The sequence below is a fragment of the Sarcophilus harrisii genome, chromosome 5 (assembly GCF_902635505.1).
Source record: "Sarcophilus harrisii chromosome 5, mSarHar1.11, whole genome shotgun sequence".
Classification (NCBI taxonomy): Eukaryota; Metazoa; Chordata; class Mammalia; order Dasyuromorphia; family Dasyuridae; genus Sarcophilus; species Sarcophilus harrisii.
Window position 1 is genome coordinate 172,953,790 of NC_045430.1, and position 144,179 is coordinate 173,097,968.

Genomic DNA, 144,179 nt, shown 5'->3' on the forward strand with positions numbered 1-144,179 from the left:
CACTGTTTGCTGCAGGTCACAGAAATGCTTTGTTTCTACCCAATTTTCTTGCTGATAGTATTTGCTATAAAGGCATTTTGCTTTTAATAGAAAAAATTTCTTTCAGTAGATCAAAGCTACTTAATGTGTGTGATAGTGGATATGTGTAAGTGAGTGTATGTGTATATGTGGACCCCTCTGGTCAGCTGGTGAACCTTATAAATCCATTCCTCAACTAATGTTTTTAAATGCATAAAATAAAATACAGAAAATACAGAGGATTACAAACAAAACCAATTGTATTAAAATACAGTTATCACATTTAAACAAAAAAAAAGTACTTAAGGTTAATAATCAGCTCGCGGACGACTAAATAATGAAGAAATTACCAATTTTGCTTGCTTAGCTATTATATAATTTATTCCTAATGAACTTGTTGGTAAACAAAGTATTTCAATATTTGAAATGCTAAAGTATTGTTTAGTTCTGGAACTTTAAGACAGTTCCCATCCCTTACTGTGGGGTGTGGTTGCAATTCAGCACTGGATTTAACTGATTCCTAGTAGATATAAAGGGTTTTTAAAGCTCATCAAACTTGTCCTAATCTTGGGATGAAAGGTACTATATAAATGTCAGCTATAACTTTTGTTATTGCTGGAGTTAGAGATCTTTCCATTCTTGTGCTTCCTGTCTCTAAGCTTTTCTTTTTAGTTTTGTTATTTTCAAAGAGCACTGAAGCCTCATAATGATAGGGTTATATTCCCTAAAGCTGTTTGTTAAGTACCAGAGCTGCCCAGGAAGAAATTAGGGTCACTGAAACTGAAACCAAATCCTAGATCATCTATCTATTAAGAGCTAGAAATGACCTTCAAAAGCTCTAGTCTAGAACTTTTTCTATCTTATGGGTTCCTTTAGTGTCTGGATAGGTTAAAATGCACCAACTGAAATGTATAAGATTGAAAAGGTAACAAATAATTTTGAAATGTTGTTATCCAAACAGTTTTTAAAAAAAATATTTAATGACCTCAAATTAAGATTGCCTCTCATCTGTTCCAATTTTTTCATTTTCCAGATATGTTAGGTGACTTGTCCGAAATCATATTAATAGTGACTCAGTCCTGTGAATCAAAGGCAAAGAATTTCTGGAGACAAAATAATTTATCACCTTGAGGTCACTTTTCTAGTCTAAATCCTCTTTTCCATTAGGTAGGCCAGTTCTCAGATGATGGAAACATAAGTCTTTTAACAGCTTCATACTCAAAGCTTATTATGGTTGGATAGATCTTTCACAGAATGTGCTCACTGACAAAATCTTTGAAAATTCAGGAAGGCCGCCATCATTTGTGCAGGACTTTAGTAGAGAATAATTTTCTATGATTCTGTGACTTACAATTATGTCTTTTATGTTTAAAAGTAAGTCAAGCTTCCATCATATTTAATTACAAAAAAACTATACTGGACAAAATATGTTACCAGTGATCACTTCTATACAAAAAAAAAAAAAAAAAATTGGTTTAAGAGACTTACCAGAACATCCTTCTCCAGAAAAGAAGTTGAATAAATGTGACTAAAACATGAGGCAACAGATGAACCACCCATAATAGGAAGCATGAAAGGAAGTCCTTCACTTTGAGTACAATTATCCCATTACAATTTTAATATATCGACTATCTGCATAAGATCTGAAGTGGAAACTTTTTGATAGTTGTGTTGAAACTGCAGATGACACATAAAGCCAACAGATGACACAGAAAAAGATTAGGAACTCAGAAATGCTTATCTATAGAAATCTATATAGATCTCTCTATATATGTATAGAGAGATCTATATAGATATAGATACACACACATATATCAATATATTTTCTTCTAATACCACAAATATACACAAGTACTTTTTTAAAATTAAAAAAACAAAAAGTTAGTTTGTGAATTGAATACCAAAGCCACTAAAACACACAAAGACTAATGTTTTTCTTAATATTGGTTTACATTGAGTAGCCTATGACTAAATATTCAGCCAAATTTTACAGTAAATTGTTTTATAAAAGAAATATTTCTTCTCAGGTATGAAAAAATTTTACACAGATTTTCAAGATAGGGGGGCACCATCTCCTTAGCCCCCATGATGTGGAAGGAATAACTATAGATTCTTTAAATAAAATTTATGTGAAAGCACAGATAAAAATTATGTAGGATAAAAGAGTATGAAGGTGTATAGCTCTAAACTAGTAAAAGTATCCATTAATAAAATTAGGCAAAGGTGCAGGTATTAGACTTGTGATTTCACCACTCTAGAGAACTCCTTGATGAGAAAAGTGCATTACCAGTGGATACCAACATCTCTGAGAGGTACCTAGAGGCAATGGTATGATGGAGTCAATTCATACTGGTTCAGGAGAATTCCTTGTTAAATTTTTGATATGAGCATTTATACCTCAGAAATCACAAAAGCTACAATATCAGATTCTGAGTTATTATTTTGCTGATTACCTAAACTTGAAAAAATTATGAGAAAATGTTAAAATGCAAATTAAACTTTAAAATGTGTCTTGTGATTATTTTTTATTTTGAGAATGGGTTGTTAAATATTTACCAACATATATCCCTGCCTAAAGCACTGAGGTCAAATGACTGGGCTAGCTTACATAGCTAGTAGGTGTCAGAGGTAGGATTTGTACTCATATCTTTTTACCTACTAGAGTGTTTCTCCATTATGACCCACTAGCCCTCTGAATGAAGTCAGAAACATACAACAATTCCTGAGAGTTAGAAAATAAAAGAATTCATAAAACACACAAGTAAAAATAAAATTAATACCTATAGACCATATTAGTGGCTGTAGATATATATATTGTGCCATCAAAAATTGTTTAACTCTTTAAAAAATATTTTTTTCCTGTTCATCTGCATCTTTATGGTTGCCGTCTTCTATGTACATTTCCAATTATAAGCTTCCTGATTAGATGCCACAGTCCTGGTTGAATCAAAGTCTTATATACAATACTCTATGTAGACAGGCAAAGGGTAGCCTGAGGATAAATTCAGTAGAAACTTTCTTTCAAAAAAGACAAGGCTCAAGATTTGTAAAACAAATACTTAATCATTCAAAATTCTTTAATATATGTAAAAATGTTGTGAATTTTAGCTATATAAATGCTAACTATTATTATTTGCAGTAGTAGTAATATCAAAATTAAAGTAGAATTCCCCTTTCCTTTCTTAATTTTACCCATTTCTTACTAGTATGAAATTTATTTTTATAATTAATAAGGTAATATATTTCATTGTAATATTTCAGATTCTTTTCCTGTTAGATGACATGCTAATAACATTTCTGAAGATCAATCATTAATATTATAATTACTTATTAGGGAAAGGTGATGATTTTTACAAATTTTCATAAGAAAATAATATAAATTTTACTTTTAGAAATCATATAAGGTGATTTTTTTCTATAATTTTAAATCAGGATTTTTAATCTGGAAATATCTTTATTATTTCCAATATAATCTTTATTTCTTTATTTGTCCTCTCAATGTATATTGCCTTGTATATTTCAAACAATAAACTTACCTAGTTATTTAATTATTTCAGTATCTAAAAAAACCCAAACAAAATTAAATATTTTGCCAAACATTTCCATTTCAATTTTCATGAACAACCACTTTCTCTTTTAATTTCTGCTACTTTTTTTTCTAAAATTTTCCTGAAAATATTGATTATGATTTACCTAAGGTATATATTTTTTCATGTATGGAAATCAATTTTTATGTTATCATTTTTATTGCTGAAAGATAATTAAGAACTTCAAAGGATCCATGATCTCATTGATATCAAGACTCTTTTTTAGCTGGAATTGTAACTAGTGTGGGTTTAGTGCAATGCTTGGCACAAAGTAAGTATTAAATAAATGCTTGTGGCTTTCTTGTCTCTCTGCCTAGGAATAATCTCAGGAAACTAGATTTAAATGATTGTCATCACTTACAGTCTTTAGCAACTAAAAAAAAAAAAGGAGAATTTAGTGACTCTGAGGTCTTGAAGTCTGCATTAAAAATTTATCTTTTTTCCCCTCTCTTTCTCCTTTCCTCCTTTCCTTCATCTCTCCCTCCCTCCCTCCCTTTTCTCTTCCTTTCTTTCTTCCTTGCATAATGTTAGATTTTTAATTGTTTTGCATTTTGGTCATATTTTATCTTGATGATGTCAGATGTCACTAAATACAACTCACTGTCAGTATGTGCTTGTACTATGTGTTTTTCTGTTACCTTTCAATTTCTCTATGATTATGATTATTCTAACAACTTTGATATTTTCTAATTTAAGACATTGACAATCATTAGGTTCTAGGACTCATATCTGCATTATCATCTGAAGTTAAAAACTCTTGTCATAAACATGGGCTTTTATTTTTGTTGAAAGGTAATGTATGGATTTCCCATACACTCTGCTGGTTTATTGATTGCATTTTCTTTCAAAGGCAAAAAGCAACCAACCTAGGCTGTTTGTGTTTAGAAAGAAACTCATTTCCACCCTTTCTATCAAACACAGTGAAAGTCCAGAGACAACAAAAAATAGTTTCATGTACTCTGTGTGATTTGTACCTTGCTGTTCTTGGTCACTTGTTTCCAGTCATGTCTGACCATATTTGGGGTTTGGGGCAAAGATATTTGGAGTGGTTTGCCATTTCCCTCTTCAGCTCATTGGCCAATTGAGGAAACCAAGGCAAATAAAGTGATCTTCCCAGGATCATATAACTAGTAGGTGTTTAGGTCAGTCTTAAAATTATGAAGATAAGTTTTCCTGACTTCAGATCTAATGCTCTATCTAGTACCTATTTCCTTTTAAGATAAGCTGCAAGCATATCTTTATTTAAAGTCTTTCAGAATTTGTCTCCTATCCAAGTACATTTTCTTATTTTTTTTCATATTTTGTCTTTTTAGATTCTATGTTTTGTATCTAGCAGGTACTTAATAATGTTTCCTGAATTGAATCGAATTGTTTCAAGTATTTTTGCTAGGTCAGTCTTTACTTTTTCCTATGGCTCTAGGAGGTGGTATCCACTAAGGCACTGGATAGAGAGCTGGTCATGGAATAAGGAAAACCAGAGTTCAGATCCAATCTCAGTCACTTATTAGCTATGAAATTCTGGGCAAGTCATGTAAACTGTTTGCCTCAGTTTCTTCAACTGTAAAAATGTGGATAATAATCACATACAGCTTCCAGGGTTATTATGAGGATCAAATGAGATGATTTTTATAAAACTCCTAGCACAATCACACATGACCATGAACAGATACTCATTCTCTTCTCTCCTACCCTTAGATAGGAGAAAAGCAATTGATTTTTCCAGTGACAATCATAGCCTACAGTTGCCAGGCATTTGAGATTAGGGGGACTGGAATCCTCTGTGTATCATTGTTTTTACTGGCCTGATGCATAGAGAATATATTTTTATCCTCACCTCTTTTAATCATTAGCTTCCTTCAAAGCTTGCCTTCAAAGCTTACCTCAGGTGCCATTTCTTACAATTACCTTTTGCCTCTCTCTCCTTTGTCAAATTAATCTCCCTCTACCCCACTTCTCTCTGTCTCTCTGTCTTTATCTCTTCTCTATCCATGCTTACACACCAAAATATAAGCTCCTTGAAGATAAGAGCTAGAGAATTTTTGTCATTGCTTCCCCAGTGCCTGGCACACAGTAGGTGTTTAATATATGTTTGTTGAGTTATAAAACAGAATGCCATTTACCTGAAGGGGTTTTCCCCAATTCGCATAGCTAGGAAGCCTCAGTCTTCTGATTTCTATTCTAGTTCCCTTTTTCCCCTCTATAACATTATGTTGGTCCTTAAAATTCAGAATGTGAAATAGTAGCTATATCTACAATAGCAATATGGGAATGTTTCCAAGGTATCTAAAGTAATAATGCATCCTGCTGCTGGTTTATGTCTCTGTTAGAAAGGAAACTTCATGGAGGTGCAACCTCTCAGTATCTCAATTTTCTCATTCATAAAATGGGAATGATAAACTTCAAATGTGTTAAAGAGCAAATGAATTAATATATATATATATATATATATATATATATATATATATAAAGTACTTTGCAAATATTAAAGTACAATATAGATATTGTTATTATTATTATTATTTTAATTTTCTCCATTAGGGACAATGAATTACAACAAAGGGTCATAATACTCAATGTACTATTCAATCTTTATTCCTAGAAGTAAAGACTGACCTAGAAAAATTCTTGAAACAATTCGATTCAATTCAGGAAACATTATTAAGTACCTGCTAAATACAAAACATTATGATTTTTGCTTAGATGAGACAAAAAAAGCAAAAGCCAGTCCCTGATCTTAGACAACTTTCATTCTGTTTAGAGGAACCAATAGTTATATATGCAAATCAAATATAAATCAGGAGGAACAAAACTTCAGAATCAGGAGAATCAGGAAAAGTACCTCTTAGGTTAGTTATTTTATTTTTATTTTTTCATATTATGAACCTCTTTGGAAATCTGGTGAAGCCTATGGATGTTTCTCAGAATACTGTTTTAAAATTAATAAAAAATAAAGAGTTGATTACAGAATGCCTGTTAAAGAACTCTTGGCCTGCATGGTGATACATGAGATGAGCATTGAAAGAAGCCAGACATTCTAGGATGAGGAAATGAAAACATACATTCTAGGGAAGTATCCTGTTTAAAAATCAATGAAATGTTGATTTCAGAAAATAGATCAAGTTGAATTAGAATCCAGAGTTCATGGAAGAGTGTCATACATTTAGAAAAGAAGGTTGGAACCAGAGTATAATGGGCAGACACCCAATTAGAAAGGGAATAAATGAATTCTTTATCCCAAAAAAGCTAGAGGCCTTTATTCCTGCCAGGGTATAGAAATGGGGAAGATAAATACTAATATGTCATTGTACGACAGTATCTATGGAGAATAAATTATCCTTCTTCTGGTTCTGAGTTGATAATCTCTAAAGGTATCACCCATCACCATCTTCATGACTCTTGGTGGAGGTCTGACCAATCCTCTTGACTTTTGTCTTGCCATAGGACATCAATGACTCTGGAGGAGAGAGTGAGCCTGACAATGTTCTGCAGCTCTGGCTCACTTACATCCAATTAATACCCAAGTCAAGATATCATCCTTGTGATATCATTGGTCCTCTTCAAAAATGAAAAATAAACAACAATATCAACTCTCCCTATAGTCATATTGATTCAACTGAATTCAACTGGGCTTCATTGCCTATACAATCTTTGATCTGGGGACATGTGTTAAATAGGATCATCGAGATTAACTGTAATAATGATGAGGGCTGTCCTCAAAATTCCCCTAAACCCAAATGAATTTATCTTTAATTATAATTCTGGGGAAGACCATTAAATACATTTTATCCCAGAAGCAATAGGAAGTTACTGAAGTTTCTTGAGAAAGGAACAATATGCTTAGGAAGATAAGTTTGGCCAATAATCAATAGATACAAAACTGGAAGGACAGTGCCTGATACCTTCTGTTTTTTGTTTTTTTAATTTTTTTACTTATCATTATTAGTTGGCTTTGAAAATTTTCAGGATCCTAGATTTTCTAAAATAGTGTTTTCCAAAATGGTCCTACATGATTCATATATCTCCTTCCTTTAAGACTTTCTAAGTTATTCTTCTCTTTGCTCTATTCTACAGGTATCTGAGTCAATTTAAAGAGGATCCGTTCAATGAAAATCATTTAAAAACAAACATAAGGGGGGAAGTGATATGGTATTGCCTATACCCAAACTCAATTGATGTAGTTGGATATGATTAACTTTTATGGCATGAGTGTTTAATTAGCTGTAAAACTGAATAAATATCAAGCTCCATATGATTTCCTCCAGCTTCCATTTCTCCACCTTCTTGTTTCTTCCTATTTCTGTGGTCAAGAGTTGGATTGCTCTTAGAGTCATCTCTCAGACTCAGTGAACTGATTTTTATTGTTGTTGTTAAAGTCACATAGGGGCATGGCTTATCACTTTTCATCGTATAATATTGTTTTCTTTCTGATTCATTCAAGAAACTAATTTGTATTTCATAAAGAGATCACCTGGAGTGGCCACATTTTAAATAGTTAACACCTCCTTGTGGTACCCTTTCTGTTATTAGGTCCCCAACTATTAGAGCATGCTCCTAGATAGAAATAAAGTATAAATTTTAAGGGCAGTGAATTGTAAAAATTTACCCTGTGAGATTTTTAGCCTTTGGCAACTTTAACAAAGTTTTCCTTTTTTTTAAAGGGCATAGGGCAAATATTTGTTTTCCACATCCAGTTTTCTCTGGGTCTTCTGATTAGTTTAATGATAGTTTATAATTTTTCTTTCCACAGAGCTGTAGTTTATGACTTTATAGTATATGATTTCATAAACACTTGAATACATCCCAACAGTAGACTTATGTTTATAATTTATGTGAGCATATGCTAAACTCATGCAGATACACATATCGTTTTTCTACTAAATTATAAACTCCCAGAATTAAGAGAATAAATCTATTATTGATTTTGAAGGAATGGATGAAAAATTAAGGAATAATTGAATGGATGTGTGGTTTAAATGGATGCTCATTATAGTCAAGACATTTGATAAGTAAAAGGTATACAAAGAGGGGCAGCTAGGTGGCACAGTGACTAGAGCACCAGCCCTGAAATCAGGAAAACCTGGGTACAAATCTGCTCTCAGATTCTTAACACTTCCTAGCTGTGTGACAACCCCAATTGCCTCAGAAAAATATATATACACAAAGAGAAAAGGAGAGATAATCCCTGCTTTGAGTGGATTCACTAAATAACAGAAAAAATAACACATATAAGAAATTTTAGGTACAGGTCAGATGAGAAAATCCCCTGGTATCTAGGGAAGAGTAGCAAAGCAGATGGTAATGGGTCTTTAATGTTATTTTCCCTATTTGTTTCTGATTTTGAACCATTTAATAGTCTTTCACTTATTATTATTAATTGTATAAATTATTTTATTATGTTATATACATATATAATTATATTATATATTAATTATTGATAATATTAGTTATTAATAAAGAGTTTTATTTCTGGGTTTTCAGTTGATGTTGTTGCTAAGGGAGTGGTGGCCTTAATATCTGAAGAAACAGTTGCCATGTAACATTCTCCTTGAGTTAGCTTCCCAGGATAATAGCTGCAGGTACTAGACTGGAAGCAAAAAAGGAGAGTGCTATAAGAGCAAGACATGCTCAGAATAATTGAGCTTATGCTCATATTGGTGACATTTGATCAGCAATTGGTATTGGTAATGGTTGGAACTTGGGCCCTTTTCCCCAAATATTTCTACCCTCAATGGTAGCTACGCTCAAGGGACCACATTGGAAGCATTGTGAGTGGTATAGGGGGGAATGCTATTATCCTTTTTAAGGTTCACGTTACTGGGCTATTTCCACCAGAGACTGAAGGCAAATAGTGGTTGAGCTGATGGTGTTTGGTTGATTCATCTGGTACAGGCTGCCTCATGTAACTCTTTCAGGGTTCCTTGACACTCCAGCCATGCTGTTTTATTTGGTCTGAATATGGCTTTTGAATTGGTAATTTGGGATAGTTTGATTTTTTCCCCACAAAAGTTGCTTCCTTAACTGATGATTACAGGGGTTGACAGAAGGTTGCACCAGTAGTCTGGGAGTACTGACATTCCTGGAGTTCTTAGGTTTATCTGCCCACTAGTTGAAGTAGTTGATGTTGACAATTTTGAAGGAGATTTTAAAGAAAAATTTAATAAATATACCCCCAAACAGTCCAGCTGTACCATTATCAATTTTCAGTTTAGTTCATTGCACATATTTCTCAACTTTGAAGTATTCTTAATTTTAAAAAGTTGCATATTCATATAGAAATATGTAAAAAATGAATGTGCTAGCATAACCTAAAATTTAAATAAATAAAATAAAAAATTAAAAGTTAGTTTTTAGCCTTTTGCCTAATGAGTTATTGCCATTGAAAACCCACAATAGTCTACCTATCCAATCTTTTTATATTTTATTACTTCCCATGTATCTTATGAGATAGCTATACTCACCTATTTGATATTTCTCACAAATAGTTAAATCTTAACTTCCAATCCTCTTAGTTGCAATGAATTTGTTTATATAAAATCTTTCTAATTTCATATAATCAAAGTTGTTCATCCTCTGTGATTCTTTTCATTACTTGTCTGGTCATGAATTCTCCCCTGCCCTGTGGTTTCTTATTATATAGACTTCTTTTTAACTTCTTGCAATATTTATTCTTTGACCTGTTTCTATGATTTTCCTATGAATTTTCATTTTGGGATTTCTTTAAAGAGATGACTGGTGGATTCTCATTTCACTTTTCCCTCTACATAAAAAAAAATTAGAATAGGTTTTTTTCATGATTTTTATGATTTTTTATGGTTTATAAATATAAAATCAAGACTATTTTCTGAGTGAAGTCCTTCTAATGATTCCAAATTGTCTCCTTTTGATATATATTCCAAATAAACTATTTTTGCTACATGACATCTTACATTTTCTTTTATTCTTTCAATCATTTTACTTTGTTTTAATAATTCTTTCTTTAATATTTCTTTGTTTTAACATTCTACAATGATATTTGTGAAACCATTAACTTATATTTAGTTCAAATTTTCAAGGAGTTTTTGTATTTCTTGTGTTAATTCATTGTTACATTGTTTATCTTTACCTCAAAACTAGTCTTTTGTTAAATTATTAAAGAAATAATCTTAAAATATACTTTGGAAAGAAGGCACTAGGATATAATGAGAAGTATTGAGAATCCTGTGGTCTCTCCCTTTAAATAAAATAGATCATATGTAATTCTATGTCTTTGTTCTGCCAAGTTGGTTGAGGGAATAGTATAAAAACTGGAACATTAACAAGGACAAAATAAAGAGTTTGTTTGAATAAAGAAAGGTCAAATGTTACACCCTAGGATATTTGGCTGTATTTTTTTTATATTTTAATATTTATAAGGATGTAAAAATATTACTTGAGGGTGATTAATTATTCATTTGAATAACCCAAGCATCCCAGTCAGATTCAAACATGATGATACATAAAGGCAAGGGTCAGAAACCAGAGAACATGCATATACATTTACAACAATTCAAGTAGTTTACAAGAGGCAAAAAAAAGAAGTTTAACTTCATTCAGTAAACAGACAGAGATGCAGATGCAGCTTCGAAGGGATTCACTGCCAGCCAACAACTAGTGAATTTGGTCATGGGAAGGAGTGCTGATGATAAGGTATTGAGATAAACATTTGCATACAAGTTTGCTCCCCAAGAGGCTTTGATCAATAGCAAGTTTGATAATAGAGAATTAGAAAGATGACGCCTAGTTTCCAATCTAATCTCATTAAATAACCATTTATTAAATACCTACTATGTGACAATCACTGTGTTAAGCACTGGGGATACAATTAATAAAAGAAAGACAATCCCTGCTCTCAACAAGGAACTTACAATCTAACGGGGAAACAACTCAGAAAAAGAGTCAGGAAAGTGGGGAATTGCGGGAGGTGGAGGGTAGGTGGGATAAGTATTGGACACCATAGGGTACCCACCACTAGGTCTTTTCATTCTGTGAAATTAGAACCAAACAGACTAATAGAGTCTGATTTCAACCTGGATAAAGGAAGATGTTAAGGGGAGTTTGGTATCCTCTAGACCTCCAATCAAAGGAGAGAGGAGATAATGGCAAAGATTCTCAGAAGATTAGAGATGAGATTTTGGGAAGTTGAAGAGGGAAGAGAAGATGTGGGAGGCCACATGACATCTTAGAAATAAGGACAGCACCTGGATAGATGGGCAAGAAGACAGTTCTTCCTAGGGGTTCTCATTCCTTTGAAGTATTTTGGTAGGCTCAAACTAAGTCTTGATATCCTTATAAAATCACATAGGGATGGAGTCCCACATGTCCCTCACTCATAAAAACATTTCTGGAACATTAGATTTAATCTGAACCTCCACAAAAATCTGTTAGGGATTAGATGAGGGATAAAGTAGGCTATAATAAAATACACAATGACTCCATATTTAGAAGATATGGGTTTGACTCTCATGTAGCTTATTACTTATTTGACCTTAATCAAGTGAATTAACTTCCCTGAATCTCAATTTTCTTATCTGTAAAATTAAGGGGTTGGAACTCAAGGCTTATGAGGTCCTTTTGAGCACTTGATCTATGTTTCTCTGACAATATAAACTTTAATATGTCTGCCAGACTGGGACCCTGTATTTCTACTTTGGTAAGAAGGCCCTATAATACAGAAGTGTATGCTTACAAGCTTAAGGTCTGCGGGAAAAAAAAAAGGTGTTTGAGGGAGAAATAAAGTATTTAGAGCATTTTCAAGTGTGCATAGCCATTTATTTTGTGTCCTCAAATACTCAGTAGAATACATATCTCCTTGTATTTAGGATAAACTAAGGGCTAACATTTTGTTGTTAAGTGTCTGAAATGCTGTAGAAAGGTTACTTACTTTAAATGAGGTTGGAGTGGATAATCATAACTGACACAGATTCATCATTTTAAAGTTTAAGAAGTGCTTTGTATTTATTTTTTGATCTTTATAAGAACTCAGTGAAGCAAATACTTATAAATATTATTAACTCTATTTCAACAGCTACTAAACATCTGAAACAAGATTCAAACTCCAGTCTTTTTGTTTTCCAGACTAGAACTCTATCTACTATACCATTCTCAGATAAACCTTAAGGTTCCTTTGTATCTCCAGGATTCTGTGTTTGGCTATTTACAAATTTAGTATTGCCATGGGATTAAGAGGATTCTTGGAAGGTTCGAGGGGGTGTGGGCCTTTGGCATCTAGACTGAATTTGCAAGCTTTCTAAGACAACTTTCCTATATTAATTGCTTAAGGCAGACTCCAATTATACCTGGAGATTTGCTATGCATATACATAAACCTTCAATAAGTGGGATGAGTAGGTATAAAAGTATATCTTAAATCACCCAACTTGCTTGGCTCTCTTGAATACTGCTTCCAGTAATGATTACTGCCAAGTATTTTTTTCTTCTTCCTAAATCACTAGGAGCATTTTAAAAGCAGCTACTAAAAATTGCTCTGCCAAACATAAATAAAAAAGATGTATTGTTTTTTCAGAGCTCAATTCTTTTCATGGTAGATCCTTTTTGACAGGCCACATCATTCTCTTTGCATAAGAAACAACTGGGTCTTAATCTTTGCCTACTAAAGACAAGCAAAAGGCATCCCACTGCTATTATAGTTGTCAGGCTTAATCCAAACTTCCACCACCTTCTCTCCCTCCCCTCTACTTTCTTTCTCTTTGTTCTCTTATAACAAGAGGTTAAAAACACATATAAAATTAAAAACACAAAATCAGCACTGAATAAAATAGCTCTGTTGTTATAGCATTAGGGCCAAGATTTTTTCTTACCATATAAATAGAAAGAACATGAATTAGTGTATGGGATACTGATCTTGGGGTTGAGAAGTCCTAGGTTCAGATCCCACCCTCAGATGTTCACTAATTCTGTCAAGCTGAAGTAGTCTCAAAATCTTTATTTCTCCACTTCATCTATAAATGCTGGCTCATCATTTAGAGCAACTTCCCTTTCCCACAACACTATCCTTCTATTCTTCCAGGGTCTTAATCATGGCATCATTCACAACTTCTCATTTGTTTTTATTCTACATATATTATGCAGTTACCAAATATTATAATTTTTACTTTCTCCATATCCCTTATACCCAACTTCTTCTCTTTGTTCACATAGACATCATCTTGATTAAGTTTTTCATCACCTTCCACCTAGATTTGAAAAAGCCTCCCAATTGGACTTTTTACATTATGGCTCTCTTCTTTCCACTCTACCCTGCACACTGCTGCTGGAATAATATTCTTTTAGTTCAATTCTTACCATATAACTCTTTTACTTTGTCCATGCCATTGGTTTTTTTTTTTTTTTTTTGCCTCTAGGATCAAGCAAAAACACTGTTTAGCTTTTAAAACTATACAATCTGACCCCAATCTATCCCTCTTTCTTCTTTGTACATCACTCCTCCCTCCCAAACTTTCCCATCAAGTGAAATTTGCTTTCTCTTTGCTTCTCATAAACATCACCATGTCTATCCATGTCTTTGCAAAGATTGCCCCCCTTGTTTGAAATATTCTCACTCAAAGAATCCTTCTTTTTCTTTATGTTGAAGCTCAGGTATAATCTTCTGCATGAGAGATTTTCTTTGGTTTCCTCAGCTGCTAGTGCCTCCCTCTCAAACTACCTTTTGCATAACTTTTTTATGTAGTTGTTTATTAAAATTACATTTATATTTATTCTTTGTTCATTTGCATATGTTCTTTTCTCTCCTAATGTAATGTAAGTTTCCTTTGAGTAAGGATTGTTTCATTCTTTGTTCTTATATCCCCAACCCCTAGTATATAAAAAGTGCTTAACAAATATTTTTTATTGAGGATAAGTTTGGAAACAATGGCCTTTAAGATTCTTTTGAGCTTTCCTATCTCAGATTATAAACTTTTCCTTTTCATTGTGTTGTCATCATTTATCATTCTAGAACCAGAAATTGATAGCAATGATTGTTTTTAGTGGTGATGGTTTCAACGGACAGAACTGTCTGGTATTGTCAATCATGAAACAATCAGTTAATGAGTTAAGTGATTAATTTTGTAAATCAATGAATGAAATCACTGGATTCTAGATTGACAGAGTGATAGCAATAGTGGTGGTTTTGGACAGAACTGTCTGATATTGTCAATCAATAAACAATTGATCAATAAATTAACTTATTATGTAAATCCATGCTAGGCACTGTGTTAAATGGTGGAAAGAATGAAGAATACTGGTCTTATAGGAAGCCTAGATTCTAGTACTGCTTGGTTATAATAGACAGTGTGACTTTTGGCAAGCTGCGTAGCCTCTGTACACCTCATTTTTCTCATGTATAAAATTTTCAGTATAATTATTTACTTTTTAGAAATCAGTAAATGCTATAAATCAGGGATTGATTTATTGTGTTGTTGATTGTCTAGCCTAGATAAGTGATGGCTACTAATAATTCATATTAAACTTAAAAGTTATCTTAGTACATAACCCCCAGATATCTGGTTGTTAAATATTTACCATATCCCTATATAGATTTCAATGTCCCTTATCCCCTCTATTCCTTTTGTCTAGTAGGAAATCTAATCTCCTTAACGATTTACTACTTTAGAATTTTTAGAAAATGGAGGGACCCCATCATAAGAAGTTAGAAGATTAAAGTAGGCACAAAAGGTCTATACTTCCTCCAAAAAATAGAATATAATTTAACTCTCCTAAGAAATAGAAGTATGATAATCCAATCACCTTTTCTACCTTTAACACTGACCCTTGAACTTGGTGTAGACTTTAGCCCCCTGGACACTTAAATGTGTACCAGGAAAATTTATACATTTCCATTTACCTCCCAAGACGATGTACTCTCTGCTGAGATACCCATCACTCTCACAATAATATACTTTCAGTCAATATCCTTTTAAAATCATCCTGGCATTCTATTATTCATCGTCTACCTAGCTTCTTTCATTTTTCAATGAATTTGATGGGATATTTCACAGGTTATCTAGTAGATTATATAATTTCTTAGTCTCTCTCTCTCTCTACATATAAAAATATATATATGTTTTATTCGTTTCTAGAATTGAATGTTTTCTAAATACTTGAGAAAGCTGTCCCTGGCTACATAACATATATATGTAAATGAAAAGTAGTTGCTGAAAAACACAGAACATAATGTAAATCAATTAATCAATTAAACATGTTTCAGTATCCATGGTAAATTCTTGAACATGAAGACAACATTGAAATAATCCCTACTTTGAGAGGAAGGGATTATTTAGCATTTTATCCATGACTCTGTAAAAGTATAATTACTTATCATCTATATACTTACATACTTTGATATTCTATTTTGTACTCTCCATATCTCCCAATGGAAATTAAGTCCCTTGATAGTTGTGAATGCTTTTCCTTTTGTTTTTGTCTCCTCAGTGACTAAGTGTCTTATATAGAAGAGCTTGCTACATGTCAAATTGGTGGACTGTTTTACAGTTTGACACAAAGCAAGAAGGTGTAACTAACACTTGAATTACAGAATCAGAATCTTAGGTACTGGCTAGAACATTGAACTAAATATAATAAGATGAAATTCAATAGGACTCAATGCAAAATCTCACAATGAATCAGCTTCAAAAATGTGAAGTAGGGGAAAGAATGGAAAGCAATCCATTTGAAAAAAGATCTGGAGATTTTACTGAACTACAAGCTCAATGAGTGTGATATGACAGCCTAGTAAGCCAAGGAATTTTTAAGCCACATTAAGAGGAACCTTGATTAAAGAAGTTGAAATGTGATAGTATTACATTTCAGGAATGTCATCTAATTAAACATTATCTGACTCATATTCTGTTTTAGTTATCACCTTTCAGGATGGATATCAATGAGCTGGAACATATTTAGAGGAAGGTAAGTGAGAATATAGAAATCACATTATGGAAGGAGAAGTTTTAAGCACTGGGAATATTTATTTTAGGGGGAGATGACACTGAGAGTCTGTGTGGTTTATATGATTAATTAAAATTCTATTAGTACTATCTATTTAGATATTTATTTATAATATTAAAACATTAATGTTAATTAATATTAGATCAATAACTTTAATTATTTTGATATTAGCAACATAATCATTGCTAGCTAATAAACAACATATTAGTGCTATTTGATAATATTAATAGCTAGCATTTGCATAGCACTTACTAGGTTCCAGGGTCTGTACTAAATATTTGACAAATATTATCTCCTTTGATCCTCAATGGGATGTATTAGCATCCCAATTTTATAGATGGGTAAACTGAGACATATGGAAGTTAATTGACTTGCCTAATGTTACTCAGATGGCTAGTAGCTATTAAAACTGGGTTTGAACTTAGGTTTTATTGACTCTAGGCCCAGCACTTTATCCACTTGCTCAACTAGTTGCCTATCTATTCTTAAGTGATGAGAGCCCTGGACAAGTCAGAAGTTCTGAATTACAATCTTTGTCCTATCCTTTACTACTTTTAAGGGTTTGGACAACTCATTTAACTTTTATGGGACTCAAAATGGATTAGGTACCATTTAAGGAATCTTTCAGCTTTAAATCTATGATTTTGTTAAATATAAGAAGGTTTAGATTTATTCTGATCAACCCCAAAATGCAGAGCTGGAAAGTAGAAGATACAAAGCAATAGATTTAGACAATGTAAAGAATGAAAACAAATGAAAAACATCAATAAAAGTATAGCAAACAAAACTCCTGAAAATTAGAATTATACAGAATTGGCATGAGATATCTGAAGAGGCTCTGGTCTCCTCTGGAGGAGAGAATATAATTAAAAGTTATATGATGCCTTTACAAATAATGGCTTGGAAGAGAGACAGGTATGACTGGTGAATTTAGAAGTTCCTTTCAATAGTGTGATTCTGTGAATTGAAGGGAGGAAAATACTTTAACATAAACTGAAGTATCAAAGCTTTCTATTTACTTAGTACGAGGTACAAATGAGGCAAATTGTTGATATTTCAGTATTGCTCTAATGTTCAAAATGGAGGAAAAATTTGGACCTCATGTTTTGATATTTAATTTGTTTTAAAAGAAGTCCTTAAAGAAGTAGAGATATGACTTTAAAATTTCTTCCTTTGCTTTTAAAATTCTTTTTAAAAATCCAGTAGTCCTTAAATATAAAAAAGAAGAACATTTTTGTTGGCTAATAAGGTAATTAAGGATTTTGTAATGCTCAGTAGCTTCACAGAAATATAAAAGATTGACTAAGAAAAACTCTCAAAAAAACTAAAACAAAAAACCATGGATTGTATTTGAAAAAAATTATCACGAGAAATAAAACAAAGTAAGATAAATTGTTTTGAGTTGATTACCAAGAGTTGATTATCAACCATAGAAAAATATTAATATTTTCTTAATTCCCTGAGTTACAATTTTCCTTAAAATTTAAGAATATTTCTTACTAGCTTTTAAGTATATTCATCAACCGTAACAAGTCATAGTTAATTAATCTCTATACTTTTCCCTTTTACCTAGTTCTTTAAATAAACTTATTGGTATTTTTGTTAGAATTGCATTTAATATTTTAGTTAATGTAGAAAAAGAGATAACAAAAATTGTTGATATTAACTATACCAGGGATTGAGAAATTCACCCCAGTTTTAGAATTTTTATGGTCTTCCTATTTTAATAAAAATTCCTAGATGCTTTTTTAAACAAATCAGTATTACTTTCCAATAACTCTATAACCTATTCAGAATACTTTTGGATTTAATGTTGGAGACATGTTAAGACACTAAGATATCCACTAGGTAGTTCAATTATGTGGAATTGAAGTTACAAAGTGACATTAGGGATGGATATGAACATTTTGAAGTCTTCTGCATTGACATGATAATTGTACTTATGGCTGCAGATGAAAACCAGGGAAAGAATATATGAAGGGAAGCGAGTATAAGGCAAATTGTTGCTGGATATCCATGTTTATATGAAGTAAAACAAATGAAGCAGCGAAGACCAAGGAGAAAAAAGTCATACAGGTCAGAAGGATAATGTTACAGAAGGTGATAGAAAGAAAAATCTTCAAGGGAGCGTGTCCTCAGAAATGTCCACTTTTGTAGAAAAAGTAGATAAAGGGTTTAAACATTTAAGAATAAATTTATAGAGGAAAGAAAATTTCATGGGAAAAGCTATTAAACTGAGCAATTAAAAATCATTGGTAAGGATGGACATAGCAGTCCTGTCCAATAACAAGGTCAGAAGTCAGATTGCTGGGAAATGAGAAGTCAGTGGGTGACAAACATGGAGGTAGCAAAAGTAGAGGAACCTTCCGAGAGAATTTAATAGGAGCCTTCCTCCTAAAGAGAGGAGAGATTTCTTTTGGTAGATTGAGGGATGTTTTTTGTTAGTTTTCAGAATAGGAGAAAATTGTATATGCTTATAGGCCTAAGATCTACTAAACAGGAAAACATTGAAGAAGAGAGGAAAAGAATAATAATACACTGGACAAGCTCCTAGAAGGGACAGACAGAATGGGGTGGGGATCAAATTCTGACAAATTAGCCTTAGCAAGGAGTAAAGGTCACCTCTTAGTTATGACCAGTAACATAGAGCAATAGGTTTAGAGCTCAAAGGGTTATAAATATCTGTTAATCCAATCCCCTCATCTTAAAGTTACGAAAACTGATGTCCAGTGACAATAAGTGACTTACCTCATTTTCACATAGGTAGTAAATGCAGAGCTAGAATTTGAATCCAGTTTCTATGACCCCAAACTATATATCTCTCCTAGAAGTACTGGGGAGAATCCCCAGAACCTTCAGCTTTACCTGTCATTTCCTTTTTCTCCAATTTCTTTTCTGAGTTCCAGCATTTTGATGAATCATTATCTCCCCTTCCCAAGGAAGATTTAAACTCTTCTGGCAGGAAGAACAATATGTTTGATTCTTTTTATTGGCTTCATTTAAGAAAATAGAATGTGGGTTAATAATTTGAGAGATGAATTAGCTTCTGGGTGAGAAAAGTGGAAAGAATATTGACATCAATAGCTTTGGTTTCCTTAGTAAAATAGAAGATAATAGGGTCATATGCTGAGAGTAAAGGAAAGTGAGAGATTGAGGCTGAAGGTTTGAGGTGTAGCTATGGGAAGTTTGATAAAGGATTTAATAAAGTAAGAACAAAAAGACTATAGTGTAAGAATAAGGAGCTACTTTAAATTAGGTCAAATGAATGTGTAGTGGACCTAGCTGACATAGTTGTATGACTTCCTCCATCATCAATTAGCAGCTTGGGAGTTGAAGCAGATAATTTAAGTGCTGTGAGTAACCCATGCTTGAATACCAGAAGGATATTAGTAATGAAAGGACAAGGTGGCAAGGGAATCACTATGGCGAGAAAGTGTAGAGGTAATTCAAAATTGTAAAGGGGAAAAAATGAGGTGAGAGTGGGTTTGATAAACTGAGAACAGTGAGAAACAGTAAAACTGGAGGATGTGCTGAGGATGAAGAATAGATTCAGACGGAAAGAAGCAAAGCAAGACATGAAAATGTAGAAGATTGCATTAAGTAAGGGATAATTCATAGTTCAATATAATGAAAATCCAAAAATTTAGGGATGATGTTGAAGTCTTCCCACCTGCAGTTGGGAAGACTCCCACTGTATCTCTGGAGATGTTAAGTCCTGGGAATCGATGAGGATCTTGTTTCTAATGCAGATAAACCTAAATGGAATTAACAGGAGTCTAGAAGGTGTTGCTCAGACTGTAGCCATTATGGCTATTTCTAGCTATCACTGTCCCCTCTCTCTCTGACTTTGTGAACCAGAATTACCTCCTCCCAATCTTTGGGTGAATTTTAAGAGCTGCAATGCCTTCCAATCCAACTGAAAACCAACAGAACTTTCCCTAGAGCCTAAGGAGTGCTTAGTGAGAGTTACTGGTGTAAAAATTCAAAGTCTCATATACAATTTGTAGGTAGAAGGGAGTTCTTCATTGATACACATGATTAACAGTGGCAAAGGTTCCCTGTGTGTGGTAATGTGACTTTGCCAACTTGGCAACATCACTGATGATAGCTTGTGACAAAGCTTTGGATGAGTTCCCTTCTGCCCATTCCCTACCACAGAGGGTCCTGCATTTGCCATTGCTGAGTAATTTACAAAACAGATATCAGCAATGAACAAATAAAAGAGCACTTGTTTACAGTTAAAACTGCACAATTTTATATATAATTAAAAAAAGAATCATGGCAGAGAGACTCAGGATATTGATTACGGAATTCAGCATTATGTATGATTAGATTTTAGTGTGATGAACTTATCTCCATGTAATGTCAAGTCTAGTGGATTTTAAGTTCAAAGATGTCTGTCCAATCCCATCATTTTCATTTTCTTCTTCTGTGATCTTTGGCAATTCACTTAGATTCCCTAGGTCTCCATTTAAAATACACATCAATTAAATTAAATTAAATTTTAATTTAATTTAAATTACAATTTACATCACCCATGTAAAATGAATGGTTTGGATCAGAACCATCCTAGTTTTTTGATCTTACAAATTCACAAACCCTCTTCATTAGTGACTTTCTGCCATTCTTTCATGCTGGTCTTTTCTTGGTCATGTGATTAGAAAGTGGAAGTCAGATAGAAACAGGACTATTCTAGCAATTATTCAGATATGAATTATAATAATAATGATCATTTACAAAGTGGTTTAAAATTTGCAAAGTATACAAATATTGTCTCATTATATTCTCAAAACTCCCCAGAAGGAGTTGTTATTATGTCCATTTTTCCAATGGGTAAACTAGTTTCCATAAACTACAATTTAGCTCGAATTCTCATAAATAGTGTATTTGGCCAGATAGAAAGATCACCGGATCTGGAGGTAAATTACTTGTATCAAAATCCTGGGTCTATCATTTATTACTTATGTCATCTCAATTTCCTCATTTCTAAAGGGATAGACTAGATAAGATGACTTCTCAATTGAAAATTTGTTTTTGATCATCCTATGACAGTTCCTTGACAGAAAATAGGATGAAAGATAGAAAGAAGACTCTTTTGTGGTTGGTATGTTCAAGATAGAGTGTTGTGATGTTAGTGAAAAATATGGAAGTTTAGGATATTAGATCTGTCTCCTTATGCTAATTGAGGAGGGGGAGCATCAGAAATAATTTAGTTCAATTGCCACAGGACTGACAAGCAACTTAATGATTACTCTTAACTCTCATGCCATCTATGTAGAATTATTCTTGAGCCTCTGGATTTTGATTTACTCTCAGTGACATCATAACTTGACCTTAACCAATAATACAAAAGGTCCTGGAAACATAATAAGAAAATAAACATAATGCTTATAAAGCAATTATAGATGTTCATGAGTAATGGGAATTCCACTCTAGCCAAACAAAAGTGGTAACAACTACAGATAATCTTTTTATGATTTAGAACACAGAGATCATCACTTTGCTGCCTAGGGCGCCTTCCCCTAACAGCTGAAAGAGAAGCTGCTGACAAGCTGATGGTATGCAATAACTGAAATTTTCTAGATTAATTCTAATTGTTTATATGCCTCAATTCTGGGGTTGCCTCCTCACTTTAACCTATGTTTATCACATGCTATGTTTAAACAATGCCTCTGGCACAAACATAAAAAGGGGCAGAGCTCTGGAGAGAAAGCGAATTGCAGTTTAGATGAAAATTGACAACAATTTCCTCACCATCTCTAAAGTACTCACTGGAGAGATGCTCCACGGTAGTTAACAGGCAGTATAGAGGACTCATCAGTTACTTTTAACTAACCTCTGCCATGATCCTGGGGAAAAAAATTTAGTTTATACTATTTAGAATTGCAATTAGTAGATCATTTAAATTAGTAGATTAGCTAAAGACCAGAATGATAATCAAGACAAGTTTCCTACAAGAATAAAATCATTCAGTTTCTTGGGAATAGGGAGAAAAATGGACAAAGGCAAGGAAGCAGAGTAGTTGTTTTTTTTTTTTTTGTCCCTTTGCTAAGGCTTAATAAATATAATTACTTGCAACATGACTCAAATCATACTATGTAAAGTAACATGATTTTGAAATCACACTCCCATTAAATATGCACATTAACATTATAATGTTAATCATAAATATTAAGCTAAATCCCCTAAATTAAGATATTTAAGGTTTGTTAGCATATGAGAATTAGAAGTCAGGCAAAAGAAAATTGTTATTCATGAAATATTATCACAAGGCTCATTGACTTTAGGAAATACTCTTTCTGTTTTCCACTTCACTGCTAAATAGAGACAAGCAGGAATGGTCTGGCTCTCTTTTCTAAGTCCAATACAATCTTGTCCATGTTTCTTAATGTGAAAATTTGAGGCATATTTTTATTATATGTAATAAAAATATAGTATTATATATATATATGCACAGTATAAAAATAGTGCACTGAATGCCATTTTATCTTAATAATTTCAATGATATTTCTATTAAACCATTTAAAATTTTATCACTAGGAAATGAGTTTTGAATTGAATTGAATTCCTTACCTCTCTCAGATATATCTCAGTAACTTTCAATGTCTTCTCAGAGAAAATATGTCTACTAATTTTACCCTCAGGAAAATTGATAGGCAGATGACAAATCTTGGGGGATTTGAGAATAGCAACCAAATGAAGTAATGAAGCCCTCATGAAGAAACTATACTTTCTGGGAAGATCTGGATACATTTTTGGGGTCATCTTGCTTCCTTGGCTCATTTTCCCTCCCTATATATAATCTCTGAACTTCAGTGTCTGTCATTTGTTATGGTTAATTACCAGATTCCTTTTGGGGCACATAAAGTTTGAAACTTAATCAATGTTATTTGAAAGTTAATGGAAGAAAACAAAAAGAAAAGACCTCCTTCCTTTAGAAAGATTAATAAAAACAGATTCAACATGGATCTGCAGTTCTACAAGTACCTGTCTCTCAAAGAATGAACCAATCTCAACTGTTTCTGTGACTTGCAGCATTGTACTGACCATGGCTCTTTCTCTTCAGAAGCAGTTAACGGTTTGCTTTCCTTCATTGCTACTTCACTCCTATACCTTTTCACCCATTTATGCTGTTTCCTTCCTCCAAATCTTCAATCCCAGCAGTTGTTGTCAACCATTGCATCCCACTGTTGCCCCATTAACTCTTTATCTTCCCTGTTCTACCACACTCAGAGCAGGTGGTAGTCCTCTTGCCACTGTCTTTGTCCTTCTTTGTCAAAGAAGCCTTTCCTTCTTGCTGCTCATCTCTCATCTCTGCTTCAGTTATCTCCTAAGATCACCTTTTCTCACTGGATAATGATACCCTTCCTCCATCTGCTTTCTATCAATCATCTATTCTATAGTTATTCTCTGCAGTTCAGCTCCCCTCCAACAAATTGTGTTCATATCCTTTTCCAGGGGATCAGCTCACAAAATTGGATTGTATGAGATTCTTCTTGGAGGGTGTTTTTTTTTTTTTTTTATCCAACTGAAAACCAAACTAGAACAAACCCCTCAATTAACCTTAAGCATTCTCTTCTATGTAGTCTTTACAATCCCACATTTTATATAGTTTGTGCAGAATTGAGGATGATTTTAGTTTTATTTGATTTATGAGTTGCTATAGTGACATAATTTGCCACCTAGTAGATAACCAAATGGTGATGAATCTCTTCATTTTTAGCAAGTTTGGCTTTCAGATAGTATGCTCTGTTGTACTTGAAACATTAAAGAAATAGTTGAATGTAGCAGAATTTGGGATTTGATAAGTAGACCTTAAAAATCCAGAGTCACTTCCTCATACTGAGACACCAGAATTGAGCTGAATTTATGGACATCCCCATGGATGAAATTATAAATCCACTGAAGTATTAATCATTTTACTTGATCCTTCTTCCTTTTTATAGGAAGTATCCTTCAGTGTTCAAGTCTGCATACTCCTTTGGCGTTATACTTTCTATCTCAAAGATAAATCATTTCCTCTTATGACTCTGGCTAATAATAATGAATATTTATTTACCAACACAGACATATTTTAAAAAATTGAAACATTGATGCTTGCCTTTTAAGATCCTTCAGCCTATCACTATCTATAATCAAATTGCAATCTTTTTGAACCTTAATTTCCTCATTGTAAGAGTGATACAGTGATACATGTAACAGTGACCTCCCCCAAAGTTGTAACACTCAACTGTTGTATTAAGAATTTTGCAAACTTTTTAAAGCATTATTAAAATTCCATTTCTCTTTGTCATTATTAGTGTAATGCTAGGCATATTGTAGGCACTTAGTAAATACATATTGAATTCCATCATTATAATCTCTCTGAAGATAACTATACTTAAACCTATTCTTTTTTTCTTTTTAAAAAAAATTAATAGTATATTATTTTTTCAATTACAGATAAAGATGTTTTTTCAACATTCACTTTTGTAAAATTCTGAATTTAATTTTTTCTCCTCCCTCTCTTAACTCTCCCTTCCCAATGGTAGCAAACAATCTGATACAGGTTATATTTGTACATTCATTTTAAACATATTTCCATGAGTTATGTTGAGAAATAAAAACGAGAATAAAAGAGAAAAACCACAAGAAAGAAAAAAATACAAAAGAAAAAAAGGCAAAAATAGCATGGTTTGATCTGTATGCAATTTCTATAATTCCCTCTGTGGATGCAGATGGCATTTTCCATCCAAAGTTTATTGAAATTGCCTTGGATCACTGAATTGCTGAGAAGAGCTAAGCCTATCTTAGTTGATCATCATAATCTTGCTGTTGCTATGTACAAGGCCTATTCGTTCAAATTTATTTCTTCCCAAAATTTCCAATTATTTTATGTCTCTATGATGGAATAGTATGCTAGGTTTGAAATACAAAGAAATCAGTTCAAGTTATTTCACTACTCTAAACTTCAGTTTAATCATTTAAAAAGTAGATGCTAGCACTTGCCTTATCTATATCACAGGACTTTTGTGAGGAAAGCTCTTTGTAAATTATTATATAGACATAGTTTATTCATTATTAGTATGATTACTTGACCTATTTGAATGTTCCATTATCTATTCCTACTCAAAAAGTTCAAAATAAAGTTACCATTTTCCTCTATAACTGGTTCCCTTTAAAACATCCTTGGTTCAATTATTTATACCATTTTTAATTTTTTTTTGCAATTCTACAGGTAGGAAATATTACAGGATCACATACAGATGGAGATTGATAATAGTTTTTCTTGTGTATGTGTATATATGTGTGTGTGTGTGTGTGTGTGTGTGTGTGTGTATCAGAAGTTCTGATCTTACTTTTGTCAGTATTAGGGAATTCCCAGTGTAGAATTTAGTGATGAAAATCAGCAAGTTACCTTAATTTATAACTTTAGAGAATTTTCTGGGACACTGAAAAGTTAACCTACGATTATGTAGCAAAATGTGTTAGAGGCAACATCTGAATTCATTATCTCAATTATTGCCTCATATAAGTGTGCATAAACATGTGTGTTTGTGTAACACATACACACATATAAGTGCACATACATGTACAAGAGCTTCTGAGTGTGTATGTGTGTGCATGTCTGTGCATCTTTGGGTGTGGTGGCTTTTATAGGTGTGGGTATGGGTATATTGGTTGACTGTAGCCTCATTCTCCCAGAGAAAGCAAGAATGACTAGTTTTCTCCTTCAGAATGCTAGAGGTACTTATGAGGGGTTGCACTTGTAATTCCCCACCATTAATTGCTAATAATTCATGCTTTTGTTACATTTAAATAATTAAGATCAATTTGTTTTTACAAAGATTTACTTTAACTTCAAAGATATCATGAGAACAAAAATACAAGTAATTCCCAATCACTCTGCAAAACTGAAGGGGGAAGTATGCATTCTCACCTATTTCTTTTTGATCCTTGGGAGAATAGGTTCCAATATAACAGTTTCTATGCAACATTGATTCTTTCAAGTTCTTCTCTAAATACAACACATTTACTGTTGACTTCCCATTTTGGCTACCACTGGGCTGGGTCCTGAAGATTCCTCCTCACATTTCACTTTTCACTTTTCACTCCTGGAGACCTGACAGATGGTTATATAAGTAAAAATAATAACCATGAGAAAAGCAAAAAAAAAATGCTGCTATGAAAGTGCTGAACTGAACCTAATCCTACAAAACAATATGATTTTATGTAAATGAAGTATGAAACTCCATATGTTCTTTGATAAATTTCACAAGTAGTATTTTATATACTTTATATTTATAGTATCACACATAAACACATGCAAATATGTACATATATAAACAATATATAAAGTGAGATTTTTAAAAAATCAAATAATTCTTTCAAGCCTATATGCTACTTGTATATTTCTTCAGACTCTTAGAATATTAAGCCAAAGTGACCTAAAAGGTAATTTAATCCAATCTCCTTCCCAATGTAGGCATCTCTTCTAGTCTACCCTAAGAAATGCCATTTGGTCTCTTCTTGAGCACTTTTAATATGGTACACTCCTCAATAGGGATCCAAAACCATTTGTCTAACTCCATCTCCATTTTTGGAAATATAATTTGCAAAGTGCTTTTCTTAGAGAAGCTCTATAGGTTAGGTAGTGTTAAGTGTTATTACACCCATTCAACATATAGGTATAATGAGGCATACAAAGATTATAAAATTAGTAAGTTTTGGTACCAGGATTCAAACTTAGGCCTTCTGAGAGTATTCGTTCTCTGTCTCTGTCTCATTCTCTTCATATACATTTATTTTGTTTTAGATATTTTATTTTTTCCAATTATATGTAATTTTAACATCCATTTAAAAAAAAACATTTTGAGTTCCCAATTCCTTCCCTGCCTTCTGTTCCTCCTCCTCATTGAGAAGCCAAGTAAATTGATATAGGTTATGTATGTTCCATCATGCAAAACACATTTCCATATCAGTGTTGCATGTTATGAAAGAAAACAGTCTAAAGAGAAGAAAAAAAAGTATGCTGAAATCTGCATTCAGCCTCCTTTAGTTCTTTCTCTGAATGAGGATAACGCTTTTCATCATAAGTCTTCAGAATTCTCATTGTACTCATATTCTTGAGAATGTCTAAGGCAATAATAATATAATACAATATTATTAACATACTATACTCTCCTGATTGTGCTCACTTCTGATCAGTTCATGTAAGTCTTTCCAAGTTTTTTTTTTAAAGCATTCTGCTGGTCATTTCTTCTAACCCAATAGTATTTCATTATAATCATATGCTGTATTTTTCCCCTTTCTACAACATGATAAATAATAAAATATATTTAAAAGGATTGTACATATTTAGCCTATGTCATTTTGCTTATTGTGTTGGGGTGGGAGAAGGTGAGGGAGGAATGGAGAAAAATTTGGAACACAATCTTACAAAAATGAATGTTGAAAACCATCTTTACGTGTATGTGGAAAAGTAAAATACTGTTGTAAAAAGACTAGATTAAAATCATCTATATCCATATCTATGGGATCCTGAGCAAGGCACTCAATTTCTTTCAAAACTAAATCTTCTGCCAATTTTTTAATACACAAAATTCTATTCAATTAAATTTAATTGAAGATACATTTATTCAGATGACAAAATCTTGAACCTTTCCCTCCCTCTTTATTTCATTCTCATTAATATTCAAACTTTATCCTACTCTCATTAATTTAAATACTTTTTTGTACCCTATCTTGTCCTATGCCACTCTACTTCTTTCTTTATCTCTTTCCCATTAATCTACACATATTGACTCACTCCCATTAATTTACACACCCTTCCAAATCCCACCTTGTTCTATTTCCTGCCCCATTATTTCTTTATAGATTTTTGAGGATGCTTTGTGTGTATATGTGTGTGTGTGTATGTGTGTGTGTATGAATGTATGTATGATTTCCTCTTTAATCCATTCCCAATGTGAGTACATTTTCAGAATTGCCATTGCTGTAAACTGGGAAAACATTTTCACAGTTAAAGGTTCTGATAAAGGCCTCATTTCCAAAATATATATTGAGAATTGACTCTAATTTATAAGAAATCAAGCCATTTTCCCATTGATAAATGGTCAAAGGATATGAACAGACAATTCACAGCTGAAGAAATTGAAACTATTTCTAGCCATATGAAAAGATGCTCCAAGTCATTATTAATCAAAGAAATGCAAATTAAGACAACTTTGAGATACCACTACACACCTGTCAGACTGGCTAGAATGATAGGGAAAGGTAATGCGGAATGTTGGAGGGGATATGGGAAAACAGGGACACTTATACTTTGTTGGTGGAACTGTGAATACATCCAGCCATTCTGGAGAGCAATTTGGAACTATGCTCAAAAAGTTATGAAACTGTGCATACCCTTTGACCCAGCAGTGTTACTACTGGGCTTATATCCCAAAGAGATCATAAAGAAGGGAAAGGGACCTGTATGTGCACGAATGTTTGTGGCAGCCCTGTTTGTAGTGGCCAGAAACTGGAAAATGAATTGATGCCCATCAATTGGAGAATGGTTGAATAAATTGTGGTGAATGAACGTTATGGAATATTATTGTTCGGTAAGAAATGACCAACAGAATGATTCCAGAGAGGATTGGGGAGACTTACATTAACTGATTCTGAGTGAAATGAACAGGACCAGGAGATCATTATATACTTCAACAACAATACTATATCATTATCAATTCTAATGGACCTGGCCATTCTCAGCAATGAGATGAACCAAATCAGTTCCAATAGAGCAGTAATGAATTGAACCAGCCACACCCAGCGAAAGAACTCTGGGAGATGACTAAGAACCATTACATAGAATTCCCAATCCCTATATTTTTGTCCTCCTGCATTTTGGATTTCCTTCACAGGCTAATTGTACACTATTTCAGAGTCCGATTCTTTTTGTATAGCAAAATAACGGTTTGGACATGTAAAAAAAAAAAAAAAAAAAAAAAAAAAAGAATTGCCATTGCTGGAGTTACCTCCTCCCCCATTTAATTCTTCTGTGTTCAAAATCACATCATACTCCACTATGCCCCAGTATTTCCTTTATACTACCCAATTATCCAATTACATTTCCACATATGAAGCATAGATTGTCCTCATTGAGTCCCTTGAAATTGGTTTTTTATAATGGGCTGAGGCTTGAGTTGATGCACTGAGGTCCCAAGCACTTGAGGCTAAATAGTAATTGGACTATACTCTATTAATATACATGCTTGGAGAAAGAATGGCCTCCGCCCACTCTGTGCAAGTCCTGATGTGTTGTATAGGAAATGATGATTTTGGTGGGTGGAGGCAGAGAGACAGGAAGAGAGGTGGGGAGAGATTGAGCCTGGGTTCTACTCTGGTAGCTGCTGGTCATGTGGCTTCTGGTCTAGCTAGTTTCTTGACTCAGCTGCACACATTGCTATTGCCCATTCCCTTCCACCTCCGATCTTTCTTCACTGAGAATAAAGACTGACGATTTTCCCCTAACCTGAATTCCTGACTCCGGCTGATTTTAAAATACGCGGTCATCATAGTTTTTGATATTGGCATTTATATATATTGAATTCAGGTTTGGTTGACAGAAAATCCTGAAACTCTGAAAGTTTGTTCAATGTTCCCCCCTTTTTTTTTCATTCAATATTTTAATTTTACTGGATAAAATATTTTTGGTCACAATCCCACTTCTTTTGATTATTGATATAGACTATTTCAGGATCTGTGGTTTTTTTATTCTAGTTGCTGATAAATCCTGCACAATTCTAAATGTCACTCCACCATATTTGAAACTTTTTGTTTTTGCCAAAGTTTCTTTTTGATCTGGGTTTTTTGAAATTAAGCAATAATGTTCCTATGTCTTTTCCCTGTGGGAGCTCTTTGAGGTGATGATAGGTAGATTTTTTTTCCTATTTCTACTTTCTCCTTTAGTTCTATCACCTATTCTATCAATTTTAAAAATTATTTCTTATATTATTGTAGCAACTTTTTTTTTCTTTTTTTTGGTAATAGCTTTTCAGTAATTCAATTATTTTTATATTTTTTGCTTCTTGATCTGTTCTTATAAGATGGTTCATATATATTCTATTTTATTTTTCCATTCTTTATATTTTGTTTTATTTGGGGGGGGAGTTTCATAACTTTACTGGCTTCCCTTTGAACAATTCTAATTTTCAGAGTCACTTTCTGCTTTAAGACTCTGGATCTCCTTTTCTAGTTGGTTGCTTTTTTTCATACCTTTCTTGTTTTGTTGTTGTTTGTCCTTCTTTTCTCCCTCCCTCCCTTCCTTCCCACTTTTCTTCCTTCCTTCCTTCCTATTTCCCTTCCTTCCTTCCTTCGTTCTTTTTGAGTTTTCTCCATCTCTTTCATTTGGTTTTTAAAGTCTTTTTTAGTTTTTCTATAAATTTTTTCGGGGGAGATAATTATGTAACATTACTCTTTGAGGTAGGAGAGAGCTTTTTTTTTTTTTTTTAACTTCATAATCTTCCTCTGAAGATGAACCCTGGTATTCCTGATTTCCATAGTAACTTCTGTCATTGAGTTCTTTCTTCTTTGCCTGTTTTTTTTTTTTTTTAAATGAGAATGTATTAGTGCAATCACCTCTAATTCTAGGGTGCATTTGTGGGAATGGTAACGCTGGTTTCACTTCAGTTCTCTCTTCTTGCCTGGAACCCCAAACCAAGAACTTCATGCTTCTATAAGTCCTCAAAGTCAACCTAATTATAATTTTTAGGGAATCATTTTCTTCAGGGAACATTGGTACTATTTTTCATTTGGCCAATTCTACTTTTTTAAAGGAGTTCTTCTCTTTAAGGAATATTTGCTCATCTTTTTTTTTTTTTTTTTTTTTTTTTTTAAACTGATTTAGCCAATCCTGCTTTTTGAGACATTTTCCCTCACTTAGATTTTTGTGCCTATTTTGCCATTTGATCTTTTTGTTTTGTTTTGTTTTATAAGTTATTTTCTTTAGCGTCTTTTTGTGCCTCCTTTATCAAAGCTGTTGATTTTTAAAAATAATTTCCTTACATCATTGTCATTTCCTTTTCTGATGTTTGCTTTACTTCTTTTGTTTGATTTTTAAAATTCATTTGGAATTTTTCTGGGAATTCTTTTTGGGTCTGAGACAAATGCAAAGTTTTTTGAGACTTGGGTTTGCATTTTGATTTGTTGTCTTCTTCTGAGTTTATGTTTTGATATTGCCTGTCACCATAGTAGCTTTTTATGGTAGGAATTTTTTGGTGTGTGCTCATTTTCTGATCTATTTTTTGACTTTTAACTTTATGTTAAAGTTGGAGTTTGCTCTTGGTGGGGAGAGGGCATACATCCAAATTTCAGGATTTTTGTTTTGTTTTGTTTTGGTTTGGTTTGGTTTGTGCAGCTATTTTTATAGCTAGTTTTGTGGATCTGTTAATTCAGTTCATTCATGGAAATATGATCTAAGGAGAGGTCTGTTTACAACTCTCTTGGCTTGTGCTCATTCTGTGAATGACCACAAGTACTCTTTTTTTTTCTGGAATTGTGAACAGGATCCTGGCTCCTACAGCTGCAATCTGTGGTGTGCCTAGTGCTCCTTCTCATCTTTGTACTGAGATCAAGATCTGAATAAAGGCAATGCAACAATCCTGCCTCCCCATCCATGACACCAAGTGATTGCTTGTAATCTACTTTTGACCATTATTCTTTACCCCCTTACCGTCTATATCCTCAGAGCTCTAAGCCAAGGCAGTCACCTCTGATTCAGTTGCCCCCAAAGCCTGCTTCTGGTTTTCTGGGGTGCAGCCTTGCCAGCATTGCACTGCATTCTACACTCAACCCAGTGTGAGAGACCTTCATTCTGATCTTTTATGTTGTCCTATACTGGAAAAATTAATTTCCCCTCACTTTTTGGGATCTATCCACTGCAGAATTTGTTTTGAAGCATTATTTAAGCTTCAAAAGGAATTTGGGGAAGCTTAAATGAGTTCTTGCTTTTTCTTTGTTATCTTGGCTCTGTCTCATTATAGGTAGTTTCTTTAACCTTTTTTACATCATAGGCCCTTATGGCACACTGGTAAAGCCTATGTACAACTTCTTAGAATATTTTTAAGTAATTGAAGGAAAAAGCAAATTTCAATTGGATGTCCATTTTTAAAAAATAAAGAAAAAATGCTGTTTTTTCCCTATACATGTACATAGACCTCCTAAAATTTAACTATTGAAAGGACCCCAAGTTAAAAACTTCTCATTTATAATTTTAATAACAAAGAGTTATAAAGAAACAGAGAGACAGAGACAGAGAAAGCAAAAGAAAAGAAACAGACAGGAAAAAAAAGAGAGAAAAAGAAAGGATGAATGAGAGAGACAGTAAGTGATATGTAAGTGTACAGGCTCTCTGTAGGAACTGCCATTCTAATGGTATTTTATCCTAGGGACTTTGCAAGAACATACCTCTAGGTTATCTCACAGTCGAGAGAGGAAAGAACATTTTAAAGTTAATCAATAGCTAAAGCAGTTAAGGACAAAAAGATCAGACAACACTGTGGATTTTCCATGTTCCAGAAAGGTGCCACTTGTCTTTGGGGTCGGTGCCCTCCTAAAAGATGGATTACTTCATTCAGTATTGCATGGAGATGTGTGCTTTTCAAGGACAGTGGAATAGAGGGCATTATTTCAATCTGGTATAGAAAGGCAAAAGAAAGAATAATGATGCTACAAAGCATATGACAGCAAAGCAGTTGTGATTTAGGTTCTAAATGTACATGTGCAAAGATGGTTTGTGAGATTATTTCCCTCTACATATTGGTACCACCAATTTGTCTAGGCCAATTTGTATATTATGAACTTCTGACAAAGATGAAAAAAAAATACCATTTGAATGGAGAAGATGCAAAACAATACTTAGTGAATCCTTCACATATTTCTTCTTTAAACAAACAAATTTTTGTCTGTAATAATCTGGGGCAGATGCAAAAGTTTGGAGAAGCTCAAGAGTAGAAATTATACCAATAGGGTAGCTAGGCGACACATTAGATAGAATGTTGGACCTGCAGTCACAAAGACCTCAGTTCAAAGCTAGCTTCAAACAGACACCAGCTGTCTCACCCTGGGGAAGTCATTTAATCCCTCTTTGGCTCAGCTTTCTCACATGTAAAATGATGGTAATAGTAGCACCTATCTTCTAGGGTTGTTGTGAGGATCAAAAAAAGATAATAATTATAAAGTGGTTAGTATAGTGTCTTGCATATAGAAAGTGTTTTTATAAATGGTAGCTTTTCTTATCATTTAATCAACAAGTATTTATAAATATATATTATATAATAAAATATTATATATTATATAATAGAATATATAATAGAAAATAAAATAAAATAGAAAGAAAGGAGTAATAATGCATCAAGCAAAGCATACAAATAAAAAAGGAAGACAATTACTGCTCTTGAGGAGCACAGTTTCTAATCAGGGGAGAAATACATAAAAAGAGTTCAATGCCAGAATTGGAAGCTCATTTTAGTCACATGTGAGCCTTCACTAGAACACATTAATTGTTTAAAAAAATACAAATGAACTTCCTATATTTTCCTAGAGTTCTTTTTTTCCAAGGTAGTTGCTTAGTCTATATTACTCTTACCCCAAATTCCCCACTAAGTCAAGTCTTTTTATACTTATAAGCATGATGATAGTAATTGCAATATTGGAAGGATAGAATCAGTACAGAGTTCAGAGGTATATGTTCTAAACCAGCTCTGCCACTCATTGCCACTCATTGAGTAATTCATTCATCTCTTTCATACCTTGATTTCTCTAACGGCAGGCCGAGGGAGCTGAATTAAGTGTATTCTGAAGTCCTTCCTAGTTTTAAATCTCTGATCTTATCATTGATGCTTGGGTTTCACATATCTTTTTAAAAGCATCACAGGGGAAACCATTGTCTTAGTTATCCATTCCCAACTTGTGAGAAAATGTTCTTTTCTGTTGCTCTCGATCCTTTCAGTTACTTCAGCCATCATTTTTACCATAACTGGAAATCAAAACAACAGTGTTTCAAGTTAGGATTTCAATTGCTCCATTGCTTCTGACAGTACATTCTTTAAACTAAAGTTTTGCCAAGGTATACTACATTGAACCAAATGCTGGCAAAGCAGAAACTTTGGAGATGCTTTTGAAACATTTTCCCATTCAAACTGCTCAGGAAATCAATACCTTTCACAAAAGCTTTCCTTCCTAACTGGAAAGAAGATAGTAGCTTCTTTCATCCCACCCAATGTGCTCATGGAACCCCCATAATTCTCTTTTCTCCCTTCCTCCATCTTACAAAATACACTTGTCCCACAGGGAGCTGTGCACATTAATAAAACATTAGGGTTGAAGATTAGATTAGTCTACATGGAGGAAATGGACTGGGGAAGAAGAGGAGGTGAAGGAAATGAAATAATCCTTAGCAGTCTGAGACAGTGTTCTGAAGCCAAGAATGAAAGCATTTTGCATATAGTAAGAAATCAGAGAATACTCATTGATTGGTCTTGATCTATAGTGTAAGCAAAATTTATCGCTGTGCTCCAAAGGATGACCAGAGAAACAGTTAAATAAAAAGACAATGAAGAATCCCAGAAAGAAGCAACTGTCTCTTTATAATTTTATCGTTTAATAGGAGACTTCTTGGAACATTCTGCCCCCTTGTATCTCTGTGGGTGGTCTGACCCTATATATTATAGAAAGAATCTGAGCCAAAGGACTCTGATTGCATTTGAGTTCTCATCCTTATTCTGCTTTGAGAGTTATCACTTATGAGTTTAGAGCAGTGTGAGGCAGCCAGGTGGTGCTGCAGTAGAGTGCTGGTAATGGACTCAGAAAGATGGGTTCAAATATAGACTAAGCAGAGAGCCACTTAATTCTGATTGCCTCAGTTTCCTCATCTGCAAAATGAGCCGGAGAAGGAAATGGCAAACCATGACAGGATTTAAAACCCCAAATGGGGTCATAAAGAATTGGGTAGAACTGAAATAACTCAACCACAACAATTAGGGCAGTGTATCAGAAAGACAGCTAAGGAGTCAAGAGATATGGACTTGCATTTGTTGCTTGATTTTGGACAGATAACAGTCTGTTTACCTAACAACAAGATAATTGTTAAAGTCAAAGCAAATAAAATAATGTTTTTAAAGTACCTTTTCTGTTAAAAAGTGCTAGATTTTGAGTCAGATCTTGAATTCAAATTAAGTTACAAATACTTAGTAATTGTGTGATACAATAGTTGCTTTTCTTTACTAGAGAAGGAATTCTCTATACTAATGAAATCACAGATTTGAAACCACTTCCCATTCCATCTGCACAAAGAAAAGAGATCAAAGTATCAATCCTAACAACAATCACTGAATCATTTTTATTATCGTTTCTATTTTGCCTTGTAGATTCTTTATGTTTTCTGAATTTTTTTAGATGCACTTTTTTATTTTTCTTTTTTCCAGCTATTAAAATATCCTATCAATGCCTTGTTTATGAAATATATGTATGCTTGAGAAATTTAAGGTTAATGGAGTAGAGTATATACTTAGCTAGATCCTATTAAGTTGTACTGAACCCTTGAAATATATGCGTCTAAGGATAAAACTACATTGTTTTGGACAGGAACATTACTAGAAAATGGTCAGTGAATGGTGTTTGGTTGTTGGGTCTGGCCATAGTAACTCACAAAATTATGCATTTCCATTTGCAGAGGTGGACATAGTGTCTACCTAAACCCCTGAAACTCTATTTTCAATCAATGAGTATTTATTAAATACCTATTGTGTAACAGACATGTTAGTCACTTGAGAAATACAAAGATAAACAATAAAACAGTCCCTGTTCTTACAAAGCTTTCACTCTATGGAGGAGACAACAAATAAGTGCATACAGAAAAAGTACAAAATAAATTAAAGGTAGCTATTGAAGAAGTATTGGCTTAAAATACATTTATGTAATGACAGGTTCAAAGCATTCTGCTAGGTGTTGGGGAAACAAATCTAATAGACCTTGTTCTCAAAGATCTTTCAATCTCATGAGAAGTAAAAATGATGATGATAATGATAATGATGATGATGCATGAGAATCTGAGATAAAATCAAATGAGAAATTTAGATGCAGATTTACATGAAAGTTGAAGAGACAGAAATCATTTTCTTCCAATGGATGGAAGTGCTCAGGGAAGACTTTGTGGAGAAAGAAGTATTTTATTTGGACCTTGAAGAAAATACAAACTTCAACAGGTAGAGATATGGGGTAAGGAAATCAGATATAGGTATGAACAAAGATATTAACAACAAGGCAGAGGAGAGGACAAGATGAAGCAGAACTGGAAGAAGAATGGAGAGTAGTATGATTTGGCTGGCATGTCAGTGGGAAGACTGATATCTCTTCCACTCAATAAACTCTCTAATGGTTTCCTTTTGGCTTTAGGAACAAATATAAAATCCTCTGTTTGACATTGAAAGCCCTTCATATTCAACCCCCCTTCTACTTTTCACCAATATATTATTTAATAAAGTGACACTGTCCTCCTGACTGTTTCATGAACAAAACATTCCATCTCCCAGCTGCATGCATTTTTCTGGCTGTCCTCCATAATTGGAATGCTTTTCTTATTCTGCTCTGGTTACTGACCACCCTGGCTTCCTTTAATTTACACTTAAAATCCCATCTTCTACAGAAAGCCCTCACCAATCCCTTGTAACTCTAGTACCTTCTTTCTTTTAATTATTCCCTATTTAATCCTGAATATAACTGGATATATTTATATGTGCATATATATACCTACTCAGACACCCACACACATGCACACAAGTATATATTTTGTCTTCCTATTGCATGGTGAGCTCCTTTAAGAGAGAAACTGTCTTTTTTTGCCTCTTTTTGTATTCCTAGCACTTAGCACAGTGCTTGGCACATAGTAGCTATTTAATAGTGATTAATTATTGATCAAATTAAGACTGTACATATAGGAAGAAGAAAGATTATAAGGGATCAGATGTTATAATATTAAAATCAGGAGTTAATTGGTTAGGCAATTGAGAATGACAAGTATTTTGAATAGCAGAATAACATGATATAATAATGTTGAGAAGATAATCATATTAACTAATTTATCATAGTGTTTTAAGGTTGTGAAGAATTTGTGATGTGCTTATATAATCCTTTCAATCGCCCTATGAGAGAAATAGTATTATTATCTCTATTTTACAAATGAGATAATGTTTTCAAAGTGTTTAGCCCAAGACTGGCACATAGTAGGCAATATAAAATGCTAGGTTTTGTTTTTTTTTTTTTTTTTAATTAGGATTGTTATTAGATGAGAAAAAGGAAACTCAGAGAAACAAAGGTCATACAGCTAAAGGGCTAAGGTGGGATTTGAAGCCAGATCTTCCTGATTTTTAATATTGTATACTGCCTTATAAGTCATGCTGTCTCAAAATTATATGGGAAGCATTGTTTATGGCAAATGGAAGGAGAATAAAGTACACTCAGGAAGACTTGTAATAAGGCTGTTAGAATAACCCAGAGAAAAAGTAAGGAACTGAGGATGGGAGTAGAGAGGAGATAGATGCAAAAGACAGCATATAATCCTTTCCTACAAAACTGTTCTCATTTCTTGACTCATCTCCATTCTGTACTAGAAACTCAGATTCTTCTCTTTATTGCACTTGTGAATGTTAGTCCAAGAAGCAGATTGTTTTAGATATGGAAGTTTGAACAGTATTAACCCTGGAATGGTCTTGCTGTAGTCAGAGCAGTGCACTATATATGTAAAAGATAGCCTTTATGATTTAATATTATCATTATATCAAAAATCCTTGCATTTATTTGACAGGGCTATTCTTAAATGGCTCTGTCTGAAAAGCACATTTCAACAATAGATTGATCCCTTTGGCATTTTAAATTTCTAGTTTAGCTGCTTCAGGTTAGAAATTAAAGCATTCCATTATGTATCTACGAAATGGAGTTCAGTGTTTCAGGCAGCTGAGCTTGTCTGAAAATGGTACAAACAGTATCTGTTTTGTAAATGTCTTTTATAATAAAGTACAGAGGAATGAGTATAAATGTTAAGACAAAAGACAGGAAAGCATATGGAGAATAATAAAACAAACCAAAAAAACCCCATAAGGTCATAACCAACTCCACACCATTTTCTACAGAGACCTTGTCTAGAATCCCCAAAACAGATCCAAATCTCAGACTTACTCTGAGTAAGGAATTTTATTTTGTGCATTTCTTATTTAGAACCCAAATGGGCATGGTTCTACTTTGGCATGGTTAGTCTTTTCATACCATCCGAGTAAAATGTTAGGATTTTTGTTTTGCGATGTTTCATTTCTTTTCTTGGCTGGACAAATTATCCTCATGTCCCCTGCAGCCAACTCTAATGATTTCCACTGACTGAAGTAATGAGGGCATAGCTGATTAACTGTAGGCCTCCCTCTGCTAAAATCAGCCAACAAGCTGCCTGTCAAGTCCAGATTTCCCCCCGACCTCCATTCCTCTTTTTTAAGCAAACAAGGAAGTTCTTACTTTACCTTCCAGCAAAAGAAATAATAATAATAATAAAAAAAAAAAGTTTGCCAAAAAATGAAATTGGCCAATTGGACCTGGTTACTTCTATGCTATCTCATCACGTAAGGCAGCATTTACATACTTGGAACTGCATTTATTTATAAGGACAGCTGCTTTGGTGATTTGATTCTCAAAGGAATTTGGAAGCCTTGCCAGGAGCAGTTTTAATTGTAGCAGAGTTGCAAAACACAGAGATAAGAATTTTTTAAATAGTCTGACATAATAAAAATCTGGAGCTAGAAGAAACCTTAGAGGTCATCTAGGGTTATGTATAATAATGTCATATGAGTACTATGTTTGTATTCTATATTTCTATTTAACTAAAAGAACACACCTGCTTATCTAAAGCATAAAGATTACTGATGTAGTTTAATAATGGAGGAAATGAGTTTCAGAGTCTCAAACTCATACATGAAAGAGAAACAGGAATATTGCCCCAGGACTGTCCATGTTTTAGTTGGGAAAGGGCAGATCATTCTCCTGTGAACATCTATTTATTTTACTAAGGAAGACCTTTCTGAAATTGTCTGGAACCTCAGAATTTGCATTTAAGCTATTATTGTAAATTAGTGCTTATTAACCTAGTGATTCCTGCCTATGAACTATGAGATCAATTTGTATAGGCCCATAAATAATTGATTAAAAGATCCATATTTCTTTTAAAAATAATTTTGTTGATTTTTTTACATTATCCAAATTTTCTACAACACACCTCCTCTCCTTTTTCTGAGGACCATCTGATATAACAATGCATTTTTATTTAAAAGAAGTGAAGAAAATCAATTGATGAATACATCGAAAACAATATGATACCATATGCCATGCTCCAAACCATGAATACATTCTCTCAACAAACCTCTGTAAAGTAATAGGAGATGATATCTTCCATTATGGGCTTATATTTGTTGTTTATTATTTTACAACTTTTTTTGTTGTTGTGTGGTTCTTTCATTTTCTTTGTCATAGTGATTGTATTCCTTACTCTGCTTACTGCATTTTGCATTAGTTTAGGTAACTATGTAATTTTGTATTAGTTTGTATTTCCATGCCTCTCTGTATTAACCAGATCCATAATTGCTTAATATCGTGTAATATTCCATTACATTCATATTCCCATAATTTATTTAGCCATTCATCAACTAATGGGAGTCTACTTACTTTCAAGTTTTTTTGTAATTACGAAAAAACACTGGTTTATGTATGTTAGTTAATAAGGGACTTTCTTTATATCAATGAAGTTCCATACTTACTAAAAACCTATTTTATAACCTAAAAATAGCATAGACATTAAAAAAATTAAAATAACTTTTTCCTTCTCTCCTTTTTCCTGGTATTTGGGATTGTCTTGTTCACGAACAAGATCATCTTGTTCATGCTGTTTATATCACATAAACTCTAATATTTCATCCAATAATAAGAATTAGATAAATAATTTTTATTTATCTATTGCTTATCATACGGTATGTCCCAAAAATCTACATGCAATTTTGAATTTTCAAAACTTAAACCACTTTTGTAACTACAATATTTTTGGCATTTTGGGGATATCTTGTATGTCTGGCATTGCAATAGGCACCATAGGTTACAAAAGAGGTACAAGACAAGGAATCTGGCCGTAAGAAATTTATATTCTAATTGGGGAAACAAAACATACCTATATGTAAGAAAAGTAGGAATTCAAAATCAATACTGAATAGAGAGTAGAATAATTTAAAATTTAGATTGGAGCTACAAATCAGCAGAGTTTGCCAGTTTAGGTAATGACAGTAACAGAAATGTGAGGCTAGAAGGATTATTATAATAGTTGCAGTGTGAAAAGAGAGTAAGACAGAAATTCTAGGGACACTGAGGAAAGAAATGATAAAATTCCCCAGGTGATTGGAGGTTGGATTTCATGAAGAGGGAGAAGTCACAGAAAGTTAGAAATTTGGGGAAATAATGAAAAAGATCTGGTTTATAGGTGAGTATGATAAATTCAGTTTGGGTACTTCTGACCTCCAAGTGGAAATGGGATCTAGGCAAGTGGAATCTAAAAGTGCTTGGGAAAAAAATTATTTCTATCTTTAGTATAGAAGTGTCCTCTATAGTCGCAAGAAAAAAAAATTATTTCTGTGAATACTGTTGTGTAGATGTAAATAATATACATGTTTATATTGTAGGATATTGCTATAGAAAGGTTTCTAAGGTCAAAAAAAAGGAAAAATAAGAGGTTTGCCTCTAAAAACACCATAAAAATATAACTGGTCACTGAGTAATATATGGAAGTCTATAGACAAACTTTTAAAATATTTACTAAATAAAAATGTTATCAGCAATTCAAATGAAGGCATAAATATCCATGTTTAGGAAATTTAGTTTGAAAGAAAATAAAGGAGATACTTGATATGACAAAAATGGGATCCAAAAAAGATCTCCCTAGGGTCGTACTAGGTGGTACATTGACTATAGCATCAGCCCTGGAATCAGGAGGAACTTGAGTTCAAATATGGCCTCATGTATTTACTAGCTGTGTGATCCTGGGCAAGCCAATTAATCCCAATTTTCTCTCCCCCCTCCAAAAGAAATCTCCCTGTCTTAGGGAAATAGGTCACATATATGCTTGGGGTAGGAGTCTTAAGAGAATTGTGATTTCATCACTGCAAGGGAATTCTGTTGTAGAAATCCCCCTCACGGAAGGAGTTTAGCAACTAGATTATGTATAATTTTATATGATTGCCTGGGAGGACTAAAACATTAAGTGACTTGCTAATCACACAATCAGTATCCATCAGAGGCAGAGCTTGAGTGCTGGTTTTCTTAAATACAAGGCTAGCCTTCTGTACAATACACCATACTGCTTCTCAATATAAAATATTTTATAGATAAATATAAAGTTCTGCCCTTGAATTCCAAAAATTAAATGTGCAAATAAAAAGATATGCCGATCTAATAGCTGATATATAAAAAATCTAGGGAATATAATGAACTGCAAATTCATGGATCAAAAGTGTCTTCTATCAGGGTTACATCTAAATAAAAGCAACTCTTGGTGTTAAGGAGACTGAAAATCATGCACTATGAAAAATGAATATCACAAGACTTTACAATCCAAAATTTAGAAGTAGGCCGCCTTCAAATATCTAAAGAGTTGTTATAACTCAGAGAGAGCAGATTTATAGGGCAGAACTAACGGTAGTTGAGGGAAGTTTAAAACATTTAATTCTGAGTTCAATACAAATACATAGAAAGCTTTCCTAATTCTTAGAGTTCTCCAAAATAATCTGTAAAGGTAGCATATTTCCCTTCCCTGGAGGCATTTAAATGGAGACTTGACAACCAATTCTTTTTTTTTTTCCTTTTTAATAGGATTTTTTTTTTGACAATTACATGTCAAGACAATTTTTCATATTTATCTTTACCAGATTTTGAGTTTCAATTTTTTCTCCCTACCCTTCTTTCCTCCAAATGATAGGCAATTTGATATAGGTTATATGTGTGCTATCATGTAAAACACATTTCTATATTAGAGTTACAGAAGCAGAAAGAGATCAAAAGGAATAAAACCATGAAAAAGAATAAAATAAGTGAAATAATATGTTTGAAATGCATTTAGCATCCATTGATTCTTTATCTGGATGTGTACAGCATTTTCCTTTGTAAGTCTTTTGTTCTTTTCTTGGATCACTGTATTGTTGTAGCAGAGTCATTCATAGTTGATTAATGAATAACATTTCTGACAGTGTTTACAGTGTTTTCCTGCTTCTGTTCATTTTATTTTGCATCATTTTGTACGTTCTTCCAAGTTTTTCTGAAATCTGCCTATTCATCATTTCTTATTGTTCAATAGTATTCAATTACATTCAATATACCCGACATTGTTCAATCATTCTCCAGTTGATCCCCTTAATTTCCACTATTTTGAACCATGAAAAGTCCTGCATAAACATTTTTGCACATGTAGGTCCTTCTCCCTTTTTAATGTTCTCTTTGGGATATAATCCTATTAGTAGTAATAACGACTCAAATTGTATGCACAGTTTGATTGCCCTTTGAACATAATTCCAAATTACTCTCCAAAATTATTGGATCAGTTCACAACTCTACCAAAAGTGTTTTGGTGTTTCAGTTTTCTCACATTTTCTCCAACATCAGTTATTTTCCTTTTCTGTCTTATTATTAATTCTGATATGCATGAGGCAGTATCTTAGAATTATTTTTATTTGCATTTCTCTAATCAAAGGTGTTTTGGGGTACTCCTTCATATGCCTATAGATATCTTGGATTTCTTCCTCTGAAAACTGCCTGTTTATATCCTTTCATCATATATCAATGAGGAAATTACTTGTACTCTTCTAAATTTGACTCAGTTCTCTATATATTTGAGAGATGGGGTATTTATATTTTATTTTTACATATTTATTTATTTGAAACTAAATACAAAATGAGAAAAAAAAGAAAGACTGAAAAAACTGTTATGTGCCATGCAAAGCTTCAGGGAAGATGCAAAATAGGTAAAAATAAATTTTCAGAAAATTTGACAAAGCATATATAATAATAGAAGACATTATATTCATGACTCCCATTTTCTTTATTTCTTTTTAATGCTATTCTTTTGTTCTCTGCTGCACAGTTTTTACTTTATCCTTCTTTCAGTTTATCCTCCTACTTCCCCTACGAAGGCTATGGTTAAGCAGGGCACAAATACACACACACTCACAGAGATACAGGTATCTACATATACACAAATATACGCCTACATTTGTAAATGCACAGATATTTACATATATATAGATAAGCATGTAAAACATATTATTATGATGGATGTAATGTAGAATTCTCTCGATTGAATCTTTATGTTTGACTCTAAAATCAATAATTACTAGTCATATTTTTTTCTAATAAAAACTTGTGTTTCTGTACCTCTTTTATTTGCTATTCTTGGTAACTCTACTACTTTATTTCTTCTCCTTAACTTGCCTTTCTATTATTTAGTCTCCTCCACCCCTTGATTCTTACCTTATCTTCTCTCCCAACTTTCCACTTTTTATCACATTCCTTCCTTCCTTATGCCTTTCACAATAATCTACACAATCTGTCCCTTATATAATTTACCTAATCTTTACCTTATCTATTCCCTCCTCCTTTATTTTTATATAGATTTTTGAAGGGATATATATTATATATATATATATGTGTATATATATATATATATATATATATATATATAGAGAGAGAGAGAGAGAGAGAGAGAGAGAGAACTGAAGAGGGAAAGAGGCAGGAGAGGGAGAATATGTATTGTTCCCTATCTAACCTTTTCCCAACGTATGAACTTTGTCCCAGTCTTTGTTTTGCACTACCTAATTACTAATTATAGTATTATACATATGCTTCACATCTCCCAAGTATAAGACATAAAGAGTTTATCCTATGTGTCACTTAAAATTACTCTTTAATGTTGTCTTATTTGGTATTTATTTCTTATAAGTTAAGTTTTTTATGTAGTTCAGGTTTGATTGAGACAAAATCCTGAAAATCTGAGAGTTCATTGAATATTCATTTTTTCCTCATTCAATATATGCTTAGTTTTGCTGGATATTGGCCACAGGTCTAGTTGAGTTCTATTTTTGCTTTAACTTTGTCTGAGATCACAATTGCCAACCCTGCTTTTTTAAAAAATTTCAACTGAAGCTTAATAAATTCTGATCCAGTACCTTCCTTTTATTCTCTGCGTGTGTCTCTCTGTCTCAAATGTGTTTTTTGCAAATAACATGTTGTATGATTCTGGTTTTTGATCCTCTCTAATATCTGCTTCAATTTAATGGCGAGTGCATTACATTCATATTCACAGTTATGAATAGTGTATTTCCTATTTTACCTCCTGTTTGTTCTCTCTCTCCTTTCACACTTTTTCTCCTCACCAATATTTTGCTCTTATATACCACCTTCTCCATCTTCCATCCTTTATGTCAATCCTCTTCTCACTTTATTAATCTCTTCTCTTCCTACTTTCCTATCAGGTAAAATAGATTTCTATATAATATTATATGTAATGTCATATAATATAAATATATATATATATATATGTATATATATATATATATATTCAAGTGATTCTCTATATTATTCCCTCTTTGAGCCAATACTGATGAGAATGAGATTCAAGCTATGCTAAGTATCCACTTTCCCTTTCACTATAATAGATCATTTGTACATCTTCATATAAAATAATTTACCCCATTCTCTTTTTTCCTTCTTCTGCACCCAATATACACCTCTTTCTCATATATTAATTATTTTATGTAATTTCCTCAAATTCAATATATATTCATATCCTCTATGTATATTCTTTCTAGCTTGACTATTAGTGACACAGTTTTTAAAAACTATCACTATCTTCCCATGTAGAGATGTAAACAGTTTACTCTATTGACTCCTTTAATTTTCCTTTTCCTTTTTACTTGTTTATGCTTTTCTTGGGTATTAAAATTTGAGACAAAATTATTGGTTAAATTCAGTCTTCTTATACAAGTTTGAAATCCTTTTATTTCATTGAATGCCTACTTTTTCCCTTGGTGTTCTATGCTTAATTTTCCCAGAGAGTTGATTTTGGTTTGGTAGTCTTTGCTCCTTTAACTTTTGGAATATCATGTTCCATGACCTCTGATTCTTTAATATTGCAACTATTAAATCCTGTAATCCTAGTTGTGACTTTCCAATATTTGAATTATTTCTTTCTGGTTATTTGCCATATTTTTTCCTTGACTTGGTAATTCTTAAATTTGTCTATAATATTCCTTGGAGGTTTTATTTTGGGATATCTCCCCTGAGATGATTAATGGATTCTTTCAATGTCTCTTCTGCCCTCTGATTCCGGGATATCAGGGCAATTTCCCTTGATTGTAATGACCGTGCTAGCACCCCAGACACCCCAAGAATCACCCGGAGTCAGGATAAGCAAAAGTCCTTAGTCTTTATTCTTGGTCTTTAGACGCAGGATTGAACAGGATAGAAGCAGAATCTCTACAACTGCCTTCTTCCTTGTCCACTGCAAAGAATGACTCTGGCTCTTCTTACTCTAGCCCCTAGTCCCTCCTACAATCCTCAGTATACACCAATCATTGAGCCAGCACAGGATAGTGGGAAGGACCATTTTCCAAGCATATGCTCTTAGAGTATTGTCCAATCAGTAATTAGCCCTAAGTGCTTGAACCGACCTCAGTGCAACAACTCAAGAGTTTCAGCCCTCTACACTTGATAACTTCTTCAAATATAGTATACAGGTTTTCCTGTTGATTATGGTCTTCATGGTAGTTCAGTTATGTCTCTTTGAATTTAATTTCCATTTCAGTTATTTTTCCTCATTTTTTAAAATTCTTTTGAAGTTGTTCATTGATTCTTGATGTCTCATAGAGTCATTATCTTCCACTTACCCAATTTTAAATTTTAAAAAGTTGTTTTCCTTAATTATCTTTTGTCCTTCCTTTTCTGTTTGGACAATTGTACTTTTTAAGGAGTTATTTTCTTCAATGGATTTTTGAATCTCCTTTTTCATTTTACCAATTTTAGTTTTTAAGTAATTGTTTTCTTTTTCAAACTGTTGACTTTTTTTGTTCAGACTTCTCTTACATTACTTTCATTTCTTTTTCCGATCTTCCTACTATCTCTCTTATATGATTTTAAGTTCCTTTTTGAGCTCTTCCATGGGTTCCTTCTGGGCTTAATATAACTTTGTGGTATTTCACTTTGTGAATTTGGTTATGGATGTTTTGACATTGTTGTCCTCTTCTGAGTTTGTGTCTTGATCTTCCCTGTCACCATAATGACTTTTTATGATCAATTCTTTTGCTGCTGTGGTATTTGCTCATCATTTTTGGCCTTTTTCTTTTTTTAAAATTTAATTTGCTCCCAGGGTTGAAAATGGTACTGTCTCAGGTTTCTTGTGTCCTGGGCTGCAGGCTATAACTATTTACTTGGTAGTGAACTGATGTTTACCTGAGCCCCACCAGGAACCCTTGGGTTTTGGGACTGTCCTGACAAGGTAGGATGGAGGATGCATGGCTCTGCTAGAGGCCAGAGGGTTCTGGTAACTTATGTAATACTGAGCTGGGTTCTAGTTCTGGTGAGTTCATATGCTGAGACCAGTGAAGGGCTTTATGTGTTTCCTGGGGGTTTATTGACCTGTAGTGGCTGTCTTTTTGCCCAGGGATAAACTGCAGCAAGTTGTGAGCTGGTGCTCATGGCTGTCTGTTTGCTTATCCATCAGTCATGTTGGTGTCTATCTGCTTGCCTGGGGCTAGTTCTCAGGGCTGAAACCCAGTCCCTTGGCTATGCTGAGACACATGGAAGATCATCATGTTATGGTTAATCTGTTCCCCTGCACTGGGACTCAAGATCTATTATTGTTTTGCTGAGGTGGGACATGTTGCTGGATGCTAAGTAGGATGCTTCCTGGCCTGGTTTGTGCTCTCTCTTTATCCAAATGAGAAAGAATTTTCCTATTGATCTCCCAAGTTTCTTGGAGTCAAAAATTTTTTTTCAATCTGCTTTTTTGCTGGTTCTGCTGTTCCAGAATTTGTTTTGGAGCACCATTTTATGGTTGTCTGGAGACAAACATGGGAATTCAATGATTTACTACTGATTCTGCCATCTTTGATTCTGGAACTGGACCACCTTCATTATAAAGGAGGATATTGCTGCTGGAATGGGATAGATAAAATGACCTCGTAAGTTCCATTCTCCTCTGAGAAACTGGGATTATACTTTCTTAGAATGCTTAAAATGCTAACTTATTTTCCTATTCTATTTTCTCATTAGTTCAGATTCCTAATTCCTCTGAGAATCTCAGTATCATATTTTAGTATTATTAAATGAATGAATGAATTATTCTGTGACTTTCAAAAATTTGACTGAGTCCTAAGCATTTATCCTGTTGACATATTCACTGTTATGGAGGAAATTAATCAACAAGTGTGCATTGTATTTGTAGCCAAGTTCAGTCAGTGACACGATTCATGTGACTTTGAAAATGACAGCTATTGAATTTCAATATTTTAAAAATGTGATGTTTAGAGATCATAGTGGAAGGAGTGAAAGGGTTCCAGTGGGGCTTAGCTGTGCTTCAGATTATGTTCACTTATGTATATTCTCCCTGACTCTCCTCATAGCTACAGTTAGTGTCCTCAAATAGTATTGACAAGTGGATAAGATGGCAAGTTCTTAGTTTTACTTGTAAACTATAATAAAGAATATATTTTTTCACCTTTTGAATTTTTTTCTAACAAAGGCCCCATTTTCCTTATATCTATTCTTAAATATTGTTGTATTATTTTGAAACAGCAGCATATGGCACCCAAACCTAGCTGAAAAGGTAATTTATACATAGACAGTCCTTGCACATTAACATAGATAATTTAGTTGTTGCTAGAGAGGGTGATGAAAAACAAACATATGTGTATTATAAATGAATACAAACCCATAGAGAAGAATTGAACATGGAAGGATGTGAACCAAATGCTGCTGTCACATTTTGCAACTTGGAGGCCATTAATTTTACATTTTAAAACAGGCTAATCCAAAATGGCTCTCTGAGCAATGGGAAATCTATTTGTTTTGTCCTGTGAATAGAGACTTGTAATTGGGCTTATGGAAATCTTGTCAATCACTTAGGCCTGAATTAATAGTATGGCATGTCTAGTAGTGATAAAAGCAGCTGGGTTGGCCCAATTTCTCTGAGTGAGAAGCATTTCATTAGGCTCTTGTTTTTCTCCTGAAAAAAAAAGCAACATCTTCAATAAAATTGCTCTAAAGAATATAGTGAGCTATATAATATAACAATATTGTTGTTGTTTATTCATGTCTGAGTCTTTGTAACCCAATGGATTTTGTTCATTGGGCTTTCTTGGCAAAAATACTGGAGTGGTTTATCATATCAATCTCCAATGTATCTCTATGTTGCATATCTGAGACAAATAGAAGTTAAGTAAATTATGTGGCTAGTAAATGTCTGAGACTGAATTTGAACTCAGATTTTCTTGACCCCAGGGCCAACACTCCATCCACTATACTACTCAGCTACTCATAAACCATGTTATTCATGGTCAATTTTGATCATAGAATAATGATTTGAAAATATTCTTTTCTTTCTACTACTACTGAAAGAAATATATGAATGACATGATAAAGACTTGGAGGTTTACAATATTTAATTTACAATATTTACAATTTTACCATTGAGTTGAAGATAGAAAAGGAAGAAAATAATTTATTTTGTCTTGAGACAATCTGATATATGGATTATTGTGTGTAAGTGTGAATATACTCACAAAACTAGGCTCTGATTAATCACAAGATTGTTGTGAAGATCAAATGAGACATCTGTAAAGCATTCATAAAGCAAACCTTAAAACAACATATAAATGCTAGTTTTCTATTTACCCATGTTCCTATCTATCATTTATCTAGTTTTAAAAGAAGAAAACCTGATTTTCTTGGCATTGATCTTGAAAACTAGGGCTCTAATAGTTTCTCAGTTAAAGAGGGTTAGAAATTCTTATGTAGAATATCAAGAAATAGGAAAAGTACTAACCCTAATCTGGGCTTTGTTTAGTGAGTCATACCTATAGCCACAGTGAAAAATAATGGCAGACCTAACAGCAGCAAATGGTTCCTTAATCTCACCACCCCTTTAATTAAACCCATACTGATCTCTGTATTACCTGTGTCTTCCTAATCCAAACTGTGTATATCTAGTGGAAAAGATAAAATAAAAGTTTTCAGTAACTTTGCACATGGATGTGTCACATCGTTTTCATAGCTAAAAGTATAATGTGATAATTTACATGTAATGTAGAGTGAATGCATCTGTATCAAGAGATATAATGCTTGAGTTATAGGAGCATGCTATCAGTGACATGATTTATCTTAGACATTAAAAGTTGATCAGACCTCTAGGGATTGGTTAAAGGAGATTTGAAGACAATCTCAAATGGAAAAAAAAAATAAGATATGGTGAGTCTTATTCTCTAGCATTCATCTATTTTGTTAGGACTTCTTTAATGTTTATAATGTAATTTTTTATGCTTTCATACAGAAAAAAATGAAGAATGAAGTAAAACAAAAATATATAGCTAAACTTTCTTTTTCAGAAGAAATATTAATAAAATGAATACAGGCATAGAAAATTGGGTAGTATAAGAATATCATTCAACTAGAATTACAATAGTTAGGGTTTCCAGTTCCTTAATGTCATAATAAATAGTGTAGACTTCTACCCTTCAGAGATAAGGGTTTTAGATGTTGCACATCTAAAAGAAACAAAAATGGATGTCAGTGTCATTATTTATAAAATTAGAGGACTAGGCCAGATCATCATTAACTCATAAAGATTTAACATTCTATAAACTGAAAGATCTTTCCACCTACCACAAAATAGCAGAAATCATCAATAGAAATAAGAGAGCAACTCAGAGTATGCAAGAATATGATCAGACAGAGAAAAAAGCAAAAGTAACTATTACATTGGGCTTTCTTTGGAGATAGCCCAAATAAGCCTCTAGATAATAAGAAGGAAGCAAGTAAATAATGAGGTAATATGAGAGAGGAAAGGAAGAATTGGTAAAGTTTGATATAAAAAATTTTTGGAAGACTTTCGATTGAATAGGATCAAGGGTACAAAGAGAGAAATTAGTGTTGTTGAGGAGAAAGGTTACTTTGCCTACTGAGATTGGAAATATGATTAATGGGTGAATATGAAGAATTTTAAAATTATACAGTTGAATATTATGACACATGACCTTTATTTTCTCATTAAAGTAAGAGACAAGGTCATCTTCTGAAAGACAGTAGAACTTGAAAAGATAATTTGGAAAAGTAAGGCAAAAAAGAAAATTTTAGAGGGAAAAATCATAGAAAAGAAATAAAAATATTGTTGTTTATCAGTGAAGACTCAGTTAAGATTAGAAAGCATAATTTATAATGATACAGTTATATGACTTCCTCTTGTGTTATTTAGCAGTTTGTAGGAAGGTGTGGATGGTAAGAATGATCCAGGGCTGAGAAATGGCAGGGAATAAATGGTAGAAGGAATAGAAAACAAGGTATTCAAGGGTAGAATCTTTTTGAATTTTCTCCCCTCAAGTATATGTATGTATGCTACACATATATGCATATACACATGTATATATGTTTATATATATATATATAAATATATATACATATATAAAACATACATATATATTAAATCTATAAAAGGATAAAAGAAAAACTAAAAAAACTGATGATCTGAGAAAATAGCAAATAATTCAAGTACTAGAGGTCTTGGCAGAGATAAAAAATACATTTAAAGTGAGACAAAGAAAGAGATGAAACATGAGGAAAGCAGGATTGATAGGAATATCATGCTTCAAGATCATAGAAGTGTTGAGTTTGGTGAAATGATGATAGGTAAGATATGAACACTGGTGTAATAGGTGCCTGGAGTGATGAATAAAGAATATGGATCTTGTTTAAATGGATATCAATAAGTGGTATAGCACATTGGGTGCTTAATTTGGAGTCAACAAAATGTTTAATCAAATTCTAACCCAGAAATTTAGCAGTCTTATGTCTTTGGACAAGTCACTGAATGTCTATTAATCTCAATTTCTCTATCTGTAAAATGAGCTAGTTGGATTTGCTTTCTCTGCTAAAACTATTCTCTTTTGAATCCTTATGGCCTCAAGAATGGGGGCAAAGATGAAAACCAAGCCAGAAAATGAAATTCTTGGAAAAAGAGGGGGAATAACCCTGAGACTCTTTTCTGAGTATGGAGTGTGACAAGCTGAGTAATCTACAGGAAGTCACATTATTTATCTTCATATTTTTCTTCCTCTTTTTGTCATATTCTTCCACCCTTCCATCTCCTAACAAATAATGATTCTCTTCTGTCTCATTACATCTTTGGTCATCTTTGACTCTCCCATTCTTTCACAGGATTCTTTGTTCTCCGAGATAACATGGGAAGGAGTTTTGACAGATAAATACCTTTCCCCTTTTACTTTTTCTAAAATAGAAATTGCTTTCAAAGTTTGTGTATTTTTATGTGCTATTTGATACAGGTAGAAATACATATTCTTTTCCAGTCAAAGCAAAATTTTTCTTGCCTGACTTACTTGCATGAAATGCTCAGTCCTCTTTGTTTTGTTTGGAAGATAGTTCTTTTGGCTAACCTTTGTGGATAATTCCAGAGGCAAACTGTCCCTTTTCCATGTCTGTTCCTCATGTTGAGGGCTCTGTCACTGACAGAGACTTTATTTATTTATGAAGCATTTTGTCTTTTCTCTCAGCTGTCTATAATTGGCAAGACATGCAGAGTAATTGTTCTCCAAACAGAATTCCAACTATCTAATTAGATGTAAACCTCCACTTTTATCTATTTAACTTCTACACATAACTCCTTGTGCTTCCCTGGTCAATAGTCTGTCCCACTCCTTTGGACAAAAGAACAGTAGGATCAATAAGTGAATAGATAGTGAGTAGATAGATGGCCATTTTCCTTTTCAACCTATCAACCAGTCTCTTTAAACAAAATATGATTGTTAAAAATTTGGCCATTAAAAGAGGGTATGTAAGGTCACAGGACTGGAAAGCAACTCTTTTTGGTCTCTAATTGCAATGCAGCTTGTAGTGGTCTCAATTCAAATCTTGCAGATATATAGCCATATTTTGATGGGCAATGTGGTAGTATGGCTTAAAACCAAAAGACCATATTCTACTGCTTTCTAGTTGTGTGAAAAAAATATTAAACTAATTGAGAAAATATTAAAATTCTGTAGATATGGATAGGACACTGGTCCTAGAGTCAGGAGGAAGTAAGTTCAAATATCACCTCGGATGTTAGACACTAGCTGTATGACCCTGGACAAGTCATTTGATCACAATTGCCTCAGGAAAAAAAGAAAAACAAAACCTAATGACTTCATATTCCTCATCTGTAAAATGGGTGTTATAATAGTAGTTGCTCTGTCAATCTGTCAGGATTATTTTAATAATAATGATACTATAAAGTACTCTGCAAAGTACCATAAAAATTTAAATTATTATTAATTATACCAGGAAGGTTTCATGAAGAAATTGAGAAATGTTGCAAATTTTTTTGACTAGTCAAGGCACAATTGCTTAATGAATCAATCATGTGTTTGTGTCAAAACTTGCTTTGGGGTTTTAACTTGGTTAAAATATCCAGGGAATTTCTGAACTATCATCTTGGGACCAAAAAAAAAAATAATTCTAAACCCTTAAGCAAATATGTGAATCTGTGTTCATTTAAAAAAATTTGTTTGTTTGTATGTTTATTTTCATTGAAGAATCACTGACTATGAGGGCTTGAGCTACTTTTATGTAAATCTGACATATGTAAATCATTTTTCTGTATGGATGTACTTATTTTAAAAAAATTCTTGTCACTCTAATCTTGAAGAGGTCATTTTAGATCTTTCTATCAAATACTAATATGACTTTCAGAAATTTACAATCAAACTAAAGGTTATTTCTGTCCTTAGCTGTGAGGGTAAATGTATTCTTAATAATGATTCATGTCATATAGGAAGCAATGTGGTATAGTAGAAAGAACAATGAATTTAGAAGTCAACAGACCAGAATCAGAACTAGATTGGGGTGATTGAGGCTTTTTTCCCCAAGCAGGAAAATGTACTGTAGGGTTAGAAATATACAGAACTATGATAGCACTTGTCCTCTTCTGTGGAAGAAAAGAGACTTAGAGCTTAGTGTAAGGGTAGACCTCAGAGAAAACATGCTGAGAGGGAGAGGAAGGATGAGCAATATGGCTATTGAAGCTGAGTTTAAGGTCAAGAAGGAGACCCCACAATGCAAGTTGGTATCCTGAAGGTCATAGACTGACAAGGGATAAGAAAGTAGAATAAAAGAGTTGTGATTATGCCATTTACACCCCTTTCCAACCTGCTATAGGTTGGTACTATCCCATGAAATCTTGATGAAAGTTCTTGGGTTGCCTATCATGGGTAGGTGAACTTGTGACTATAGAATACCTGTGGAAAAACACCTTCTAATTCAGCTCTTCATAATGAACTGTGAGCTCAGTGTCTGATGCTCTGAAAGAGATGGTGTCTCCCCTTGACCAAGGAAGCCTTGAATATATCTCAGCCAAATATCACTAACTTTTCTGGAAAAACGTGCTTAGGAATCATCAGATGGAAGTTCTAGTCTCAACTCTCACTGTAATCTGGATCTCAGTTTTCTCCTCTGTAAAATGAAGGGATTGAAGAACAAAGACTAAATAAAGATCCTCTCAATTCTATAGTCTCTTAGTCATTCAGTCATTTCAGTCCTGTCCAACTCTATGTGACCCCATTTGGGGTTTTCTTGGCAAAGATTCTGGAGTTGCTTGACATTTCCTTCTCCTACTCATTTTCCAAATGAGAAACTGAGGTAAAACAGGACTTGGCCAATGTCACAGCTAGTAACTGTATGAAATAAGATTTGAATCCAGGTTCCAATTAACTATGTACCCTTAAAACCTTTTAGACTGTGTACCAAATCTTTGAGATATGGATTCTATCTTGCTTCATCACAGCTTAGCTTCAGTTCCAATCATCCTTACTGGATAATGTTTTATCTCTATTTTGACATCACTTTTCCTCTCTGTAGCTTCAATTCCCTTTTCTGCATAGTGAAGGGGTTGAATTAGATTACCCTGAAGATCCTTTCCTGGAACATAATGCCTTGAAAGTTTTTTTTTTTTTTTTGAGAGGAGGGGAGAATCTTTTAAACTTCCTTTTGATCTCTCTATCAAAGACTTTATCTCTTTGTTATAAAGTTCATCAATCTCTCTCTCTACCTTCTAGTAATCAGGTTTCTTAGATATCATGTATGGAGAAATGACTGACCTTTGTATCCTGATTAAAAACAATGTTAAAATAGGAAATATCTGGTGACCTACTTCCTGCTTCCTTTCCCAAGTGGCAGCTTACTAGCACTCTCCTGAGATTACCTCATCATCTCTCATCTCCTATTTAGTTTAGCATTAGTACCACTTTCCTTGGGTGTGATTTTTGTCCAGGTACAAAATTCCTATTTAGAGTTTTACAAAAGAAAGAGATTTGAATCAGGCTGTGTTGAATAAAGAAAAATCACTATCTCCAAGAAGGTCTCTAATAACTACTGTCCTACCTGCCACCTAAAGTCATTGTGAGAAATAAAGTGAATAATGAATATAAACCATTTTGTTAATATTAGCATTTTTCTCTCCTAGAGATACATAAAACAAAGCAATATTTTCAGTTCCATCGTTGCTTAAATTTCCTGCATGTGTGGGAGAAATTATACTTGTTTTTAACAAAAGATTTCAGATAAATTAAATGAAATAAAATTGTCTGTGCCCACCTAAGGATTACTTATATCACAGTAAACCTTACACTTTAATTTGACAAGAGAATAACAAAGAATCCAGCTAACCTTTTGCAATTCAATATAATGCATTCTTAAACAATAATCTTATGAAACAGGTGTTATCTCATCTTTGTTCTGGAAAATAAGATACAGTGTGCTTTCATATTGGACTTTAATTTTATATAAAAATTCATGATCTATAAATCATAAAATAGTAACATTTGCATTTTTAAAATAATAAAGGTCTATATGTATATCATATTATCTTCCAAAATCCATTGTATTTGCATGAAAAAGCAATGCACAGAGATATAGAATTTATTTTGTACCTTCCAGCTAATGACAGGCATGGTAACCTGAAAGAAAAAGAGATTTCTAGAAACAATAACAATGAAGCTAATAACAATCAAAACTCCTATCACCCCCTAAGGCCCTTGGATAAAGAATAATGCTCCTGCCCTATATGACAGAGAACCTGTTTCTAGTAATAAGTTTTAGGCGTTGGAAACAAGATGATTATTTTTAGTAAACAGATTTATTTTCTAAACTCCACATAGGGGGAAACAGCTCAATTCTGAACTGTGGAGACATAGGGAGTTTCACTGCTTAAGCATCAAATACTAGCAAAAAAAAAAAATCACAGCAGAAGACATTACATTGGAAATAATAGTATTTTGCTTTTCACAGATATTACCCTTTGCATCGGATTTCTTCCCCGGTAAGTAGTATTCTCTGAGGTTGAGAGAAGGAAAAGGGTATAAGAACAGTATAAGGGGAGGAAATTCCATAACAATAAAAACAGCTTCCATTTATATAGTGTGTTAAGGTGAGCAAAAAATTTTTCTGGTAACAGCCATAGAAGGTTATTTTTGTTGTTCAGTCACATCTGACTCTTTGTGACCCAATTTAAGGTTTTTCTTTGCAAAGATACTGGAGTAATGGAGCAATAATGAACTGAACCAGCTATGCCCAGCGAAAGAACTCTGGGAGATGACTAAAAACCATTACATTGAATTCCCAATCCCTATATTTTTGCCCACCTAAATTTTGAATTTCCTTCACAGGCTATACAATATTTCAGAGTCTGATTCTTTTTGTACAGCAAAATAACAGTTTGGTCATGTATACTTATTGTGTATCTAATTTATATTTTAATATATTTAACATTTACTGGTCATCCTGCCATCTTGGGGAGGAGGTGGGGGGAAAGAGGGAAAAAAATTGGAACAAGAGGTTTGGCAATTGTCAATGCCGTAAAGTTACCCATACATATAACCTGTAAATAAAAGGCTATAAAAAAAAAAAAAAAAAAAAAAAAAAAAAAAAAAAAACATATCCAATAAGGTGGTCATCCAGATTTGAAAAAAAAAAGATACTGGAGTAGTTTGCCATTTCCTTTTGCAGTTCATTTTACAGATGAGAAACTGAGGCAGACAGGGTTAAATGACTTATACAGCATCACAGTAAGTGACAAAGGCACTCTGAAGTGAACCACCTAACTATATTAGTGGGCGTAGAGCTAAAAGGGATACTACTGCCAATGGGCAGGAATCCTGGAGGGGCTTGGCCATTCACTTCTCCAGTGGATTAAGATAAGCAGAGTGTCAATGATTTGCCCAGTGTCACACAGTTGGTAAGTTTCTGAGGTTGTCCTGAAAGTCAGGCATTTCTCTCTCCAGGCCCAGGGCTCCATACACTGAGACAACTAGATGCCTTTTCATTGGAAGTAGGTAGTACAAAAATTATTCTTGGCCTGTAACAGATGCATAGGGAAGGTTGTCCACAGTCCTACATCTTGGAAATGTTGGGGCCAGGATTTGAACTCATGTCTTTTATTCCAAGTCCAATGCATGATCTGCCGTTTTGTGGGGGTCCCCTTGAAAGCCCTCTGGTACTATGCTCCGTCATGCAATGACTATATATATCTATGTAACCTAAGAAAATTTAAGGAACACTTTTAATCAACACAGAAATTCACTTTTGTCTCTTCTGAATCTGGCTAATGCCAATTTTATTTTCACTATAGACACAAATAAGACTTTAGTTATCAGTTTTTAAGAATACAAAGAGGGAGAACGTTAGAAGTGTACATAATTAATACATTGTTGGTGGAGTGTGAACTCATCCAACCATTCTGGAGAGCAATTAGGAACCATGCTCAAAGGGCTGTCAAACTGTGCATACCCTTTGATCCAGCAGTGTTACTGTTGGGCTTACATCCTAAAGAGATCTTAAAGGAGGGGAAAGGGACCTGTATGTGCACGAATGTTTGTGGCAGCCCTGTTTGTAGTGGCCAGAAACTGGAAACTGAGAGGATGCCCATCAATTGGAGAATGGCTGAAGAAGTTATGTTATATGAATATTATGGAATATTATTGTTCTGTAAGAAAAGATTGGCAGGATGATTTCAGAGAAGCCTGGAGAGACTTACACAAACTGATGTTGAGTGAAACAAGCAGAACTAGGAGATCATTGTACATAGCAACAACAAGATTTTACAATGATCAGTTCTAATTAGTGTGGCTCTTTCCAACAATGAGCTGATTCAGGCCAGTTCCAGTGGTCTTGGGATGGAGAAAGCCATCTCCACCCAGAGAGAGGAAGAAATGGCAAATCATTATCCTTGCCAAAGAAATCCTATATGGGGTCATGAAAAGTCAGGAACTGAATGAGGATCACAACATAGCATTTTCACCTTTTTTTTTATCCTTTTCCTGCATTTTGTTTTATTTCTCATTTTTCCCTTTTTGTTCTTATTTTTTGTGTGTGTGTGCAGAATGATAATTGTGGAAACATGTAGAGAAGAATTACACATATTTAACCTATATTGGATTGCTTTCTGTCTAGGGGGGGCAGGAGTGAGAGGGAGAAAAATTTGGAACACAAAGTTTTGCAAGGGTGAATATTGAAAACTATATTTGCATATATTTTGAAAATAAAAACCTATTTTTTAAAAAATAAATGTGCATAAGCAAATCACTGCACATTTGATAATTGTTGCTGACTGACAAGTATATCACATACATTATAGGTAGATTGTTGAAAGGAAATTGTGAAGGCTTGGTTACTGTTTGATTTTGAAGTATGCAATCTTTTATGAAAGTCTTCTGTTCTAATAATAATAATAATCTAGGCTGCTCCAAAGGCAATTATATGATGTAGTGGATAGAGAACCATGCCAGGAGTCAGAAAGACTCATTTTTCCAAGTTCAAATCTGGTCTCAGATATTTATTAGCTGTGTCAGCCTGGGTAAGTCATTTTTAACTTTGTTTGCCTCAGTTTTTTTCATCTGTAAAAAAACAATGAATTGGAGGAAGAAATGACAAATCATTAAGAAATCCTATATGGGGTCATGAAAAGTTAGACATGAATAAAAAATGATGAATAATAAAAGCTGTAATCACAAAGCAAACTCTGATAATATTAATAATAACTCACTTACATAGCACATTTTTAGGTTTGTAAAAAAAGAGGAAATATCAAAACAAAAGAAAATGAGCAAGAAACAGAAAAGAACCTTGACCATAGAAAGCTCCTGTGGTTACATGGAAGAACAAGACACCAATTCAGATGAAGACAAAATATCCACATAGGAAATATCAAAGAGGGATATGGTTTGGTCTCAGGCCCAAAGAGGCTTCTCAGGAGTGCTCATAAAACACTTTATAAGGCAAATAAGAAAGGTAGAAGAAAAAATGAAAAAAGAAATGGGAGGTATTCAAGAGAGAATCAACAGCATGGAAAAGGAAGGCAATTTCTTAAAAAATTCAATTGGCTGAATACAAAAAAAAAGAATCAATGAAGAAAACAGCACCTTCAAAAGTAGAATTAACCAAATGGAAAAAAGAGATACAAAAGCTAATTGAAGAAAATCACACATTAAAAATTAGAACAGGGCAAGTATGAGACATGAAGAATCAGCCAGATAAACTCAAAAGGATGAAAAAATGGAAGAAAATGCAAAATGCCTCATTAGAAAAACAGCTGACCTAGAAAATAGGTCCAGAAGGGACAACTTAAAAATTAGTGGTCTACTTAAAGGCCTTTACCAAAAAAAGAACCTGGATAGGATTCTTCAAGAAATCATCAAGGAAAACTATCTTGACATTCTAGAAACAGAGGTAGAAATACTCATTGAAATATCAATCATCTTCAGAAAGAGATCCTACAAAGAAACCCCAAGGAGCATTATTGCAAAACTCCAAAACTATCATCTCAAGGAAAAAAAAATACTGCAAGCTGTCAGACAAAACAAATTCAAACATCAAGAAGCAACAGTTAAGATTACCCAGGGTCTGGCAGCTTCTACAATAAAGAATGCCAGAGTCTGGAATATTATATATCAGAAGGCAAAGCACCAGGGATTAAACCAAGAATTAATTACCTGGTGAGACTGAACACCATCTTTCAAGGGAGGCTATGGATCTTCAATCAAGTAAGATAGTTTCAATCATTTCTATTGGAAAAAAACCAACAGAACTAACCAGAAAATTTAATCTACAAGCACAGGACTCAAAAAAAAGAATAGAAAGGTAAATTGGTGAAATACATATTATTTAAAGGTTAAACTGTTTATATCACTAGATGGGAAAATGATATCTCTAACACTTGAGAACTTTTTCTGTAACTGGGGCAGATAGAGGTGGTCATCACATGGAAAAAGGTAGGGTTGTGAATGGACTCTGATGTTATATATCAAAGGAAAAGCTATTATGGGGTTGAAAAATATCTGTACTGGAAGAAGAGGAAAAGGGAGGTATAATAGGGCAAACTAGATAGCAAGAAGAGGCACAAAAGACTTATTACAATGGAGGGAAGAAAAGGAGGGGAATGAGTATTGTCTGAAGCTTGATCTCATCCATTTTTGCTCTAAGAGAGAATTACTTGATCATTCAGTTGGCTATAGAAATTTGTCCAATCCTATAAAGAAGTAGAAGGAGAAAGAGGAAAGAAAAAGAATGGACAGTATAGAAGGGATGGTAGAAATACTATGAAAAAATGGCAAGGGAAGGGGACAGGGAGATAGAAAATAAGATAGTAGGTAGGATAGGTTAAAAACAAATACTACCAAGAGAAGGGGGAGAGATGATAGGAGATAAAGTAGGGGGTGAGGAAGTCAAAAAATACTACTAAGGTTAGGGTGGAAAGAGAAAAGAAAAGTTTATACAGAAGAGAAAATAGGATGGAAGGAAATATAGAGCTGGTAATCATAACTGTGAATGTGAATGGGATGAATTCTCCCATAAAACAGAAGTGAATAGCAGAATAGATTAAAAAAGAGAATCCTACAATATATTATTTGCAAGAAAAACATTTGACACAGACACAGACAGAAAAAAGATAAAAGGCTGGAAAAGAATTTATTATGCTTCAGCTGATGTAATAAAAAGCAGAGATAACAATTCTGATCTTAGATAAAGCAAAAGTAAAAATAGATTTAATTAAAAGAAATAAGAAAGGAAAGTACTTATATACACTTATAAACAATGAAGTATTAATGATATTAAATGTATATGCACCAGGTGATAGAGCATACAAATTCCTAAATAATATTTTGTCAGTTCAGGAAGAAATAAATAGCAAAACTATATTAGTGGAGTACCTCAATCTTTCCCTCTCAGAATAAGCCAAATCTAACCACAAAATAAACAAGAAAGAAACTAGGGAGGTTGAGGATTCTAGGAAACCTAGGTATGAGAGTTCTCTTGAGAAAATTGAATAGAGAAAGGAATGCACCTTTTTCTCAGCAGTACATAGCACCTATACAAAAATTGACCATGTATTAATGCATAAAAACCTCACAATCAAATGCTGAAAGTCAAAAATAATAAATGCTTTATTTTCAGACCACAAGTTTGTAAAGCATTATTCTCACATATGTTATTATCCTTTTAATAAACCTGATGCTTTTGCATATGAAGGAACTGAGGCAGAAGCTGGCTAGGTAATTTCCTCAGGGTTACATAGCTATTATACATTGAAATCCATTTCTTCCTGACTCCAACTCATGCCCTCTATCTACTGGATTTTGAATGATGTATTTTGTAGTTGATATTTCCCAAAAGCACCAGAAACCTAAAAGCTTTCAGGGTGTAAGACTCTGATTTTGGTCTGGTATTTGCAATAAGCTCCAAAAAGAAATACTTTCTCATTTTTGATTTTCATTTTTTCCTATGTTATTCTGAGAAGACTGCTCCCAAAAACACATTCCATATTCTTTTCTTAGAATGTTTTGAGTGAGATTGAGCAATCAAGGGCTTCATTTACCTACCACAAAAAGACAGGGTCTCATTAAATTTGTGCTTCCATTTTAACTACCATTTTCAGTGCAAAAGATAAATTATGTGAGCAGCTAGATGGTACAGCAGATAGAATGCCAGGCCTGGGGTCAGGAAGACTCATTTTCCTGAGTTCAAATCTGGCCTTAGACAGTACATAATACATCATTCAGAATCATAATTACACTCAAATAGAAGATTGGCTATTCCTTTATATCTCCTTTACTTCTCACAGTCATTACTGGGTGATACTTTTATCAACAGATGTTACAAATGTAAGGAAGATGTGAAAAATAACAAGAATTTTGTTATACTCTCATTTCTGAGAAGAAAATCACATAAAGCTTTCAAATCAGAAAATGATCAGACTTTGCAACACACACTGCCTTTATTTGAGAGAATATCAGGCGTATTCGCATTCACTGTTAAATCTCCTCACCACATGCTATCATGAGGAGCAGTAAGCAAGACCCATTTCACCAGCACTCAAATTATAGGAGGAAATCACTTTATTTTTAGAGAATCCAGGTGTTCCAGAAGAAAGAACACTGTACAACCTAGGATCATAGGATTATGGATACAGAGCTGGAAGGGACCTTGGAGACCAGATAGTCCATCTCCTTTCTTTTAGAGAGGAAGAAATATAGACCCAGAGAGATTAATTGATTACCCAATCTTACACAGGTAGCAAGTAGTAAAGAAAATATTTGAACCAGATTTCAAAGGAAAAAAGCAAGAAATAATTTCAAAGGAAATTATTAAATTCCTCTTATGTGCCAAGAACCAGATCTTTACAAACATTATCTCATTTTATTCTCACAACAGCTCTGTGCAATAGGTGTTATTATTATCCCCATTTTATGGTTGATAAAACTGAGCCAGACAGAGGGTAAGGGACTTTCAGTGCCTAAGGCGAATTGCAATCTATATTTTCTTCATTCTTTATGTACTGTTTCACCTAATTCTTTGGTTTTAGACTGAAATCTTTTCTCCTTTCTGTTCTCTCACTGCCTACTGCTGTTCAATTCCTAATTCTGGGACCTGGAGTATGTCAAATGTCAAATTTCTCTTTACCCCAGACTTTGAGCCCTGCTTACCTTGAGGATCAATAGCAGTAATGTCAATTGAAAGAACTATGTAAAGTATCATGTAAATAAAAGATATTAAATTGCAGATCTTGAGTTTGCATTTAGCCATCAACTATGTTAGGTGAGTTTCTAAACTGTGATTAGAGGAAGATTTACAGATGCTCTCATCTTTACTTACACAGACACCACCTTACTTCTGGCTCTTATTGCCTTTTGTCTACATGAGAGATATCAAACATGGGGCCCATTTGCCACATGCTGCCACCAAATTCCCCAGAACCTGAGGCTAAATTAAAATATAATTGGGAAATAGTTAACAAAATAAATAAAAATACAACAAAACATACACATTAAAGTTTTTTAAAACTGTCAATCTATGGTCTGCAAGGATCATTATGGATGGATTTTTGTTGTTCTTGTTCAGTCATTTCAGAATGACACCATGACCCCTTTGGGGGATTTATTGGCAAAGATGCTAGAGGGATTCACCATTTCTTTTGTCTCATTTTACAGATGGACAAACAGACAAAAAGGGTTATGTGATTTGCCCAAATTCACACAGCTAGTAAATGTCTAAGGCCAGATTTGAACTCCTGATTCCAGGTCCAGAACTCTATCCACTGTATAATTGGCCACCAATAGATCCAAGGCCAAGCTCCACATGGTCATTGTTTGGCTCCTGATTGATTAAAATTGAATGTTTTGGTCTGAAACCTTGAGGATCTTCCCCTCCCAGATTCATTCATTCATTTTTTATTTTTTGACGAGGTAGGTGAAAAAGGAGACTCTTTGCCTTAATTACTACCTAGCTTTAATCACTGAATAGGTATAACCTCAGTCAAATTGAAACTTGTTGAAGACTTTAGCTTAAAAAAGCCAAAGTCTCCCACTTCATCCAGGGCCATCTCCAGTTTTCTCTGGCCACTAGACTTAGATGGTTCTGGAGGGAAAATTGAGGCAGGTAACATTGCATGGCCTTCCTCACTTAAATACAATTGACTTGCATGTCACAACATCCCCTGTCCGATGGCATGTCTCTCCTAGAATAAAGGAAAAACAATAATCCTCTGTAGTATCTAGCTGCCCTAGTCATAGTTTAGTGACACCCATTTCAATTTGTGTTAAACAACACTAGTCTAGATCATTTAAGAGGCCTCCTAATTTGTTTCCCTCCTTCAAGTCTCTACCTACTCTAAACCGTTCTCCATATAATGACCAAAATGATTTTCTTTAAACACAGAGCTGACCATATCAAGCTTCTACTCAACAAATTCCAGTGATTCCCCATTACTTCTAGGATAAAATATAAACTTTATTGGATTTTTAAACCCTTCACAAATATGTCTCTATCTGTTTTCTAGCCTCACTATTCATCACTCTTTCCACACTCCTCAGTCAAGCCAAACTGACCTCTCTGTTTTTTCCCATAAGACTCCATGTCACAATTTTCTGCTTTTTTAATGGACTGCCCTCATGCCTGTAATGAACTGTCTGCTCCATTCTGTTTTATAAAATACAAGACATAAATTCCTTCAAGACATAAGTTTAACCGCATGAATATTTCACCAGTTTCCCAACTGCTAAAGCCCTCCTTCCTTCCAGTTTTATTATCTTATATTTATTATACATGTAAGAAATGCTGAAAAGTTGGGTTTCCACAGAGTTACAAGTTTGAGGTAGTATGGGAATAGGATAATGGGTACCAATGCTCAAGAGGTTTTCAGAATGTGAGAGGCCAAGGAAGATTAGGATTCACAAAACAATCAAGTGATTAATGGACACCTTCAGCAAACAAGAAATTGGGGGGCTAAGAAGGCACAGGTGGATTCAGACAATCAGAAAGTCTCATGTGGATTTGAGAAAACCATAAACTTATAATAGCCCATCCAGCCCAAACTAGTTGGGGTCAGTGGCCTGACTTGACTAAATTACCACTGGACCTGCTTAATAGGCTAATTGACTATTAAACAACACACCCAGAGGAGGAGTTTGCCAGCAGTTTTGAACACAGGATGTATGGGCGTGTTTTATACATATTAAGGGAAATATATAGTGGGAGTATCAAAAAATAATAACCCGGATAAAATGGACCAATCCTTCTCTGAAGGGAGGAGCTGCTTCACAGGAGCAAGTATAAAGATTCCCCCATTTCTATACTCAGTGCTCCTTCTTCCCAAAGGGGAGTGGGACCCGCTTCTGGCCAGAAATACTAAGCCCATTTTTTAAGGCTTGTAAAAGCCTTCTTTTTTAGAGGGCTTTTTTAACGAATTTTCCTTGATATCTGATTTTCAATGTCAAGAGTTTTATTTCTAACTATATATATATGTAATATATATATATATATATTACATATATACAGTTATTTCTAACTATAGTTATTTCTAACTAAAATAGTTAGAAATAAAACTATATATATGTAATATATATATATACATATATTACATATATATAGTTAGAAATAACTAGAAATAATATATATATATATATATATATATATATATATATATATATTTGAATAGATTGTGGTTGGTTCCAATAGTACACTGTGGGTTAGTACACAGAGATCCCAGGTAATTTAGTCAATTTAGAGGCAAATGAAGAGCTCTTGTCCCAGTTATTTTCTACTCTATAGTGGCACATGCAGTGCACAAACATTTCCTTGAAGGGCTATTCAATAAAATAGTAAGTAGTTCTAAGTATCTCATGATGAAAGATTTGATTTAAATTGACTTTCTAAACATTTTACTAGAGATTATGAGGAAAAATAAAACTGGATTAAATCTTTTTCCCTGAGCTCTAGTCATTCATGTCCAATTTCCTGCTAGGCGTTCCTATTCACATGATCTGTTGACTACTTGAAACCAACAGGTCTAAAAGTGAGTTTACCTGGGGATTGAAAGCAGCTGTCCCTTATTTGCATCTTCCCCTAAAAAGATAAGAAGAGCCTTCTAAAGACAATAGTTCATGCTAGAATTTTTCAGCAGCCAAACCTGAGATGGAAAACAGCCTTGAGGAAGAACCTGCTTGAAGGAGGTCAGCAGGATAATAGAAGCTGAAATGCTGTATTCTCATAGCAAGGGAATCTGCTTTCTATCAGCTGTGCTTTATCTGGGATCTAAAATGTCTACAGCTACCACTGTCAGTTTAACCCAATCTGCCTAGAAATCTAGATATAAATTAATTGGACCCCAATTCCTTAGTATTTTTGTACTTTAGTTTTTTCAATATCATTTCAGTAAACATTCCTTTGTAAAAAATAATTGGTTAACTGATATTGAGAAAAATCAATGGAGTAAGTTGATAATGCAAACCATTGTTATTAGCAATACTGAGGCAATATTAACTGGTTCTCAGCTACCCCCAGCGAAAGAACTCTGGGAGATGACTAAGAACCATTACATCAAATCCCCAATCCCTATATTTTTGTCCACCTGCATTTTTGATTTCCTTCACAGGCTAATTGTACAATATTTCAGAGTCTGATTCTTTTTGTATAGCAAAATAATGATTTGGACATGTATACTTATTTTGTATTTAATTTATCCTCTAATATATTTAACATGTATTGGTCATCCTGCCATCTAGGGGAGGGGGTGGGGGAAGGAGTGGAAAAATTGGAACAAAAGATTTGGCAATTGTCAATGCTGTAAAATTACTCATGCATAAAACTTGTAAATAAAATAAAAGGTTTGGCAATTGTCAATGCTGTAAAATTACCCATGCACATAACTTATAAATAAAATAGTAATCTAAAAAAATTTTTAACGGCTCTGGCAACTAATGTGTGTGTATTTGTGTATGTCAACACCTGGTAAAGATGTGCAATCCAATACCATTAGAAAAATACATCAGCACTTCTGGTATGCCCCTAAAAGCTGTAAAGTTCTTGTTTTTCTAATCTTGTTGGCTCTTCATGATCACACTGAGGGTTTTCTTGGCAAAGATACTGAACTGGTTTATTATTTCCTTCTCCAAATTATTTTACAGATAAGGAAACTGAGGCAAATAGGGCTATGTGACCTGCCTAGGGTCACATAGCCTGGTAAATGTCTAAGGTCACATTTGAACTCAGGACTTTCTGACTGGAGACCCAGGACTCTAGCCAGTCTCTCCCTCACTGTTCCTAGTTCTGTCCTTCAGGTTCAAGAAGGAGGAAGTTCAATGTGTCATCTCTCTAAAAGAACTTCAAAGAGATAGAGAAATAGCTGGTTAAAATAGTATTAAATGTTTATTATGTACCAGGCACAGTGTAGGGCCAGGGATACACACAGAAGTAAGCCAGGCAGCTTGTGCTTTTGAAAAGCTCACATTGTTATGGAGGGAAACAATAAAGGAAGGAGAGCTAAGGGACTAAGGAAAGGAGCAGAATTGAAAGGTTCCTGTGAGGAGGCAGTGGGGATAATAGCTGCAGCAAAGGAAGAACAATATACATATGGGAAGTGATCCATGAAAGATAAGGTGAAAATTTCATCCACCAGAACTCAGGATGGTTCCAAAAGCAGAATCCAAATGCTTAAAGGAAGGTAGCATATTCCTTTGAAAAGCTAAATGCGCTTTACGAGAGGCAGAATGGCAAATGGATAGAGGGCTATCTTTGTAGTGGGGAGCACTTGACTGAGCCCTACCTCTGACAGATACTAGCTGTGTGACTATCATCACTTAAACTTTCAGGGCACAAAGTACCTCTCTGAGATTTCAGTCATGGATGAGTTACTTATCTAGTTTCTCATGCCGTCCCTGACACATGACAGGGGCTTTAATAAATGCTTTTTGATTGATTGATGTGAGTCAGTGGCCCAAATTTCCACCTCTCAGTCCCAAGCTCCATCCTCATTATCTATTTCTTCCTTTTATTTTTTTTTCTTTCCACTTTTCTCCTTTGGAAATCCAAGAAGCCCAAAGTAATTGATGAAATAATAGGATCAGAATGCTTGGTCAGTTGGATGAGTGAGAAGATAGTGTTTACGCTTTTACTTAAATTGTGGTTCAGAATTTCATATGGAAGTTAACTCATATGATTTATTATCAATAAATTTTTTTCTATACCTATTTTATATACCTATATCACCTGGGGTCATATAAATTTGGGGGGCCTGAAAAGGGGTCACAGGTAGAAAAAGCCTGAGAAGTCCTGGATATATTTCTCTTTCTCCCCATCTCAGCCCTATAAAGGGTTAAACTAACCAAGCTTATAAATATCCACAAAGAGCCTAGTAAGGGCTTAGCAATTTCAGGTGAAGCTAAAAGTTACCTCAAACCCTGCAGAGATAATGGGTTAATTGGAATGAGAAGATTGGCTAAGTATTAAGAGTAATTTCAAGAAAGAAAGCATGAGCATGAAGGAATAAAAGCTTAGCTATCAAGAATAATTTCCCTTTCTTCAGTTTTCCAGTTCAAAAACTATTGGTGGTATTTTAAATGTTAGGAAACAGTCCCTCATAGAAAATAGTAGAGATAATTAAAAGAGGATCATTGCTTTAAAAGCATGAGTGGTTTGCTTTATTCACTGAAGATCCACTAATTTCAAGGGGTGTTGGCTAGAATGGAGCTTAAAGTGTTGACATTCTCTGAGCTGACATTATTAATGGCTCACAACTCTATCTATTTAAATAGGTGCACTCATCAGCATTAAGGAAGCCAGCTGTTTAGTAAATTGATTGGGTTTGATCTGTTTACAAGGGAGATTTGCCCTCTATCCTATTCCTACCAAGTTTATATTCATTCACTTTTAATAACATACTTTAAGAGGAAAATGTGTTTAGCATTTTAGAACTTGTCTGTTTTTTTAATTTTCCCCCTGCCATCCTAATAAACCATCCTTGAATTAGACTATTGCCTATGGCAACCTAAGACCTCAAATGATTTACTGATCCTGGTGAATCAGAGAAAGAAGAATTAGTTTCAAATAAAGGAAGGGATATTTATGATATTTATTTTCAAATCAAAACAATAGCAAGAGAAAACCATAAGATTAACTTGCAGTTAATTCATAACATGATTTCCTCATCCTTTCCTCTATAGTATAAATTTGGGACTAGCTCGTCAATGTTTGAATTTGGACTCTTGTCTACATTGACAAATAAAACCAGGAGTTGAAGGCTTTGAATGGATGATTTAGGAAAAGCCCTCAGATCAGAGGATCCTAAACCAATTTGGCAATGCAATATATTTGGTTTTGAAATATATTGATGGGATAGAAGGATTTGAATAAAAGATAAAGATGGGTTGGGCATTTTTTGACAAAATAAAGACGATGGATAATATAATGTGAGGAAACATGGAGGTATATAGAGATATGAGTTCTAAGGAAGAATATATGCAAACCAAATAATCAACAAGTATTTATTAAGCACTTATTTTGTCTTGTTACTAGGTGCCAAAAATATGTATAATAATGAAAATTCATATGTCCCTTAAAGGGAGGGAAGGTCATCTGTGAGGGAAGCCCTCTGTATCTTTGTTAGGCATAATGTTTGTGCATGTACTTGAATAAGATATATGATATAAAGTACTTGTCAAAAAATAAAATATAAAGGAAGAGGGTAAAAATTGTTAGATATCATATGAGGTAGTATGATGATATAAGTATATGATTCATAGAACACAAAGAATTCATATGAAGAATTCATCCACATATAAGATATGGAATATGATTGTCACATGAAAAATCAATTAAACAAATATTTATTAAAATTTAATTGTGTCAAGCACTGTAGTACAAAATTGTAAAATGACACATAGTCTTCCTTCAAGAAATTGAAAATCTAATGTGATAAGATGATTGCTGGTAAGATATAAAATAGAATGCATGATGGCAGAGAAAGATATAGAGAAAGATCTATAAAAGGATGAGAAAGGAAAAGTCACTGTCAACTGTGGAGTGTCAGGAATGAAAAGGGAAATTTTATTCAGGATTTTATTCTCACTAAAAGGAAGGAACTGGTTGTTAGGGTGGAAATGATACAGACCTTGGTTAGAGGGAGCAAGGAAATCAATATTGCTTCCTAGTGTTCACCAGCCAATTTAGATGACAGGAAAAAAAAAAAAAAAGATATGTATTGGGAATGGACAAAAAGGCAGGCAAGGGAGGATGACTATTAAAGTATGTCATGATTTTAAAAATTAGTTGTTGTTTGTCTTTTGTTTTCAAAGAGGATCAGTGACACCATGGGGTGATCTTCACATACCTAGTTTTAAGTGAGGCAGATTAGCACATAGTTGTCAGCTTAACATTCTCTTCCTGAATTGTCAAAGTCCAGTGGCAAGAAAAATGTAGGATACAGTGGGTGACCTTGACATCTTCAGCGTCTCACTAAGCTGTAAGCATTCCACAGCACCTGATTTAGCTGCCTCAATGGCTATTGGAACAAATTGTTCTCATCTGCCCATTCTGGTGTGTTTGGGGTAGACATCTTCCTAGCTCACTGATGGGTTTGAAGCCTACTGATTATCTTCAAACTATTTTATCCTGTCTGTTGAGACAATTTTATGGGAGTATAGCTTCTGTGCTTGCTACAGTTTTTTGATTCTACAGTTGAGAAATGGGTGACAGATAGACACCAATGAGCAATCTTGAAAAGGGGTTTAGCAAGCCCTCACACTAGAAATACTAGTCCTCCCTGAACAATTACAAAATTAGTATCAATGGTACTAATGCTTAGAATGAGTTAAGGAGAATTAAGTGCAAATCTCCCCCCCTCCCTACTCACCTAACGTTTATCTTTTTTTTTTTTTTTCCTATTCACTTTTAGATGAGGGTTTAAGAAAACAGTTTCATTGCTTAGGACACTTAATATAGTGAAAAGTGATGACAGAAATAAGGTTGAACTGCTCATTTTTTTTTTTACTTTCTCTGTGGAGAAAGACATAGACATTGTACTAGACATATCAGAAGAGAAATCTCTTCCAAGAAATTAATGTGCAAGATAGGTATGGAGATAGTGTCCTCTGTGACTCAAATCTCTTGGCCCAAAATAACCAGATCCTCTGGTACTGATAAACTGGAAGATGTGATTACTGAGCTACTGTTATTGAAAGCTGAAAACATATTAAAAACAAAAACCAATAAGGATTCCATGAGACCAAAGAAAAACAAATGTTCCAAGTTCAACAAAGAAAAAAAGAAAGAACCTACAGTAGGTCATTTGTGTTAGATTTCAGTGCCTGTGAAATTTTAAGAAAAGTAGGAGGGAGGGAAGGAGAGAGGGGGGGGAGATTCAGAGACAGAGAGAGAGAGAGAGAGAGACAGAGAGACAGAGAGACAGAGACAGAGAGAAAGACAGAAAGACAGAGACAGAGGGAAAGGAAAAGAGGGAGAGGGAAAGGGAGAGAGGAAAAGGAAGAAAGAGAGAGAGGGAGAAGGAGAAGGAGAGAGAGGGAGGAGGGAGAGAGTGGGACAGAGAGAGAGGAAGAGAGAGAAGGAAGAGAGGAGGAGAGGGAGACAAAGAGAGACAGAGAGATACAGACATACAGAGACAAGAAAGAGAGAGACAGAGACAGATAGGCAGATAGATAGATACAAAGAGACAGACAGAGCCACAGAAACAGACAGAGACAGAGACAAACAGAGAGAAGGAGAAAGGGAGGAGAAAAAATAAATACAGAGAGGGAGACACAGAAAGAAAGAAAATGAGAAACAGATAGAGAAAGAAAGCAAGACAGATTCAGAGAGAGACAGAGAGAAAGATTCATAGAGAGAGACAGAGAGAGAGAGAGAGAGTCAGAGAAAGAAAGAGAGACAGACACCCAGAAAGAAAGAGACAGGAAGAAGGGAGGGAGAAACAAAGAGGGAGAGACAAGAAGGGAGAGGGGGGATGACGAAGGAGGGAAGGAAACGGGGGAATGAGGAAGGGAGAGATGGAGAGAGTGAAAGAGAGACAGAGAAAGAGAAGAAGGAGGAAGGGAGAGCATAACAGACACACAGATACACACACACACACACACAGAGAAAGAGAGAGAGAGAGAGAGAGAGAGAGAGAGAGAGAGAGAGAGAGAGAGAGAGAGAGAGAATGCAATCCCAAAAGAATGGCACTAGTTGGAGGGAAGAAGGCTTAGAAGAAGGAATGTTCATAGAATCTTCCTACAGAAGGTGATATTTGAAAAGAGTCCTGAAGGAAGTCAGAGAAGCCACTATAGAGGTGAGGAAAATGAACATTCCATGCATAGGAGACTATCACTTACAAGAACCAGAGGCAGAGCATAAAGTGTTGTATGTGAGGTGTTCCTGGATCGTGAATATGTACAGAAAGGCATAATGGTAAGAAGAGTAGACAGATAGGAAGAAATCAGGTTGTGAAGAGTTTAAAATGCTAAACAAACGTTTCCAAAATGGTTGGACCCAGCCCCAGCCCCTCTCTGGATTTTCTGTTTGTTCCTGAACCTGCTCAAGTTTCTTGAGGTAATTTTGTGGCTGATTGCAATATATATTGCAATACAGAGAGCCTTGAGGAAGGGAGACCAAGTGGAAGGTCATTGTAGTACTAGAGCATGAGAAGATGACAGACTGAACCATGGTGATGGTTGTGAAAATGGAAAGAAAAAAGAGATATGAGAGATATTGTGAAAATAAAAATGAAAAGACTTGTCCATGGATTGCATATGTCAAATGAATCTGAAAGAGAAGTTCAAGATGACATCAAAATTGTAAATCGGAGTGCTTGAGATAAAGGAGGTACTCTTAGTAGTAATAGGGTGGGGTATGGTAACAAAACCCTATAATCATAATGGGGCAGGTGGAAATTGGTAAGTTACTTGAGCTTTGGAGTTCTGAGCTACTATAGTAAGGCTAAAACTGATTGGATGTCTCTTCTCAGTCTGGCACTATATGGTGAGCTATACAAAACTGTTGTGCAAGATGTAAAGAGCATTATTTATGGAAGGAAAGCCTTGGAGTAGAGGCCACCAGATTGACTAAATGGAGGCAAACTGGCAAAAGTTGAAAAAATGGATCAGGTACAAGTTTCATTAGGATTGGGTCTGTGGATGCCAAAAGTACTTCTAGCCTGGGATAAACAGGGAAATTCAAAATTCAAAAAGAAAATAAAGGAAAAGAACAAAGAACATTGATAATGAATTTTGGAAATGATGAAGATTTTGGGGAAAAGATAATGAGTATTATTTTGGATGTGTTGAGTTTGAGATTACTACAAAACAATCCATCGAAAATACAAGTGGTAATGTGAGATGAGATTAGGAAAAAAAGTTGGATTGGATTTGTTAATCTGGAAATCATGAACCCATGAGACCTGATGTGATCCTAAGGCAATATAGTATAAAGTAGCTCTTAGTAACTTAACATCAAAAAAGCAAGAATTCTTTCATGGAATACAGTAGGAATGTATAGTTGGCCCTGTGCTCCTTAAGCTTTCTCTTTTTTATTAGCCATTTAGAAAAAAGGATATCACCCTCACAGATTCAGTTATCACTTTCACATATTGTACTTAGTACAATGTATTACAGTCAGGACACAAAAAAGATTTAGAGGCTTGAGCATTAGTCAAAATCTAATAAGATGCATTTCAGACAGGAATAATACTTGGATTAAAAAAAATCAATCAATTCACAAGTAAAATAGGGAATCATGGGTAGGTGGCAGTTTGCTCAGAAATATCTGGAAATTTTAGTAGACTACAAGTTTTATATGAATCAGAGTACAATGTGGCAGCTGAAAAAACTCTCCCCCAAACCAAATATAATGAGTTCTTGGGCTGTTAAAGAATAATAGAGAACTGCTAGTTCTACGCTCTTTCCAGAGAAGACAACATCTGAATATTGTATTCAGTTCTGGGTATCTTGATGACTTGAAGGACATCTGGAAGAAAGAAATCTTGTATACAAGTCATATGGTATTTAGTTAAAGGATCAGGGGTGTTTAGGCTGGAGGAGAACAGATGTTGTGCATGTTATGTTACACAACAATTTTGCATAGCTCACCATACTAGTGCCAGAAAACAAGGATAGAAGGATAGTTGTGTTCATTGAAAGACTTGGCCTGTGAAGGGAATATTAGGGTTGGATTGCTTTGCCCCTAAGGATAGGAGCAGGAGTAGTGGGTGATAGCAGCACTTGGACCAAATTAGCTTTGATGTCATGGAACAAACCAAGAACAAGCTTCTTACCATTAGGACTTTGCCATAGGCTACCTTCAATAATGATGAGCTCTTCTTCCTTAAAGGCTTTTAAGCAGAGATATGAACTGAATAATTAGAGATGATGTTGTTGATGATATAGAAAAGCCTGGGGTCAAGAAGATTGAAGTTCAAATAAGGTCTCAGATATTTATTACCTCTATGAGAGTAAGTCACTTAACCTCTGCTTCAGTTTTCTTATCTGCAAAATGCCTGTCACATATCTCATCTTATAATAATTTAGTTAATATAATAATCAACCATTAATTAATTAATGAGGAATATTATGATATATAAACACAAAAATATAATTAATAATCAATATGACAAATATGATATAGTTAATATAATAATTAGTAAAACATTAAGTATTTTAGTTATATATTATTGTGAATATTAATAACTCAGATGCTAAAAACCCTTACAACTCTAAAATTCTGTGATGCTATGGTTATTAATTTGTGATAAGATCTAAATATATGAGGTTTCTGCTTCCTTGTGGATTTGGAAGGAAATGAAAAAAAAGTACCTACAATGATCTGGGCATTGTACTAAATGTTTTTACAGATGGCATATTATTTAATCCTCAAAACAACCTTGAGACATGGTGCTGTTAATATGCTAATTTTACATGTCACGGAATTAAGTTGATAAGAAGTTAAATAACTTGCTCAGAGATATACAAATAGAAAGTGTATGAGAATAGATTTGAACTCAGGTTTTCCTGACTCCAAGGCAGTTATGTATCACAGTGGATTACTGGGCTTGGAGTCTGTAAAACTCATCTTCTGAGTTTAAATCTATTCTCAGACACTTACTAGCTGTGTGACCATGGGCATGTCACTTAACCCTGTTTGCCTCCATTTCCTCATCTATAAAATTAAGTGGAGAAGAAAATGACAAATCACTCCAGTAGTTTTGTGAAGAAAGTCTCAATTGGGGTCACAAAGAGTTGGACACAACTAAAATGATTGAACAATAAAGTTCCTGACTCTGGGTTTAGCTCTCTAGCCTCGATACTATGCCAGTGAGGCAAATAAAAATAAAACTCTAAAACCAGGGAAGGTAAATGTAAATAATTAAGTACATGTGAGGTAAATCAGAGTTAGTGAATGGTGATAATATGAAAGGGGAGGCGTTGACAGTTCGAGGGAAGGAAAAAGTTTCTTAAGAAGGCAGACTTTGGGATGTCTTGGGGAAGCTGGAGAAATGAGGAGGCAGGTAAATGATCAGGACATCAGCACTGAGGAAAGCTCGCATAAAGTCATGGGGGATATGTGATGTTGGGTTCAAAAACTTTCAATTAGGTCAGGGTCGTTGGTTGCAGAGTGAATGCAGGGCAATAATATGTAAGACCAGCATGGAGGAAAGGTCCTTATCATGATGAGCTTTAAATGCCAAGCAGAAGAGCTTATATTTGATTTTAATGACAATAAGATGCGTTAGAAAGGAGATAGAATGACTTGAGACAATGACAATAATACTAATACTTCATGATCTCTCTATAACAATGTTCCCTATTTTGAAGGTTTAGTTTTGGATTCTTCATCACTAAAGAGAAAATGGACAGAGCTACATTTTAATTGTTTTTAATTCTGAATGAAATGCAACTTTGGATAATACAATGATTTAACAGAATTAATTGAATAACTATGGTTACTTACAGACCTTTTTAATCAACCAATCTAACAAATGATAGACACTTATTAAGTGTTTACTATACACAAGACAGAGACTAAGCTCTCAAGATACAAAAAGAGACAAAAGTGAGTCATTGTCCTCAAAGAACTTGCTATCTAATAAAGGGGGCAATATGTAAACAAATATTTACAAAGTAAGTGTATATATAGTGTAAATAGGAAGTGATTAGCAGAGGAAAGATGGTAGAATTAACATGGATTGTGGAAAACTACCTTTTAGTGGAAAATGTCAAATTAAGATATATATGAATATATCCAACAATTATAATTCTAGTATAATTTATTGCCCCAAGTTTTGTTCTGTTTGGATTGATTTTATGGTTTGTTTGTGAAAGTTCTTTGATTTCTTTTGGTTTTATCTTCCTTCTAATTCACATTGTTAAAGAGTTCTAATATTGATATATTAGCAGATTCTGCCTCAGTTTGATGAAGAAGTAAATTCTTATTCAATTCAAATTTAGGTAAATTTAATAAGCATTAATTAAGTTCCTATTATATGCAGAGATGTGGTTAAAACTGTTTCTACAGACTCCTTTTTTAGCCCCCTACAAAGATCTATCAGATTGTCTAACTCTAGTGTCTGCTCTTAATTGGCAGTAGGGATAAATATGGGTGACCCATTTGCTTGCTGATCATTACTAATCTAATTCTCTGGCCAAGACCTACAGAGTGGCTTATAATTCTTCCAATACACTGAAGCTATAAGAAAATATGATAAAGTCAGGAGCATTTCTAACATGGGTCTTGGATTAGCTATCAATATTTCTGGGTCAGTGATATATAAAAAGAGGAAAAATGAAATGATACTTAGTCTTTACTGACTTATTCTACCATTTATTGTCAGTGTCTTCTAAAGGGTTGTGCAATGCCAATAACTTGCAAAACTGGAATCATAATATTAAATAATAATGGTGATAATAATGAATACTAATTCTAGAATGCTTGACCTCCCTTGGGATATGAGATGCATTATACAAAACATAGCAGCCAACAATAATTTAAATACTATAAAATGAAAATTAGGCACAAATATCAAGCCAAGGATTTTTTTAATGGCAACTAGCCTAGCTTTTTGAAAAGTTTTATGCTATATATAATTAGGCTAATCCATGACATTTCACATTCTCAGGGCCATAGATGTATAATTAATGTAAATTAAATTTAGCTTGGATTTAATTTCAGATACTTTCTCCTCATTTACCATGACTTTCACTGATTTGTATCCTTGGGCATTTCATATTTCATTCAGAATTGAGAACAATAAAAATATAGGTCTGCTTATTTTTTCATTACTGATTATAAATCCAAAACAATACCCTAAAGAATAGGGTTTATTGTTAAAGAGAGATTATACGGCATTTGGCTCAGCATAACTTCTTGGAAAATGACACAAACAATTATCACATTGGAAGCTAATATTTAACCTAGGAAATAGGTTTAACAAAAAGAAGAGGGAAAGGAATGAATCAGCTAAGAAAAATTTTCTAGCACCCACTAAAATTGGTTACCTATAAATTAGGGAAGTTTTTCTAGTTTTTTGAATCCACACTTGGCTAGGTACCAAAATGAGAGTTTGCAATGTTCTTCTCATGGTCTGGCTATCAAGGTGTTTTCTTTCTTTGTTCTTACTCTCATCCATAATGTTCCTGGAAGTCAGGCCATTCATGATTATTATATTTTACCACCTTGTTAAAATCAGGCATATTATCAACTGTTCTTAACATAAAACATTCAAGGACAAGGACTATATCACATATCACTTTTTATCTAAGTACCCAAACTGTTGATCTCCATATAGTAAGCACTTATTAAGGTTTTCTTTTTGTTATTGATTATGATGGTTATGACTGGTAATAGTCTAGTTCTTTTTGAACTCTACTTTGTGATTTTGTGGGTTCAAATGATTAAAAACTTCCTCTACTTCTACTAGATCAACTTTGAGGATAATAACAACAATTGACAGCTATCTTTTAAATTATGGAGAATGAGGGTGAAAGAGAAAATGAGAGTTCATGACAATACCCTCTGAAATTTTCTTGATTCCTAGTAAGAAAACAATTCAAGTCATTTTTCAAGTTATTTCTGATATTTTAGACTGGAGGTTGATTAGTTGCTGTCCTTTGTTCTCAAGGAAGATCAAAATGACATCACTATATTGAGATCAAGGTACAGTGTATTTGACTGGCTGATCTGTCCAAGATGAAAACAGAAAGCTCTATCACAGGTCAATAGTCCATATGAACATTTAGAGTGGAGAATGTCTCTAGGTTTGTGCTTCTCACATTTTTGAGCTACTGAAATTCTACTTTGCTCATGAAATATATTGCCTCTTTTGATGTGAGCATACAATGCTAGTGTGCTAGTGGCTCCCATGTCTCACAGTTGACTCTAAAGTTCTTCGGAAAGACCTTGAGAGTATCTTTGTACTGCTTCTTCTGACTTTCTCTGAGTTCTGTGAGTGTTTGCTTTATGTAAGATCTCTATAAAATAATCTTTCTGACAAACATTTTTTGGCATTCAAACAACAGGGGCAGCCCATCAGAATTGTGTTCTCTTCAGTAGGATATAGCTCGAGAAAGGACGTCATTATCTGAAACCCTTTCTTGCCAAATGATCTTCAAAATTTTCCTAACATAATTCAAATGGAAGCAATTCAGTTTTCTGGCCTGGTGCTAGTTTTACATGTATACAATGTATATATATCAGCACAATGGTTCTGTAGATATTCAGTTTGGGATGCAGTTTATATTTTCTCTCTCATATTTTCCTTTGGAGCCTCCCAAGTAGAACTAGTTTTGTCAATTTTTGCATAAATTTCATCATCTATGTAGATATTCCTGGAAAGTACACTGCTAAGGTAAGTAAACTTATCCACAGGTTTCAAAATTTCTACATTTGAAATTTCTCTATTTGTTGTAAGGAATGATTCCACATATGGGAGAACTTGTGTTTTATTGGTGTAAATTGTTGGGCCAAGATGATCACAAGCTGCAGAAAATTGATCCATACATTATTGCATCTCAGTCTCAGAGACTTCAACAAGTACACAATTCTCCATAAACAAAAAGTCACACCTCCAATCTCCCTCCATTTAGTCTTGGCTTGTACACTTTTCAAGTTAAATAATTTACTGTCAGTGCAGGTCCTGGTGTTGTTTCATCTTTACTGAAGCTCCCTGACAATATTGCTGAAAACATCATGCTAAAAAGCACAGAAGGAAAGCTATAATCTTGCTTCACTTCATTAGTGATTGGGAAATTGCAAAAGCGTTGTCCATTATTCAGAGCCCAGATATCATCCAGAAACTGACATGGAATACTGATGAACTTTCTAAGCAACCAAATTTTACCATAATTTTCCATAAAAACTCATGACTGACAGCATCAAAGGCCTTTGTTATATCAATGACTACTGCATCAGAATTTCTATTCTGCACCTGATATTTCTCCTGGAGCTATTGAGCAGCAAAACACATATCAATCATTTCTTTGCCTTTTCTTAAACCACAATGAATCTCAGGGAGATGCACATCTTCCAGGTGAAGGTTCATCCTATTAAGGAGAACTCTGACAAGAGTTTTGCAAGCAATGACTAAAAGGGGATGTCCCCTTTCCTACCTCCATGATTGTATAGAATAACCTATTACCCTTTTCTTTATAGAGATGGAAAATGCAGGTATCCTTGACCTCCTGGGGTATAACCTCTTCTTGCCAAATTACCTGGAAAAATTTATTTCAGTTTTTGTGTGAGTAGTGAACCTCCTGTCTTTTAAATCTCAGCTACAATAGAATCAGCACCAGGTGCATTTCCACATTAGAGAAGACTTAATAGCATTCAAAGCATCTTCTTCAGTTGGAAGTTTGGCTAGAGAGGGATTCACTTTAATCTAAGATATACAGTCTTTTGGGAATACCATGGGAGTATTCATCCTCTATCTCTAGTACAATGTCTTTAATCAGTAAATAATGTGGTTCTAATCAGCACTGAGTAGTTGAGATCCACCATAGAACTTTGCTCCATAAATTGCCTTCAGGACATCAGGAAAGTGATTTGGATTGTAATTATCGGGGTAAAACTGAATTTCTTCTCTCTTATTGAATCAAGAATCCTGCATCTTTTTAAGTTTCACTAGTGCTTTCCTTTTGATGAAGTTAAACAGGTTTCTTAGAGACAGATGAACTATTTTGATGATAAATGTTTTGTTTTTCATTTAGAAGCTTTTTAGTTTTCTCACCATTTTTGTCAAACTAATATTGATGTTTTTGAGTTCTGGAACAAATGAATAAAGGTAGTGCTGTACACCAAATCTTTGAGAGCTTCTCACTCCTCTGTTCCACTGATGCCAACTGTGTTTTGGCTCATTTTCCCCTGTTTCTGCTCAAAGAGACTCTAATCTGTTGATATTATCTTCTTGGAGTCAGCTTGCCTAGGGACCATCACTGCTTTTGTTAAATGTGAATGTTTTGCTTGAAGAGAATGTTGAGGATGAGTCCAGCATCTTGTACCACATGTAGCCTTAGTTATTATCACATTTTGTATGTCTTTTCTCCATAAAATTACAGACTATTAAATAACAAAGTTCACTGTGAGAGTGTATCCATGAAGTTTTATTTCATTTAGATAAAGGGAAGATATTAGTGATGGGGTCATGAAATGCACACGTCTTCAGTAGTAAGTGACTTGCTGTTTCTAACTCCATTCTTCTCAAGAACCCCACTATGTCTGGTAGTTGTTATCCACTATTACAGTACAACTACCCAGAATTATATGCTTGTCTTTTTTTTTGGCACATTGAGGATGAATGTCTTTAGGTCCTCATAAAATTTCTCCTTGACCTCAGCAGGGCTCATCATGGTGGGAAAAATGATGGTGATGGTATGGCACTTTCCTGCAAGGGGCAATCACATTGTCATGAGTCTCTTTTTCACTCCTTTTGGTAAGCATTTGAGCTTGTTGACTACATTAATTTTGATTGCAAAACCTGGCCTTAGTTCCCTCAGGGCTGCTCTTTGGATGCAATAGCTGCTAAGTTCTCCTATAACAAGAGTTGTTTATCTTTCAGGTCTCCTGGGTTTCATGCTGTCCATAAGTGGACACTTCATGGACTGATGGTGAGTGGATCCATCTTTTGCAAAAGTTTTTGGACATAGATTTTTGTGTGTGTTTCAATTGCAGGGTGGGGATCCTTACCTGCCACTATAGGCAGGCCAGGGGTGGGTAAAGCAGAAAAATTTCAGGGTCCCTTTTGTAGTTCCTTCCTCAGGCTAGAAGATGAAAAGTGCAGTCCCTTGAAAAAGCTACTCAAATATCAGAGCCTTTCAGATCTCATTACTGCTTTAATCCAATGAGAACATGCCCCGATGGCCCAGGCTACTTGGGTGCACGACTTTACCTGTAGCTCTCAATGTATCTGCTCATACTGCTGTCACTTGCCTGTCACCACAGGCCTTTGAAATAGGTAAAATGGTGCACAGAAATTGGATTTTAGTGAGGCAGAATGACTTTTGGTCATTGGACTTTTTCTTTCTCATTAAAGTCTAGTTGCAAGGCAAAAATGGCTCAAGATGCAGAGGGATGAACTTGGTGTTTTGTGTCTAACCAAATTCTAAATGCTCTCCAATTTATTGTATTTGGAGCAGTTTTTTTTCATATCCTCTCATTCTGCCACAAGAAGTCTCTACAAGCTTATGGTAGACATCCTCCCATGAGTTTAAATCCTTCAATTACTATCAATCAGATTTAGCCTGTCTGCTGGAAAAGTTTACCAGAGTATAGCCACTGCACTGGATAAAGCTTCTTGAAGCCATAGATAAGATTTGGGTGAATCAGGTAGATGAGCAGCCCTGAAAAGGGCACAGGAACCCTCACACCTTCATGCCATCACATCCTATCATAATCTGACCTAATTGAAGATTCAAGTCAAGTGTCTTTTCAACCAAGAGTACTCCATGCTAACAACTCCAGCTAAAAGGAATTTGCCCCTCCTTGAATTACCTATATCACTTATCTTTACATTCTTATTTTGAAGTTACTTGTGAATATATCTTATATATCATCTCTTATTATATTTATTATAAGCTTCAAAAGGGTAATCAATCAATCAATCACTAAACATTTATTAAACACCCATCAAATTTCTACTCTAGGAATGGAGGATTCAAACAGAAAAGTATAAATGATCCCTATCCTCAAGGAGCTTATTAATTTGGAATGGGAGGGAAGGGCAATAGGTAAATATAATATATACATACATATAACCACATGTATACACATTACATAGATACACATAAGTAGTTGTGCTTCATATTTAAAGAGGACCAAAATGATATTACTATGTTGTGGTCAAGGGACAATGTGTATGACTGTGGTTGATTAGACTAATACAACTCAGATGGCTCTACCACAGGAAATAAAAACATAGATATAATACCTATACATATTTAATATATACACACATATATCCACATATGTATATATACACATTTGCATGCACACATATGGTGATAGAAACCTTGCAATGGAGTGTAACCGGAAAGATTTCATGAAGAAAATGGTTTTTGAGATGGAGATAAGAGACTGAATTCAATCTCTTGAATTCAATCATGAATTCATGAAGGACATTCAGCACAAAAGAATAGTGGTGAGAGGTAGAATGCTGTGTATTAGGAACTCCAAGCTCAGTTTGAATATATATTACATGTATTATTGGGTAGAGAAGAGTAATGTGTCAACCATGTCTTACACATTTTTATTTTTTTCCACTACAGTAAATGGTTCACTGCCTGAAATATAGCAAGTGATCAAAAATTATTGAATGAATAAGCAAAATGTCTTAATTTTTCAAGATGTTAGGGATTGCTGTGAAAGTTTGTTGGCAAAATGAAGCTTTATGAAATACATTGTTATATATACTGTGCTTTAGTGGAAGTAAAACATATGAATTAAATCATATGGAAAACTAAGAAGAACTTCTTTGTTAATGAATTAAAGATGTTGAAAGAAATATACATTTCTGGAAACAGATTTTATTTTGCTTGACTATGTATATTTGTTACTTAGATGTCATTTTCTTTTTTTTCCTTTTTAAATTAAGTGTGGAGGTGGAAGGAGAATGAAAAAACTTGCTATTTGAAAATATAAGCAAAATGAAAAAAAAAAAAAGTGCTGGCCAGTGTGGTTGGTTCTCCATAATATAAGCTGCAAGATCAATATCTGAGATAATTATGGTAATATAGTGATATAAATCATATTCTTTAATAGTTCTATTATTTCATTAAAGTGTATATTCTCTCAATTGTTTCAAATAAAACTTTCTTGCTGCTTCTCATTCGACATTACTTTATTCACGCTCTTACAAAGATCCTCAAGGACCTAAAATTCTTCAGGCATTCCTCTAAGTTTCCTTATATTTTAGGGAGACCTTTTTTATTGCTTAAACTATCTATCTGTTGTCTTTTACTTTTAATATATGACTGGCCCACATCCTTTTTAAATTATACATTTTCTGAATGATTTTTCTTATGCCTTGAGCATAGGTCATCATCATTGGAAAATGCTATAGCTTATTTGTGCCCACTATAATCTTTACTCCAATCTATGGGTCATCTGCTGGTTGATTCTTCAGAGATTGTGGATTTCCAAGATTTTCAACCATATAGAATCACGGGAAAATATGGTGTCTTTTCTTAAAAGACAGATTTCTGTGCTGTTACAATTTGAAAACAATAAAAACACCACTCAATAAAAACAGCTTTATCCTGAGTGCAATTGGCCCTGTTTTTTTTCCTCCTATATATAATTAGAGACCCAATTCCTTGTTCATCTTTAACATCTGTCCTGAATAGTTGTATAAATATACTAGCTAAAGAACTTGCTTTGCAGCTGTGCTTGTGTCATATTCTTAATATTAAGTACTTTTTATACATTTTGTTTTTCTTGTAATAATTATTGGATTAATTTCATTCAAAAATCATGAATTGCATTTAGAAGTTTTCATGTTTTGAGACTTATTTCAATAAGCACAAGTAAATCCACAATCAGGAAAAACTATCTGTATTCAAAAGTCAGAGACATGAAAAAAATGCAAATGCTATTTGATAACTTTTTGGGAACCTGAAGAATGATGGATGGGAAAAATAATCAACAAACAATAATTTTGGCTGAGATTTTTTTCCAGATGAATATACTGACACATAAAAGAAACAAAAAAGAAATAATTGGCTTCCTAATCCTCCAATTCCTAACAATGAAATATGAAATCTCCCTTTCATTCCACTATGATATGTGAGAGATAAGGTAATGATTAAAAATAGACAGAAAGATTAAGAAAATATGAGTATATTTTTATGTAGATAAAACATGAAAAATTACTCTTTCTTTAAAAGTTTAATCTTAAAAACATTTATAGATAACATGAAAGCATGCTGAGCTCAACAGGAGCTCACAGGCTTTACTGTAAATTGTTCAGCATGAAGTAAGCATTTACAACTTTAGAATATTTGAAAAAATTACATGGAGATTCAATTCCCTGTAGCAATTTTTTCTCCTTCTGATTTGAGTGGTTATGCAAAGCATATATTGGTTGGAAATTGAAATCATACCACTGTCCTTCAGTTGGGCCCTTCTCTCTTGATGAGCTAAAATGAATGAAGAAATATAGAATAAAAGAAGTTCCTTTCTCAGGAAAATTATTAAACACAGATGGAAACTCCTATATCACAACAGATGGCCAGTCACTATAAACAAATTAGCATATAGACAACAGCTACCAAATTCAATTAGTTAGGAGTGTAAATATTAATTAGGTTTTAAAATCAACACTGAAAAAAATCTCCAGAAAAAAAAAAAAAAAAAAAAAAAAAAACATGAATCAACACCCAAATCAACTACTAGAATAAAAACTGTCTTTTGAGAAAAAAAGGATCGCATTAGTTTCTAACACATGAACACATAGATAGAGATGAAGAATCTATATATTTATAGAATATGCAGCCCAAGCAAATGGAAAAGTATGTTGGGTCATTTATGTTGACCCATATTTTCCCATAAATTGATAAATGACTTTTTTCCTGAATTTTTTCTTGAAAATTCTTTCATTTTTCTCTAAAACTCTCATTTCAATCACTCTAGAGTACAAGAGAAGAATAAATGAATACCCTCAAATAAGCATTTATAGACCATTAGTTCAAGAAGAAGTCATAGTAGCTGATGCTGGCAGCAACCCTCCAATTTTAACTCAGAGCTTTAGGGGTTGCATCTGATTACGTGTACTGCAGATTTCCTTAGGGAGTTCGCAGTGTGGAAGCTTATAGTGTATTAGTCTCTACCAGTTGGTCCAATGCATAAATCATAAAATACAAAACATTTACCATAACTGAAATAATATCAGTTTCTTCCACGATCTGTGTTATAGACTCCAGTGACAAGTCTGGCAAAGTTTCTAGACTCCCCAGAATATTTTTAAATACAAAATTGAAAGAAATGACAAATTTCTGAGGATTAAATTTTTTAACCTATCCAAGTTCACAGATTTCTTCATATCTATCCAAGATCACATAAATATGAAGTGAAAGAAGCAGTATATGAACTCAAAGTCCTCTAATATGAAAATCACTGTTTTCACTGCTTAACAGAGCCCCCGTCTCTAGGCAGGTAGTTGTTATGTCACCCACATCTGGTTCTTCTGGTTTTATAGAAAAATAATCTTGTGGCTTTATTGTGTGATTATATTTTTCTATTAGTTGTATCCCCTGTACTACTCTAAGGGTCATAAGGGCAGGGAGGAAGCATATAGGGAAGAGAGTGAACAGCTTGGAAGTCAGAAGATCTAGGTTTAAATCACATTTGGTTTTTTATACCCTATGTAATTTTGGCTAAGTTATTCAACCTTTTTAGAACTCAATTTTCAAAAATGTAAAATTAAAGTGTCAAATAATTACTCTCTGGGCCTGTCTTCCTATGTCTTTTTTTGCTGACTTTGGTGTCTCCCACAGGATTGTGTACATAGTAGAATTTTGATATGGAGTATAGGTACAGAATATTGATGTAGAATCAAAAATAGGGAATAGAGGAATTCATTTTCAAGAAAAAATATTTCTTAGAATTCCTTATAAAAATGGAATCTAATGGAATTATATTAAGAAATAGACATGATATAATATAAAATGATCAGATTTAAAGGTGGTACTAATAATATTTATATTTACATAGCATTTTTAATTTTTAAGCCGCAAGTTTCTATAATCTCTTATTCTTGTAGATTCTATAGATTCTGAGTTCTCAACCTTCCATATTATTTAATATTTTCTATCCTTAACAAACCTTTTCATTTCCTCTTGATTTAGAGGTTATTTGACTGTGAAAACAACCCATGTGATTAATTCAACAACATTTGTGATAATAAAGTAGAGAATCCAAAATTGATTTGCTTTGGTTTTACAGAATCTAAATAAGCCGCCTGCATCAACAATGTATGTATCCTCTTGGGGATAATTTTTGGTGTTTGTTTCAGCAGTTAAAGAGGCTATTGGGCCTAAGTGGAAAATCAATAGAACCCAGAGAAAGAAACATCATCCAGGCAGAAGACAGAGTTGAGGAATCAATCTATACAGCAATCTTTTCAGCTGTATAGATCTAAGCATATATTATTAGCTGGGTGTCATAGTATGTTGAAAGGACCTTCAAATATACCAGATTGCCTTTCTTCAAAAGCACATGCATTCAAGTATTAATTTTCTATGGAGAATTTTTTTAAATTCAAGTACCTCATATTTGTGTAGGCATTTTTAAAAATAAACTGTTAGCATCTTTCAGTGACTAAGTGGAAATGAGGCAAAGAACAGTTAGGGTCCTTATCATGTACATTTTTTTTCTTATTAGTCTATTAAAATATCAGCATTATGTTTTACATGTTTTCTGCTTACATGAAAATGAGAGTCTAAATCCTCCTTGGCCAGGCAGTGGTTTTATCACCAGTTACTGAGGTGCTAATGCATTCACTTTGAATAATAGAAAATTATTGTGGATCTCCTGATTTTAAACAGAAAATTATCAGCTTGTTTTGTGTTTCTTCAGTTATAGGTTCTAATGGGGGAAAGGGAGATGACAGTTACAGAGATAAAGAAAGAGACAGAGACAGTGACAGACACATAGAAAGACACGTTTTCTCCCTTCCCATCCCATTTCCAGCATTTTCAAAGTGCAGCTGATATATCAATTACATTAAAAACATCAAGAAAATGACTTAAAGTCTAACAAGAAAAGTATTATTTCATTACATTACTTGTTTTGTCTCCTCCCTCCACCTTTTTCTGGTACTCCTTGTCTCCCCATTAAATCTTAATCCCAGTACAGCATTGATCAACCAAGAGCTTTGTCGCCAGTCTATATCCCCACAGGTGATGTTTGTTAGCAAATTTTAAATAATACTCCTTCCTAATGTGGGACTCTCCACTAATTGGCTAGAATCGGCTAATCGTTTAAAAGTTATGGTTTTTTAAATATTAAATTTTGTAGGGCACTTTTTTGTCTGTGATAATTTTATTGCCACTTATTTTAGGAAAATTAAATCCCAAAGGGATTTAATTTCCTGTAAATTGCACTGTAATCGGAATACTCTGAGCCTATTTGAATTCATTTTTATGTTCATATGAAATGGGCTTATCTTTCTAGAAATCTCCTAATAGATTTTAAGACCCTATTTTAGTGTTATAATTCTTATCAACAGATAATGTGATGGGAAGCAGGGTGAAAGGAAATTAGTAATAAAGATTCAGGAAAAATATTAAATTAGGACATTCAAAGAATTTTATTGCCATTATGAATATACCCCTTCCTAGATAATCCTTGTATTGCACTTTCAAATATGAAAGTCAAATAGCATCTTTATTTTACCTATGGAATACTAAATTTGCCTTTATATATGATTTATAATTTTTAAAAAGTTATTTATCAATTGTTGCATTACAAAGAAAAGATATATTAGCCTATTAGTTCAGTGAAAGAACAAAATATTCCCTACTCTAATTTTCTCATATAACCACCAGGAGGAGCTGGAGTACAACGGGGCGGGGCGGACCCCCCCCCCCCCCCCCCCCCTTCTTTTTTCTTTAGCCTGTACAATTTCTCCCAATTGTTCTGAGAGAAGATAAGGGACTTAAGGAGATTTAAGAAAAGAGTGAAGATGGTTTTCTATATGCAGAACTCCAGAGAGAAGTGCTAAGATAAGCAGAAGTTGCACTCTTAAGACACTGGCAGAAAAAAGAGGGGCCTAAATTCAAGACAAAAATGAAAATTAGAAGAATTAGGTAAAAAATCTCAGGGGACAATCACCAAATTCAAAAAGCTATGTATGAGCTCAAATATGATTCCCATGTGCTTACCTGAATTTATAGAATAAATTTCCTATAACTGGAACTTTATACATGGGGTTCTGGAAATTATCCTTAGAAGTTCCAGACACTATATATCCTAAGTTATCTGATAGGAAAAGTGCATCAGAGTATAATCACAGATTAACTAATTTAAGTTAAGAGATATGTTAGATTACGTAGTCCAACTCCCCTTTTTAAGAGATGAAGAAAATTATGTCCTAACAGGTTAAGTGATTTGTCCAAGAGTATGCTAGTAATAAGCAGAATTTGGAATGAGACTCAAGTCTTTTGCTCTAGATATAGCAATTTCTCCCCTGTATTACACTATCTCAATATTAGTTTCCATTTACTTTTCAAGCCAATAAGCATGTATCAAGCACTTACTATGTTCACTTACTATCTCTGTGATAAATTCTGGAAATATAAAGAAAATCAAAAGTCATCTTTGGCTTCAAGAGACTCACAGTGAAACTGTACATAGTTTTAATTATATGCTTACTGTGAAAACATGATTTACCCTTGTTGGTGTCATATATTGAAGTTTCCCAATTATCTAGGTTCAGCCAATGGATATTTCAGAAAAGTAAATGGCTTTAAAGTATACTGGGGGCTTTTCATATTAGGAGGGGGTCTCTGACATTATCTATATCTAAAAATTAAAAGTTTGGGTAAACTGCTTTGTAAGATCTCTTTAAACTAATCTACAGTTCATTGAAGTTGGCATAGATCTAATGGAAACTAAAAAGTAGATGAAATATATTTAAGTAGGGACTCACTTTTTTGCATATTTTATGAAGATCTTGTCAGTGAAAACAAAGTATGAGTAAATTTAAGACCACTAAAACAATTTATGTTCTCATAGCTTAATGATTTCTGGTATTATGGGAAAAAAAAACTGGTGAGCAAATGTGAACAGTAGTAATGTACATTTTGTGAGTAAAATATAATACCCACAGGCCAACTGCCTTTAAAAAATATTTGTGAGACTTGATTAGATGCCTCTTTATGAAAGTTTATTCAAAAAGTACCTCATTTACAAAACTATCCTTTAAAAATCATTTTATCACCTTAAATTTCCTCAGATTAACTGTACAAAAATTACCAAAACATTAGTAAAGTAGACTAGTTATAAGAGACTTTTCTTCAGGCAAAGGAGGAGAAAAATCTATCAGTAGAACAAGCTAAAAATGATGGAAACTATAAATACACACCTGATATGAAAGAAATTGTATCAACCCCTTTCTTTATCCTTATCATTTTGTTCATGATTGATGTATTAGATAGCCAGGGTTTCCCTATTGCAGACATATAAAAGTCTCTAACTCTTGTCTTTTACCTTGATGTGATAAAACAATTTTGTCCTGACCATCTTGAACAGCTCAGAATCAGTTTGTAATTATAAGCTGGTCTGGTTTCCTTGGGCTATCATGCATGTTGCTTAATTTCTTGAAATCATGACAAACCTTGAGATCCGTTTGATTGTGAGATAGAACAACTATACATCCTTCTCTCCTTTTCTGTACTTATTAAAGACAATTTGTATACTGTCAGTAAATCTCATAGATAGCTTAAGTGAGTGTGATCCTGACTCTGTTCTTTCTAATCTGTATCCAGACTTATAGAAGTAGAGAGAGTCACCTGTGCAATATGAAGATACCACCCCTCATAGTTGATTCTTTTCAATATTTTCTTCAAATATTATGAAAGAAAAGGGAGGACTTTTTTTTGGGGGGATGGGTTTGTAACAATGAAGTGACAGCTTTCAAATCCACTTTATGTATTTATTTTTACTAAGAATTAAATCATTAAATCTGTGATAATAGATTCCCTACACAGCCAAAATTTGTATTCTAAATTATTATCCTATTTAAGAATCCCTGTCTTTTTAGAATCTTTATGAATTTATGAGATATATAAATGAGTATGTTGGCAAGTTAAAATTTTGGAAGATTGCATGGCTAACAGAGTTTCTCTTACATCCTTGAGGTTTTGAAAGAAAATCATGACTTCAGAATTCTATATCTTACGTATCTTAGGTAAGCACATGTTTTCAAGAGAAGATTAATGATTTTTTCATTCATTTATCCCCACAAACTCACTACTAATAAATAGAAAGTAGAAACTTTCACTATTTATTTGAAAGTTTCTACTTTCTATTTATTAGTATTTTAAGTGTTTAAAATAACTTTATGCACTCTTCTTTTTTCCTCCTTATTAGTAGAACATTGCGACCAAGAACAATAACTTGGAATCTCTTACTGACAGCTTCTTAACAATTTCTGATGCGATGGCTTGATACCTTTCTGAAATGTTAGATGATTTGATTTGTCATTCTGAAATGGATGATTTGAAAGTACCTTGTGAAATAATAACAATAGGAAATTATCATAATTCAGTTAAAGGTAAATTTTGAGTCTTTATTTCTAATCAGTTGTCAACTCTACCTATGAGAATAGTAGCTATTCTTGCTTGAAAGGTGTGGTATAATGGCAGTTAAGTTAGCTGGGTTTCCCACTCTATTCAGCTAATAACAAGGTATATATTAATAAACTCCCTCTACTAATTTCCATCTTATGCATGGGAAAAGTGTTGTGAGGATACAGAACACATGATATACATGTGAAAGTGCTTAGAAAAGTAAAAACCATCACATAAATTTAAAGTATAATTTAGAATCCACATAGAAAAAATATGGATGAAGAAAGTCTATTGATTAGATTATAATTTGCTGTTGGCTGGATAGCTCACTGAACTAGTTCATCAATATGCATATATTTCTCAGGTACTGAAATTGGACAATGAGTTAGGTCTAAGGACTAAGTTTAAAAGTTGTATGTATAAGGTCGAATTTGAGAAAATGTGTAGCATTCACAATTCCAATATGCTTTCTGCTGCAAAATTCCATCTTTTATAGCTGTGATATCCTCAGCTAAAGATAAAAGGCAACATCACAGTCTGAGAAAATTGTCATAACAGCAGATGACCTCAAGAAAAATCAAAAGGAATGTGGTAGGTACATGTATCTGAAATATATTACTCAGTAAATGGTACAATTTATTAATCAACAATTATATATTAAGATCTACAGCATTACAGGCTCTGTTTTGCATGCTAGATACATAAAAAGGACAATTAAAGAATTTTAGATTCTACTTACAGCAGAGATATCATGGATCCAACAAATTCTCAACATATTTCATTCACTTTATTATTCCCTGAAGAAAGTTCAGTGGTAAAACTGTCTTTAATATTTTTATTCTGTTTTTATCCAATCTTCAATGCTATGGATCAAGAAGTTTCTGTCCCTTTTTTAGTTACTTGGCACTAAAAACATCAGCTATAGTGGGCCTTGGGCTAATTACTTCTATTTCATTGCTGAGAAAATTCCATCCTATTTCCTGCTTCTCTCCCTTCCCCACCCCTCCCCTCCCCACCTCAGGAGATGTGTCTGACAGAAATCTCTGGGAAAGCCTGGAGAAGATAAGGACTTGCTTTATAAAGAATTGTAAAACTTTTCATTAAAACCACCAATCAAGAAGCAAAAGCAAGCTCTAAAATTTGGTACTCATAAAAGAGTACATGATCTTTTCTGCCATGCTTAATCAGGAGCCTTTTTCAATACCTAGTCCTCCCCACCTCCACAAATTATACATAACTATCATTAAAAATGAAAAAAAATTGTTAATGGCAATGGTGAATGGTGGAGGTTACTAGATGTTTTACAAGTAATAATAAGGATAATGATGATGATAGCTAGCATTTACATATTGCCTTAGATATTGCTAAGCACTTTATATATTTATCTCATTTTTCTTTTTACCACAACCCAAAGTGGTAGGTGCCATTATTATTATTCTCATTTTATAGAATGGGAAACTGATACAACCACATTATGCAAGTAAGCATCAGAGCCCAGATAACTCAGTTCTTCCATTCTAAATTAACTCATTTGTCCACTAAATTCTCATGTGGAAGTGTCAATAAAATTGAGGGTTGTTCAATTTATAGAAAAAAAGATCTGGCAAGTGGTTAAAGAGAATTTGGAAATATATGAAGGATTAAAATCATTGTGATTCAGTTCTCCATAAATTATATTTTCTCACATAAATTCCTTATCACTTCTCTAAGACTTACTTGAGGGCCTTAATTGCCTCTTTTTTTTTCCTCTCAGTAACTAGAAAGATATATAGAAGGTAGTTCAGACAATCATTATAGTTAAAACTAGAAGGGACATTAGAAATCACATAATCTAACTCTTTCAGTGTTTAGATGAGGAAATTGAGGAAGGTCTTAAGTCTTAAGATTTTTGCACAAGATCACATTGAGTAATTAATAACAAAAATGGGATTATGAACATAGTTTCTTTGTTTCTTTGTCTCTCTCCTCCTCTCTTGTGTTTATATGCATATAATGCTTTGTCTCTCTATATTGTACTTCTCTCTAGATATAGTTCTTTATATATATATATATATATATTTATTCATATAAAAATCTTTCTCTCACACTATATAAATGGAACTTTCATTCTATGTACCTATATATAACATATAGTACTTTTTCCATATTTATATAGTTATCTCTCATATGTATATACACATATATATTTATAAATATATGCGCACATATATAAATGCATACACAGTGAGGCACTGAGCAGTGAAGGGTTTTGATCAAGGTCACACAACCACATGATGGTGATGCTTGCTGGGATTGCCAGTTCTGTTTATAGCACTGTAACTGAACTGAAGTTAGAGAAAATGTCAGAGAAGTTTCTAAAAGGTTAATAAAAAAACACCTGAGGAAAAGTGATAGAAACAGGGTATAATTTTAGTTGAAGAAGATGAGGGGCAATCTGAATGCATCATATAAGGGACAGTGGGAATAGAAGTATATCACTCTCCTTATCACTTCAATTAGCAGAGTAAATTTCCTCTGGTGATTCAATTGACCCTGGGAAGTAAGTGTTATTATTCTCATTTTATTGGTGGGGCTCTGATCATGGTTACAAGGAAGAGAAGAGTGTTTGTTGCCTCTCACAGACAAGAATACTGACTGGGAGAACAATCACTGCATCACTGCACCTCTACTTGAATCATGCTACCTTGGAGGAACTGAGGACTGGAAGACCCCCCCAGAAAGAATTCTAAAAAAAAGCACTTGGTAGAAATTAAGGTCTCTCTTCGAGAAGGGTAGGGGAAGATGAAGCTGAAGATATCTGTACCTCCATTCAAGTTACACACAACTATACCTCCTTTCTGCATGTGATCCCTACTTCCCGGGGCATCATATCCCTATGTCTGTGTGTTTGTGTATATTTATATATGTATATAGGGATAATCAGAGTATATTTGATACTCTGGATATTATTTTCTGTGTATGTACATACATATAGTTTCTCTCTGTCTTTGTCTCTCTGTCTCTCTTCTTTCTCTCTCTGTTATGATGCACAGGATCATAATGTTTATATGTAGATGTATGTAATATCTGACTCTTCTATCCTATTCCTATCTCATCCATTCATCCATCCATCCATCTGTCTGTCTGTTTGTCTATCTATCTAGCAATCAATACAGGCAACATATTGAAGAACTCATTGAGTTTTAGAATGGTAATATATTTCATTAAGTATTTGAGCTAAGTTCTGACCTTTTTATTTTTAGGGATTTTCAATGAAAGAATAAAAAACTATCTATCATATATCCTTGCAATAGATCTTTCCCTTCCTAGACCTTCTTAATGAGAACTATCTTTGAACTTAGGCAAGGTGATCAGGGAATATCAGGAGGCCTTCCACTTTGGGGGGAACCACCTGATAATTGACACCAAAAATTTTAATATAAAAATCAAACATGCAAATAAACAAAATAATTATAAATGACATGACCAATAAGACACTTTTCTTACTTATAAGAAATGTCTTGTATAGGATGTGGGGACATTTGAGAACTTCTAAATTTAGCCAGTTTGGATTATGGATTAGAAAGGTAGTAGGAAGACTTTGGAAAGGCAGAAGTGCAGAATGGCTATGAGAAAAAAAAAAAAAAAAAGGGCTGGGTTGACAAGGGGGTTGGTGCTTTTATCAATTGAGTTTAATTCACTATCCTCTTTAATAGCAGCCTCTGAAGCCAAATGTTGGAATGGATGGGAGAAAAGAAGAGGAAACTCTTGGAGCCCTCAACCATTGAGTCAGGCAGAATTTAGAATTAGGATCTCATACCCTGAGGGTCTCCAGAGCTGGCACTTAGCCTGAGAACAAGATCATAAATTGCCTTTAAGGAGTGGTCTTCACTGTCCAGGGTGCTTTTGTGGCACTACCCCTTGTTGGAGGTGAGGCAGAATAAAAGATGAGGGGAATTATTGCAGGAGTGGCTATCCATGTCTCTAAGTTCCTCTTTTCTTCCCACTCTGGAACTACAAGCAGAAATATACAGAAAAAATGTACAACAACAAAGGCTAGCATTTGCTTAATGCCCTAAGATCTGTCTGCAAAGTACATTACATAACATCTCATTTAATCCTCAAATCAACCTTGGAAGATAGGATCCATTATTTATTTATTTGTTTGTTTAGTAAGTTCTTTTTATTATTATTATTATTATTATTATAGCTTTTCATATACAAAACATATATATGCATGGGTAATTTTTCAACATTGATCCTTGCAAAAACTTCTATTTTAACTTTCCCCCTCCTTCCCTCTACCCCTTCCCCTAGATGGCAGGTAGTCCCATACATGTTAAATATGTTAAAGTATATGTTAAATACAATATATGTATATATATTTATACAGGTATCTCATTGCACAAGAAAGATCAGATTTAGAAAGGTTAAAAATAACTTGAGAAGAAAAACAAAAATGCAAGCAAACAATAACGGAAATATGTTGTGGTCCATACTCATTTCCTAATGTTCTTTATCTGGGTGTAGCTGGTTCTGTTCATTATAGATCAATTGGACCTGATTTGGATCCTCTCATTCCATCCATCCATCAAATTGTATAATGACCTTCTGGTTCTGCTCATTTCACTTAGCATCAGTTCATGTATGTATCTCCAAGCCTCTCTGTATTCATCCTGCTTGTCATTTCTTATAGAACAATAATATTCCATAACATTCATATATCACAATTTATTCAGCCATTCTCCAATTTGGTGGGCATCCATTCAGTTTCCAGTTTCTAGCCACTACAAAGAGGGCTGCCACAAACATTTTGGCACATACAGGTCCCTTGCCCTTCTTTAAAATCTCTTTGGGATATAAGCCCAGTAGTAACACTCCTGGATCAAAGGATAAGCACAGTTTGATAACTTTTGAGTATAGTTCCAAATTGCTTTCCAGAATGGTTAGGTCCATTCACAACTCTGCCAACAATGTATTAATGTCCCGGTTTTCCCACATCCCCTCCAACATTCATCATTATCTTTTCCTGTCATCTTAGCCAAACTGACAGGTGTGTAGTGGTATCTCAGAGTTGTCTTAATTTGCATTTCTCTGATTAGTAATGACTTGAAGCATCTTTTCATATGGCTAGAAATATTTTCAATTTCTTCATCTGAAAATTGTCTGTTTATATCCTTTGACCATTTATCAATTGGAGAATGGTTTGATTTCTTACAAATTAGAGTCAATTCTCTATATAGTTTGGAGATGAGGCCTTTATCAGAACCTTTATCTGTAAAAATGTTTTCCCAGTTTATTGCTTCCCTTCTAATCCTGTCTGCATTAGTTTTATTTGTACAAAAGTTTTTTAATTTAATATAATCGAAATTTGAAGAGGCAGATTTCATTTCATTTTAAGGTTTAGAGCAGGATGATGTCTGACACAAGCTAGCTATGGCAAGTCGCTTAAAAAACCATGAAACATTCACACACACACACACACACACACATACATACAGAGTCATGAAAAAGGAAATTGAACAAGTTTTATTAATGATGCAAAAACTTTATTTTCTATCACTAAAATATTAATTTTTAGTGATAACATGATTAAATTATACTTTATTATTTTTTTAAAGAATCCCTATGTACATCCTGGCAGATATCACAGGCATGAATAATAAATGGTTAGTAATCAATTATTCAGTTATTTTTATATTTGTAATTAGCCAAGCACTCTTTTTAAAAAGTTACTTTATACACAAAATAACAATTGATAATAGACTATAAATCAGTTAATACTTTCCTATTAATAAGAGTAATCACTTAGGATAGGGATTAAGCCTTTAGATTGAGTGGTCTAGTGACCTCCAAGGTGAGGAAATTTCCACTAATGCAAATCTGTATCTTCTTTGTAATTAATAGATTTAGAGAGTAACAGTAGTGGGAAATTTTAACTTTCCTAGCATCATACAACCTAAATATTTCACTCTTCCTGCCTCCATTTATTAGGCCATACTATGTCATAATTTTCTAATATTTATATAAGAAGAATTATTTCATTCCAAATTATATTTATAATTGTGTGTTTCTACCAAATGTTTTCTTTGCATAACCAGTTTTATAAGATTATATTCTAGCCAGATAGACCTAGGAGATACTCTCCAAACCTAATCTGCCATATCTCGCATTTGTGCAGTTGTGCTGTCTGTCCCTAAAGACTGCATTGAACTCTCTCTTTATCTTAAATTTGTCAAAAACTTTCTCTTCCCTCAAGATTCAGGCTGGGTGTCCCCTCATTCCTGATCCTTCTAGCTCTGTGTTCTCTCTCACTTACATTTTTCTTGAACATTTTGTATCTGGACTTTGCACTCTTGATAATCTGTCCTGTATTATACTTATTTTTGCACATGTGTATACTCTTTAAGGTGGGAATCTTTATCTGTGGGGTGTCAGTGCCTAATCAGTAAGCAGTATTAGGAAGATTCTGCTATGTGTCCAATAAGGATTTTATTGGTCTTTTTTTCACTCGTGACCCCTTTTGTCCAAAAACATTTCATCCAACATAACTCTAGATATATAAGCATGTAAAATAGAGATATAAATAAAACATTTATGCTAATAACAAATCATAATTTCATGATTTCCACATTTAGCTGAAAGCAATTTGGATGATCCTAATCATAATGATACAAACAAAATCTTTTTCTTGGTGGTACAATCAAAGTGAGCCTTTGACAATAGAGTAAGTGGTCAAATAAATTAAAAGTATGACTTAGGTGTATTTTCATGTTGGAGGGCTTTCCTTTCTTTTTTTTTATCATCAAGAAAACTTGCTACAAATATTCTGTTCCCCCCCCTTTATACCTCACAATATTATCAGTGCTTGATACTCAGTGGAAACGAGAAATCCATCTATGCTCTCATCAGTATAAAGAGATTAATGGTTCTTATGAACAGGCATGTATTTGAAACAGTTCAAGGGACTCTAATTCTAACATTATTATAAGGCCCAGACCTTGAGACAAAATATGAGTATTCTAGAATTCTAAAATAGCTGACTATAGTATGTGATCAAGTATGTCAGAGATGTTCCTTGGATAACATCAAAGGATGTTATGATATACCTCAGACGCTCCTCCTGTCCCCACTCCCCATCCAAGGACCATGATTCTGGCTGAGAGCCCATATAATGAATTATAATGAATATACCTGGATATCATGGATTTCCCATTCAAGGGTGTTTATTTTCTATATAGTAGTACAATTAGACACACCAATTGGGAAATATTAATAGCTACACTCATCATCCTTCTTATCAAGAAATTTGCAGACTTTTAAAAAATGATATGTTTCTGGGGTCTAGATGCTCAAAATTGTTCTTAGAGTGTGACTTTATTAAGGGTATCAAATGTCTACTTCCTGTTGAGAATTATTCATATTTTTATATTGTCAGTAACTTTGTATAATTTCCCCCTATTATTTCCCTTTTTTTTCAATCAGGCTGTCATGCTGCCTGAGATTTTTTTAATCTAGTATTTTTGTAACCAAAATAGATGGAGTTGTTGAAGAGGCTGCTTTTATCATAGGAATTGTATTAAGAGTTTCTATTTCTGTCTTATTTCATGTGTCTTTGTAGCCCCACATTTCTCAGATGCATCATTGTAAACTGATACTGATTGTACAGCCCTAAACAAGAAAAAATAGGCCTTCTGTGTGACTCTTCAGGAATTCACCGACTCTAAAGTGAAAATCTGCCCTGTAAGGAATTAAATGTCACAGATACACTTATGTTCAAACCTTGAAATGATTAAAGAATCGAGGTGACTCCTTCAAACAATTTACATTTCAAAATATAACTTGGAGTTACTTTGGAAAAGAGTAGTTTAATGGCACAACAAGCAACTCCAAATCATGTAACCAACATCTCAGGGGTATGGGCTGCTTTCAGTGCTGATAGGTATTTCCCTTTATTCTTTTGCTCATTCCCTGATGCCCCACTACCCCAATTTCCATTCAAGTAGGTTTGGCCTAAAAGCTTCTGGCTTGTCAAGTTCTTACAAATCATTTCTTTAAAAGACTGAAACTTATCAGACAGCTACAGCAGTTCCACTTGCAGAAAAAAAGTAGAATGTCAACTCCAAGGTAAGTACGCAGCTGTCTTCCTGTCATTTAAAGTTGTTAAAGACAAGTCTAATTAAATGTCTACCTAAAAAGGCTGACAGAATAATTCTTAGCATGCTAATGACATTTTGCATAAGACTAGGTGCAGAGTCCTGATTCTGCTGTTGTGGTTCTGGTTAACATAGAAGGAAGAAGCCCTTCCTATTTGCATTAAAAATGGATCAACCCTTTTGACATAAGAACTGTTCATATACATCAAATTAAACTCTCTCGCATTTTTTACTGAGCTGCTATTCTCAAAAGGAAATAACATCAATAAAGGTGGGAGGAGTTGATGTATTCAGTGTGAAAAATTCTTCCTCAAGATTTTCCTTTTCAGTCAGAAAAAATTTTGAGCAATGAATGCCACCTGAACATCTGATCTTGAAATTTTTACAACCAAGAAAAAATATTAATTTGAAAATGTTTCAAATTACAGAAGCAAAAGGAAAATAGAATGTCATGTGTATTCAGAATCTGTACTCTTGGCTGTATTTAATCTTGTCTGCAATTCCAAAGACACAAGACTTTCAAAGATCATATGTTCCTTTTTAGGTAGGATTTTTCCAAAGTGGTCCTATGAACTATTAATGAGCTAGATCATGACTCTGGTGTGTGTGTGTGTGTGTGTGTTTGAGACAGAGAGACAGACAGACACGGAAACACAGAAAGAAGTCTATGCAGAGAGAAAAAATAGGATAGAGGGAAATACATAATAATAATGTGAGTGAAATAAAGTCGCCCAAAAAACAGAAGCATATAGTAGAGTAGGTTAAAAAACATAATCCTACAATATATTGTTTATAAGAAACACATCTAAAACATATACACACAGAGTAAAGGCAAAACACTAGAGCAGAATACATTGTGCTTCAGTTGAAGAAAAAAAAAACAGGCAAAGCAATCTTGATTTCAGACAAAGTAAAAGCAAAAATATATCTAATTAAAAGAGACAAGGAAGGATCCTACAACTTGGCAAAATGTACCACCAACAATGAAGTAATATTAATACTAAAGTTGTATGCACCAAGTAATAGAGAATCCAAATTCTTAGAGGAGAAGTTAAGTGATTTATAGGAAGAAATAGCTAACCTTTGTGAATGAGGCACCTCAACTTCCCCATCTCAAAACTAGATAAATAGGCAAAAAGAAATTAAAGAGGTGAATAAAACTTTGGAAAAGTTAGATATAATAAATTTCTGGAGAAAACTAAATGGGGATATAAAAGAATAGACCTGTTTCTCAGTGATTTATGACACGTACACAAAAATTGACCATATATTAGGTCATAGAAACTTTACAACCAAATGTAGAGTGATTGAAATATTAACTATATCCTTTTTGGATCCTGATGCAAATAAATTTGCATGTAATAAAGGTCCATGAAAAGATAGGTTTAAAATTAATTGGAAAATAATCTAATACTAAAAGATAAGTGGGTCAAAAAATCATAGAAACATCGATAATATCATCCAAGAGGATGATGATAATGAAATACCACACCAAAATTTATGGATTTCCATAAAAGAGTAATTAGGGGAATTTTTCTATTTCTAAATGCTTACATGAATAACATAGAGAAAGAGAAGTTCAATGAATTTGGCATGTAATTAAAAGATCTAGGGAAAAAAGCAAATTAAAATTTTCAATTAAACACCAATTTAGAATTTATGAAACTCAAAAGAGAGATTAATAAAACTGAAAGTAATATTATTATCGCACTAACTAAATTAATAGCTACTTTTATTAAAAATAGAATTAAAAAGATAAAATTTTGATTAACTTTATTTAAAAAAAAAAACAAATAACCAATATTAAAAATGAAAGGGGGAATTCACCACCAATGAAGAAAAAAATAAAGAAATAATTAGGAGCTATTTTGCCCAACTACCGGGCAATAAATCTGATAATCTAAGCAAAATGGATTAATATTTATAAAAATGCTACTTGGTCAGATTCACAGAAGACAATATATATTTCTAACTCTGTTTTAGGAAAAAAAGGAGAATTGAATAAGCTATCATTGAACTCCTAAAGAAAAAATTTCCAGAGACCAGATAAATTTACAAGTGAATTCTACCAAACATTTAAAGAACAATTAATTCCAATACTAAATAAATTATTTGGAAAAATAAGTAAAGAAGCAGTCCTACCAAATTTCTTTTTTATCCCAAATTAGATGCTGATAGTTAAACCAGGAATAGCTAAAACATAGAGAAAATAATTATAGACCAATTTCCCTAATGAATATAGATGCAAAATTTTAAAATAAAATATTAGCAAATAGATTATAGCAATTAATTATGATGATGCATTATAGCCAGGTGAGATTTAAATCAGAAAGGCAGGGCTGATTGAATATTATGAAAACTATCAGCATAATTGACCATGACAATAACAAAATCAACAGCAATCAAATGATTTTCTCAATAGATACTAGAAAATATTTTTATAAAATAAAGCAGCCATTCCAATTAAAGAGCCAAGAAAGCATAGGAATAAATGTTTTTTTCTTTAAATGATAAGAAGCATCCATCTAAAACCATCAGCAACCAATTTTGTAATGGGGAAAAGCTAGAAACATTCCCAGTAAGATCAGGGGTGAAACAAGGATGCCTATTATCACCACTATTATACAATATTGTACTTGAAATGTTGGCTTAAGCAATAAAAGAAGAAAAAAATTAGGAGGAATTAGAGTAAACAATGAGGAAATAAAGCTATCACACTACAGATAACAAGATGGTATACTTAGAGAATTCTAAAGAATGTTGAAATTGGACAAAATAAAGCACCATTAAGTAGTGGTAATGGTGGTGGTGAAGACTATAAATTGAAAGTAAAATACATACCTGAATTGGTAGAGGGAGTTTCTGAACTCATAGTGTCGATTGAATACAAATCTAGTTCCTGTCCTTTTAAAATTTTGAAACCTTCTTTATATACATGATCTCATTTGTTGTGAATCACAATTTTGTGAAACCAACTATGATGTGTGTGTGTAGGGAACACCTTTGATTTAAAGAATGAGAAAATATCGCTCTTGACAATTTCAGAGCAGAGATTTGAGAGCAAAGCTTAATAGCTGATCTAACTGACATCTAATATGTTTCAGTGCCAGGAGGACAAATAAGTCAGCAGAGAATTGGGGAATAAAGGGCAACCAGATCAGAGAGAGAAATTACATGAAATTTTGGAGAGGTATATAAATCAAGAAATAACATGTATTATTGTTCCTGCTTTATAAGTTAGAATTGATGCACAAAAGGGTTAAGTAATTTTCCTAGGTGACACCATTGTGATAGGAATTAAGGTCTTCTTAACTTTTAATGCTTTGTGCACTTTGCCATGTTGCCATTTATTAATGATGTTTTATTTATTATCTCCCTAGAGATATCTTTTTTAAAAAGGGCATTGATAGAGAGGTGAGAGTTTAATCTATTAATATCAGTTTTTCATCAGTCATTTTCACTCATGTCTGACTCTTCCTGTTCCCATTTGGCAAAGATATTAGAACAGGTTGCCCTTTCTCCAGCTCATTTAATAAAGAAACTGAAGCAAACAGAGTTAAGTGACTTGTACAGGATCACAAAGGTACTCACTGTCTGAAGCCAGGTTTGGACAGATGGTTCTTCCTGACTCCAGACCTGGAGCTCTGTCACAGTACTACCTAGCTGCCCTCAAATCAAGGCAAAACTAATGTCCTATGATAACCTTAAATTTTCCTATGTTATTCTAGTTTTATATATATACATATGTGCAGATAGATAGATAGCTATGTTTCATGTCACAAAAAACTAAATTTCCAGACTACCACTTTGGTCAAGAAAGCTCATAGTATTCTATGTCAGTTGCATTCAGCCTGGATGAATTTCCTAATAACTGCTCTTATTTCTATAAATACTTTACTTTAATACTTACAAAACATTTTCCTGATAATAATCATGTATTGTAGGTATTATGAGTATTACCATTCCCATCTTACAGAGGTGAAAATCACGGCTCAGAGAAGTTAAATTATTTGCCTGTCATCACATAGCTAGTGTTACAGCAGGATTCAAACACAGATCTTCTGATTGATCCCATTTTATTAATCTAGTTGCCTCTCTTTTGTCTTTTTCTAGAGTAAAGCCTGGAAAGCTTCCCAGCCACAATAAATATTTCATAGGTCCACTGGGAACTTATATTGCCATCAATTGATGCAGTGCTTTCCAGAGCCAAATTTTTTAAAAAGTCCTAAAAATTAAAAAAGCACCATTTTTTTTTTTCATTATATACAGTATAGTAAGAAGCTGGTCAATTTTACCCACCACGGGTGAAGAAAATCTTTGATTTAAAGAATGAGAGAATACTAGATCTTGACAATTTCAGAGCAGAGATTTGAGAGGGAAGTTAAATAGCTGCTCCAAATGACATCCAGTATGTTTCAGAACCAGAGGGACAAATAAGTCAGCAGAGAATTGGAGCATAAAGGGACAAGATCAAAGAGAGAAATTAAATGAAATTTCTGGAGAGCTATATAAATCAGGAAGAGGATCTTGAATTTGGCATGAACCTCACTAGTAAATAGTTATATGACTGTTAGTTGATTTGCTTTCCTCTGTAGACATAGCAGCTCCTATCCATTTATGCTATTTGTTGCGTATAGACAGAGAATAATAAAATAGTCAATATTCCAAATGAGACAAAAAAGAGTATACACAAGAACCCCTGAAATGAATAAAAAATGAGAGTACACTTCAGCTGGGAGTTTATCACCAAATCATTTCACAATATATTAACATGTGGAGTTAACATTAATATTTGGAGGTCCTTTAAGATTAACCACAATTGAATAAGGTAACATTATATTGTCTTTGAAAGGAATTAGATAAAATATTAATAGCTAAACCTTGAACAAACAATCAAGTAATTCTTAGTTAGACATGTCAGGAGGATTTTTGAGGAGTCTGGAAAAAAGATAATAAAGTTCTTGTATGAGAGTGTTGGAATAGATAATAGTGTTGGAATTGGAATAGAGAAGAGTCTATGGATGTAAGAAATGATTAATAATATTGAGAAGTAAACTAAAATATAATTATTTTAGGAAAACTAAAATAGAGATCTCTTAGGAATTTGGATGATAAAAAGACGAATATCCCTTTCTTGCTTCCTCCCTCTCTCCTTCCCTCCCTTCCTTACTTCCTCCCTCTCTCCCTCCCTCCATCCCTTTCCCCCTCCCTCCCTTCCTTTCTTCTTTCCTCCTTCCCTTTCTTCCTTCTTTCCTTCCTTCCTCCCTCCCTTCCTTCCTTCCTTCCTTCCTTCCTTCCTGCCTGCCTGCCTTCATTCCTGCCTTCCTTCCTTCTTTCCTTGCTTCCTTCTTCACTTCCTTGCTTTCTTCCTCCCTCCCTTCCTTCTTTCTCTACTTCTTTCCTTCCTTTCTCCCTCCATCCCTCCCTTCCTTCCTTCTTTCCTAAAATTCTCTTTAATTTCTTTTTCTCTCTTTTTAAAGATTTTAGATAAATACGGTTATATTCAAATAGAAATATGCTAATTGAAAAGGAGACTGAAGATACATGATGGTATGTAAGGAACTTCAGTAGTCTTTCCATTCAACTAAATAAAAAAGTACAGGAGCCCTTGAATTGTACACCTGAAATGTAACTTGTGGTAATTGCTTAAAGGTTCTTTTCCTTCTAAGCAAAGAGTTTGAAAATAAACCAATTCCTAGACATTTCTCCAACTTGACTTGGTACTAGTCTTCAAACCATGACATGTATGTACATCAGTTTCACATTTCCTGTTCCTTTGTAATGCCAGAGAATCTGAGGTTAGATAGAAATTAGAGAGTATTTAATAAATTTATTTAAAGAGAGAGGTTTACTGGGACCAAATGGATCCATGGTTTGGTCCCAGGACTGAATGAGACTATTGTCTCCAAGACAATGTGAGTTTTCAATGACCTATATACACATGTGGCTCAGATACAGAGGATAGACTGAGGCAGGGGTGGAGTTCAGGTGCTGAAAATGGGAATGAGACTCTGACAATCTGGTTTTGACAGGGTGAGAGAAGGCATTTTGATAAGATGGCATCTAACATTCCTATAGCTTAGGATGGGAAGAGACATTCTGATATTCTAAAACATAAAGGTCTTTTATCCTTATCAAATATTCTGATAAAGAGGGAGGGGAGGTTTTGCAAGACTGAGCTTTGAGCTAATTATAAACTGAAGCAGAAAAACTGAGTCAGGACTGGGCCAGGATAATTAGGGAAACTGTGTTAGGACAATAAAAGAGGTGGCAAAACACCTTTTCCTCAATTCCTGGTTATACACGATCCAGATAAGAACCCTATGAAAAACATTGGATTTTACCTGGCTTATGTTCCTAATTATGTTTAGGCCTCCCAATAAATCTAAATTGTTTACATTTTTCCTAACTTCCTCTTATTTTATTTTCTTTAAATAAAACAAGCTTGTTTTCTTTATCAGCTCTGGGACTACACAGAGAATTCAGGAGGAATAGCATTTAAGAATTAAGAGAGAATCTCTCATGTGACTGAAATTATTTCAGTGAATTAAAAGATTAAATTATCTGTTTTATTTGAGAGGTGAAGTAGAGTTGTTGAAGTAGGAGGAAAAGTTTTAGAATAATCACTTATTATTAAATAGGAATATGGTGAAGTAAACTAAAAGGATTGTTGAGCATCAAGTGATGCCCCAGATGAGATGATGTATCCTTAATTTGTTGAAAAATCAATTCTATTTCATGATTTTCTGCAACATATTCAATAGTCTTGGGAAAGGAATGAAGAAATTTCATTATAGAACATAGAGGTGGCACTAAACATATTAGGTTTGGGAAAGCAAAGGATTCTTAGTGGCAAGTGAAATGACAGAGTAGCTGTTTGTGTAATTCAGACTAGAGTGACCAACCCAAAGCAATGCCTTACAATCCTTTTGGATTGATTAATCATTTGAGGCAATTGAAGCCAGAATTGGCAAAGTGGACTGGAAGAAGAGAAATGGACCAAGGAATTAGGGTGAAGGGCATATTGAGTCTGACTGAAAGAATGGAAAAAAGTAGAAACAGAAGACAATGTAGTTGAGTTTGATTTAATTTCAAAGTACAGAATCTTGAAGTTGGCACATTCCTAAGAAATATTAAAGCCTAATTTGTGACCACAACACTGTACAGTTGAAGTGAAATGGAGGAGAAGGTTGTGTGAGCTAAGGGGATTAAGGTGTGGTCCAGTGATAAATGGTCATCCACATAGATAGAGAAATCTCTATTGATTATACTAGATGATAAACAGAAACTCCAGTAGTAGAGTGGGTACAAATATTAGGAGAATTCTCATGCTGACCTGTAGGTTAGAAGATGATAGAAACAAGTATAGAAAGATGCTGGTTTATACAGATTCCATGATTTTAAAGAAAATCTATTGGGCAACTGAGATAGAAGAATATTCTGAAAGTAGTAGGAAAGCACAAAAGTTTTCACAAACTTCATCCTAGTCCAAGAAGTTGTGGAGCTGTAGGAAAAGTTTTGGTAAATGCAAGGACTATAAAAGTTGTTTTATTTGAAGGAAGATTTAGTTAAGGGAATGAATTAAAGGGCAGCTGAGTGGTTCAATGGAAAAAACATTCTACAGAGTGGATAGATTGGATTCAAGATCTGAGTTCAAATCAGGCTTCAGACACATAATTAGTTGAGTGACCCTGGCAAGTCCTTTTAAATTCTATTCTCCTCAGTTCCTCAAATGATGCCACACTGGAGAAGAAAATAAAATGCCACATTTTATCTTTGTCAAAGAAACCACATAGAATTAGACAGGATTTAATGACTGAAAAACAATGAAATAAAATCGCAAGTTTGACAACTTTGAGAATATAAAAATTTTGTTTAAAATACAACATACAGTGTGATCCTTAGTGACAAATGGTTACTCAGTAAGTATTTTAAGGACTTCTAATATTGAATTAAGTTCTTGGGAAACCAAAAAAAAAAAAAAGTTAAATGCAAAAATAATCCATTTCCTAAAACTCAACTTTTTAAATTGTGGTTTGGGACCCCAAATGGGATCTTGTAACTGAATGTGGGGATCACAAAATTATGATTTATTATCAGCAAATATTTTGTTTGTATGCCTATCTTATATATGTTTATAACCAGAATCACATAAAAATTTCTTGGGTAAAAAGGGATCTTGAGTGAAAAAAATTTTAAGAAGCCATGCCCTAAAGAAGCTTATCATTTAATGGCAGGAAATATCATTTACATAAAAATGGTATATACCAAGATATAATCTGATGAGGAAACTGAAGCTAAAGTAGATTAAATGTTGTGGCAGTCATCACAGGGTCACCATCAGTTGGACACATCATTTTTCTCAACTGCTGAATGTTTTCTCTCTCCTCTCTCTCTCTGTGTCTCTCTTTGCTGTCTTTCTGTCTCTCTCTCTCTCTCTCTGTCTCTGTCTCTCTCTTGTGTCTGTCTCTCTCTGCCTTTCTCTCGCTTTTTATCACTTTATTCAGATTTTTTTCCTTCCTCAATCACATTCTACAGTACATCATCTTTTTCATTTTTATGGGGCAGTATTTGTGGTCTCAGTGATAGATGGAATTCTTCATCTTCTGATTCAAAACCCAGTCAGATCTCTTTATAATAGTATATGCTACCTCTTCCTGTATTTTTTGACATGTAATCAATTAACTTTTTCTATGTATATATATGTCTATATGTATATTACAGAAAAATAAAAACAAGCTAAAAAGATTTCAAAATACACACACATATAAGTATACACACATGCATAGATATATATATATATATATATATATATATACATACATACACATAAGCATATACCTACACACAAGTGACTGTGTGTTTCTGTGTAGTGCTTATTCAAACTAGTTCCTAAAATGGAATCTTAAATGCAATTTATTTGCAGCTTTGAATAATTTCTCTAGCTAGAAACAAGACTAATAGAACATCCTGATGTGCTATGCTAGTAAACCAATCTGGGTAAGAGGCTGGCAGAGTTGGCAAGTGGGCTTTTGTTAGAAATATTTCCTTTCTTCTATATTTATTTTTATACCCTCCCTCATTCTTCTACCTTCTCTTTCAGAGATATGTATAAAGATATTTTTAGTAGCCTGGCCAGAGACTAATTGAAAGAACTGGGAGCTGAGCTTTTCTTTCTTCTTCTTTTTGGCCATTAAATGACTAGTTTTTAAAGAATAAAAGGCATTATTATAAGTCAATGACCTTTTAAAGTAAGACTATCTAAATTGATGTGCATATATCAGGGAAATAGCAGTTTTATGCTGAAGGCCATCATGAGGCTTACAATGAAATGAGGACTCTTTTGCATACCATACCCAAGGATAAAACAAAAATAAAAGAAAACATTTCTGTTTTCCTTAGTAGAAATGTTTTTAAAATGAGGCCCTGAGGTCTAGAGTTTACAGAAATCAGAATGTCACTTTGGCTATATGAACATATGAAATGACAGAATGGGGGATGTTTTTAAGGCAAATTATCCTGAGACTATTCCAGGACTCCTAATTTAACTATGATAATCAACAATTTGTTAAAAAGTCATGCAAATATATGATTTTAAAAATTGTTCCTAAAATGATAAATGTCACAGAGAACATGCAATATTTAATATTTAATCATTCTCTCTCTGTCTCTCTCTCTTGTCTCTCTCTCACTCTCGTTCTTTCTTTCTGTTTTTTCTCTCTTTCTCGTCCTTGATGAATAAAAAAAAAAAAAACAAGAAAATATCTTTTTCTGTTTAAGGCATTACAAGTATAAATATATATATATATATATATATATATATATATATATATATATACACACATAACCTTCCAACTATATCATATCATGGAGGAATCACCAAGAACAGCATATCCTAAAGAACATGCAGAAGTCAAGCATGAGCAATTATATTATATATACAAAATCAAAATTATCATGATTTAAGAAACAAAATCAATTGGTTCCTTGGCAAGTAAGAAATATATAAAGCACCCTGAGAATAATATATTATTTTTAGTTGTTTTTCTTTGTCTTCATTCTTGTTTACCTAGAGAGTAATTCATATGAGACAATAAACAAGAAGTCAAAAACTTACCTATTTATGTACCAATTAGAAGGATATGTTAATAAATAAAGTAAATTAAAATTTTAATAATGGAGGCAAATCTGACATTACTATCACTGACATGATACTAATAGTACTGTGGAAATACAGAAGTAAAATACACTTTATTAAAAGGAATAAATTAGATAAAGGAACAGCTGAGTAATAATTGATGAATAGTTTCATGGAGATATCAAGTAGATGTTTCATGTAAAAATGGGGATGATAAAAGACAAAAATGGCAGGGACTTTAGAGAAACAGATGAGATTAAGAAGAGGTAACAAGAGTACACAAAATAAATAAACAAGAAAATCTTAAAATCATCAATAACCACAATGGTGTGGTTACAGACCTAGTCAGACATCCTGGAGAATAAAGTCAAGTGGGTCTTAAGAAGCATTGCTAACAATGAAGCTAGTGGAAGTTATGGAATCCAGCCAAGCTATTGAAAATCCTGAAAAAAACAAAAGTTGATGCTGGTAAAGGGCTGTACTCAATGTACAGCTAATTTGGAAAATTCAATAGTGGCTGCTATTGTAAAAGATCAGTTTTCATCCCAGTTCTAAAGAAGGGCAATGCCAAAGAATGTTCAAATTACCAAACAAATGAATTCATTTCATACATCAACAAAATTATGCTTGAAATTCTACAAACTAGGCTTCAAAGACCTGAGAAATACTAGAAAATCAGGCTGGTTTTTAAAGAGGCAGAGGGACTAGACACTGAATTGCCAACATTCACTGGGTTATTGAGAAAGTACAAGAGTTCCAGGAAAGTTCCTTCCTCAGGAAAAGATAGAGACTATCTAGACCTCTGGCATTGCCTTTCTTTCTTCCCATCTTCCTAGCAAAGGAGTCAAGAAAATATTGTACCCTTTCTCCTAGAAGGCCTAAATTTTTTCAGGAACTTAAAAAATACTTTAACTTTATTGTCTTAAGATGGAAATGAAAGGAAAAGCCTTTCTACTTATCATTCTTTGACACCGAGTTAAAAAAAATCAACAGATATGATGTGGGAACAATAAAAATAAGACCTTCCAAAAATAATAGATTCACTAATGAATGAGTGATCTCTCATTGGAATCCAAATGATTCCTAGTTGGGGACGGTACAGGACACTCATCTTTAAAGTTGGACTTGCTGACTACTTAGGGTCTTTTCAAGACAGATTCTCTGGCTCTTTGAAAATGTATTCCTGAAATATTATTGTTCCCAAGGTAAGATGATGACCCAAAGGATGATTTCAGAAAGGCCTGGAGAGACTTATACAAACTGATGCTGAGTGAAACGAACAGGGCCAGGAGATCCTTATATACTTCAACAACAGTACTATATGATGATCAATTCTGATGGACCTGGCCCTCTTCAACAATGAGATGAACCAAATCAGTTCCAAAGGAGCAGTAATAAACTGAACCAACTACGCCCAGCGAAAGAACTCTGGGAGATGACTAAGAACCATTACATTGAATTCCCAATCCCTATATTTTTGCCTGCAGGCATTTTGGATTTCCTTTATAAGCTAATTTTACAATATTTCAGAGTCCGATTCTTTTTGTACAGCAAAATAATGATTTGGTCATGTATACTTATTGTGTATCTAATTTATATTTTAATATATTTAACATCTACTGGTCATCCTGCCATGTGGGGGAGGGAGTGGGGGGAAGGAGGGGAAAAATTGGAACAAAAGGTTTGGCAATTGTCAATGCTGTAAAGTTACCCATACATATAACTTGTAAATAAAAAGCTATTAAAAAAAAGAAAATGTATTCCTTATTTATAATATATTCCTATATTAATTTGTATGGAATATAAGGTGTAGTAAAGAAATAAAAATTATTAAGTTCATAATCCTCTCTTCCCATCAATAGCCAGGATAATGTGGCTTCAAATTCTGCCTCTAATAGAATTTCTCTTCAAAGACTTTGGGCAAGTCATTTGATCTCTTAATATCTTACACAGTTTTCTAAGAATTACAATCTGAAGAGAACTTGGAGACCTAAACCGATAGAAAGTGTTTTCTATAGCCAGTGAAATGACAGGTCTAATGTTTATACTATCCTCTTTAACTTGACTAACCATCATTTTAAGAGTGACAAACTAAGTTTGGGGTTATAAAGGATAAAATTAATCCCTCATCCTTATTTTTTATTTCTTTTGGATATGACTACATGAATAAATATATAGATTGTTGAGTCAATCAATTTAGGGGAAAAATCAGTCAATTACATAGTTGCTTTGCTTAGAGAACTTCAGGCAGCTGATCTGTCAGTTTTGAATTGAATTGACTTATTTTTACTAGATGTTTTAGTATTGTGTAAGATTAAATTCTGCATGCTAGAAAGAAAACAAAACACATCCAATTTTGTACAAGGTTATTTTGCTTCATCCAATGATGATTACTGATACAATTGCAATAGTTCAAAATATGATTCCTTTTTTTTAAAAAAGGCAAAGATGATGAAGCAATCAATCATTATTAAGCTATTTTTCAATTAATGAGATAAAAAACATAGGAAGCATATTTTATTCATTTTTCTTCATTATTCATAGAAACTAACACAAAGCATTTTTGCGTATTTGGAACAAAAAAGTTAGGTCAAAGAAGGGAAAGGATCACTGCCTGATTTGTATGGTATGATGACAACTGACAGCAAAGAGAAGGCACAACTGTTCAATTCTCATATTTTTTTCTGACAAGGGTAATTATTTTTGGACTAGAGAGAATAGATTCACTCAATCACCAATAATTTATTAAGTGTCTCCTATACTATACTGCTATATACTAAAAACACAACGACTAAGCAATATGTGCCCTGACCTCAAAAAGTTTACATCTGCTCAGGTGAAAAGACAAACAGACAGACAGATAGACATTATAGATAGATTTTATAAACAAAAAGAATATAAGATTATTTTGGATATGGGGTTGGAGAGATGAGATAGTCAGCAACTCGTCTCTCTGGAGAACAGGAAAGTCTATATCTGGGAGATAGAAGCACTGAAGAAAGCTGTTCTATAAGAGGAGTTAATAAAAATCCCTAATAGAGAGTTGAGTTAAAAAAAAAAAAGAAGAGATAGAAAAAGAGAACCTTGATGCATATAAATCATTATGGCAAGACTAAATCTATCCCAGGGCCTTGAGACCAATGATAAATATGTTTGATGGGTTATTATCAATAATCTTTTACCAACTATGTAAAATGGTCTAACTGCTATGGGACTGGAAAAGAAGAAATGTCCAAAAATATTTTAAGGGAAATTATTGCAGTCTATAAAGAATAGAGCAGTGAATTTTATTTCAATTCCTGGTTTAAAATAAGGAATTACTCAAGGAATTCTTAATCAGTTTGTAGAATTGGAAATAAAAATGTATAGAACAACAGAAGAACATAGTATACAATCAAACTTAATAATAATAATGATAACTCAAATCTATATACTGCTTTAGAATTTACATATATTCCACATATTTTTGCATTTGCTACTCACAATAACATTGTGTATAGGATTGATATTTACCCATATTTTAAGGTGAGGAAACTGAGAGTTTGAGGTGGACTTTTCCAGGGTCAGGAAGTATCTTGGAAAATAATTGCTAAGTTTTCAGTACGGGATTTATGCTTCAGAAGTTAACAAGTATTACATACCAGGGCTTAATTTTCTGTTTTGTTGATTGTCTGGACTTAGGACAGTAATGGAGAAAATATTAATATTTCAGACCAAACATAAAAGTATCACCAGCCAAAAATCAGTTGTTAAACATTTACCATCATATTTCTGCCAGAGTTGCATAGCTAGTAAGTGTCTGGAGAAGAAGTGGAAATTATCTTTTTGCTTCAAAGTCCAACCCTTTGTCTATTCCAATGCCTAACTGCTTCACTAATAAATCATCTTGCCAAACTAACATTTTCCACTCCTTCCATTTTTTGGATAGGATTATTATATTAGCAGATTAAAGAATTACTTAGGCTCTGGCAAAATATTGTGTATAATCATAAAGTCCTATGATTTTCTCGAGGAAAATCAAGTAGAGAAATAAAGCTTCTATATTCATAGAATTAGGAATATTCCAAACTGGTTGAATGACTGTACCCAAAATAGCCCCATGGTATTTGACATTTTTATCACTGTCTTGGGAAAGGTCATAAATGTCAAGCAAATTTGTAGCTCAGGAAATCTGAGAGATATAACAAATATAACAGATAATATAGAATCCCAAAAGACCCAATCTTACCAAAATAGCAGATTAAATCAAATAAAATCAAATTTAATTGTGTTGAATATAAAGTTGTATACTTTTATTAAAATATGTCATCTTCTATAGTACAAGATATGGTATTAAGGCTAGGTAAAAGTTCATCTACAGACAACAAGGACAACATAATTTATTTTGTTTGCTTGTTTTATCTTATCTAGACCAATAATAATTTTCCAATAGAAAAAGGGAACTCAAAATTAGAAATTTCTTCCACTGATTAAGAGAAAAAAGTGGCTTTCAGTATTCTGATTTACAGAAAAACATATATTTTTTATTTGCCATTTAGATGGAAAATAATAGTGAAACGCTAAATAGAAAAAACAATCACAAGATCTCTCCATCTAACAAATTGGAAATAAACAACAAATCAGTGCCTTTGCCTGAAATAATTTCCTATTTAAAATAAATCAATTTTATTTACTTCGGTCTAAATTTGTGATTTCATTGGTGTCAGGCTTTCAAAATAAAAAGTTCCTCAATCAATGAAGAAAGTTTGTCCATTAACAAAGATCAGTCATTCATCAATTTTTTGGAGAAAGAGATGAGAAAGAGAAGGAGAGGGAAAAGAAGAGGGTAAGGGAGAGGGAGAGAGGGAAGGAAGGAGGGAGGAAGGGAGAGAGATATTTGTTTACATTTTTTTTCCTCATTTGATCATCACAATAATCTCATGAGATAGGTGCTATTCTTAGTCTTAGTCTTAGAATGAGGAAACTGAGGCATGGAAAAGTCACATAACTAATAAGTAAAGTACTGCCTAGGCAGGTCCTATAAGGTAAGAAAGACTGAGCATGGAGCCAGTAAGGGATTAAAAGGATCATCACCAGTTTGGCTACAGGGTGGTGAAGTTTCTGGCCACCATGCTTACCACTAGAGGCCATTATCTGTATGGATGGAGGCAACCTCCACAATGATGAAATCACAAAGATCAGAAGTATTCAAGTTAGTATTTAATTCCCATGATATACCTCTTATTTTAGGCAAAAACTGTCAAGTGGGCTTCCAAAAGAGACTCCCATATATTTGTGCTGATATCCTATTTTTTTACCAAGTTAAAAGATGATTTTGATAAGTGATTCAGTGTTAGAATAGCCATCTACTATAGGGGAAGACTGGAATCCACTTCCCAGTCCTTCTATGCATGACAGCATGGTATGTTAGAAATAATGAAGAAAAATGCAAATTAAAACAATTGTGAGGCAGAGCCTCACACCTATCAGATGGGCTAAAATGACAAAACAAGGAAAATAATAAATGTTGGTGAAGATATGGGAAAATTGGGTATTGGTGTATATTGGGGGAGTTGTGAACTAATCCAATCATTCTAAAAAGCAAAGGGTTATAAAACTGTGCACACCATTTGATCCAATTACATCACTGCTAGGTGGATATACCAAAGAGATATAAAAAGGGAAAATGACTTATACAAAAATGTTCATAGCATCTCTTTTTATGATGGTTAAAAATTGGAAAAGAAAGCTCTGCCCATCATTTGGAGATGGCTAAACAATTTGTGGCATATGTTTGTGACAGAATCTTATTTTATTCTAAGACATGGAAAACAGGATGATTTCAGAAAAAAAAAAAAGCATAGACTTACATGAATTGCTACAAAGTGAAGTGATAAAAACCAGGAGAACATAACAGGAATGTTATACAATGATAAATAGTCAATGACTTAGATATTCTCAGCAACGCAGTGATAATTCAAGATAGTTCCAAAGGAATACTGATGAAATCTGCTGTTTCCAAAGAAAGAATTGATATTCTTTGAATATAGACAAAAACATACTATTTTCTCCTTTCCTTCCTTTTCTTCCTTCCTTCCTTCCTTCCTTCCTTCCTTCCTTCCTTCCTTCCTTCCTTCCTTCCTCCTTTTACTTCTTTTCCTTCCTCTCTCTCTCCATCCATCTCTCCCTTCCTTCCTCCTTCCATCCTTCCCTTCCTTCCACCCCTCCCTTCCATGCTTGCATCCCTCAGCAATCCCCTCCTTCCATTCCTCCTTCTTTCCCTCCCTCCCTCCCTCCCTCCTTCCTTCCCTTCCTCCCTTCTTTCCATCCTTCCTTGCTTCCTCCCTCCCTCCCTCCCTCCCTCCCTTGCTTCTTCCCTTCCCTCTTTACTTCTTTTCCTTCCTCCCTCCTTCCCTCCTTCCCTCCTTCCATCCCTCACTTCTTCCTCCTTCCTTCCTTTACTTCTTTTCCTCCCTCCATCCCTCTCTCCCTTCCTTCCTCCTTCCATCCTTCTCTTCCTTCCACCCCTCCCTTCCCTGCTTGCATCCCTCAGCAATCCCCTCCTTCCATTCCTCCTTCTTTCCCTCCCTCCCTCTCTCCCTCCTCCCTTCCTTGCTCCCTTCCTTCCATCCTTCCTTCCTTCCTTCCTCCCTCACTCCCTCCCTTGCTTCTTCCCTTCCCTTTTTTTCCTCCCTCTCTCCCTTCCTTCCTCCTTCCATCCTTCTCTTCTTTCCATCCCTCCCTTCCCTGCTTGCATCTCTTAGCAGTCCCCTCCTTCCTTCCTTCCCTCCTTTCCTTCCTCCCTCTTTTCCTTCCTTCCTTCCTTCCTTCCTTCCTTCCTTCCTTCCTCCCTCCTCCCTACATTCCTCACTTCTTCCTCCTTCCTTCTTCCTTCCTTTATTTCTTTTTGTCCCTCTCTCTCTTTATCCCTCTCTCCCTCCCTCCCCTCCTTCCATCCCTCCCTCCCCTCCTTCTACCTCTCCCCTCCTTCCACCTCTCCCTTCCTTTTTCCCTTCCCTACTTTACTTCTTTTCCTCCCTCCATCCCTCTCTCCCTTCCTTCCTCCTTCTATCCTTCTCTTCCTTCCATTCCCTCCCTTCCCTGCTTGCATCCCTCAGCATCCCTCCTTCCCTCTCTCCCTCCCTCCCTCCCTTCCTTCTTTCTTTCCTTCCTGCCTTCCTTCTTATTGCAATATAATTCCTTCCTATATTCAATATAAATTAGGCTATTGAATTCCTTTCTTTTTTCTTATAATCCCTTCATTTATAGCATATATTTGATAACCTCAGTCTTTCTTTAACTGCAGGCAAAACCTAATATAAAAAGACAGAGAAAAAGTAAAAAAGAGTTAAAAGATAGAAGACAACTTCCAAGGATAAGCTCTGCCTGATCATCAAGCAGTGGAAAGGAAGAAAAAGTTAAGAGGAGATAAATTCACCAGGTCCTGGTTTGTTAGTAGATTCTATCCAGGTCACTCTTTAAGCAGATCAGTGATTCCGACAAAACTCCCACTGGTCATCATTATATTTAGTTCCCTGCAGTAGCAGCCTTCGCTTGGAAAAATGTCTCCCATTCCAAAGGGCCTCCTTCTATGATCTTTCAGTTCTTTCTGTCTGGGGAAAAAAAAAAAAAAAAAAAAATATATATATATATATATATATATATATGTATGTATATGTGTATATATATATTTCAACCTCTGCTGTTAAGAGCACTAGAATATCACTTTAATTTTCTCTTTTGCTTTCAAATTAAGTTTACTGATCTATTTTTATAACTTTTATGTTATATTCGTACTTTTTGTAAAAAAAAATCATTTTTTGGGAGGGGGAACAAGTGCAAATTCATGATATTCATCTTAGATGTATTAAACATTAGGAAATAGTTCTGTGGTTTAGAAAGTTTATAGTGTTTAAAAGGGAAAAAAAGTATGTTTTCTTCTGGCAGTTGCTTTTTTTGAAACTATTTCATTTGAATTCTCCATCAAGACATCCTAAATGGCTTTTTTTGTTGTTTCCTTCCACTTTGTGTATTATTAGTGATAGACAACACACTACGCAGATGTTGCTTCTATTTAGTTTGTGGTTCTGTTCCAATTGGTGTCATATGGCAGATGTTCACATATGAAGAACTTCAATCCTACTTTTTCTAAACAAACAGCAGATTGCATTGCTCATCTCTTAAATCCAAATAGAAAATCCTACAGTAGCACTGCCAAGATTTTCATTCCAGTTTTGGCAGGAGTGTCTCTTATCCTTATTTCCTATTGTTTCTTTGTAGATATATAAAGTAAGACAAACAATTTAGCACATCTCAAAAAAAGTTAAATTAAATCTGGATGACCATGCTATTAAAAATATCTTGGCAGACAAGTGGAACTATCATTCTTATAACCAGATTTCCAATGTCATGATAGAATATGCTCATTTTGTGACCATTTATAATAGTGGCAAACTATATGCTGGTGAATAACTTTACAGCTAGGTGTGCTTTGTTTTTGGAAAATACACATATCTGCCCAGTTGAGAACAAAGTCCATAGTGCTAAAAAAAAAAAAAAAAAAAAAAAGGCGGTGGCCGGGTAAGGGGAGGCATCTTTTAAGAACTAAAAGCACACATAACATTAAAGTAGCAGAAGTTGTTGGCCCCATAATGGTAGCAATATCCACTTCCCCCTAGGGACTTAGAATTCAAATAAAAATTACTATTAAATTCACCATGATTTATTACCTGGCTCCCCTATGCATTCTTTGCTTTGTTATAAAATGCTATATAATAGGAATAATCACTGTTAAAATGAACATGATTTCAAAGGCTTTAGGGCCCCCTCAGATGATAAACAAAAAACACATTTATTGTAGAGATAGAAAATGAAATCTACTATGATTGTGAAGTTTTATTTTGGGTGCTTTTGATATGTAGATTAACCTAGGTTTTAGAAAACTATATCCATGGACAACTAGGTCTGATTGGTTTTATCAAGTATGGCTCTGCCAATAACATGTATGTCTTTAAAATCAGTATCTAAGAGGTTTTACAAAGCTTGTATTTCCCCTCCTAGAGACAGAAGCCGCATTTACTAAGATTTACACTGATTGAAATTAGAAAATTCTACTCTCCTTATCCTTTCCCCTGATCTCTCATCAAGATTTTTTTCTTCTTATATAATTTTATAGTCATCTTCTTTCTGTAACAGTTTACTTGCGATCAGTCTTATGCTCATGTTTTATTTTTTTAAGTATAACAAATTAAGCTATCAGTCAAATGACATCTTTATTTAAAATTTTTTGTGTTTTTTTCTAAGATCAGTCAAGTGACATTTTTGATTTTCAAAAAAATATATTTTTATACATTCATAAGATACTTCTGATATAAAATGTGATAATCATTTATTCTTAGAGCTGTAAGGAGCTTTAAATAATTAATTTCATCTCTCTCATTTTGCAGATGAGGAAACTAAGGCCCCAAAAGTCTTTTCTCATGATCAAATAAATTGTTTTCTCTCTTGCCCACATTTTACTCATATATTACTTGTGAGATGAACAATTCATGTAAGACATTCAAAGAATACTTTGGATTTACCTTCAACTGTGTATGTGTATCTATACCTGCACACATGCACATGCACACATAAACATATAGTTTCAAAAGTCTTAGCACCTTTTTAAACTATTAAAATTTAAAGCAGCAAAACTTTGAGGAAATACTGCAGATAAACTGTCAACAGTCAACTAACATTCATTAAAAATCAGCAGAATAGTAAATTGTTTTGATCCTACCTCTTTGCAAATATTTATTTTAAGCTTGTTTATCTGTTTATTTAAGTGATGTCTTATTAAAGAATCTTAAAAGAGAAAAAAACAATTAGCAAAGCAACAGCTAAATCTCAGCAACATGTTATCACTTTTCTAAGATTTAAGAAACTTGTAAAGCAATTTTCATATTTTTCATTTAGGGGTGAAATATTCCAATCTACCATTAGGTTAAGTGGATAATAACTTTGTTTAATTATGAGTAGGACATTTTTACATTAGGTGCAAAATTCAATCTGCTAAGCAAAGAATCAGTCAATGAACATTTTTAAACACCCAGAATACAATGTAATACACACTGTACTAGCTAATGGGTACTTTTTCCCTTCCTTCCTTCATTCATTCATTTGTTCCTACCTTCCTTCCTCTTTTCCTTCCTTCCTGTTTTCTTATACAAAATAACTAAAATGGAAATGTTTTACATGATTGTACATACATATATAACTTTTACCAGATTGCTTACCATCTCAGGGAGGTGGAGTGATGAAGGGAAAGTGATGGCATTTGGAACTCAAAATTTTAAAAAGTTTAAATTATTTTAATAAGTAATTGAGGGAAAATAAATTATTTAAAAAGTTAAAAAAATTAGACAGGGCCTTATTTCAAGTTTATATTCTATTTGAGTGACATGATAATAGATAAATAAAAACATGTAAAATAAATATATGTTTTAGGGAGCAACATTTATAACTAGAGGAATCAAGAAAAAATTTCTTGGAGGAGGTGGCAGTTGAGGCTTGAATGAAGCTATGGATTTCAATAGACAGAGATGATAAAGAACATGATAGAGGAGAACATTCCAAGCATGGAAGACAACATCTTTGCACATGTACATTTGTGACAGATGAAAAAATATTCTCATAGTATCTTTAAATACACTGTACAAAAACATAATGAATCATGAGTTTTGTGAAGCACTAAATTCCTCTGAGTCTCCATTGATGTGGAACATTCTGGGTGTTGTGGTTTGGCCACTGCCTTTGGATATGACTTTGGAATAGTTAATTAACTAGGTTGTATTTTATTGTTCTCTTTTATAAATTAAGGTTAGTATCAACTCTTTTCTTCCCTATCACTCAGAGATATTAAAATTAACATGTTAACATTTTCAGTGTTTTCATATTTTAGAGATGTTTTTGCTAATGTGCATTACCATTCAATCTCTGTCAAATAGCCTCAAAATCATGCTTTACTGGAAAAGGACATTTTTCACAAAATACTTTTGTAGGTAACTGTTCCAAATAAATTTGTTTTGTTACAAATGCTTGGTTAATTAGGAAATAACAAAAAGCATTCAAAAATATGTATCTCACTATATTAGAACCTAAAGAAACACTACAGATCTTTCACAACTATATTCTGATTGAAAGTATTTTTTCTAAAATGTAGAATAGTGACAGGATTTCATTGTAAACATATGTGTTACATTTGATAGAAAGAAACTGGAGTCTTTAACTATCCTTCTTAAGAAGTGGGAAACAATATCATATCTTCTGCATTTTTAATCTCAGCCAAATTTTCCGTTTCCAAATGAAGGTCTTTTTTTATTAAAGACAAGAAAACTGATTGCAAAATCCTGACAATGTTACTCGGGTAACTCAGTGGTGAAGGGGCAGGTTGTTGTATCTCTAATATAGAATTGGTACCTTCTTGTGAATTATAATTATGATATTTGCAAAGCATGGCCAACAGGTAGACTCCTCACAAATGTTGCATGCTAATCACTTTTTAATATAGAATGTGATATGCAGAACTTACCATGTTGTTTCAGACATGGTCTGATCATCAAATAGATACTTTGCTAACCCCTGAACCTCCAAAAATGAAACTGAAACAAACCCTTTCCTCTGAGATTTTATATTATAAGGAGAAATACATGTACCTATATGCATTCCCAAAATAGATGGAAATGATTTTGAAGAGATGGTATTAGGGGCTAGAGAGAATCAGAAAAGACTTCATGTAGATGGCGATTCTTGAGCTGAGCCTTGGAGGAATCTAGGGATTCTATAAAGTGAAAGCGAGGAAGGAGTGAATTCTAGGCATTGGGATATAGTTAGTACAAAATCATATAGACTGGGAGTAGAATACTTCATTTGAAAAACAGTAAGATTAGTTTTGCTGGAAGTAGGCTGAATGAAGGGCAGCTGTGTGAGATTGACCTAGACAGGTAAAGTGTGATATACTTTAAATGCTCAGAGAAATGGGTTGCTCCCTCCATCTTTGTGTCATCTGAAAATCTGATGAATATGTCATTTCTGTCTTCATCTAAGAAAAACATAAAAATATTAAATAGAACAGGAGTAGGGACAGGATTTTGCAACATAGCATGAGAGAATTCTCTACATTTTGACTTGGAAAATAGGTTGAATTTGAAGGCAAAAAGACTAAGATTTGACTCTTGGCTCCGACACTTACCTATGTGACAAAGATTGAGCCACTTAAAGACAAGTCAAGTCAAGTCAAGAAACAATTATTTAATATGTACTATTTATCAGGCACAGTGCTAAGTGCTGGGGATACAAAAAAAAAAAAAAAAAAGGTCAATGAAAAGTTCCTGTTCTCAAGAAGATTACAGTCTAATAGTGGAGACACCACGTAAACAACTCCACACAAATAAGATATATACAAGATAAATTAGAGATAATCATGAAGTGGCTGGGGATGGGGAGAGAGGAATAAAAACTTCTTTGAGAAGGTGAAATTTTAGCTGGGAATTGAAGGAAATAGATATAAGGCAGGTAGAGAAGACTGAACATGAAAGACACCTGTTGAAATATGGACCAATAATGAAAATAAAGAGTCAAAAAATCATATATCGTTGCTTTTTTTTAGTATTTACTCATCAGTAAAATGAAAGGTTTGGATTAATTGTCTAGTTTGTCTAGTTATAAATCAATAATCCTATAATTTTGATGCTTTCATGGATCTGTGATCTGAGCAAGTCATTTTTCTTTGTTTGCCTTTCAGGTTTTCATACATAAAATGGGGATAATAATGGTTGTTTGATGGTCAAATGAGAAAATCTTTGTAAAGTCTTTAGCATAATACCTGGAACATAATAGTCATGCTATATGAATGTTAGCCTCTACTATCACCATTACATACAAATATATCTGTCCAAGACAAGGCTGACTTTTTTTTTGATAGAGAAGTCTGGATTACTCATTTTTGGTTAGTGAGAATATCTTCATGCATATATTTCTTCTACAAATGTAGCCTAGAAATTAGTCTGTAATTTACAGTCTTAAAGTTCCATGGGAGCAGTAAAATTTAGTGGCCTGCCAATGTTTACATAGCTAAAATAATTGAGTCAAGACTCAAACCCTGCTCTCTGATTCTAAAGTTGATTGGCCCTCTGTTCACTCTCCCATGCCATCTCTTGTCTAGGTTAATATCAGTCTATTACTAAACACTTGGGATTTGCTCATTTAATCTATGGCAAGACTATATATCTATACAATCATTTGGATCAGGTATTCTTTATCGTTCTCAAGTATATCATGAACAATTTTGTCAAATGTCTTGATGCAATTCAGGTATCCCTACTATGGTTATAAGTCTGTTGTAATTTCCAAACTAAATAGATGTTGTCCCTACTTTCCCAGAGGCTATAATCTAATCAGCTCCAACACTACAGAATAAAGATGTACTTCTGCCATTTACAGTTTTATGAGGTAAACATACATGACCAACCACAGCTGTGCAGAAATACCCAAGTGCTAAAGGGAATTGCTAGAGTGACTGAAGGCAGCTGAGAAGGGATTAGTCAGAGAAGTCTTCATAATTCCCTGCATAATTTGGATTCTCTTTATGATACCCACCACTCTTTTTGGATGTAACATTTTTCTTCCTTTTAACTGTTTGGAAAAGCACTGTGATTGTGCCTGTTTGTGATGATAAGAGAGATGATAATGAAGGGCATCTTTCTCCATTGTATTGCAAAATTCTTAGTTTCTTTTATCTCTCTCTGTCAAATGAGTACATATATATATATATATATATATATATATATATATATATATATATATACCTTGTTACTATGTGAATCAAATGAGATAACATTGATATATATATATATATATATATATATATATATACACAGATCACAGTGTATGCTATTGTTCAGTTTAATTCAACTATTTCTGACCCTATATTTTGGCAAAGATATTGAAGTGATTGGCCTATTTCCTTCTCCAGCTTATTTTACAGATGAGGAAACTGAGGCAAACAGGGTTAAGAGACTTGCCCAGGGTCACACAATTAGTATATGAGGCCAGATTTAAACTCACAAGCTGCCATGCCTGGTATACAGTAGGCACTTAATAAATGTTTGTTCCCTTTCCTTCTTATCTGCTTTTTAATTGGTCCCAAGACAATGGAAAATTAAAGGGTAAAGGAGAGGAAAATGTAATGAAGAGGGGTGAAGGAAGCAGGGAACAAAGGAATTAAAAATAGCAAGGGGAGAGTAGCAAAGGGGAGTGGTTTTGCATGGTCTAAAAAGCTGCTACTGAGAGATGGCTGTATAGGTAGAGCCATGAGATCACTGATTATATATTGTGAGATAAAGGCATGTTCATCTGTCTTAATCATTTTATAGAAAGAAAATAAATAGATACCTAGTATCTGCTTTACACATTTGTATAAGTCTGATACTCCTAATATTGACTCATTCTCCCTGATATATATATAGAGAGATATATAGATATATATCTATATATATCTCTCTCTCTATCTATATCTATATCTACATATATATTTCTGTTAATATATCAAAAGCCTATATTCCTTGGGATGTTTTTTCTCCTATATTTCATCCACTGGATTTTTTTCCTGTAACTGTCCCAAGAATGTAGATGCAGCTGATCAAATAGAGGACATGTTTGGCATGCTGCTCTCATAAAAAGCCACTGTTTCAGCCAGACATTTTATGTGGGATAAAATCTACATTGACATCTTGTGATTTTGGCCCCTTTAGGTTGTCTGACCTATTCTGTTATCCTTCCTTCCTTTGGTTTTCAACAAGTATACTTGCCCTTTTTTCATGACTCTTACTACTTCATACCAGTGATATTAGTGTGTTATTATGGAAAGATCATTAGATTTTGGGTCAATAGACCGAGATTTTGAATCCCAGGTCTGCTAGTCAATACTTTTTATGATACTTACTGAACTATTATATCTTTTCTTTTTGAAGCTAACTTCCTTGTCATGAAAAAATGGAGTGGAATTGTCAAAGATCCCAATGTGGGATCTGTGAACTTTAAAAATGTAAATAACTTTATTTCAATATAATTTTTTCTCTGTAATCCTATATATTTAATTTTATGCTTTCAAAAACATTGATATGAGAAGAGGTGTCCCCAGACAGTCTAAGGAGTCAATTTCATAAAAAATGTTAAGAATTTCTGAGAGTAGATAAAGCCTGAGGTAATTTCCTGATCTAAATGCTGTGATTTTTGGATTGTTACTGACATAGTAATCTGCTGACTCTTTTAGATTATGACCATATCTTCTCCCCTCCCCTTCACAGGCCACTTCTTTTGGGCCCATCAATTATCTTTAATTACCAACATGCCTTGACTCCTTCCTTATAAGATGCCTGATACATGACATAATCATGTGGCTCCTGGCTTCCAGGAAAGTTCTGCTAGTTCCCAAACTCTATCCCATACTTCCTCCCCACAATGATCCCTAAATTTGTTATTGGAGCCTCAATTCTCTTATTTTAAGACTTTTATCTTAGGTAAAAAAGAATTGCCACTTGAAGGAATGAAATCTGATGTTGTTCTCAAACATTTTTAAGTTGGTGTTTGATAACACCAAAAAAAGAATCCAGATTATGTTTTATTATTGGAGATTAATAAGCGAACATAGGGGCAGCTAGGTGGTACAGTGGATAGAGCACCAGCCCTGAAGTCAGGAGCATCTGGGTTCAAATTTGGCCTCAGACACTTAACACTTCCTAGCTGCGTGATCCTGGGCAATTACCCCAATTGCCTCAGCAAAAAATCAAAACAAAACAAACAAACAAACAAAAAATGGTGTTTCTGAGGTAGGGAGTGTATAGGAAAGGATCCAAGAGATCATTGTATAGAACGTTTCATTTTGTAAATAAAAAAAACTAAGTCCCAAGAAAGTGTGATTATTTGTCCAAGATCATGTAGATAGAAGGAAACATGCTGAAGATTTAAAATATAAGGTCGCAGGGTACTGAGGCACAGGAAAAATACATGGGATAGCATCAAAGACAAATTTTACCTATCAAAGTTTTGCAAAGTTCCCTTCTTGGTATCTCTGCTTTCAGGAGGAGTGTTTTAACTAGGGAATTTAGAACTTGAATTTTAACTGAAGGAATGCTCAAGTCCAAGGGAGGTTCATATATGGCTGTCAGATAGCACTAAAGACTTTTTTATGTTTAAAAGGAATTGGAATATTTCACAAAGGACGTCAATAATAATTAATATATTAAAATGCCTCAAAGGCTATCAATAGACAAAATAATAATTATACCAAAATAATCAAAAATCATTAGACAAACATATAATATGGACTGGGATTTCTTTCAATTCTTAGGAATTTTAGAAATGGTTCATATGTGCCTACTCTGATAAAGCACTATACATACAATCACCTCATGTAGTATGCCTTTTTAAGTCCATATGATGTGGCAAGGTCTAAGTTTTATACCACATTATTTTACCTCCAGGATGCCCAGTTGCTCAGCTGGTTAGCACTGTCGGAATGAGAACAAGACCACAATTAAATTTGTTCTGTTCTGTGATCACAGACTGGACGCTTATACCCAGCACAGTAACCTTGTAAATATTTACCACTTATTATAAGGAAAGTGGAGTAGAGGATGTGGATGGATCAGTACTAACAAGTTAGCACAGTTTAGACAGGAAGGCTGAGTCCTTCAACTATGGGAGTAAGAAAGGAAAAGCTGTGGTCAGTAATCCTAGGGAATGCATCAGATTCTCACCTAGCCTGGGTATGCTTTCAGCCAGAATATTTTAAGACAGAGACAGGATGTCCACTTTTAGTGTTTGGAAACTTGTGCCCATTATACTATATTTAAAAAGTTATTTTGTGCTTGAAAGATAGGGAGGGCTTCATTATTAAGAAGTGGAAATATAGAAATGTACTTTTGTTTATTCCCCTCTCTCTTTATATCTGTCACTATTTTCCTTTGATTCATGGAATGTTAGAACTGGAAGGCACTTTACAAATCACCTAGTTAACTATCTTTCTCCCCACAGCTACTTCAAAGATTCCTTTGCAATTAGTGGGCCTGGTGTGTGTGCGTGTGTATATGTGTATGTATATAAGTGCTGGACCTAGAATTAAGAAGATCTGAGTTCGTTGCTGTTTGACTCTGGGCAAGTAACTTAATGTTTTCATGCTTCATTTCCCCCCTCTATAAAAGGTGGTTATTAATAGGACCTATCTCACAGGATTGTGGTGAGGATAAAATGAGACATTTGTAAAGCACTTAGAACAACGCATTTTATATATATATATATATATATATATATATATATATATATATATATACATACATATATATATATCAGGTACTATTATTTCTCTTTGCAAAGATGTTATAAGTTACAACCTTTGCCTAAGTTTCTTCAAAAGGGATGATAATAACAACTACCTCACTGTGTTGTCGGGATCAAATGAAATAAAATGTACAGTGTTTATAAACCTGAAAGTACTATATACATGGTAATTGATAATATTTACTATTTTAGTGGCAGCTAATTAACACAGCCAGATCTAAAATGCAGATGATTTTCTATAGGGATTCTTCTCTTTCTGGGAATACTGCCAAACTGCCCAAGGTGTATGAATACTGAACCATTTCTGAGTGACTTGGTGAGGTACCTCAGAAGCTGCAAAAATCACCTCCAAGATTCACATCCTGTGAGATCACTCCCCAGTCACCCCAGGTGAGGGTCTAATTGGAAAGGTTTAGAATTCTGATGATGAGGTGCTAATTTGGCAGAGACTGACATAACTCATTGCCACTGCTAGAAAACACAATTTATTTCATTGAACCCTCTTTGTAAATCCAAAACAGTCCCATGTTTGTGAGGTTGCTTCTGGCAGTCTCTAGATGGCAATATATATTTCTGATGATTTGTGAAAAAGAATAGATTATCTTGAAAAGGAAGAAAACGAACACGTTTCCTAAAGCTACTTCAAAACATAGAACCAAATCATCAGGGGCAAGTAGTGAGGAATAAAAGAAAGTCACACATAAGGTCAAACATCTGAATTAGTCAAACCCACCATGGAAGTAACCTCATAATTAAATTCCTAATACACCAGGGAACTGGAAAAAATCTATTTATTTTCTTTATAGTTTTAGTTCATAGTATATGTGGAAACAGTAAGTCCACTCCTTCAGGTATCCCAGTGCAATAATCCAAAGATCAATCTACACAAAGCAGGAGTGGCTCATTTTGCCATCTTAAATCTTCTTTTACTCTCTACTGCCTCTTTTCTTATCATAACATCTTCAGCATGAAACAAGATCAATTTCCTACTTCCTATACTTTCTTATTAGAACAAAACATTATAAATTTTATGGATTCAGACACTAAAGACTATTTTTTAGAATACTTACCACAAGTAAAGAAGATGTGGAGTATAAAGGACATAATTGTAAATTTACTAATAAAATCATAAATTTAGAGCCAGAAGAGACCTTCAAGTCTACTGAGTCCATATCCCTCATTTTACAGTCATGGAAAGTGATAAAGTGATCAAGATAGATGAACTCTGAAATGAATTTAAGCTGAGTGTATGAGGCTGAGTGCTTTAATAGGTATTATGAAAGATTGAGAAGTGCAAATCATTTACCTTAGACTAAATTTTACTCAAAATTGTGAAATGAAATAGACAAAGTGTGCTTTCATTGTTATTTGAACTCATCCCATCAACATTTCCAATCCACTCCCCCATGTCCATGCACAATAATACCTCTATGCTCTCTCTTTCCTCTCCCCATCAACATCTATTTTTATGATGATAACTAATTTCCTCAAATTCCTTTCCACGCTCTCATTTTGGCTTGAAGATGATCTTGAATCTTCAAAGGCAATGCCATAGGCACATAGTCTCCAAAAGTTAAATGATTATGTATAGACCTAGATAGGAAACAACTTTTTTATTGCTTTGGAATAATTTCTAAGTAGTTGCCTATGTTCCCAAGCACTATTTAGTTGATATCAAAATTAAGGTCATATTAGAAAAAGGGTTTTTAGTGTTAGGAGAAAAAGATACTCTGATAATATATAGAGAATAAATATCTTTTGGAAGAGGCACAATCTTAAAAACAGTCAGAGACTGATGTTTTCAAGATATTAAAAAAATTAAAACTCCCAGAGGAATTAATTGAATCACAGAAAGTACTTTTATCCAAATATACACGAGGAAATAATAATGAATAACAGCTCACCCATTACTTTTTCATGTTCATAAAATATTTATAAGAATGATTTATATAACAAATAACAGTGTATGTACAATTATGGAACATCTTGATGAAATCATGAAGAAGAACAGGAAGGCTTTCAAAGATAGATACTTTTCTATAGCAGATCATATCTTCATAGGTATTTTAGAGTACTTTTAATGCCTTCATATTGTTCCTAAAATCATATCAGTCTGGCAACTAAGTCTAATTCTGATTACAGAAAAGGTCAACTCTATTAGCATTCGTGTTGGGATAGGTGGACCTTTCTTGGCAGAACACTAATTTATCAGTCATACCTTTTTAGTGGTCAATGCTTTCTCCAAGTGCAGCTGTATATAAGAATCCCCAATAAATAATTTTTCCCTTGAAGGATCTGGGTATAAATTCATGGTTATCACAGTGAGTGGTGGCAAATGGTGGTAATTCACTTAATCTGTAAATGTAAGTCTTGTCAAGTCAACTTTTAGAACTTAAAAAAAATGCAAGAATGGTATTGGAAACCACCTACTTGTTAAGCATAACTTGGGACAAAGCCTGTGATGTTGATATCTTCAGCAGCACAGAAAGCTGTAAGATTGTTTGGGGGACTAGATGAGATATTCATGTAGCTATTGATTAACTAATGACAAATCCTTAGCAGAAATTAGCCTCCATAGCTCTGAAGTTTCTCAAAGAGATAAAAGTCCAAAGCTACCAGTATGAGTTTTATGGTATAGTTGATATAGGAAGAAGAAAAAGAGTTGAGAGAAAAGAAATAAAAATGAATAGAGGACAAAGAAAAAGAAAAATAGAGGCACATATGATGGACAGTAGTAACCAGTCATCCACAGATTTCACCACAGATGCCATTAAGCAATGATATCCAATGCTTTAATTTTGGGGGCTCAGTTGCCTCCAGAAATTACTGCGTAGTTAGTTGAGACCAATTAAGTTTTATCTGAGCATGATTTTTCTTACTTTTTGTTTTTCCCCACAACTTGTGATAGGATAACCTGGATGAATGTCAGACTGCAAGCTACTCAAGTTCCTGGCTTCCTTCAAGAATCCTACCTTTTTAGGAGGTCTATCTTGAACACCCCATTCCACTCTACAAGTGACTTCCCTCAGAGATTGTTTTCTATCTATTCTCTATCTCTGTCTCTCTGCATGTGTATCTATCTATCTAGATATAGATATGTGTGTCTATATATGTATGTTAATATCCATCTATCCACATATATAATATGTACCTAATTGTTTGCATGTTGACTTCTGCACAGAACATAAGCTTTTAGAGTAAGGATCTCTTTTTGCATCTTCAGTGTACTTAGAGCCTAGTAAATGCTTAATAAATGCTTGTTGACTAACTTTTAAGAAGGAAATAAATCTTTTAAAGGCAGTAAAGGGATCAAAGACAAATAATATATTTGAAATTAAGAAATCTGGATATAAATTCTAGTTATGCTCAATATTACCTGTAGGATGAAAAGTAGACAGTGTTATAATTTTGACCATAGAGTTTGAAATCAGCAAAATAAAAGTTTGAGAGGAAATATGGAGCAGAATATTACATTTGGAGTAGAACACTGGAATAGAATACTATTCTATGTTTACAATATAGAAGACTCAGTATGACACCAGGTTCAAATAGGATACTTTTTGGTTATGTAATACTTAGAAAAGTCATTTAACCACTTATTTTCCTTATCTATAAAATGAGGAAGTAGGACTCCATAGCTTCAAAGGTCTTTTCCATCTCTAATTCTACGAATTTATAACCTATGATCCTATGAATGGGGCAACAGCTGTGCATCTTTAGTATACTGAAGTATACAGTATATACTGAATATATACAGAATATAGTATACAGATGCCTCAGACCTATTTAGGGAGGATCAAGATGGTGGCTCAATAATTGTATTGAAGAACCATGATAAGAAGTAAACCTTAGTTGTGAAGTAAGAGTCAGATCTCTATAGAGGAGACTGAAAGCTGGAGCATCACAAGTAAACAATAGCAACAAAACAAACAAAAATTACATTTGGCTTAACCTGTTGCCAAGTCCAGTGACTTGGATCTCCTGCCCTAACTCTAAAATACCTATGATTAGACCATCATCCTAAGCATATGTCTTTTTGTTCTATTTTGGGAAAATACTTACTAATTTTTCTTCCTGTATTTTTTAATATTCTGAATGTTTGTGTAAATGTTAGCACTTAGCAAGCACTTTATTTCCTCCATGTCTGACACTCATTGTCAGATAAAATTAAGTTTAGATTTATTTAGCCTTTGATATCTATTCTTTCTAATCCTGTGAATATCAGGTTTGGATACCCCATTGAAAATTCCCCCATTTAAAAAGAATATAGTGTGTAAGACTGAATCTTTCTATAAGATGTATAAAAATGAAATGGATAGACATTGAGTAACAAATGGTTTAATTATGAGGAGTATTAATTTGGACTTTTAAAATTTTAAAATTTAAAATAAGTTATATCATTTGAATATAGACCATTGCAGTAAATTGATGATCCAAAATGAGATTGTAGTAGAATGTTTATTTGAAAGACATAAACTGTTTAAACATTTAGTTCACAGTTACAGACAAATCAGTCTTTCATTCATTAGAAACTGTCTTCATTCATTATAATAGGTCTGACCAATGACTTAATTGACAATACTTTTTGGCTCTGTGGTGATATGAGGACTAGAAAATGATAAAATCAAATTTCTTAAATAGTTTAGAATTTGTAGAATTCTTCTTTCAATCTGTTTGTTTTTTCCTGTTCCTTTTACATCTTGCCTCCAGTTAATCCAAATTAGTGAGTTTTGCAATAAGCTTATTTATTAGGGGAATTCGTAATTGTTAATTGAAAGTCATTGATACTTTCATAATGGCTATTCTGAATTCAGTGAATTACTCAACCTCTGTTTAGAAAAAAATATTATTAACTTTATTAGTTTGTTCCCAAGAGTTACTTTTCTGGGCATTCAGAAAATTAGCCTATAAGTTATTTATCATAGAGTTATTCAATTGCAATAACTCTGCTATATATATCATTCGTGCCACATGCTATAAATGATTGTGACAATATTATTTTGTTGGTAGTACTTACAGAGTAACTTCTGATTTTAGGGGTAATTGAGCTATATAAATTCAATGTGGACTGAAACTTAAAACAAATTTGTTCTTCTAGTTGCAAGTTGTAAAGTGCCAAATGTGAAATACAGTATTTCAGTACATACCATAAAACCTGCCTTACAATAGTGTAGTGCTTTATTGAATCAACACTAAAAATCCATTATTATGAAAGAGAGGTTTGCCTATAAGCTATGATACTGATGTTTGGTCTCTATGGTTATACTAGTTTTCAATCCGTAAATTGGAAAACATTTTAATATATGTGTATTTTTTACTCATCTAGTCTTAAAATTAGTAAAGTCAGAAGAATGAAAAACAATTGAAATAAACAATGAGTACTCTAAGAAATCTAATATTCTTCCCTCTCCCTGCTTTTTCTGCCCCTTCAAAGACAACTCATACATATTTCTAACTTTGGGCAGTGCTGTTCTGAATCTTAGTTGTAGAATGGGGGTATTAACAGAATATTTTTCAAGGCCTACTTCAGCAAAATTTTTATGTATTTATTTAAAATTTAAATGGAAAATAAGAGGGAAATGAAAGAAAGAAAAATATTGTCATGTGCCCCCATAGAACCAGGGAGGATTTAAAACATATCACAATAAATTTCCATTTCAAAAAAGCACATATAATATTAGAAGACATAATATTCATGACTATCCATCTTTTCTTTGCTTCCTTGTAGATTTTCTTTTGTTCTCTGCTGTGCACTTTTTACTTTATTCTCTTTTCCCCCTTCCCTACTTCCCTATCTGCCCAAGCAGGCTAAATTAAGCATAGATCTATTTATATGTATGTGTATATCTCTATCTGCCTCTCTATATTTCTATTTATCTATCCACACATATATTTATGTACATACACATATAAATGCATATATCTATCTACATACACACACCTACATATATACACACACATACACACATATGCATATATACGTATTCATCTAAAGAATATACAACTAAAACAATATTAACTTGACTGATAAAATGCTGATTTCTCTCTAGATTGTATCTTTTTTGTTTTGTTCTTTTTGCAAGGCAACTGGGTTTAAGTGATTTGCCTTGAGTCCCACAGATATTTAAGTGTTATGTATTAAGTGTCTGAGGCTATATTTGAGGTCAGGTCTTTATGGCACCAAGACCAGTACTCTACCTACTATACTATATAGCTGCTCCTTGTTTGAATTTTTAAGTTTGCTTTGTCTGATATCAATGATTAGTTCCCCTACTATTTTCTAATAAAATCCACTCTTGACTACACTTTTACTTTAATTCTACACTTTAACTTGCCTTTCTATTACTTAATATCTGCCCTTTACCATGGATCTCTCCCATGTTCCTTCCCCCCCCCATCTTTTCCTTCTAACTTTATACCATTCTCTTTAAACTATATACTTTATCCCACTCCAATTAATCTACACAGCATTCTATATCCCAGCTTATGCTATTTCCTCCCTCCTTATTTCGTATAGATTTTGGAGGGTGCTGTACTCTTCTTGGTACACACACAAATACTTATATTTTGTTTCCTCTTTAACCTATTCCCTATGTGAATAGTTTTGCAGAATTAACTGTCCCCCATTCCTAAACAATTCCTCTGTCAGTTCTTGACCTTGTATCTCATTTGTTTAAGATAATTATTATTTTACCTTATATTAGATAGTTTTGCTTTTTAGAATCACATCATACTCAGTTCTGCTCCAATCTTTATTTTACTAATTTCAATCTTAAACATATGGTTTACATTTCTGTGTATGAACATAAACAGTTTGCCCTTATTGAGTTCCTAGAGAGTAATCTTTGAATTTGGCTCTTACATGTTAAATTTTCTCTTGAGTTTAGGTTTACTTGAGACAAAATCCTGAAAATCTGAAAGCTCACTGAATGTCCATTTTTTCATTAAATATTATACTTCATTTTGCTGGATTTAATATTTTCAGCCATAACCCTAGTTCTTTTTTAAAATGTTATTTATTTTTAATACATATTGCTTTATGAATCCTATTAGAAGAGAAAATCAGAGTAAAAGGGAAAAATCATGGGAAAGGAAAAAAAACAGAAAAAAGAAATCAGCATATCATGTGTTGATTTACATTCAATCTCTACAGTTCTTGTTCTGGATAGAAATGCCATATTCTGTCCAAAATCTATTAAAACTGCTTTGGATCACTGAACCACTGAGAAGAACCAAGTTTTTTTTTTTTTTTTTACAGTTGATCATCGTACATTCTTCTTGTTATTGTGCACAATGTATTCCTGGTTTTGCTTGTTTCACTCAGCATCAGTTCATGTACATCTTTCCAGTCCTTTCTAAAAATCAGCTTTTCATCATTTTTATAAAATAATAATATTCCATTATCTTCATATTCTGCAAATTATTTAATCATTCTCCAATTGATGAGCATCTGCTCATTTTCCAATTCTTTGTTGCCACATTTTTGCACACATGGGTCCTTTTCCCTCTTTTATGATTTCCTTGTAATACACACCCAGTGATGGCACTGCTGGGTCAAAGAGTATGCACAGTTTCATAGTCCTTTAGGCATAGGTCCAAAATGCCTATTTTGCAAAAGGTTGGATCATTTCACAACTCCACCAACAATACATCAGTGCCCCAATTTTCCCACATCCCCTCCAACATTTGACATGGTCTTTTCCTGTCATTTTAGTCAATCTGAGAGGTGTGAGATGGATCAATCAAGAGTGATTTAGAGCCTTTTCCATATGACTTGAAATGACTTTAATTGTCATCTGAAAATTGTATGTTCATATCCTTTGACCATTTATCAAATGGGAAATGATTTGTATTCTTATAAATTTGACACAGTTCTTTATATATTTTGGAAATGAGATCTTTAACAGAAACACTGTCTGTAAAGATTTTTCCCAGCTTTGTACTTATCTTCTAATCTTGTTCCTGTTGGCTTCAAAACCCAAGTTCTTCTGACTGTCAATAGAGAATATTTATAGTAGCTATTAATAAATCTTGTACATTTTTATTGTAGTTCATCCTATGTGAAAGGTTTTGTTTTTGTTTTTCTTTATTTATTTCTTGTAAAATTTTCTCTTTAGGGGTTTTAAAATTTAGCAATACTGTTCTTATATGTTTTCCTTGTATGATCTCTTTGAGTTAGTAACCTGTAATGGGCTGAAGCTCGAGTTGATGTACTGAAGTCCCAAGCACGTGAGGCTAAACAGCAATTGAACGATACTCTATTAATATATGCTTGGAGAAAGAATGGCTCCGCCCACTCTCTGTGCAAGTTTTGATGTGTTGTATAGGAAATGACATAGAGATGATTTTGGTGGGTGTAGAGAGAGAGGCAGAGAGACTGATGGTCAGGTTTGTGTCACTACAGCTCTCACTTCCTATCGCCATCCTCCTTCACCTCTAAAAAGAATAAAGATCTAGGATTTTCCCTTAATCTGAATTCCTGACTCTGCCTGATTTTAAAATTCATGGTCATCACATTAACCAGTGCATTTTAAAAATTTCTCCTTTCCTCTCTTGTTCTATCACTTCAGGACAATTTTATTTAATTTTTTTATTGTATTATTTTGTCAACGTTCTTTATTTAGTCATAGCCTTCAGGTAGTCCAATTATTCTTATGTTTTCTCTTCTTGATCTTTTGTCCAGATCTATTATTTTTCTTATAAAATGTTTCCCATTCGGTTCAATGTTTCCTTTATATTTTCTTTTGCTATTTCTTGGTCTCTTACAGCTTTACTGGCTTCTCCTTACCTGAATCTGATTTTCAAAGAATTATTTTCTTCTTTAAAAGACTTGGAATCTCCTTTTCTAGTTGGTTAATTTTCTCTTTCTCTTGTTTTTTTATAGTTGGTTCTTATTTTATTTTTAAATTTTCTCTCACTCTCTCATGTGATTTTTAAAGTCTTTTTAAAATATCTTTCTAGGCAGATAGCCATTTAATGTTACTCTTTGGAGTAGGAGAGATGTTTATTTTTATTTATTTATTTTTTACTTTACTCTCCTCCAGCCCTGCCCTAATCCCATAGCAATTTTTTTTCTGGTTGGGATATTTCTTCTTTACCTGTTCACTTTTTTTAAATAAGTGTAGCCATTTCAGGTTCTGGGATGGGCAGGGTAGTGCCTCTGGCTTCATTTCAGTTCTGCCCTTTGGCCTGGAACCCAAAACCAAGAACTTAACTCTTTTATAAGTGCCATCAGCCAATAGCCACTCTGCCCCACTGTTTCTACACTTACTGGACTTGCTGATTCCTTCTGTCCCAGTATTGTATCTCTGCAGTACAGCTGGGTCTGCCATTTCTAATCAGCTAAGGTCCTTCAATCTTCCCAGGCTCAGACCCCATGACTCTTTTTGCTGCCCAGAAAGTGAAAGGTCTTGTTTTGGGGCTGAGGCTACCTCCAAACCCAATTAACCCCAGGGTTCTCCTTTTGCTGTTTTAGCAGAGTTGGTTTGGAGGTGTTCATACTTCATACTCATTAACCTTCAATCCTGAGGTCTTCTTGTCTTTTCTGGTTGTTTCAGGATGACCTCTGGTGTGTCCCAAGTCTTATTTTTCACTGTTCACTGTTTTTCACTAGGTTCAACTGAGGTACAATTTTGTTTTGTTTGAGGGGAAAATCTGAAGAACTTAGAATTTTTCTCATCTACTCTCTTGTCTTCCCAGTATCTCCTACTTTAATGAATTAATCAAACATTCATTTTAAAATTTATTTTAATTTATTGAGGTAAACACAAAATAATAAAAAAATACAGAAAAAAAAGACAGACTGAAAAGGAAAATTAAAACAAAATATTATCATGTTTCCAGTACAACATCAGGGCAGATTCAAAATATATAATAACAAATTACTATTTCAAGAAAACATATATAATAATAGAAGAACTTTTATTCATGGGTGCCCATCTTTTCTTTGCTTCCTTGTCAATTATTCTTTTGTTTTCTACTGAGCACTTTTTATTTCATTCTGTTTCCTTTTCATTCCTCCCACCTCCTCAAAGCAGGTTACAATTAAGCACACATAAATATACATACCTATCATTCATTCATATATGTGTACATATACACATACACATTTACACCTACCCACATACCCATATACATATGTCTACATATACATGCATATATGTCCACAGATACTAACACATACATATTATATGTATTTACCCATATGTGAACATGCATCTTATACAATAATAATATGACTGACATATATGGATGTCGCTCTTGATTGAATCTTTAAGTTTAAATTTGTTTAAGATCAATAGTTACTAGCCTTACTATTTTTCTAGTGAATTCCTTCTAATGCCTCTGTGTCTATCCTTCATCTGCACTTCTGTATAACACAGTTACTATTTTTACCTTTTCCTAGAAAATTTTGTTTTTTAAAGTCAGATCATATTCAACTCTAATCTTTCTTTTGAATTACCCAATTATTGGTATCAGTTTTAAATATATGGTATATATTTCCACATATAGAACATAAATCATTTGTCCTTATTGAGTTCCTTGAAATTAGTCTTTGATGTTAGCCCTTACATATTTAATTTTCTATTGAGTTCAGGTTTTATTGAAAGGAAATCCTGAAAATCTGCAATTTCATTGAATGTCCTTTTTCCATTCAATATTATGGATGATTTTGCTGGATATGATATTTTTGGTCATAGGTTTAGTTATCATGATTACTGGCGTATATGATTTCAGGACTTACAGTCTTTTATTGTGGCTGTTTATGAGACCTGTTCAATTCTAATTGTAGCTCCAGCAGATTTGAATTGTTTTTTTCTTATTTCTTGCAAAATTTTCTCTTTGATCTGGAGGTTTGGAAATTTGGCAATGATATTCCTTTGTGTTTTCCACAAAGAGTCTCTGTGAGTTGGTGATAAGTGGATTTTTTCTATTTTTTCCCCTTTTCCTCTATCACTCCAGGAAAATTTTCTTGAATTATTTCTTGCATTACTGTATCAACGTTCTTTTTTTGGTCACAGTTTTTAGGTAGTCCAATTATTCTTCTATTTTCTGGTGTCTAGATCTGTTGTTTATCATGTTTCCCATTCTATTCTATTTTTTAACCAGATATTTATTAAGCAACATAGTATGGCAGATATTCTGGGAAGAAAAAAAACACACATAAAAACAATCATCTCCATTCTCAAGGAGTTTATCTTCTATATGGAAAGATAACATGAACAAAAGTAATTCTATACACAATAAAAAAGGGTAATAAGGAAAGTGGCAAGGGAAGGAAAATACTAGCTTCTGAGATCAGGAAAGAATTTATGTAGGATAGAATTAGGTGAGTGGAAATTTGACAGAATCTAGGGAGTGTAAAAGGTGGAGGTGGGGGCATAAGAATTGGAACAATGGGGGACAATTAGTGGGAAAGCACAGAGACAAAAAATGGAATATCATATGTAGGGAAGTGTAATAAGACCAGTTTAACTAACATATGGGTGAGTTAAGGGATGTAATATACAATTAGGTTTAACACATGAAAGGTTTTAAAAGCCCAAGAACAAAGCTTGCATTTATTCCTAAAGGAAACCATTGAAGTTTATTGTACATGGAAGTTATATGGTCAGATAACTACTTTAGGAGTATCACATTTTTTTTTTTTTTTTAGCTATGTGGAGAATGGATTGTAAAAGGCAGAGATTTGAGACAGAGAAACCTTTTAGATTATTGCAAGCCTATGTAAGACATAAGAAAACCTCAACTAGGGCTTGATTCATTTAGTACTGTACTCATTGCTAAACAAGAATAATTAAACTCCTTCTTGTTGATGATTTTCTTTTCAAAAGTTGTATCCTCTTATCTCAAAGAACTTTATAAAATTCTCAAAAAAGTTTATATTTGCTTCCATTTTAAACTCACACAGAGGGGGTACATTACACTATTAACCAAATAATGATACATATCAAATCTCTTAAAAGTTTTAGTTATCAAATAGCATAAGATAAAGAAGTTCAAATGCCCTTAGAAGTTAAAATGCCACATTTTGACATGAACATTCTCCATCCAATAGGCTAATTTGGATTTGGTAACAATAATCTTTTTTTCCTGGTACCTGCTTCTTCCTGCCTATCTCCCTTTCTAGACACTCCACATATCTAGAATATTCTGTACTTGCAAACATCTTATCTAGAACCTTCCAGCCTCCAACCATTTGTTAATGATGTCATTGAAATCAGAAGTGGGGAACCAGTCAAATATTTTTAAATAAGAAATCATCTCTTCCTATAAAATAACTGACCCTTCTCAGATTTCTTGAACTGTTTTGGTGCATGAAGGACAGAGAGTTTCATCAATATGACCTAGAGGTCTGGCAAAAGTTTAGGTTCAACTTATGCAAAATTTTCTCCTTTGAAACTGTTAAATATAAGGGTTTCTAAAAATACACCTGGTTCTGGTGATTATATATCCTTTCCTATCTTATTGTCAAGTAATATTTCTGACCTCCATTCATGGGGTCACCTGGATACCCTTGCTGGTGTCAATGGTTGGCTTAATTCGTTAGGTAGGTATTGCCCAAACATCTATTGTTGCCTCTGCCTCACCATCTATGTTAAACCATTTGCCCTGCAATATAAATAAAATAAATTAATAAAATAATTTTATATGAATAAATATAAATTTAATAAATTTACATTATTTTAAATATATAAATAAAATAAATTAAAAGACTTATAGCCTTCAGCACTGACAAGTTTGTCTGATTCTACTACAGAAGCCCTTGATGTCCTAGTAATAGACTTGGTAGCAAAATTAACAAAACTGCAGAAGGATTTGTGTAGCCAAACAAACAACTTTGAAATAAAGTAGGAGAAAATTGCATGCTTCAAGGCATAGAGTTTAAGTGTTTTATATAACTCTTTCTCTTGTGAGGATAGCTATTACTGAAAACTTTCAGGAGGATGATGTGGCTCACCATCAGTAGAATGCACCACTATAACCTACTCTGATGTTTGCAAAGACTTAAGGACTGTCTCACTAGGTTTCCTTTGAAATTTTCTAATTAAATGTAAATTGGAAAATGTCCCTCCATTGATGTGTACAATTCACCAGTCTAGAAGCAGATCAGAATTAATGACTACTTTAGATCTGGGAATTATTGGTCAAGGAGCAAATGATCAATTTAAAATGTCAACATTTTCCATACTGAGTCATCTATATCCCATGGATTTACACCATGTGAGTCTAGCTTATTGGCTGATGTTTATCCTGATGAGTCATCAAGAATTTTGTGCAAGTCATTATCACCTGAATCAGATCTATTATTTTAAGGTGTTTTCAATTCATTTTTAATCTAAATTGTACCTTTTATTTGCTATTGCAGATTTTTCATCACTGAACTTTACTTTGTTTATAAATCAACTATTTCATTTTCTATAAGTGTTTTCCTCATCATATGAAACATCCTGAAAATAAATGCATAAAATATTTTTAACTCTAAGATGTAAAGGAGTCAATAAAAGTAATTTAATTTTTTAATTAATGTATTTTGGCACATCACTAAAATCTAAATAAACCTTTCATTCATAGTATCAGCCCATTAGAAAAATGAAAAAAGATTACTGAAATTGTTAAGATAGGTAGATTGCAACTGAATAAACAGGTAATTCTATTCTCTTTTAATTTATCATTTTTAACAGAAAGAAGGTAGGTTTTGTGCTTAGTATTATGTAACTGCTATTGCCTATTATATTTGACCTGAATTCTGTTTTCATTTAGTGAGATTTTCATTCAAATGATTTTATTTGTATACAAAATTATATGGTCAAACAGGAGATAGAAAGATTAAACACATTATCTTGAGTATCAGTGAACTTAGATAGGAATAGAAGAATTTAATTTAGGTAATCATTACATACACTAAGGTGGATAATAATCCCTTAGTACTTAAAGAAATTAATTCAGACTATGTACTTGAAGGTGAAATATTGAAGCTGAAGCTTAAATACTTTGGCTGCCTAATGAGAAGATGGTACTCATTAGAATAGACTCTGATTTTGGAAAAGATTGGCGGCAAAAAGGAAAGGAGATAAGTAGTGTTATGAGAACAATTAATATGAACTTGAACAAACTTTGAGAAATAGTGGAGTCTTCTGTGATCTATGTCATCATGAATGTTTGAACAACAACAAAAACAAAATCTCTTATTTTTCTTTTCTCCTTTCTTAATTTCTATGTATCTCTGAATTTTTCATATTTACCTTTTGCTTGGCATTGTGCTTCCCACTACATAAGCAGTTTTTTTTTCTCTACTTATTCTTTATGTTCCCACCTTTATAAAAGTTATTTTCTAGTTTTTCTAAATATCCATTCAATTATTTTCCCAACCATTTCCTTCCCATAATGCAGTTAGCTTTTTTGATCCAATAATGTTTCTTTCTTTGTTTTTTCAATGGCTCTTAGATCAGAGAAGGAGTTTTGAAGTTCAACTGACTTCATTAATATCTGAAATACACTAAACCTGATTTATTTGCATAGTCTCCTCTTTCTATTTAGACTTGCTTATATTTCTTAAATTTACATCAAATGCACTTCTTATGGCTTGTTATAAAACTATAGCTCCAGAGTAAGAAGGTACCTTAGTGATTATCCAGGCCAATTTTTCAGAGAAGAAAACCAAGATCTCATATAATTTTTTAAAGGTCATGGAGTCATTTTAAAAAGCAAAGCCAGAATATGAACCTACTGAAATGAGTTTGCCTTTTTTAAAATTTTTTTTTATTTTTCATCTTGGCTGAAAAATCTATTTTTTTGAAGGATGGATAAGAAAAGCTTTGTAGTATATATTATTTTGGAGTATAAAATAGTTTTCTTTGCTTTAAGGAACGTCATAGTCCAAAGAATTCCCTACTATAAAGATCTTCACCATATTTTATTCAAAGTGATTTAAAAAAAGTCTTTTTTTTTTTAATTTCTTCTTTGAGTACTATAATTTGTATAGCAATTCCCATTCTTATTTCTTCCTTCAATTCTTTATCTTTTAAATTATTCTGACAGTTCTTGTGTTTTTTCTTTAATTATTTTTTTTAAGACTGAAGTGGGGTCTCCTACTATGACTCTTTACCCTTACATGACTTCTTTTGTATAACTTTTTCCTATTCTATATAGGATTTATTCATTATTTTGATATCTCTTTGTGGCTTTACCTCCTTCCCTACCCCCTGTTTCTGTGTAGTTTTCTTTGATGTTTTTCTGGTGATAGTCATTTTTATTTCCTGTTTGTCATGTCTTTATTTTTTATTTTACTTTATCTGGCACATTTCCAACTACTTTGAGATAATGTATACTTAGATACTCGCTTAGCCATCACATTACAAAGTTCTAGTCTGAAGTTCTAAATATAGGTAACTAGAAATTAAATGTTGCTGTTAACAGAAAAGGGAAAGTCTGAAGGGGAAATAATTTACGGAATATGACATATTTACAATTATCATCCAAGCTGAAACATACAAATCTTGGTAATTCCTTACTTGTGTAGGTGTCTATATATAATTATCCTAATGTACACATAGAGATATACACACATGTATGGACATTTCAATGTGTGTGGACATATGCACTAATATGTGTGTGCAAACATACATATATTCTTATAAAGACACATCTTTTTGACCCCAAGGCTCAATATTCTATTCACTATATCACCTAGTTACATCAAAAAAAAAACTTGAGTTCAAATACCGCCTCAGATATTTACTACCTGTGTGATCTTGGGCAAATCAGTAATACCTCTCTTTTTTTCAGTTTACTTATCTGTAAAATAGATAAAAATAGTAAATCACTCTCTGGGTTGTGAGGATCAGATAAGATTTTTGTAAAGATTTTTGGCAGATAGTAGGCACTATATGAATGCTAAATATTATCACTGTTATTGTTTCATTTAGGGTTATGTATTTATATGAACTCTTATTTGGAATTCTCTTGTGAATTATTTAGTCTGATTATCAAATTTATTTACATATTTCACTTTAAACATATATTATTTACCTCCTAAACTCATAGTATGGTATTGATTGTTATTTGAGGTTCTAGCAATAATTTCATTAGCACAGTGAGTCCCAGAGAGAAAATCTCTTTAAAGATGTACATCTGTACTTACCCTACAATTTACCATCTTACAGAGTTGGCCAAAGCACTGAGAGGTTAAGTACCCAGAGTCACACAGTCAATATGTGTCAGCATCTGAGCTTGTATCTTATAATTTCTGACACAGGAAGCTTTGTGCTAAAAAAAAAAATAACTCCCCAGAAGCAAGGTTGTGTAACATTTTACTACTTTAGCCGATGAGATAAAACCCATTTTGTCCTTTTATTCCTTTTCTTTGTATGATTGTCCTAACCTTTGTCACTTTTACATAATCATAAACTCCAGGAAAACATTATCTCAGTTATAAAATAATAATGCACATTTCTACAATTAGCCCAAGAATAATAAGTGTCATGTTTTCTTAGTCACACTTAATGATTTTTTTAATTGGTCTTTGCCTTGTTGATGGCATAATTCATGCCTTCCTTTGTAATATTGAACATAGAAGGTGGTTTTAATTTACGATATTTCTATCTCATGGATATCCTTTTCTATTTATCCTTAAGTTTATCTAGCAAGTATATAACTAAAAGAAAATCAACTGTCATGCTCTATAGGTCTCTACTTGTATGACAGCCATCAGCTTAGATAATTCAAAAGTTAACAATTTCAACATCAGATTTACAATAGTGCCTCTCTATGTGGAATTCAATCTGTCAAGTCATTGTAGCAAATACTCTTTAAGAGCCTATACAAGAATGAATTTAATGCATTCCCTTTTAAAAACTCATTCCTTTCCGCAGTTGGTTCATTTCTGTGCTGCTGAGTTTTTTTGGGCTAATACTCAATGACCAAGGTTTTCATCTATTTGGTTTGCAAAAGTAAATAGCATATGATGATACCTCTCTGTTTTCTATCATATCATCTCTAATCTACTTTTTTTTTTTTTTTGTTATGGATATAACTAGCTATAATCTACTTTTTTGTTATGCATATAACTAGTAATCAGTAGATTATGGCTGTAATCTACTTTTTTGTTATGGATATAACTCAGATGGAAGTACCATAAAATCAAGATGATTAAATAGTGACTCACTTTTGTATAATATTACCCTTTGATCATCACGGAAAGCTTATAACAAAGATTGCATCAATATTCTCACAATTTTAAGTAGTAATCTATTGCCCTAGCTATCACTCAAAATGGCTGCCTAGCTAAAACTCTTACCTGAAAAATACTCCTTGAAACCTTATTCTCAGTGATTTCAATTGTGTTCATTTATGTTAATATAACACTATGTTCTATTCTTCCATTGTGCCTTCTGGAACTGTATTTTATTGCAAATATAATTGCTTTTCATGTTCAACATTTGTTCTCCCTGGAAATTATTTTGTATTTAACTTTATATGCTACTAAAATCATTATATCAAATAAATTAAATAAGGAATAAAACTTGGTTTTGCTTCTCTGTTTATTTGTTTAAATTTTAAAAATTTTTGTTTAAAATTTTGAATTTCAAATTCTATCCTTTACTCCTTCCATGTCCTCCCCTCTCCTTGAGATGGTTAACAATCAGATATGGATTATACATGTATAATTATATAAAGTATATCCATATTTATAATTTTGTACAAGGACACTTAAAAAGAAAAGTGTGAGAAAGTGAAAAATAGCATACTTCAGTGTGCATTCAGACAATATCAGGTTTTCTCTAGAGGTGGATAGTATGCTTCATCATTAATCCTTTGGAATTGCCTTGGATCATTGTATTTCTAAGTATAGTTAAATCATTCATAATTCTCCATTTAACAATATTGCTGTTATGATGTGCAATCTTCTCTTGGTTCTGATCATTTCCCTATGCATCATTCCTTGTAAGTCTTTCTATTTTTTTCAGAAATTATTCTGTTTGTCATTTCTTGTAACACAAGAATATTCCAGTACACTCGTATACCACGAATCATTTTAGCCATTCCCCACAAGA